Source organism: Cucumis sativus, chromosome 7, assembly GCF_000004075.3.
Source record: "Cucumis sativus cultivar 9930 chromosome 7, Cucumber_9930_V3, whole genome shotgun sequence".
Taxonomy (NCBI): domain Eukaryota; kingdom Viridiplantae; phylum Streptophyta; class Magnoliopsida; order Cucurbitales; family Cucurbitaceae; genus Cucumis; species Cucumis sativus.
The window spans coordinates 1,043,933-1,166,643 of record NC_026661.2 but is presented as its reverse complement, the minus strand read 5'-3'; the positions used below and the strand labels follow the sequence as shown (position 1 = coordinate 1,166,643).

General features: G+C 32.1%; 10 protein-coding genes, 2 long non-coding RNA genes and 1 pseudogene across 23 annotated transcripts; 8 read left to right on the top strand and 5 right to left on the bottom strand.

Moving 5' to 3' along the window:
- The first annotated feature begins 3,674 nt into the window (after window positions 1-3,674).
- Window positions 3,675-12,273, top strand: LOC101213048 (serine/threonine-protein kinase STY46). 3 transcript variants are annotated; one of them, XM_004144818.3, is made up of 16 exons: window positions 3,684-4,081; window positions 4,614-4,728; window positions 5,491-5,588; window positions 5,828-5,947; window positions 6,240-6,294; window positions 6,590-6,700; window positions 7,327-7,377; window positions 7,584-7,756; window positions 7,854-7,961; window positions 8,467-8,540; window positions 8,660-8,835; window positions 9,577-9,672; window positions 10,312-10,392; window positions 10,693-10,746; window positions 11,061-11,195; window positions 11,812-12,273. In XM_004144818.3, exons 1-16 carry the CDS (start codon window positions 3,885-3,887, stop codon window positions 11,887-11,889), a joined length of 1,722 nt encoding a protein of 573 aa, XP_004144866.1. In that variant the 5' UTR covers window positions 3,684-3,884; the 3' UTR covers window positions 11,890-12,273. The 3 variants fall into 3 exon arrangements, 2 of the variants coding, with proteins under 2 accessions (XP_004144866.1, XP_011658610.1); XM_011660308.2 differs by having other exon boundaries at window positions 4,598-4,728; XR_969972.2 differs by lacking the exon at window positions 11,812-12,273 and having other exon boundaries at window positions 3,675-4,081; window positions 10,296-10,392; window positions 11,061-11,114.
- A 1,313-nt stretch (window positions 12,274-13,586) lies between these two features.
- Window positions 13,587-18,280, top strand: LOC101207426 (mechanosensitive ion channel protein 6). Of its 4 annotated transcripts, none has more exons than XM_031888470.1 (5): window positions 13,587-15,840; window positions 16,370-16,493; window positions 16,873-16,953; window positions 17,141-17,166; window positions 17,249-17,390. In XM_031888470.1, the coding sequence occupies exons 1-5, from the start codon at window positions 13,886-13,888 to the stop codon at window positions 17,256-17,258; spliced, it is 2,196 nt and encodes a 731-aa protein (XP_031744330.1). In that variant the 5' UTR covers window positions 13,587-13,885; the 3' UTR covers window positions 17,259-17,390. The 4 variants fall into 4 exon arrangements, with proteins under 4 accessions (XP_031744330.1, XP_031744328.1, XP_031744329.1 ...); XM_031888469.1 differs by having other exon boundaries at window positions 13,588-15,840; window positions 17,244-17,451; XM_004144877.3 differs by adding an exon at window positions 17,523-18,280 and having other exon boundaries at window positions 13,597-15,840; window positions 16,873-17,166; window positions 17,249-17,451.
- A 5,012-nt stretch (window positions 18,281-23,292) lies between these two features.
- On the bottom strand, window positions 23,293-24,318 carry LOC116405199. The gene is made up of 2 exons (XR_004218361.1): window positions 23,956-24,318; window positions 23,293-23,604 (listed from the first exon to the last, which is right to left on the bottom strand). It is a non-coding gene; the product is annotated as an uncharacterized LOC116405199 (long non-coding RNA).
- A 593-nt stretch (window positions 24,319-24,911) lies between these two features.
- Window positions 24,912-39,247, bottom strand: LOC101212807 (serine/threonine-protein kinase ATR). 5 transcript variants are annotated; one of them, XM_011660305.2, is made up of 16 exons: window positions 38,954-39,247; window positions 38,548-38,692; window positions 38,199-38,311; window positions 37,208-37,542; window positions 36,926-37,047; window positions 36,061-36,205; window positions 35,347-35,916; window positions 35,184-35,259; window positions 34,421-34,742; window positions 32,637-33,875; window positions 28,886-32,273; window positions 28,219-28,788; window positions 27,061-27,684; window positions 26,263-26,457; window positions 25,834-26,147; window positions 24,912-25,360 (listed from the first exon to the last, which is right to left on the bottom strand). In XM_011660305.2, exons 1-15 carry the CDS (start codon window positions 39,105-39,107, stop codon window positions 25,980-25,982), a joined length of 8,166 nt encoding a protein of 2,721 aa, XP_011658607.1. In that variant the 5' UTR covers window positions 39,108-39,247; the 3' UTR covers window positions 24,912-25,360; window positions 25,834-25,979. The 5 variants fall into 5 exon arrangements, with proteins under 5 accessions (XP_011658607.1, XP_031744369.1, XP_031744371.1 ...); XM_031888509.1 differs by lacking the exons at window positions 36,926-37,047; window positions 37,208-37,542; window positions 38,199-38,311; window positions 38,548-38,692; window positions 38,954-39,247 and adding an exon at window positions 36,311-36,913; XM_031888511.1 differs by lacking the exons at window positions 36,926-37,047; window positions 37,208-37,542; window positions 38,199-38,311; window positions 38,548-38,692; window positions 38,954-39,247 and having other exon boundaries at window positions 36,008-36,913.
- A 785-nt stretch (window positions 39,248-40,032) lies between these two features.
- LOC101207182 (pentatricopeptide repeat-containing protein At1g62260, mitochondrial) lies at window positions 40,033-42,406 on the top strand. The gene has a single exon (XM_004144876.3). The coding sequence runs from the start codon at window positions 40,091-40,093 to the stop codon at window positions 42,098-42,100; it is 2,010 nt and encodes a 669-aa protein (XP_004144924.2). The 5' UTR covers window positions 40,033-40,090; the 3' UTR covers window positions 42,101-42,406.
- Window positions 42,407-47,487: 5,081 nt separating this feature from the next.
- On the top strand, window positions 47,488-55,649 carry LOC101212571 (DDB1- and CUL4-associated factor 8). Its single transcript, XM_004144816.3, has 5 exons — window positions 47,488-47,899; window positions 48,183-48,434; window positions 52,790-52,933; window positions 53,155-53,874; window positions 55,151-55,649. Exons 1-5 carry the CDS (start codon window positions 47,786-47,788, stop codon window positions 55,361-55,363), a joined length of 1,443 nt encoding a protein of 480 aa, XP_004144864.1. The 5' UTR covers window positions 47,488-47,785; the 3' UTR covers window positions 55,364-55,649.
- On the top strand, window positions 48,783-52,300 carry LOC116405147. Its single transcript, XR_004218254.1, has 2 exons — window positions 48,783-49,141; window positions 49,380-52,300. It is a non-coding gene; the product is annotated as an uncharacterized LOC116405147 (long non-coding RNA).
- Window positions 55,650-59,441: 3,792 nt separating the features above from the next.
- LOC101212325 lies at window positions 59,442-61,693 on the top strand. The gene is made up of 4 exons (XM_004144815.3): window positions 59,442-59,686; window positions 59,902-59,999; window positions 60,300-60,557; window positions 61,216-61,693. Exons 1-4 carry the CDS (start codon window positions 59,566-59,568, stop codon window positions 61,387-61,389), a joined length of 651 nt encoding a protein of 216 aa, XP_004144863.1. The 5' UTR covers window positions 59,442-59,565; the 3' UTR covers window positions 61,390-61,693.
- Window positions 61,694-65,602: 3,909 nt separating this feature from the next.
- On the bottom strand, window positions 65,603-75,548 carry LOC101206942 (tetracycline resistance protein, class D). The gene is made up of 15 exons (XM_004144875.3): window positions 75,343-75,548; window positions 71,742-71,853; window positions 70,506-70,618; window positions 70,320-70,442; window positions 69,581-69,795; window positions 69,383-69,458; window positions 68,915-69,001; window positions 68,573-68,653; window positions 68,420-68,452; window positions 67,764-67,817; window positions 67,638-67,679; window positions 66,860-66,938; window positions 66,708-66,778; window positions 66,510-66,614; window positions 65,603-66,008 (listed from the first exon to the last, which is right to left on the bottom strand). The coding sequence occupies exons 1-14, from the start codon at window positions 75,511-75,513 to the stop codon at window positions 66,525-66,527; spliced, it is 1,347 nt and encodes a 448-aa protein (XP_004144923.1). The 5' UTR covers window positions 75,514-75,548; the 3' UTR covers window positions 65,603-66,008; window positions 66,510-66,524.
- Window positions 75,549-88,732: 13,184 nt separating this feature from the next.
- Window positions 88,733-92,581, top strand: LOC101212080 (dnaJ homolog subfamily C member 17). Of its 2 annotated transcripts, XR_004218354.1 has the most exons (5): window positions 88,733-88,918; window positions 89,166-89,841; window positions 89,958-90,140; window positions 91,391-91,486; window positions 91,584-92,581. XR_004218354.1 is itself a non-coding variant. In XM_031889099.1 (4 exons), the coding sequence occupies exons 2-4, from the start codon at window positions 89,176-89,178 to the stop codon at window positions 91,412-91,414; spliced, it is 873 nt and encodes a 290-aa protein (XP_031744959.1). In that variant the 5' UTR covers window positions 88,733-88,918; window positions 89,166-89,175; the 3' UTR covers window positions 91,415-92,581. The 2 variants fall into 2 exon arrangements, 1 of the variants encoding a protein (XP_031744959.1); XM_031889099.1 differs by having other exon boundaries at window positions 91,391-92,581.
- Window positions 92,582-95,395: 2,814 nt separating this feature from the next.
- On the bottom strand, window positions 95,396-101,983 carry LOC101211838 (V-type proton ATPase subunit B 2). 2 transcript variants are annotated; one of them, XM_004144813.3, is made up of 15 exons: window positions 101,825-101,983; window positions 101,418-101,485; window positions 101,028-101,083; window positions 100,848-100,946; window positions 100,520-100,579; window positions 99,897-100,008; window positions 99,585-99,793; window positions 99,033-99,161; window positions 98,813-98,950; window positions 97,641-97,791; window positions 97,464-97,546; window positions 96,485-96,532; window positions 96,343-96,396; window positions 96,166-96,249; window positions 95,396-96,066 (listed from the first exon to the last, which is right to left on the bottom strand). In XM_004144813.3, exons 2-15 carry the CDS (start codon window positions 101,473-101,475, stop codon window positions 95,881-95,883), a joined length of 1,467 nt encoding a protein of 488 aa, XP_004144861.1. In that variant the 5' UTR covers window positions 101,476-101,485; window positions 101,825-101,983; the 3' UTR covers window positions 95,396-95,880. The 2 variants fall into 2 exon arrangements, with proteins under 2 accessions (XP_004144861.1, XP_031744867.1); XM_031889007.1 differs by lacking the exon at window positions 101,825-101,983 and adding an exon at window positions 101,587-101,608.
- A 5,381-nt stretch (window positions 101,984-107,364) lies between these two features.
- On the top strand, window positions 107,365-110,450 carry LOC101206701 (annotated as a pseudogene).
- A 1,377-nt stretch (window positions 110,451-111,827) lies between these two features.
- Window positions 111,828-116,279, bottom strand: LOC101211601 (probable protein phosphatase 2C 60). Its single transcript, XM_004144812.3, has 4 exons — window positions 115,039-116,279; window positions 114,145-114,512; window positions 112,965-113,201; window positions 111,828-112,459 (listed from the first exon to the last, which is right to left on the bottom strand). Exons 1-4 carry the CDS (start codon window positions 115,349-115,351, stop codon window positions 112,205-112,207), a joined length of 1,173 nt encoding a protein of 390 aa, XP_004144860.1. The 5' UTR covers window positions 115,352-116,279; the 3' UTR covers window positions 111,828-112,204.
- Window positions 116,280-122,711: the final 6,432 nt, after the last annotated feature.

The following is a 122,711-nucleotide window of genomic DNA, read 5'->3' as shown; positions in this document are numbered from 1 at the left end:
CATAGATCATAATCTAACTCAAACATCCCACAAACACAACAAAATCCTAAAAATAATCGTTTTATTAAAGAAATAAAAGCGATACCTTAATTTTCTAAAAATAGAATTTTATAAACCATTACACATATTTTATATGCTAATTATGTTTAGCCCACCTTAATTTCCTAAAAATGGAACTTTATAAACTATTACACATATTTTATATGCTAATTATGTTTCGGATGGGGCTAATATTTATATATGGGATGTCAAAAGCATATTCGATTCGCACCTAATTTTGTCAACTGTATATGTTATTGACCCACGTGGCTTATTCACTTACCATTAAACTAATTACAATAATTTAATTACAAAAAATCTTGTTTAGATCGTAATTAGCAAACTAATCGGGACCCGCCCACTTTCTTCTCTCTTTCTCTCTTCTCGACTGACCTCTTTTACTTCTCATCAAACCACTCCTTTTATTACTTTCCTTTTCTGGCTAAATATATAGTTTCATCTTCAAAACTTTGTCGTTTTTTATTCCGAAATTACTTTTTATTTTTATTTTTTAATTTTAATTGGTTTTTGAATGATATAATTAAATATTGGGGTTTTAAAAATATAATTAAAAAAAACAAACTAATTTCTTTTTATAGGAAAATTAATAAATTAAATTTGTTAGAAGCCTGGAAATCAAAAGATGTGTTTCACATTATTCTAAATTTTATGCTAAGTTTATTCTACATAAATTAAAATTTTAAAGATTTGTTAGATGGATTTAAAAGGGTTAGAATTATCTTCTTATTACATATTTAGCTTGAATAGTCAAGGTCTTGTTTAGAAATATTTTTCAACAAATACTTATCAAGAGTTTATGAAAAGTTAAATTATTAGGTAAAATGTAGTAACGTTTTCAAACTCAAACCTAAAAAATAGACCGAAGTTTATCGTGAAACACATAAACTCCAAACTCAAAATTTTCTCTACATACATCAATCAATTTGTAACATTCATTCAAATAAAAAACGCACAAAAAATAATAATAATAAAACAACAAAAATTTACTCACAAATTAACATTTATCAATGATATGGTAGGTTTTTATTCACTTAACAGTTAGAATAAAGTTGTTAAGGAAATAAAGATTGAATCACTGACTTTTCAAAAAATATATTATACAAATTAATTTTAAATTAAATTTATGTTTTGACACAACAATTTTAATACAATATATAAAGTGATAGGTTGAACCTTTTTACCACAGATAGATACAATTATATTAATATCATTGTCTTTTCTTAAACTTATTAATACCCCCTATTTTTGACAAATTTATAATACTGCATTCAACTTTCAATTGAATAAATATTTAAAAAAAATTATAAAGTAGAATATGTGACAAAATTATCTAAAAGTAAAGTTATTAATTTTGTTAGATGAAAATGTAAATAATTTATCATTTTTTTTTATTTCCCTTATTTTAAATCTCATTAAATTTATTTTATGTGAAAATAAGAGCACGAAAAAGAAAGGAATACGGAGATGGAATCCACGAGGGAAATATAGAGGGAAAGTTATAGTTAAAAAGGAGAAAAAAAAAAGGGGGGGGAATAATAAAAATAAGGAAACTACGAATATACCCTCGAGAAAACAGACCTTTCCCTCCAAGCATTCGGGAGTAAAATTCGGAGGGGGCCCACCAGGCGGAAGGAGAGAAAGAAAAAGAAACTCATTTGGAAATCCACAAACAAAAGGGGTAAAGCTGTCTTTTCACAATCTCAAGCTTATCCAAACCAACCCCTGTGGGCTCCCTGGAATATGCCACTTTTATAGGTCCCCCAAAATGGATTTGTTTTCATTTTAATAAATACCTTTCTTTCTTTCTTCTTTATTTCTTTATTTCTTTATTTATTTACGGAGAGAAAGAGAGAGAGAGAGAGAGAGAGAGAGAGAGAGGACCTCATGTGGGCAAAATGCCCAGTGGACTCCCTAAAGAAAAAGAAATAATACATATCCTCCTCTCCAAGATTATTATTGTGGGACCCCCCTCTTTTTCCCCTTTTTCTTTCTCTACAATTTTTTTTTAAAAAAAAATTTAAAATATAAAACCCACACACATCCTGATTTCTAATTTTACATTATCCAAAACCCCTCCCTCCACTTCATCCTGCTCGAACCCTCCATTATCCGCCACCTCCTCCCCCCTTCCTATTTTTCTTATTTTTCAAAATTAAATAACCGAAAATATGTTTTTGTTACATATTCTAATATTTTACTCTATATTTAAAAAATGTTGCAATTTTACAGGTCCTTTCTAAAGTTATTCTAATATACTTTAAGGAATTTATAAGCCTCAGGGAGAATATAAATTTTTTAAATTTCTCCATATTTTATTAAATTTTAAATCTTTTTTAGTACAATAGTTAGAAAAATATGAGATTCAACCTTTTAGAGACAGAGTTTTCACGTATGCTATTCAGCTAACTCATTAATTTTATTCATGAAGCTTTGATTTATTCCAAATTTAATACCAATGAAAAGAAAATTGTGAGTGAATTAGCAAAGCTATCTTACACGTGGCGGTGGTGCTCATACATTGTTTTTCTTTTTTAAGTGTTTTATCGTTATTTTTCTTTTTTCTAGAATATTAAATCTTCCCATAACAAAAATTTATTTTTCTGGAGTGAATGGGATGATTTAAAGGTATAGATCATATTTTTAAAACTGTTTTATCATGATATTTAAAATTTAATCACGAAAAAAACAAAATTGAAAGCCGTTAAAAAACATTAAAAAAAATGAAAAATCACAACATTATCGAGTAGACTTGATTTTAATACGTTCAACAAAGTATATAGTTTGAATTTATTTCATACTTTTAAAAATTTGTGATTTGTGACAAAACAAAGTATACGCTAACATGAGCTTAGCTCAACTGACATTTGTGGATTCAAATTCCCACCCAATATTTAATACAATACCTTTGCAAAAAAAAATAAGTTATACTTTCAAAATAAAAATAACCAAAAACTGTTTTAAGTTAAACAGGAAGTTGTAATTAGAGATTTGTTAATTCTATATTTTATTAACGTGTCGACATCTTTACTTCATATTTTGATAAATGATAACAATAAAGTTAGTGTTTAAAAATTGGATTGCTATTGGCTAATTTTGGACAGAAAAAGGATTTGGATATGGAGAGACTAAATTAAATTATGTTGGTTTTTGTATAATTTAATGGTAGGAAGAGAATATTTTGACAGCTTCTCCAAATTTGACTCCAACAAACTAAGAAATTAAAAAAAATAAAGAAATAAATTTATATTTTCGTATACAAAAAAGGGTCATTTTCCAGATGGGGCCCAATGGTGTTTTTTCAGATAAAATTAAGATGCCAAGTGCTGATCCTCATGGTAACAACAGCACACCACAACGCACAAGAATTTTCCTCTCCTTTAATTGAAAATGAAAAAAGGCGTCGCCGGATTAGCTATAGAATCCTCCTCGCCTCTGATCCTCCGTTCCGTAAAATCGCTTTAATTGATTAATTTAATTTTAAAAAAAATTAAAACATTTATAAATAAATAAAGAGAAGAAAGTTTTTTTTTTTTGTTGGTCCTTTAATTATTTCATTATTAGAATATGAATTTCCATTTTTGAGTATTTAATTTGGCCATATTAAATCTGTGTCTCTTCATATAAACTCGGGTTTTTGGTTTTGGATTTTGATTTGGCTTTTGGCTTTTGGTTTTGGTTTTGGTATCGGTTTCTTTTTTCACAATCAACCATCGTTTTGCTTTTTCACGTAAAACCTTTTCTCTGTGCAATAAAGATCGAAAGCTTCTTGCCTTCCATTTTCCTTTGCCGTTTGCTTTTTCTTCCATTGCTTTTTTTTTTCCCTAATGGTTATGGAGGATAACGAGAGCTGTGGAAGTAGAGCGTACGACTTGTTATCACCGGCGCAAAGTCGGCAACAGAGGCAGAAGTTTGAGGTCTACAATGAGGTTCTACGGCGTTTGAAGGATTCCAACAACGAGGAGGCTATTCAGCCTGGTTTTGATGACGAACTATGGGTTCACTTCAATCGTCTTCCCACTCGGTATCTTTAACCTACTCTTTGCTTCCGTACTCTCCCCTACATTCCTTCCTTCTTTCTTCTTTGACTCCTTTCTCGCGTTTTTCTTGATCGAGGTTTTCGTTTTTCTTTTATCCATCCTTTGCAAGCTTGTTAGCCGGTTGTTGATTTCTGGATTACGTTTTCGTTTTGCTTTTTTTTTTTCGTAATCAATGTTGTTGTTTTTTTTTGCATGTATTGTTCGAATTTGTGTTATATCGGATTAGTATTGGATCAGGTTTTCAGTTTTGGAGTAGAGAATAAAGGATTGTGTGTAGATTTTGATCATTTTACATTCTTTCTTATGTTATCTTCAATTAAGAGATTCGGTATGAGTTTGCTTTGAAAGTTCTTTTTACTTTATTGTCTCTTCTACCAATGGTAATTATGGTCATCTTGAACACTTCCTGAGTTTGGTAGATGACTTTAACCGCTTAGTCTTTGTGTATACTGTCTTCTTTCTATCTTCCTTGTTCGGTTGATGAATAGTCGATCAATTAGATCCAATGCTATGCAGATATGCTCTAGACGTAAATGTGGAGAGGGCAGAAGATGTTCTCATGCATAAAAGATTATTGCAATTCGCTCACGATCCTGCAAATCGACCTGCAATTGAAGTCCGCCTTGTGCAGGTGAGCAAGAGCGTAATATAGATTTAAGTGTCTTGAGCGTTTTTCTTACCCCTACCCTCATCATGATACATCATGCGCAGTGATTTTTAAGAAAGTAGTGTAGTGTGCATTTTCTTGGTTAGGACGGGACTACTGGATGTTTTCTGATCATTAACGAATGCAGAAATTATTTTTTGTATCATTATCAAATTATTTAGTCAGTTCTTTTTGGCAATGAACGGAACACCGTGTGGTATTGTAATTTATGAACAAATAAAAGCATTTTTACTATAGGTTAAACTAGCCATCAAATGTGCTTTCACATAATGGCAGGTTGGATTAAACTATTAATATGGAATTTTATTGCTTATGTTACGAAGTTGAGGGATGTGATTGAATCTAGGGGTTTGAACAGTATGGAAACCAGCACTCTAAACCTCTGGGCCAATTTTAATGTATCTTAGATTTCTGGCTTGAGTTTCCTGAAATCTGCTGCCAATTTTGATCTTATGCTGAGTTCACATATTGTCTATGTTTTTTTCAATTCATATGGCTGTTTACCTTTGTAACATTCGTGATTTGAGGAGGAAGTTTTGTTTCAATTAGAGTACAAATTCTCATCTGTAATCAATGTCACTTACTTGGTTTCCTTCTTTGATTTTAAATTTGCAGCTTTCATTTCTATAGGATTATGATTAGTTGTTCGTGAAGGGGCCATTTTCCCTTCCACTCTCCTTTGATCCATAGTCATTAAACTAATTTGTATTTATTGTAATCCTCTAGGTCCAAGCCGTTTCTGATGAGCATTCTGCTGACTTTGCTGATTCATGTCCTGTAAAAGACACTGATCATAATTCTTCAAATTGCTTGAGCAGACAGAGGTGTGCTTTTATTTCTCTGTATTTTGCATGTATGATTCTGTCAGTAAACTCTTATTATGTTAACTTATGTATTTTTATGGTGTTTTAAAATAAGGTCGGATTATGTTAACTTATGCATTTTTATTGTGTTTGAAAATAAAGCTATCCAATCACATCTTATATCTTTGTCGTACTGATTGTGGTATTTGTCATTTTCTTATTAACGTAATAAATCTTTGGTTGATTTTCTGAATTGTTAGCATGCATCCACCACCTGCCTTTGGGTCATCTCCTAACCTCGAGGCCTTGGCTCTTGAAGCTAATAATACTCAGGATCTGGAGGTTGATCAGTCTGTACATGCCAGAACACAGTTTTTCCGGTAATCTCTTTTCCCCTGCCATACAAAATTAAACTAGCGTAGTTTTTATGCCTTGCTTGTTTTGGTGCTCTTTAGAAAAAAAAATAATTGTGTCTGCAAATTATCTTGTTTTAGAAAGCTGTATCTGTTTTACACCTGTACGGCTAGTATTTTTGTGGAAAGAAAAATTATATATTGGAACTTAACTGGTTTTAGCAAACTTGATTCTTTTCTTTTTTTTAGCTCTACCCGTTTTTCTTCATTTAGTTGACAATTGACATATTTTTCTTTATTATTTTGACAAATAATGTAGGCCAATGCATGAAATCACCTTCTCTACGGATGATAAGCCGAAACTTCTTAGTCAGGTATCTCACATACATTGAATTTCTCTACAAGAGTCTGTGTGTATGGTAGGCATATGTGTGTAGGCACTTCAAAGTCTTCATTCTTGAAAGCTAGTCTTATCCATTAATCTAGGAATATAAGTTAGCGTTCTTGGTTTATCTTACATTGAAGTTCTGGTCAATAGATTGTGTGCGTGCGCTTGTGTAAGGTTTGCTAAAAGATACTCAAACAATAACACAAATAAGTTTCTGAACTGTTTAGCTCGTCAATTTTTTATTTGCTTAGCATCTGCTGATACCTTTTGTATATATTCAGTTGACTTCCTTGCTTGCGGAGATTGGGCTCAACATCCAGGAGGCACATGCATTTTCCACTGTTGATGGTTACTCATTGGATGTTTTTGTAGTTGATGGTTGGCCCTATGAGGTATATTATTCTTTTAGACATGTCTCTACTGAAATTGTAGCTTCTCTTTTATGTTTTTGTCTTTACAAAGTAAAAGTAAAATAAAGATAAAGGCATCTTGGTTTAGTTTGTTACTTTCACTTATGGAAAGGTCGGTTATGTTTTGTTTTTGGGTATTTGGGTATTTGGGAGGATAGAAACAATATGGTTTTTAGATGGGTTGATAGGGGTCCCGTTGATGTTTGGTCCTTCGTAAATTTGAATGTCTCTCTTTGGGTGATGAGCCCCTCTTGTAAGTATTCATCATTTTCTATTAGATTTGAGGCCCTTTCTAGGGTGCTCCCTTTGTGTGGGCTCTCTCCTTTTTCTCTCTTTCTTTCTTTCTATGTTATGAGTTATTTTATTTTTTCCTCAATGGAAGTATGTCTTCTTTCCAACAGAAGAAAAGATAGAAAGAAAGAAAGAAAAAACATTATAGAGGTGCTAATAATTTTTGAACTTGTATTATTTGTCCTTTCAAAACTCTTAACGGGTAATATAAATCAGAAAGGAATAATAACTATGTTTTTGGATAATTTTCTGTACTGTACATTCATCAAAATTTTAGCCAATGCTCAAATCTAACTTGTATTTTGGTATTGAAACAGGAAACAGAGCGGCTGAAGACTGCATTAGAGAGTGAAGTTTTACTGGTTGAGGTAGCTCTTTATTATTTAAGAATTGGTTGATTTTGAACATTGCATCTAAATTCCATGTTGTTTTACTATTATATGGATGGTCAACTCTTTCAAAAATGTTGTGCTTTCTACTCTCAATTCAATAACCCTTTCTTTGTCAACTGTCATTTCATTTTTTACCATGAATTTGTGCCTGATTATCTTCGGAATTTTTATTCTCTTTTCAGAGGCGAGGTTGGCCAAATCAGAAATCCTCGTCTCCTGTGGGGGAACTCGATATAACAGCTAAATGTGAGTCTGATCGGGTAGAAATACCCACAGATGGGACTGACGTATGGGAAATTAATCCTAGACATTTGAAGTTTGAGCATAAAGTTGCATCTGGTTCATATGGGGATCTGTAAGTCCAAAAATGATTTTTTTTTTCAGTGCTTTTTCATGTGTATACTTTTGGTACGGCTTTATGTGAGCCTAAATGTCACTATCAACAAAACCAGGTATAAAGGTACATACTGCAGTCAGGAAGTGGCTATTAAAGTTCTCAAAACTGAACGTGTAAATACAGATATGCAAAGTGAGTTTGCCCAGGAGGTATATATTATGAGGTAGGTCAAATATTGGTAATCCGTTATTTTAAATCTACGATTTATTTTATGCTGATTTTGATTAATTTTCTTAGCATTCTTGACAAGTTGACATTGAAATTATCATTTCTTTGAGGTACATGAATTCCCCTCATTTTATAGTTGAAATTGGATACAACCATTTTGTGGCATGGAAACAGGGAACATAAGGGAGGGGTTTTACTTTTTATACAAGGATTTTGAAATAGATGAAAGTAAATAATTGACAGGATATCTGGTGGCAGTTATAGTTAGACTCTTGAACACTTCCATCCACGTTACCTCTGCCACACCAAGTGAAATTTATTTGTACCTCTTGTGAAAATGTCTTTGGAAATTAAATGTTGCTTCCAATTACATTTTACATGACTTTTTTTAATAGTCTTTCCTCACTTTTTTTTGGTGATGTGTAGAGATTGAGTTATTTGCTTTATTTTCAGCTCCATGCTTATAATCTTTTGATTTAACATTTTTGTGTGATTTGCAGAAAAGTAAGGCACAAGAATGTCGTACAGTTTATAGGTGCATGTACTAAGCCCCCAAGCTTGTGCATTGTAACAGGTGAGTCCAGCAAATATTCCACTAAGTTTAATTTTCTAACCCCATTGAACATAATAAACAAGCTAACATTATTTATTTGGATTGAATCTGACAGTTATTTCTCCACTTTTTCACTTCAGAATTTATGTCTGGTGGTAGTGTCTATGACTATCTACATAAACAAAAGGGGACTTTTAGGCTTCCATCTTTGCTTAAGGTAGCTATTGATGTCTCCAAGGGAATGAACTATTTGCACCAAAATAATATAATTCACAGAGATCTAAAAGCTGCCAATCTTCTGATGGATGAAAATGAAGTAAGAACAATTTCCTTTTGGTCCTTCATTTTGATGTCAATGCATGTCTCTGCTCGATATTAATTAGTCCTTAATATACTAACTTTCTAGAAATATTTGCACATCTTAGGCTGTACATAAGTTCAGACCACAGTTATTCTTATGGTTTAATAAATTTATTTTTCTAGAGATTAGCTTTTCACCAAATATCTGCATGAGGTAGTTTATTTTGAAAATGCATAAAACAGTAGAATCTTGAAAATACCTAATATATTGTTGCCTACTCGTTTGAATCTTGAAACATTTTCACATGCTTTGGGATATTCTTCCAGGAGCTTCTTCTAAAGAGATATTTCTTCTATCCAAAGAACCAATCAGACCAATCTTTTTTCTTAAAAGTGAATAAATTGCTCTTCAACTTTATGCTACAAATTCAACTTTGTCAAGCAGGAATCTCAATTGCAGATAAAAGCTGTTTAGCCTAAAGTTCATCTTCCCTCTTTTAAGCACAAGGGATGCTTCAATTTTCTAAATTTGCCTTTAAGCTATGAGACTTTTAAAACTAAAATATTAGTCTGCAATAGACCATTGAGCCACCCTATGATGTGTTACATATTGTCTGTATACAAAAGCTTGATAACTGTAATGAGTTTATACAAGATTTTTTATGCATGTAGTTGCACGTGCATATTGCACAATTTGGTCGATTTGCTATACGATTTAGAGTATCAGCACCTTTCTCACACTCACTTTATACCACAGGTTGTCAAGGTTGCTGATTTCGGTGTTGCCAGAGTAAAAGCTCAATCAGGAGTTATGACCGCAGAAACCGGGACATATCGGTGGATGGCTCCTGAGGTATGTTCATCGAAGCACTGAGACTTTTAGTATTCATGGGGTCACACCATGGACTGTTTTGCCCATTTTCTTTTGTTTTATTTATTTTTTATGGTAGGTGCAAGTGAGGTGGCATACCACATATGGTGTGTTTTCTTTAAAAAAGTTTCATCCTTGAGTCATAATATTTCACAAGATCTCTTAGAAAATGAAGGATATATTTTATTTATTTTCTTATTATCTTTAAAACGGGGAGTTTTCAACTTTGTTTGAGAAAGAAATCCTTAAATTTCTTATTATTCGCTGCATTTATACGATCGCCTCACTGAGGCTTGCTTGTGCCTGGCATTTAACCTCCAATGGCTATGCTCTTGGTTGTGTTCCACAATAGTAAAGACAACGACTTTTTGATATCGTTTTCTCGACAATTTAATCGATCATTTGAGTAATTGGCTGCTATGATTCTAATTAATAATTGGTATATTGCTATTGAGTACTCATTTCTTTCTTTTCTTGTTTATTCCTCCCTTGGGTGGCTTTGAGGTTGATCATTTTCCTTTGGTTGAAAATCACCAATCTCCAAAAACTAGCTGAATGTTTGCTGGAATATATAGTTTACTCATCTTGTCATCTTCTTACTCCAGTTACTTCGTATTGAAGGTTATTGAACACAAACCCTATGATCACAAGGCTGATGTTTTCAGTTTTGGAATTGTCTTGTGGGAGCTGCTAACTGGAAAGGTACAACAAATGGCAATCTAGCATTTCTCCACTTGGTTATGACACGTTTGGAAGTTGTTTTTAAATAGTTCAAATTATATTTTCTTCGTTCAAAATCACTTTAAAACATGTCTATAACCATTTATAATGTGATCTTATACTTTTAAATACGATTTTCATACCACTAAAGTTGCTTTTGAGTTGTTAAAAGCATGTGTTTGAAGTGATTTGAATCATCCCCTTATTCGTTCCTTCTTCCTACAAGATAAGTCAGCTTTTTTGTTTTCAAATGAATGATATTCTGTCTGTTTTGCTTACCAGCTACCTTATGAATTCCTAACACCATTACAAGCCGCAGTCGGAGTAGTACAAAAGGTACAATTTGATTCCCATAAAATCTAGCTTTATGGTATTTTGATTATGAATCTTCCATTGTAAGAATAGAAAATAGCTGGATCTATGCCGTAAAATGTTCCAATGGCTCCTCGAAGAGAAAAACAAGAGTGTTTTTCTTCAAATCATTAGAGTGCATGCTAATCTCGATCGTTTATATCGTTTATTTGTAGTTTTTTAAGTTCGACAGAGCTGCAAGTCGGGAGTGGTTTAAGGCGATATGTCATAACTATCAATATTCAAGATGGCTATATCTTTTTTGTAGTCTAATGAGTGGTTGGTGCATGCTTTTTCAGGGTTTACGGCCTACTATGCCTAAGCACACTAATCCCAAGCTAGCTGACTTGCTAGAAAAATGTTGGCAGCAAGACCCATCTTGCAGGCCTGACTTTTGTGAAATTATCGATATATTGTTGCAGATAACTAAGGAAGTAAGTTCCTTCCCTTTCTACAAGTTTATTATTTTTCTTTCACGAAACAAAGGCAATATGTTATATGCTGGAATTTAGTTTCTTCTAATTTAAATTGTTAGCCAAATTTCAAAAACAAAAACAAGATTTTACAAACTATTTTTTCAGTATTAAATTACTTAGCTTAGTTTTTCTGAAAACATGGGTAGAAAGTAGGTAATAAGGCCATTAAATTTAGAGGTGAAATTAGTGTTTATAAACTTGATTTTAAAAACTAAAAACAAAAAGTTAAAGTGCCATTCAATAATCATTTGACTTTTGATTTTTGAAATTTGGACTTGTTTTCTCTTTGCCAATTTTTAAAAAAAAACAAGTTATGGAGAACTATTTTTTTAATTTAATTTTCAAAATACAACTCTATCCTAAAATGCAGTCAAAAAAAACTTTTAGAGACCAATGGATGGAAATGAGATTTATAAGCTGAATTTTCATAAACAAAAAAACCAAATGGTTACCCAGAGAATTCCATTGTAAAAGCGTACTCTATTTATGGATGATTGTATAAAAGATTATATTAAATTAGTATTTGTAAGCATACAGAAGAATATATATAATTATAAAATGTATGATTGAATAGGTTGCTGAAGAGGGTGAGGATCGAAGAAAGGAGAAAAGTGGAGGATTCCTTTCTGTGTTGAGACGAAACCATCACTGAGAAGTGAACAGAAAGATAGAAGAAGAGAAGCGGTTGGCAATTTAACATTATTGTCGTTTGGCTTTTGGCTAATCTCCAACCTTGTCTTTGTATAGTAATTTATCGTCCACAACATTTTACTTCTTTCTTTCTTTCTTTTTTTCTTTTAACCTTTTTACCCCTTCATTTATTTCTTCTATCAATTTTTCTAACCGATTAATTATTTCCATTCCCCTAGTGCCAAAGTTTGAATTTCTTTTCTTTTCCCTCTATTTTCTTTTCTTTCTTCCATATCAAGGTGTTGTTGATAGTTGTGATGATTCGCAGCTTTGTCTTTTCAAATAAGAATATTTAGAAAACATATTTATACAGGTCTTATAATCTCCTCAAGGGCATTTTTTTTTTAAATTGAAGATTGAATCTTGTTGTCCCGAATCTCAATTTCAAAAAATTGGCCGATAGTTTCCCATTAAATAGTTGAATACTAAAGGACAAATTGATAATCTTACATATGTGATGTCATTAGTAATGGTTGTTTGTAATGATGCAATTTTTTCCTTCAGGTTTGAAATTTTAAATCTTTATTTATTTGAAATAATAACGATAGTACTTGTTTTATATATTTATATAAAGAGTAAGTGGAACTATTTATTAAAATAATAATCACTTGAGTGTTTAAGAGTATAAGAAAAAAGAGAACAAAAGTCACTTTTGAAATTATATGGATTTCCTTCAAACATGTATTCAAAATATGTATTTAAGCAAACAAAAATTAAAAAGTAGCAAAATGTTGGAAGTATTTATATAAAATAGCCAAAAAAAAAAAAAAAAATCAAATTCGCTCTTATTTATATAGTTTTTTCTTTTTTTTTTTTTGGTTATCTATAACAATTTTCAAAAAAAAAATTAAGTTTGAATTATAGGGAAAAAAAACTGAAGTTTGGATGTCATTTAATAAAACTCCAACCTATATAATACTTTGGAACTTAATAGCATTATATTGATAATACTTTGACCTTTCACAAAATTTCAAAAGTAATTTTGCCATTACAATTGTGATGAAAACCCCATATACCACATGAAAAATTTAGAAGACTGGCTTATTTTACAAGTGAATGTGCCTAATTTCACTGCAGGACAAAACACTTTCGTTTTGGACGAGCTTTTTCTTAGACCAAATGTAGTATTTTGTGATAGCAACTTCTTCATTTTGGCAGAGTTGGTGTTAAGTGTTTTGCAGTTATTTTAAAGATTAAAATTGAAGATTGGTGTGTACACATTTGATGTTGTTATAACTTGTTTATTTGGTTGTTGCTGTGTTTTAAACAGATGGTATTCCAGACATTATCCATCCCAAGACTTAAATGGGCCAATTCTTGTCTTAATCTCTTTCTTTAAATCATAAAAAACTCCTATTTTTCCTCCATTTCTATCCTTACGTTATCCTCGCTTTCTATTATTGGCACATAATTAATAAAAACTATAGTATACATTTCAACTCATACAATCATATAGGAATGACTTGAAGCGATGTGAGCAGCCTAAATTTTCATTCATAATTATCTAGATCACGACTACATCATTTCATATCACAATCTTTGTCTAAAATTTTAAGGAACTTCTACTTTACGACTATATATATGAAATATTTACGAAAATTTGTAGTTAATATTATTACACATTTTAAGTTAATATTATTACACATTTTAAAAAGTGAATATATATATTGATTTAGAAGTGACATACTTTGAGATCATTTCTTATAATTAAGCCTTAAAGAAAAAGAAGAAGACTAACCATATGTTAAAATAATAATAAGGACAATAACATAGTTAGTTAGGCTAATTCCAAAGGAAATTGAAAGCTTATGGCGTTATTGCATGGATTTGCGTGCTTTATTCCCATGCAAATTCCCCAACCATTTTCTCTCTCCCACCTTCTTCTTCTTCTTCCTCCTTCAAACCTCAAAATTCTCTTCGTCAATCGCTATTTTTCCTTTGGGGGGTACTAACCAGTAATGGATACGCTCAAGAAATCTTTCAAAGGTAATGTATCTTTCAAGCATACAAGGAAAATTTCTGCTGGAGGAGCCGGCAGCGAAATCAATCACGAAGAGCTCCCCATTCTTCTCAATCACCAAACTACGGATCATAGTCGTTGTCTTAGGGATCGTCATCCGGTGAACGATTCTGATACATCTGACAGAACAGAGGTCATTCTCAAGATTGATGGTGGTGGTTCGTCTTCAGCTGTCTCCAGATCTCTGGACTCTGCTGGCAATAATGGCGGGAATGTTTGGCGGGAATCCAGGTACGATTTCTGGAACAATGATGAAATTGGAATTGGGGAAAGTGCGAGAATGGGTGATAATAGTGGTGTTGATAGAAACGAGGGATTTGAATTTGTACAGACTGGTTATGGAATGGAGGATCCTCCTACGAAGCTGATTGGTGACTTTCTTTGTAAGCAGAAAATTGAGGGAGAAACGACTTTGGATATGGATTTGGAAATGGAGGAATTGAAGCCAAATAGGATTGTACCTCCATTGGCAGAGTCGCCTTTGAGTCAAACTTCTAAGGATCTTAAAGTTTCGTTTCAGCACGACTCGACAGAAATTTCGAGCAATGATCAGTCAATAAGAAGGCGGAATAGAGATTCAAATGATTTGAAAGAAGAGTCTAAAGGAGGACAATCGCCACGGCAACAACCGCACCATGAACGTCTTGGATCTCCAACTATCTCTGGGGTTCAGAACGAGTCTCTTGCTGAGGCTATGAGATGCGCATCTAACTTGTCCTTTCATAGTGAGCTTTCATTTCAAAGGAAATCTAATTTACTGAGGGCGAAAACCAAGTCAAGATTGATAGACCCACCTGCCGAGCCTGACCGGCTCTCTGGCCTCATTCCTAAGTCAGGTCAACTACGATCTGGGTTTCTAGGGAAGATTGAAGACGACGACGATGACCCCTTTCTAGAGGATGACCTTCCAGACGAATTTAAAAGGGGAAATTTCAGTGCTCTAACTGTTCTACAATGGGTTAGTTTGATTATAATCACTGCAGCTTTAATCTGCACTCTTTCTGTTCCTTATTTGAGGGAAAAGAGTCTATGGGAGTTGGATATATGGAAATGGGAGGTGATGATTTTTATACTGATTTGTGGACGATTGGTATCTGGTTGGGGGATTAGGATTGGTGTATTTTTCATTGAGAGGAATTTTCTTTTGCGTAAAAGGGTTTTGTATTTTGTATATGGGGTTAGAAAACCAGTGCAGAATTGTTTATGGTTAGGCCTTGTTCTCATCGCTTGGCATTTGTTGTTCAATAAACGGGTTGAGAAACAAACCAACACCAGTATACTCAATTATGTGAGCAGAGTTTTAGTTTGTCTCTTGATAAGCACACTGATATGGCTTGTGAAAACCTTGATGGTGAAGGTGCTTGCCTCTTCTTTCCATGTAAGCACATACTTCGATCGAATTCAGGAATCGTTGTTTAATCAATATGTCATTGAGACGCTCTCGGGTCCACCTCTGGTTGAAATACGGAAGAATGAGGAAGAAGAGGAGAGGATTGCAGATGAAGTCCAAAAATTACAGAATGCAGGAATTATCATACCCCCTGATCTCAAGGCTGCAACCTTTGCTTCTATAAAGAGTGGAAGGGAAATAGGTAGTGGACGGACCCACAAAAGTTTTTGTGCAAAAAGTTGCAAACTCTCTCGAGCACTGACCAAAAATAGGAACGATGGAATAACGATTGACCATTTGCACAAACTAAGTACGAAGAACGTCTCTGCCTGGAATATGAAGAGGTTGTTGAACATAGTTCGATATGGTAGTATTTCCACACTGGATGAGCAAATACGGGGGCCGTGTCTTGATGATGAATCTACTACAGAGATCAAAAGTGAACGCGAGGCAAAGGCTGCAGCAAAAAAGATTTTTCAGAATGTGGCTCATCGTGGATATAAGTATGTTGTTATATCTATTATTTCGACACTCATGTGGGCTTGAAAATTTGTTGAAGCCCTAACATATGGAATTTAATATCAATCGGAAAGAAAGTAATTTTACGGGGCTCAAACTCATGACCTTCACCATGTTAAATCAACAACAATTCAAAAGTTTAAGTTGACGAGTTGGGATAAATCTAATATCAATACTTTTACATATGCCATTTCTGCTCATATTAAGCTTTCTTATGGCATATGACTCATATTCTATGAAACTAACCCTCCTAATCACGTCTCCATGTATGTTCCTTGTTGCTTGACAAAGTGAAATTCTTTTGAGAGTCTAATTCAGGTTAACCAGCTACTTAGGTTTAATTATGTTGAAGGATTTCTTGATACCCAAATATTATAGAGTCGGATAGATTGCTTCACGAGATTAGCCAAGATACTTATAGATAGGTTTGCATACTTACATATATTAAGAAAAAAGACATGCATTGTTATGTTTACGCTAACCTCATTACATAATTTCTTTTGTTCTTTGCAGGTACATATACCTGGATGACTTAGTGCGGTTCATGAGAGAAGACGAGGTTCTTAAAACGATGAGTCTCTTTGAAGGAGCCGCTGAAAACCAGAGGATAAGCAAATCTGCCTTGAAAAATTGGGTGGTAAGAATGCAAAAATGATTTCTGAAAACGTTCCTTATCAGTTATCTCTTTTGAGTTAGTGCCATTGCTCGTGTTACAAGTAAATGAAGTTACTGAGATGAAATAGTATGACTAGCACTGTGCTGGGAAATTTGTTTAGAAATTCTGTTTACATCTAGATAATTAAAACCACTGCAGCGAGAAAGTTTAAGAACCGTTGTCTGAAATTATGGAGATAAATTAATCTTAATGAAGCTTTGTCCGCAATTATGCTCCAAAATACTCCAAATGTTATCCATGATCGTTCCAACTTCCAATTTCTGATCAAATTTCTTCCAATTCTAGTGCTTTAGCATTTTCACCGCCTATTCTTGACATTATGGTACATCCTTCTGTCCAGGTCAATGCGTTCAGGGAACGAAGAGCCCTTGCTTTAACACTGAATGATACCAAAACAGCTGTGGATAAACTACATCACATGGTGAATGTCATATTCGGCATCCTTATATTAATTTTATGGCTTATAGTATTAGGAATTGCCTCCAGCAAATTTTTCATCTTCCTTAGTTCTCAAATAGTGGTTGTGGCATTTATTTTTGGAAACACTTGCAAAACCATATTTGAAGCAATCATCTTTTTGTTTGTCATGCATCCGTTTGACGTTGGAGATCGCTGCGAAATCGATGGAATGCAGGTAGCTCTCATTTGTTTTGATTTTTATGTAACTCTAATTTCTTCTGAACCTTGGACCTGATTATCATCCCACTGAAGTGTAGATGGTTGTAGAGGAAATGAACATTTTGACTACTGTATTCTTGAGATACGACAACTTGAAGGTTATAATCCCAAATAGTGTTCTTGCAACCAAATTAATCCACAACTTCTACCGTAGTCCTGACATGGGCGAATCAATTGAATTCCTTGTCCATATCGCTACACCAGCTGAGAAAATTACGGCCATGAAACACAGAATTATAAGGTAATTGTTAGCTGTAAAAGAACAATGTTGTTACCTGACATACGTAATAGCTGACTATTTTTCTTCTGCAGTTACATTGAAGGCAACAAAGAACATTGGTATCCTGCTCCTATGATTGTGTTCAAAGATATAGATGGTTTAAACAAGGTCAAATTGGCAGTTTGGTTGTCACACAGAATGAACCATCAAGACTCAGGGGAAAGATGGGCTCGGAGGTCCGTCTTGGTCGAAGAAGTTGTCAAAGTCTGTCAAGAGCTCGACATTCAATATCGTCTATTGCCAATTGATATCAATATCCGTTCATTGCCTTCTTCTGCACCCTCCATTGGCTTTCCTTCAAATTGGACTTCCCCTGCAAGTTGAACAGCCAGCAACACAGAAGGCTTAACTTTCATCCTCTCTCAGATAAGCTTTCTCATGTCCTATCATCTTCATTGTAGAGATTCACCAATCATCATTTCGACGAGACGACAAATATCTAAACGCTCTATGAATCACCAAATAGATCATAGGTAGACATATTTCGTTACATCGATTAAGAATTTTCATAGCGACTGAAAGGTGAAGGTTGAGATGAGGAAGTGAATTGGATATTAGCAAGAGTTGTTTGAGTTTGAGTTACAACACTATAAGTGAGGTCTACGATAATTTGTTTATACATAAAGATGCTCTGAGTTTAATTAGTATAGGCACTACCCCTGTTGTACTTTGTGTTGGTCTGATATGATTAGTAGCTTGGGTATTTGGATCAGTTTCTCCATCCATACCAATATTTATAGATTCTTGCCACAAAGCATTATGAATTATATGTGTATGTCCTTTGCATATATATATAATTGTATGAAAAGATAATAGAATACAATTACAATAGAAATATCTTGGAATAGTTGTTGAATTGGCCCATGGAAGTTCAACAATTTATGGATAAAAAATAAAACCATTAGATCGGTTGTTTGTGTTTCTAATCATTTTTGCTTCTTTCTAAATCTCAAAAAACATTCCTAACATAATGAGCCAAATCTAAGAAACTGTCCAAAATAGTTTATTCCTATTTCGTTTCTATTTTATAGATCTTCGTTGGTACTTGAAAGAACAAAAAATTTGTAATTGATTCCATTGTCATGAGGGATATGTGCACTTGTAATTTGGTTCCAGTTTCTTGTTATGAGTCTCGAGACTCTCGACTGTAGTTTAATCTTTTGTTCTTTTTATAAATAAACAAACTACTTAATTTTGTGTATTATTAATTTGAAATTTAAATCACACAATATATGTATCTCTTTTGTATTTTGTATTTTAACTTTTTAATAAACTTAGAACCTATTAGAATTTTGTTGTATATGTATCTGTTCTTTTAATATGAATTTAGTATCTCTTTAATATTTTCGAGATCAAAGTATTTATAAAAGCAATATGATTAACTTGAATTGACATCATTTAAAACAAATGAGTTGAGTAACAAATAACAATGTTTACTAAAATATAACATTTACGAACATAAAAACATTTTGTATTTGTTAATCTTAAGATTCGAACAAAGAAAAACACATTTGACATTCATGTGACCACAACTGTATATTTGTAGTTTAGAGAATTGTTACTTGTAAAACAAAGAAAAATGAGTTTTGATGTCAAAGTCATTGAATAATCAAATTTTAAATTGAAGTTGGAGTTACCTTGTATGAAATTATAACGATATATTTATAAGAAAAACAACCAAAAGTTTACATTCTCTTGTTGTGATTAGTAAAGGATGGATCTTTCTTATCCTACCTAAGTTTGGATTTTTTTTAGATGAATGATTAGTTGAAATTGGTAATTATTTGTTCCCAAGTCTGCTTTTTCTTGAATTTATGTTCCTTGTATTTTCGTGGCCTTTAGCCTACTTTACCAAGTCTAAATTCAAATGCTATTGATGTTAATTTTCAATACGGACTAATTTGTATTATATAATATAATTTCTTATTTTACAATTTAAACAAGGTTTGATTATATAATATAAAAAAAATTGAGTATATAACATTCATTAAAACATTTAAAAAAACAATTATAAAAAAGTATACAAATAAATTCAACCATGACATGTTAATTTAAGAAAGTTATACTATGAAAACCATCAATTCAACCATGACATGTTAATTTAAGAAAGTTATACTATGAAACCCATCACAAGTAGTCTTTGCTGCCGAGACCTTGATGTCATTGCATATTGGGATATAACTATAGACAACAATATAAACACGACCAAAGTAAACTCTAATCACCCACGCCAAATCATTGTCTGTTTGTTAGAACTCCAAGCAACATCATTGTTCAACTTTTCAAGTGTTAATAAGATAAAGATGTAGTTAACAAGTAAATATTGATGAACGATCAATCCACTTGTGAAGTTATAAGTCAGTTAAGACACTCCAAACACAACAAATATGCCATACAGTGAACACAACTCAACTTGACCAAACCCAAAGTTAGAGTAAAAAATATTTTGGATCTTATTACTGTATTTTAAAAATACAAATTTAATGTTTACATGCATAAACTCTTTCGGGGAATTGCCAAAAATAGGCCAAAAATGGGGTAGAAAAAAAGTTTTAGGATTGATTGTAAAAAAAGTTGAGATTTATGACAAATTTGGGGTGAAATGACGAAAATACCTTTATTTAATTTTACTTCACAGCTTTACTCCAGTGTAGTTCATCTCGCAGGTTCTTAAATTCAAATGTTTAATCTGAAATGAAATAAAATTCAAATGTTAAAAGTCACCATAAATCAATTCATTTCAAATTAAACATTTGAATTTAAGAACATGCGAGATGTCTGCGAGATGTTTGCGAGATAAAATAACAATAACAATAACTTGCTAACATCCTTTGAAACATCTCTAAAACAACCCTAAATCAACTTGAAACAATTAAAAATTATATTTGATTTATATATTTAAGATGCAAATATATACATATAACACAACACGATTCAGATTAAAAAAAAAAACAAACCACAGTGTGTGAGATATTTGTCGGAGTAGAGGATGAACGGCAACGAACTAAAGCGAAAAGTTGACAAACATTTTAGAGAGGAGAAGAAGTGCAAATGTTTTTTTTACTTTACTTACTATACATTGAAGAGAGAGAGGTTGGAAGAGAAGAACAAATATGAAGTAAAATTAAATAAGAGTATTTTCGTCATTTCATCTCAAATTTGTCCTAAATCTCAACTTTTTTACAATCAATCCTAAAACTCTTTTTCTACCCAACTTTCGGCCTATTTTTGACAATTCCCCAAAGAAAATCTAGATCCGCGTTAGTTTCTCTACCTGTGGTTCGATCAAACAGTAGGAAGAGATTTGAAATCTTCTGATGAAGCATTCAGCTAAGAAACGCCAACGAGAATCACCCGAACCACTGTCCTAATCCACGACCTTCTTCTATAGTCATTCAAATATTTGAACTGTCCAGTTTTAGTTCGTATACCTTTCCATAAGACTAAAATATTGATAGAACTAAGTCAGTTTTAGTTCTACCCTAATTGCCACAATTAACATGTAACCATAAACTAATCAAATTAGGGTTTTAAGAAATATTACCTTTGAAGCTTTCAAAAGATTTGATATCTTCTTACCAATTCTAACCGAGACCACCACTAGTACTCAACTGCTATCCTCTAGACAAAGAACCGGGTTGTGGGACCCAATTTTGGTGTAGAAAGTAATGGAGATAAAATGGGATTGGAAGGTTTCTTTTTTCTTTTGTTTAGATGATGAAAATGATAAAAAAGGCAAAAGTTCTTTAACATTTGAAAACACCTCTATTTATAACCTAATTACATGCAAAAATGCATGCAATTCATTTGCCAAATCTCAACACCTAATGTTTCACTAACAATTAGTGGAACTTAGTGGGCTAGGTGTCTATATCTCATATAACCACATATCCCACTAAGAGTTAGTGGGATTATCCAACAAAATGTTGGATTTTCCCACTTAGTCCAAGGGTAAAATGGTCATTAGATATTTCTAGTCAAAAGTCAAACTTTGACTTTTTTAATCAAAAGTCAATATTTTGACTTTTTACCATTTTGTCCGTCTTGACTAATTCCAACCTCCCGAGCATGAATCCGCATTCATTTTTCCAAAGTTCAAATCACATTTGAATATAAGACCGGTCAAAGTTTGACTTTTCAAAGTCAAAAGTCAACATTTTGACTTTTTACTATTTTTGACCAATTCCGAGCTTCTTAGTATGAATCCGCATTCATACTTATAGTATGTAAAACATAAAGCTTTATTTCTAATTAGAAGACCGACGACTATATCACTGTATATGTCTGTTTCCCTTTCTTCTCCCAATTCGAACAATTCAACCTATTTCATCACACTGTTCTAAGTTTAATCCATATGAGCTAGCAGAGGAATCTAATGGACCTATAGATTATGGGCTCCAACGATTCAAGATTAACTAGCTAAACTCTTTTAAACCGAGTTAATCAACATTCGTTAACTAACGGGTCATTCCACTAAAGTCCCGTAGTTGCACTCCCCTCACTATAGATATATTTGTGTCCTTTTGATAAAACCATAATCAGTAAGTTAATCCTTCACAGGTTGCTCGTAACCTTGGCTGGGTCAAAATACCGTTTTACTCCCATGATTACATCTTGCTCCTTAAGTCCCACTAATCCACTATTGAACAATTGGTTTAAGGTTCAACCTATAAACTTAATCCCTCTCGGGCCAATGAGAGGGTGGGGCCCCTTGTTCAAGACTTGGATTCAGTGCTTAAGAGAGCAACCTATCTACTAACCCTAAAGCGGGTAGGAGTGAATTCCATCTTGTACCCTATGTTCCCAGCTATCCACCCGATCTTACCCCTGAAATGAGAGGCTTATTGGGCCAACGCTGATGAGCTGCTCTCACCTATGCAGATCTAAGGATAATCTCGTGTGAACAGGAGTTCATAGTTAACTCAAGATTAAAACTAAGTTACCTAGGTCATCAATAATTGAGATAGTCAATTTTAAACAGTAAACGGTGTTATAACGTAAAAATGACTAATTCATGGTTCAGTCTTATGTAAACATTTTACATAGGATGCCCCCATTTCATGTCTCTACATGAACGATTAGGATCACCTCGTTTGTACTACAAAGTGGGCCGCATCCATAGTTTCTCTAAATAAGGCGTCCAACCTTTATTTCATATACTATAGACTATTTAGACTATATACTCGAACTTGATCCACGTTTATGTTTACACATAAAGTTCAAGTTTATTCAAAAAATAGCCTTGGAACTTGATTTGTTGGATTTAAGATTATAATATTTAATTTCTCAATAACAACTTTATTGAACAGAATATGATTTACAAACTACGAGTTTTAGGACAAAAAAATTCTCCTATTAAATTAGACTTAAAATTCAGGTGAGTTAGCAATTTATTTTTTTAAAAAAATGTGAAATAGGATAGAAAAATAACACAATTGGGTTGAAATTTTCTCTTTCAATTTCTCTCTATTTTTTTCCCGTGGCCATGGTTTCTCTCTTTTTCCTTTATTGTTCTCTGGCGCTCACCACCATTGACTGTCTTTGCAAAAAGCTTTACTCTGAGTACTCCAATGGCGGAATTAATCCCAATCTCAATCTCAAACCTCCGTTTCTTGCTTTCTTTCTTTTTTTTGTTTTCTTATTTTCTCTCTCATGGGCGTGGAGTTAAGAAGACCCATTGGTGCTGAACTGATAGAGCCATGGCTATGGATAGTGTGAAGATGGTGACAATGAACATCGAAAGGGAAGGGAGAGAGGAAGCGCAATAAAGGAATTGAAAGACAAAAATATATAGAGAACGGGGAAGAGGAAGAGCCATAAGCCCAAAATTTATTGCACTTTTATGGAAACTAAATATCCTCTATTTCTTACAATTTTCCATTTTATAAATTACGGCGTTAGAATTTTCATAAATTACAAAGTTAGACATGCTGGTTTTTGAATTTTGAAGGACGTCTTCTTCTTCATCTCACGCACTTCTCCTTCTTCATATTCCTCATGGCCAGTGAGTTGCATCGGACGATAGGTTTGGGCGGAGGCAGCGACAACAGATTTTCTTCTCCGCCTCTTCTTTTGCAATTCTTCTTTTTATTCAATTCTATCAGAACTCATATTCTGTAATTGTTTGGTCAACAAGAAGAATAAAAAGAAAGTTAAAGATACGAAGAAAAAGAATAATGATTGCAAGATATTGATGATGATCGAAAAATAAAAAAGAAAAGAAAAATGGCAGAAGAAGAGATGAGATGAAAAAGAAAATTAAAGAGAGTTGGAGAAGAAGAAGAGATGATGATCATGAATACATTGAACGATGATGAGTCGTGAATTCAATGAAGAAAAAGAAAAAAGAAAAATTAAAATAAAGAGAATAATTATGGAAGAAGAAGAATTGACGAAACAATTGTAGAAGAATAAAAAGAAAAAAGAAGAATGGCAATTAAAAAAGAGAAGGAGAAGAAAACTTACCATTGTCGTTGCCGCCGTGAGTAGGATGAAGAAGGATATGCCACCGTCAAAACCTACTGCCCGTGACTGACTCCCGATGCAACCCGCCGCCCGTGAGGAATATGAAGAACGAGAAGTGTCGCATGAGATGAAGAAGACGTCTTGCGAAATTTAGAAACCACAAGGGCAAAACTGTAATTTACAAAAATACAACCATGGGCTTACCGTGGGCTTTTTTTCTCGTTATATGGATGGCAAATAATTTAAAAAATAATAAATAATAAATCTTTTTTAAAGTATTTTTTTATTTTTAACCGATCTTACCTATATCAAATATCACTAAATTTGCTATATTCGCAATATCTAAAAAAATAGATATCTTTTTTAAATGTTCTTATCATTCGTAGTTAAAGAAATTTAAAAAGCCAAAACTTCATTAAATAATTTTGATTAAAAAAGTATTGGATATTAAAATTATTTTTAAATATAACAACATAAACTACGATATTTTAAAATATATATAAAAAAATACTACTATAATAATGTGTTTACTAGTAAACAAAGCCCAAGGACATCAATCGAATTCTCATGTTTGGGAGAATTCTATAATTTTCTAACCTTATAAGTGAAGCTTTTTTTTTTTTCTGTTGTAAGCCTTTTAATTAAAACCCCCTTAAAAAAACAATATTAAAAAAATAATGCAAAAGAGGAGTTCATACCGTTGCATTAATAATAAAAACTGTGGTAACAAACAATTTGTTAGCTTCAAATCCTAATAACATTCTCATCTTCAAACCCAACAATATTTCTTTAATATATATAAATAAAATAAAATAAAATAGAAACCCAAACATGAAAATCTTCTATTTCATAAATCTTATTTTTAAACATGTTTTTACATTTTTTTTTTAACATCAATAAAACCTTAAACCAAATGGCAAATGGCTCCTCAAACTTCTAAAAGTTCTAAGGATCAATTAAACACAAAACTCAAAGTTTATCAACTAATTTTATAATTTAACCTTTAAGTGTTCTCGAAGAGCTTCAAACCCAACTATTTCAAGGAACTTCCCTCAAAACATTTCAAAGATTTAGCACAAAACCACCCCTTAAGGGCTTCTTCCCTGATATGATCGACAATACTACCAAAAACCACGCTAGTGGTGAGGTAGGTAGCCTTCATTTACATCGATATACAAAAAATAAATGCAATACTATGCAAAATGAAAAGTTAAATATACAATCAAAATCAAGCTCAACAAACTCAAAAAGGCATCGCATGCTACTCATTAAACGAGAACATACAACATGAGCCAAAACGTATAAAAGAAGTTGCATTGGACCTTGGAGTTTCGAAGGTAATAACAACAGTGCCTGCTTGGAGAGATCATGGACTGCGCTTGCTTTACATTCATTAAAAAAAGGCCTAAGATATCAGAAAAAAAAAAACAAAATTAGCGCTCATAATCCAGCATTAAGCGAGATTTATCAGAGGATTTGTGAAACCAAGGATGAAGCTCTTATAGTACAATCCTGATTTTTGGAAATAAATGAAAATCTACCAACATTGTTTTCGAAAGGACTACCTACTTTTTTTATTATTATATTTTTAACTTTGATTTGTTTTAGTGTTCCAAAATGTATTTTTAGTCATTGTACTATCACATTTATTGTAATGAGACCAAACAAGAGGGTGGAACCCACTCTGCAAATTTTTTGTACCTCTTTGAACCACTTTAAATCGACCAAGTAAATAAGCTTTGCAGGACGAAGTTCAAATTCTATGTGAGTCTCCAACCTAAGATCTCAAGTTCTACAAAGTTCCTGACGTGTGGTAGGATCAAGCAATTGTCCTATGTAAGCTCATCTAAAAGAATATAATTTTTTTAAAAAAATTACCTTAGTTTGCCAAGAATCTGTCCTCCAAGAAACTTTGCCAAGTTGGCAGAAGAGCCTAGGGCGACTGGGAGAGAATGCTGGAAAAGCCTTCCTTTGATCTTTGTGAAGAGAAGAACCTCTGAATTTTTTGGGATTCCGCATTTTATCTAGAACCATGGCATCCACCATATGTACATCTTCCCAAGATTTTTGTGTGCAACTGCTTCAGCAATTAATCGACGAGCCTGACCTTCAACAGCCAGGGGCAAAGATGGTGCAGCTCCAACGCCAACAACTACACCTCGTAACCTAGCCTCAATGTTACTGATGGCTAACTGTAACAGTATTAAAAGAGCATGACGATTAGCTTTAGCAATTCAGTTGAGCATTAAAATAAAATAAACAAATTGTATAATCTACAGCAGAGACCGTAATAACAGACAACCAAACCTGAGCATGTGGATTCTGAACTTCAACACCACTGGATTTGTGAGATTTTGTCCACTCCACAAGTGGATCATGAATGAAAGTTTCAAGTATGCTCATCAAAGTGTCCCGATGAGATCTTAATACAGAAAGAGTAATTTCACAAACTCTCAAGAAAATGCCCTCATAACCAGTGATTCCTAATCCATCGATCATGTTCTGATGATAAAAGGAAAGCATAGATAAGAAAAGCGAAAAATTAGGGACATAAATAGCATCTACTTTGACAGCAATGGAACAGATAAATGCAGAAAGTAACTAAATTTAGTTAATGAAAATTTTTTGGTGATCTTCTATTAATGGCATCATAGAGGAGAAAAGTGCAAATTGGGGATACAAATGTCCCATCTACTTTGACAGATAGCAGAATAGATAAACGCAAAAGGTAACTATTAACATGAGCGGTAAATAATACTCTGCTCATTTATTAATGGAGCACACAAGGCATATATATAGCCAAGTGGCAATCAAGGAAGCAAAGTACAATAAACTTCCTGAGCAAACTAACTGACTGTTGACTGATATGAAACATATTTTAGTTACAAGCTTAATAGTAACTAAAGTCTTTCAATATAGCATTTCGGGGTGAGGTCCTACGAATGAAAATTTCTATATGGACACAAAAATTAAACCGATTGCCAAATATAATTGGCCTGTGCCAATGCTAAATGTGGAAATTGATGGTTGCTGAAAATTCTTGACTAAAAAAATTTTTCACGTTCATCTGAAAGGAAAATTATCAATCATGTAAAGTCTTCTTACCTGGGTTAGCCTAAACGGCACCAATTCAGGCTTTTCAAGCTGCAGACCTTTGTCAAATAAACAACTGAAATCGACATGAACGCAGTCACCCGTAGTAGAATCAAAAAGAATATTTTCACCATGTCTATCACCTAACCCCACAATATGCCCAACCATAGACCAAACTGCAGTTGTATGTGCATAAGCTATCCGGGCTCTAAACCAAGCAGCTGGTTCTGAAAAGGTATTTAAAAACCATCTATGGAAAACGGGAGGGAACAGAGGGAGAATTTTTGTCTTCAGCATCTCACCTTCAGGTATTTTACCTTGGCACTGATCATATATTCGCTTAACTTGGGGATTTGTCTTCTGCCTGTCAAACTTACCGCAAGTAATATATATGTCTTGCAGTATATGTCTTAGACCACGAGTATGGGGAACCCATTCTACCATACCACAATCCTCTGTCAGAGGTATCACAGCAAAAGTGCGTATGTAGAGCTTCCTCCGGCGGCTTTCTGGATATTTGGATAATAAACGATTAATCATTGCTGTGAACTCCATCATGCGAGCATCTTTCCGGAGATCATCCTTGGGTTTGCAGAGGAATGGTCGCTCAATACCATCACTACCCAATAGAATGATCTGTAATTAAGAAGAGTCAAAGTCAAAGTCAAAAAAGGCATGAGCAATAGATAATTAGTTATTATATTGAAGAACTACACCAATATACATGCCCAAAAAAGCAGTGGAATTTTTTCTTCTGCCTGTTCGAAGAACCAATATAATTACACAACTAAAGTTGAAATCATGACATGGAAAATAAATTCATTTGCTTGCTTCACCAAGGCTGTGTGGGCTGGCTTACCTACATAGCTAGCTTTAAAAAAGTAATATAAATAAAGAAAGAAAGAAGAAGAATTAATTTCTTACAGCATATCTTAAACAATGAAGTAAATTAGTAATAATTAATAATTATGATGAAAAGCTATAGTCCGCTTCCAAGCATAAAACTCTCAGCACGAAAACTATGATAAGAGATAGAGATGCAACACAAAAATTTGAGCAAAGGATATAGAAAGAAACTTGAACACAACTACAGGAGGCTGTAAAATAGAAAGTATGATTCATATATTGAAAGCATTTTGCAGAAGTCAAAACACTGCAAAAACACCATACTTTCTTAGGCCGCTGAAGTGATGAAAGAATCTCAGCCTCATCAGCTATTCCTGATATTGTAGGAAGCTCTGTGCCAGAAAAGATGTCAGAACTCGGTGAATCAGTGAGATTCACATCATATGTCGGCAGATTAACAACCAGAGATTGTTGAATTGGCATAATAATCTCCAATGGCATCATTCTCTTCAATGTGCTAAATTCCGTAGAAATATTAATGTTCTTCGCCCTTTGTTGACCTGGATGGAAGCACAACTTGATTAAATGATCAATTAGACTGGCAAACTGAAGAAATAAATTGTTGCCACCCTTTCCTTGACTGAAATCTTTTTTTGCAGAATAGATTATCTCCATAGCTGCCTCTCGTCTTGAAGGAACAGTGGATTTTGAAACTGCAGCCATTATCCAAAGCGCTTGCTGTGGATACTGTCGGACAACAGAAGCAATTATGTATTTAACCAATCGAACAGTTTCTTCATTCTGATGACAAATCCTTGAAACTAACTGAGGCAGTACAGCCAACCATTGATATGCTGGCAAATCCTTTAAACAACCCCGCATGATGCTCAGAACCTGGAAAAATAAGTCAGCAGTAAATAATAATAGCAAAAGGCATGCAACTCATGTGATCAAAGGAAATCAAAATGACATTTCAAACTAAATTCAGAACCTTTCCATGAACACTTTTCAACTCCTTGTTGGATGGTGAACCAACTCTTTGGTAGATGCTTCCAAAGTCAAACCACAGAGTTAACAACCTTGGAAGTGCTTGAAATAGATTCTTGTGACCCCTGTGAAGTCCTTTTGCATAGAACAGGAGTACATCAGGCACATAAGACCACCAGGGCTTCTCATTATTTAAATTTGGAGGGCCAATAGCAGTAGAAGATGATGAGACTTTTCTCGAACCTTGTTCGAAACTATCTTCCTGGCGTTTCCTGGCATCTTCAAGCAATTCATCACAGTACCTGGCCATAAAAAAATATCCTTTCTCCCACTTGGGCTGTAGCTCCTTCACTCTTGAATAAAGATTGATGACATCTTCCTTTTGCTTTTGCCCAGTGCAATGTATCCACCTTGAGTATAGGAGAAGAGTCTTTGCAATATCTCTATTCTCATTCAAAGTTTGTGTATCACAGATTAAAGGAGCTGGGTTCATTGGAACCAAGGAAAGGCTTGTTATTGATGACATTGCAGCAGATCCTATGACTTCCACAGGCATATTTAGAAGAGATTGTTGCAATTCTGAGATAGCACCGTCAGACCGCCTAGTACTCCATAAAAGTTTTGCTTTCTCCATATGGACATTAGGTGCACGAGAGGCTTGAGCTTCAAGAATTGCACGGTTTGCTGTTTCATAATGGCCAGCAGAGCGACAGAGCTTTGCATACTGAAGCCAACAGTTCCCAACTTGAGCACCAAGACTACTAGCACCAAAAACCAATCTCCGAAATGACAGGAGTGGCTCTCTTGCCCAGAGTGATGACTGAGTAAATTTCAGCCGGTTCTCCCAATTTTGTATCATTTCTGAAAATTCCTGATCATCTACATGAAATGATTTTTCCAAGAAAGAGTCATTAAAGAGAAGGTTATGGAAGTCCTCAAGCTCTTTCAAAAGGTGGAGTTTCACAACAAATGGATAAGCACGTGCGTAAGAATCCATGCCAGCAGCAGCAAGAGGGGCAATCAGAGACTGTTTGGATAGAGCAATTTTCTCAGAAACTGAAAACTGATTCTTCTTCATCATTGCCTGCAGAATTTTTGCTACGTCCATGTCAAAAGAAGCATTACTCTCAGAGCTGCTACAAAGAAGGCCTTCCTCATCAGCTCCCTTGAGGTATTCGTCCATGAGGTCCCACCTGCCAAGCCTCCAAGCTGCCTGCACTCCTTGCATGCACCACGTTTTCTTGTACTGAGGAATCCTCGTGATTAAACCATCCACATGAGTAACCATAGCTTGGAGGTGGCACATATTTAACAAACAATTAAGAACATCCGAATGCCTTTGAACTGAATTTGGTTCCATATGCAAGGCCTGTTCACAAAAAGTCAAAACTTCTGCCCAGTTTCCAGCTTTTTTATTTATCAAAAGTTGGTCTTGTAACCTCAAGGATTTACGTAAACATGCCAAGCCAGATAGACCATCAGGCTCATCAAGGAAACTATATATTTCCATGAGATATGAAATATCTTCATCCTCAAAGATGCCACTCCTCTCAGCCGCAGGGTTAAAAGAACCAGATTTTCCTCGTACATATGACTCAAAATACATCAAAGATCTAGCATAGGCCTGACAACTCAAGGAAGCCCTAGCAAGAGTGGTCTTTGGAATTGCATCTAAAAGCTGTGAAACATACCTACACTGAACCAGGAGTTGCTCCTGATCAACATGAACATTTGAACTTGATTCCTTTGATTTGGCCACCAAATGCTTAGAAGACGATGACTGACCAGATTGAGAAAGTGACAATCCTCGTTCAACATCATCCACCCACTGTCCTAGATTATCAAGAAGAGTAAACACGGCTTGAATACAAACATCACTTTGCCCCCCAGTATTTCCGTGAATCAAAGCCACACCATTCTCTGCTGCTGCAGCATTGAGAACAGACAAGATTTCTTCTGTTATGCCATGTCGTGCTTCCTCTGTCCCATGACAGACAGCACTAAGAACTAAATAAGGCAGCAAATAAACAGCTGTCTGCATATCATGCCGCACTATACCGCGACAAGCATGAAAAATACCTGCACGAGACCCAGTTGCATGTGCAGTTAGTTTTCTTATCCAAAAATATATCCACCTTCTGAATGACATGCCTGGTCGATATATTGAACTAGCAAATGCAGAGTCAACCACATTTGGGAGTTGAAATCTTGAGGTTAAGCACGGCGCTATAATTTCTTTCACATAATCAGAGAAACGTCCCCACAATCTCTGACCTCTTATACTCATCGCATGATCATCATCAGAAGAATCAGATGCGACAGTTTTTGAAGTTTCTTTATCTTTCAACGATGGTGATGCTGAAGGAGCAGTATTGTCATCTAACGATGCCTTACACCCTGCAATTTTTAGAAGCTCCTGAATGGCTAATGCCGCTGAATCTTGAATAATGGTATCTGGTGCAGCTCCAAAAGCCCGAGCTAAGTGTTTGTGAATCAACTCAAAAATTAGATCATCATCAGAACATTCAATTTTAAATCGTTCACAAGAAAAACTCTTCACTTTAGCAGGATCAACAGCACCTAGTGCACCAATACAATCAGCGCAAATCAATTTCAGCCGTTGGCCCACTGCAGTCCTTGACTCCTCAGCACACCCTCTTAGCAAGGATGAGATTAGTAAGCTCAGAACATCCATGTCTAGATCAGCTTCAGCACTTATCAAAGTTGTAACCTCCTTGCTTCTCATGTTCAACAATTTTCTCAATTCACATGCCACCATGTATCTCACTTTTAAGTTCTCGTGATTTAAGCCATCTACAACATTTCGTAATTGATCCTTTAGAGTCATTGATCCACGAGTTTCATTTATAGCTCTGTTCACTTCTGTCAGAGCAGAAATACAAGGCAGTGGAGGGAATTCGCGTATGTGCACCTTTAGTATACTCTTGTTTTTTAAAACAAGCTCTTCCAAAATTTTTACCACCATATCTAAATGTGTGGAAGTTTCATCTCTCTCCAGGAAAGGCACAAGTGCAGCAAAGACTTGAGAAATCACATACTTGATGCTAGATGGTGATACCATAGCCAGTTGTTGGATAAAAGAATTCAAAACAATGAGACCTTCACTTTGCAGTTCTTCTTTCCCAATAGCATGCATAAGAAGAACCATTAGTTTTGGCACATAGGTACTAAGATGAGAACCCATCAACTTTATCAGCATTTCAATTCGTTGCAGGGCTTGTTTCTGCAGGCAAACATCCTCTGCATGGAGCATTTTCCTATCCAAGCTGTTAAGGAGGCCAACAAAATGATTCCTCAAAAATCCTGGAAGATCATCTCCTCCAGTAAGAACTCTAGCAACTTGTAATATCATCTCAGGAACTCTTGCTAACCTACAAATGAAGACTGATGAAAAACATGCAAAAACAAAAGCAAAACAAAAATCCCTACTTTGATTGGATGGACAGATGTGTATGATAGAAGTGAATTAGACCACATACAATGAACAACAATAAACAAGTTTTAGAGCTACATAAATCTAACACCAAAGCAAAATCCAAAATGGCCTAATAAAAAGGAAATAAGACAACTTTCGGAAACCAAACAAGCTGGCAAAATAGGTAGTAGGAGAGGAGAAAGGCAAAGCTACAATCTCTGAAAAGGAAATGAATAAGTGAAAGCAGATACATTACAAGAACCTAATTCCAAAACTCCACATCAAATTCCAGAGTGGTTTGGTGCTACATAGTACATACCTTTTACTGACCTCATCTGAATTGCCACCATCCACAAAGCATACTAGTTCATCAAGAAGTGCAGGTAATGCAGCAGCAAAAATTTCTTCCTGAGTTGAACCCGTCTGAGCATGATAAAATTCCAAGGCAGAACATAACTCCTTCCCATTTGCTTGGTAGAGAACAAAGGCAAGAACTTTTGGCAACCAATTTACTATTAACGTAACCATATCTGTGTCCACACATTTAGCTAATTCATATAAAGATTCAACAGCTTGATCATTGTTCTGATGAGAGACAATCAGCTTCGGAAGAACAACAGGAATCATTTTCTTAACAAACACTTCAGTTTCAACACCCAAAACAGCTTCTGCAAATTCTTGTACGATTTTTGGATGGTTAACAAGTCTGCTAGAGACGTGATCAAATAGCTCATTACGTAGATGGATAACTTTTGAAAATATCATATTAAAATTCCCTTTAAAATGGAAACAACAAGCTCTGTGGATAGCCCTTGAAGCACTCAACCTCACTGCTATGTATGGATTATCAAGATGATCAACCAACAATAAAAGAGACAGGGAGAAAAAGTCACTGTGAATATCAACTGCATTCATGAGCTCTGCTACAGATTCTAGTATAGTGTCCAGAATTTGGGGATCTGCAGTTGATACCATTGCAGTTTTAATAAAATCCAAAAACATTAGCTCTTTCCTTTTGTTTGAAATATCTTCTTCTGAGAAAAAGCAACTTGTGATGTGATCCTCTAGGAAGGAACTAATTTGAAGGCAGAATGCTTCTCTAATTGACTTTTTTCTGTTCAGAAGCAAAAACTCAACACATTTAAGCCAATCGGTCTTCGTTTGATGTAGAACATCCCTACTCCCATGGACCAGAATTCGTCTAAGAGTTCCCACGCAGGACAATTGAACCTCTTCTGAAGACTCATCAAAAAGAAGTTTGAAAAACATCGACACTAAATGGACAAAATCACTATCCAAATTCATTTTTGGGTAAAAGTCAGATTGCTCAATTATATTTGCATAAAGTTTATGATCATGCAGAACAGTCCGATCACATTTTGAACACCAAAATCCTTGTAACACATAGTTAACTGTCTGGCAACATCTATCACTGTTGGTATTTAAAAATAATTTGCACCTACTCACTGAATGGCAAGATCCATACAGGCATGATAAAAACCCAAGAGAAACTGGGATAATCTTCTTAACTTTTTCATGCATTTCTTCCTTCAAGATCCTGAAGTTCAAATGAGCAACAAACATGAGAAGTTAAGCAAAGGATATGCCTACAAGGTTCACATTTTAAAACCAGTAGAATCAAATAAAATGTCCTAAAAATGTCAAACATATACATTCCTTATTTGTCTGTATTTCTATTCCACTTTATCAGTATATTGCTAATTTGCTGGCCTACATATTCTTCCTTTTTAAAATACTAAGAATTTTCTCTGTTTTTCAGCTGCAACAGACAAAGGACTCTTTAGCAGCTTTTTCTTTGAATGAAGAAAATACACTAGTGTCCAAAATTTATAGTTTACACCTGAACTTATCTACGCACAAAGTCAAGAGTCTATGAATGAAGACCAAACTCCTCTTACCCTATTGGTTCTTACCTTTAATGTCAGGGCATAAGAAGAAAATTGTTCAGAATCGGGACCTCTGCTCTCAGTTAAAAGTATTACACAAAATTCAGTTTCCTTCTTCTGTGAGTCTTTTGTAAATTGATAATTCAGTTACTCAACACATATTTAAAATACATTCAAATGAAAAAGCTCAACTTACTCCAGTCTCCTAAACAACGGTGTTAGCCTGTCAAAACCAGTCCATAGAGCAATCACTGGAATTGAAATGGCAGCCTCAGTTCTAACTTCATCATTTTCATCAACAAGACTCAAATCCAGGATCTCAAGATCAGTTTCATCCTTCGTGATAGAAGTAATTTTTGACGAAACCTGAACAGAGATGCATCTTGTCTTCCATGGCTTGTGAGATTCAGTACTGGTGATTGAATGGGTCCATGGAACTTTAAGTATCACAGACATTGTTTCAGCACATTCACCATTACTTCCAGACAAGAGTGAAAATAAACATGAAGATATATGGTCTGTACATCAGAGTATTAAATGACATAGTCAGCACTAACAACTACAACAAACAAAGAGAAGAAACTATGAGTAAATCAGAAATTATTTTAAGATGAAGCATAATCTTTATGGTTTTTTCTACAAAGAGAAACAATTGTGTTATGAAATATCCAAGAAGATAAAGAGAGAGAGGGAGAGATGAGACAAGAAGGCCATGATAGTCGACATATATCGAGACTAAATCTTTCCTGAGTTTGTTTCTTGTCAGCTAACTGAAATATACTACCTACATTCATCTTTTATGAATTCTCACGTGCATAAAAAAATAAAACTTTGTAGGCATCTGGCAAAATATTGCAAGTAGTTAAGGCCTATAAACAAAACTAAAACAATGCAGCAATCATCTACCTCAAAAGCAGTACTTCAAGAAATTAACAATAACAACTGGACAATTGCCTTACTTGGTAAAAGAAGTATGTTGTGAATTCCTTCAAGAAAAATGGAGATGTCGATGGAAATTGAGCTTCCTTTCTTCGCCTGTAAAATATATCTCAAATCTTAATAATAAGAGAATCCAGGTCATAGAAAAAATTATGGAACGTTCACAAAAGTAAATCAAGCCACCTGCTCATATATCCAGGGAATCCATGAAACCATTTCCTGAAATATGACCATGGACAAACGAGTTTCAGGGTACCGACAGAAAGCAATACACAGCATGCTAAGAGCTGTTAGTGAAACTTCTGGTCTTAAAGCATCAGCCCTGAAGGAAGAAGCTTTTAAACATCCAACAAATGAAACAAGTAAATTATGCAAATTATTTGCATAAGTTTCTTCAGTTTCACAAATTTTGATGTGAGGCTTCTTGCACTCAACCATAATATCAGCTTCGGAGCTCACAATTTCTCCATCCATCTTTGGTCTTTTTTTCTTCACGATATCCAACTCCTCAAAGGGTCTCTTTTCTCCAATTCGAGAGATTTCAGTTGATTTATTGCTCAATTCTGATGAACCCATGCCTGGTAAAGACCCTCCAACATAATCAGGACCAAGAATAGATAGAACTGCTTTGAAGCAATCTATCAAAGCAAAGCAAGGTTCTGGAAAAGAAAGCATATCAACGAGTATTTCAGGCCTCCAGATATGAGGAGGACAGATTTTAGCAATCCGCATGTATGCATTGCATAAGGAAACCTAAAAAATGCAAAATATGAAGGTGGAAATTAATTTGAGATCCCTTCCAGTAAGATCCTAAAAGTCATCAGCAATCGTGGATGTGACAAACCATGTCAGAAATTTCAATTGTTGCTAGTAATGAAATTAGGAATCTAAATTAACCTTGAGCTCCATGCTCTTGGTTCTCCACAATGACTGTGAAAATATGCCAACCATGTCTGCAGCAGTTAGCTTGACAACATCGTCACAACAATTGGAGTATAGCACATTAAGACAACCCCCAATAGAATTATCATATGGTATGTTCCTGCCAAATAACTAATGTATTAGAACGCACAAGTAAATAAAGTAATCATGTTCGATACTCGTTATCAAAAAGTTGCTTGAATAAACAGATTGACTTATATTTTACCTTTAAAAAGTCGGTCGTCCTGCGAACTGGAGAAAAAGTTACAAATTAACTAATTCATAGATGACAGAAACTAACAGAGTGAGATTGATTTTACTTATCATGTGAAGCAAACTTAATCAAGTTTATCGAGGGACAATTGCTCAACCCAAGAGCACCGAATGTTGAAAAATGATGCATTATCTTAAGCAAGTGGTTGGACTCAAGACCTCAAGTCTACATCACAACTTTCAACTCCTTTTAACCATCATGCCACAACCCACTAAGTCCCCTACAAGCTTAGAAAATTATATCTTTTTTAGAGATAGCTGCCTTTTATTTAGAATAAATGAAAATGTGCAAGGGCATTCAAAGAAACCAAGTTCACTGAATCCCCAATAAAGAAAAAGGTTCCACCAAAGTAAAATGCTGCCAAAAGAGTATTTACAATAACTCGACAAAGCTGTGGGCTAGAGAGAAACATGAAACCTCACCAAGGACCAAACTAAAAGGAATAGAAAGAGAAAATAAAGGAACTCCGAGAAAAACCTAGAGGAACGGACAAAGAATATGGGCAAGATATATTTCTCGTTTCCAACCAACATACTGTCAACTTCCTCTCTTTAATTAAACACATACCTAAATACAGGAAGCCCCTGTTTGTCTTCACTTAATATAGTAGATATTGACTGGATTAAAGGCTGATAAGGAACGATGTCGTCTATCACCAAGCCAACAATACGTGCAAAGTCAAAACATGCCTTCCAAAATGTTAAATGTGAGACGACTGTCAGAATATAATCATCATGAATAAAGGAAACCATTTGGGCAAGGAATTTCTATCAAAAACGTCATAGAGTTCAAAATGCTAAACATTTGACATTTCTACTTCCAATTGCAACCATTACATTATCCACTTACCATTTGCAAATCAGCATCCCCATAACATAATAATGAACATGCTGCTGAAACATCTGACATACTGATAAGTCCTTCAACATATACAGTTCCCTCAGCCAAGCATCTACCAAGAAGCTTAATAATCCAAGTTGCAAAAGGCCGCCACCTCTTTTTCCCCGTTAGATTTATCAAAATACCAGAGCCATTAGTTGGTCTGTTGACTTCTGGAAGATCCCCAAGATGATCGGGATCCTCAAAGATTCCTTTTAAAGATTCACAGAAACAACTCAAATTGATACTTGTGGACTCCACAAAGCTTGAAGTATCAGTGCCAAGTGATGCAGTGTATAAAATATCTGCACTAAACAGATGAAATGTGAGCGCCCTTGAATAATAAATAAAAGGTGTTACACATGCCATTAAAATTTTAAGGAAAAATGAAATCGCAGAAGTCAATGTCCCTGTGTACAAAGATAAAGTGTAAAAAGAACAAAGATTCAAATTCAAACCAGAGAAACCAGTGAAAAAAAGATAGTCAAGACCCTCCCCCAACCCCCACCATAATCCAAAAGTTAAGGACCCAATGCAGTGAAAAATACACTGCCAATCTTCACTCTAAAACTTTTTTTCTTTTCCATGTTTCAAGAAAAATGGAGTTGTGGAGCTAAGGCTCCTATAAATGAAGGACCTCAACATTGTAGAAGCGTTTAAATCAACTATCGCATATAACTATGCATCTGTGAGACTGAGAGTTTACCAACACTTTTGAAATTGTTAAATCACAGTTCCTGCATTTCATGAGCAATGTGAGATATGACAGCTTGAGGCAAAGCAGCAATCAACCTGTCACTAAATCCGAGACCCTGGCCATAGTTTTCAAATATCGAAATGTAGCACCTTTCATGTAATTCGACCAATGGCAGAGGCAGAGTACAACAAACTAATACAAAAAGTAGGTCAAGTTTATACAGGAAAATGTTTTTGATACAAGTGACATGAAATTCCTGGTTACCTTCAACAACTGACATGGCATCGAGAAAAAATTGACGGTACGCATCCCGTGCTCCAGTACGAAGCAAGGATAAAAGGGAACCAACGGTTTCAAAAATGACTCCATGTTGTGCCCTGAAGTTAAAAGATTAATTTCTGTTAAGATTGGGAAACAAACAGGGAAAGTGATAAACATGAAATCCAGCTTATTGTTCATACAAATTTCTATCAAATTAAGCATTGTAAAAAAAATTGACACGTTGAGATTGAGGAACGTCGTTAAAATGATCGCTATAATTTTCATTTAACGGAACTCCCGAGACTATAATAAAATGAAAGTTAAAGAACGAACGAAGAAACATATTACTGACTGGATAGTAGTCTCCGCAAAAAAAGGCAATATCCGAGCAATCACAGGCAAAATGGCGCTAGCCTTTCCATGGTAAAAAACGCCAGGAAAGTTCCTGGCAGTGATCGAGATGAGCTTCAATACAGCAACTACTTCTCTCTCATTTACTGGAAGAAACAGAAATGGAATTCAGATTAACATAATCCAGAGAAACCACAACATTATATAGTATATAAAAGCGAGTACAGTTTTCCAATTCTCCAACTAAATGTGAAGTTAGTAACAAACAAAATTCCATAAACGAAAAACACATCCATTCAATTTAGTTAAACCGGATGCTTTCATGCGATTCAAAATCAGAAAGAAAGGATAAGTATTTGAAAAATAAGGAAGAAGCCTAAAAAGGTAGGGCAAATGAGAAATGGAACCTGAGGAAGATGGAACGACGTGATCGTGAAGAAGATTGGGAAGGAAGGCGCGAAATCGGACTTCGAGACCGAAGTCATCTGCGCGATTAGGAGTGGATGAGGAAGCTGCTATACGTTCTCGAAGCTCGTGAACCAGAGCGGAGAGATTCGCCATGGCTAACTACACTACACTACACTACTCTTGCTTAAGGTCTTCGTCTTCCCTCCATTTTTCGAATTTGCGTGTTCATCGGTGCTCTGATTGCCGCCTCATATAAAAATTAACTCTCTTGCCCACCCAACTTACTCCCACCGCTTACTCTCAACGAAAGAGTTGGGGAATTGTCAAAAAATAAAATTAAATTAAATTAAATTAAAAAAAAAATAAAATAGTCCGAAAGTTAGGTAGAAAAAGATTTTTAGGAAAGATGGTACAAAAAGTTGAGATTTATGACAAATTTGAATTGAAATAACGAAAATACTCTTATTTAATTTTAGTTCATATTTGTTCTTCTCTTACAACCTCTCTCTTCAATGTATAGTAAGTAAGTAAAAAAAAAAAAACTCATTTGCACTTATTCTCCTCTCTCAAAAGTTTGTCAACTTTCCGCTTTAGTCCGTTGTCGTTCATCATCTACTCCGACGAATATCTCACACACTGTGTTTTTTTTTTTTTTAATCTGAATCGTGTTGTGTTATATGTATATATTTGCATCTTAAATGTATAAATGAAATATAATTTTTAATTGTTTCAAGTTGATTTAAGGTTTTTTTTAGAGATGTTTCAAAGGATGTTAGCAAGTTATTGTTATTGTTATTTTATCTCGCAGACATCTCGTATGTTCTTAAATTCAAATGTTTGATTTGAAATGAATTGATTTATGGTAACTTTTAACATTTGAATTTTATTTCATTTCAGATTAAACATTTGAATTTAAGAACATGCGAGATGTTTGCGAGATGAACTACACTGAGTAAAATTAAATAAGGGTATTTTCGTCATTTAACCCCAAATTTATCCTAAAGGTCAGCTTTTTTACCATCAATCATAAAACTCTTTTTCTACCCCGTTTTTGGCTTTTTTTTTTTTTTTTTTTTGGCAATTCCCCATTTTCTTTCTTCTCCAAATGCCAAATAAACGATCAATTAGTACATTTCATGTCCAATTTGGTGATGGTTTGCCGGAGAATTTGGTCTACGAAGACCTTTCACGCAGCTGCTTTAACAGTCTTCAATGCTCAGCTGCAGTTTCATCGTCGTCCAGTTCTATTCAACATTGTTTTTCAGTTCAAACAGACTTGTTTCTCTTCTTCGAAAGCCAACAGTTTTCAGGTTCCGGAATTCTATTCTCTGAACAAGAAAATATCTTATTTGATTCGAACAGGCCGAATAAATGAAGCAAGGGAATTGTTTGATAGCACTGAGCATTGGAATACGATCACATGGAATAGGATGATCACTGCGTATGTGAAAAGAAGAGAGATGTTGAAAGCACGCCAGTTGTTCGAGGAAATGCCAAACAGAGACATTGTATCGTGGAATTTAATGTTATCAGGTTATATATCTTGTGGTGGAAAGTTCGTTGAGAGGGCACGGAATATGTTCGATCAAATGCCAGAAACTGATTGTGTTTCATGGAACACAATGTTGAGTGGGTATGCTAAGAGTGGGATGATGGATAAAGCAGAAGAGCTTTTTAATGAAATGCCTGAGCGTAATGTTGTCTCATGGAATGCCATGGTTTCTGGTTATTTAATGAATGGTCATGTGGAAAAAGCTATCGAGTTCTTTAAGTTGATGCCGAAACGAGACTCTGCTTCTCTTAGGGCATTGATTTCTGGTCTGATTCAGAATGACAAGTTGGTTGAAGCTGAAAGGATTCTGCTTCAATATGGTGGGAATGTTGGTAAAGGAGATCTTGTTGATGCTTATAATACTTTGATTGCTGGATATGGCCAGAAAGGAATGGCCTATGAAGCCCGGAAACTGTTTGATCGCATCCCTTTGTGTTGTGACTGTGGCTACTCTAGGAGGAATGTGATTTCATGGAACTCTATGATAATGTGCTATGTGAGAGCTGGTGACATAGTCTCTGCTCGAGAACTATTCGATAAAATGGTTGAGCGAGATACTTTTTCATGGAACACTATGATCAGTGGCTATGTCCAGATCTTGGATATGAAAGAGGCCTCAAATCTTTTCAGTAGAATGCCAGAGCCCGATACCCTTTCTTGGAATATGATGATATCTGGGTTTTCTGAGATAGGTAGTTTGAAACTGGCTCATGACTTGTTTAAAAGGATACCAGAGAAAAGCCTTGTCTCATGGAATTCCATGATATCTGGCTATGAGAAAAATGAAGACTATAAAGGAGCAATGAACATCTTTTTGCAGATGCAACTTGAAGGTAAAAAACCAGATAGGCACACTTTATCATCAATTCTAAGTGCTTGTGCTGGGTTGGTAGATCTGGTTTTAGGAACTCAGATTCATCAACTAGTTACAAAAGCTTTTATTGCAGATTTACCCATAAACAACTCTCTTGTTACAATGTACTCAAGATGTGGAGCAATCGTTGAGGCAAGGATGGTTTTTGATGAAATGAATCTTCAGAGAGATGTCATTTCTTGGAATGCGATGATTGGCGGGTATGCCTATCATGGCTTTGCAACAGAGGCTCTTCAACTATTTGATTTGATGAAACAATGTAATGTGCAGCCTTCTTATATCACATTCATTTCTGTTCTGAATGCTTGTGCTCATGCTGGATTGATTGAGGAAGGCAGGAGAGAATTCAACTCCATGGTTAACACGCATGGGATCAAGCCACAAGTCGAACACTATGCAGCCCTTGTCGACATCATCGGTCGACATGGACAACTTGAAGAAGCAATGAGTTTGATTAATAGTATGCCATGTGAACCGGATAAAGCAGTGTGGGGTGCATTACTGGGTGCTTGTAAGGTGCATAACAATGTTGAGATGGCTCGAGCAGCGGCTGAAGCGTTAATGAAGCTCCAACCTGAAAGCTCAGCTCCATATGTGCTGCTACATAATATGTATGCCGATGTGGGACGCTGGGATGATGCTGCTGAAATGAGAACAATGATGGAGAAGAACAATGTTCAAAAGGATGCTGGATATAGTCGGGTGGATTCTTATTGCTAAAGATATTTGATTGGTTCCAATGCTTGGGTAAGTAGTAGATTGATTTCTAACCTCAGTTTAAAAAAAAATCTTCATTGGATGCATCTTTGAAAGTAATTTTATTTTGTTTTAAAATTGATATAGGTTATATTTTATACAATGAAAATTGGAGTTGTGTAAAATTTGAATAAACTATCAGTCAATCAGCCACATTGTTCAACCTCCTTAAATAGTTTCTTCACAACCTGAGTCTTCAAGATCGCTCCTATTATCACTTCTGTATGAGTTTAAATATTAAACCGTAAATTAGCTGGTTTGAAATGAAAATTTTGCTATATCTTCTTTTTTTTTTTTTTTTTTTTTTTTGTTGGCATGAGTATCTTGCCGCCAACATGTTGAAAACTAGTGCAAATTTATTTTGCAAGTATTTTGAATTGATTTTTTAAAAAGAATTTATGTTATTGACACTTATTTAGGATAGTGATTCCTATTTAGGAAGGATGAGGCTTAATGGCTCAGTGATATAGTTAGTGGATTAAAGTTGGAGTTGTGGAAAGAGATTTGAAGGCATGAGGTGAGTGAGAGTAGAGAGAAGGAGTTAATATATTTCTAAAAAGACTTGGAATTATGTGCAACGAACTAATGAAAATCGAGGTCAAAAGAAGTAACTTTTATCTAGAAGATAAATGATCTTGATTTAGTCTAAATTATTTTTAAAGAAAGAAAATTATTAAAGAAACTAACCAGGAGCATCCTCAATAAGGACAAAAGAACAATACTATGAGACCTCAACACTTCTTTGGCGCAAGAAGAAGTGTCAAGAACAAAAAGATAAAAAGAACCCCATCACCAAATGACATCGCAACCCTAAATAGGCAGTGAGCCATCTCATTCGCCCATCGTGCATACAAGCCAAAGGAGACAACACGACCCATGTTCTGTGGAATCAAATTATATCGATCCCATTTGCCCATCGTGCATACAAGCCAAAGGAGACAACACGACCCATGTTCTGTGGAATCAAATTATATCGATCGGGTTGCTTAAGTTTTACCAATTCAAAATGTTCGTAGTTGCAAGTATGTCCACAAATTTTCAATTTGTACTATATTTTTACTTAAAACAACTATAATGGATCAACACTAGATTTGTTTTAATTCGATGTAAAATTGTAATATTGACTTGTTTTAATTCGAAGAAAAATTGTAATATTGACTTACAAAGTTAAACAAAAACTTCAATGCCCAAGTTAGAATTAAATTTACAAAATGGTTTAAAAAGTAAATATATATATATATATTTCATTGGTGTGCTTCCTTGTATACATAAAATGTTGGGAACTCAAACAATTCTTTTTGAATAAAAGTAAACTCTTGAATTCACCTAGGAGAATTGTTCCTCATTAAATTCTTCCTCGAACCTTTCAGTCATAAGTTCACTTGTGGTTCATTCAATTAGTTTCATACCATTGATTTGAGCCTTTATATTGATCAATCGTCTATGGCTAGACAATCCCAAAAATGGGTTAGATGTTTCCTTAGTTGTACCGACCTCTTAGGGGGTTGACCAAACAATCAACTTTTCAAGGATTGACTTTCTTTATGTTCGGTTGATCCTTCAAGATTAGCCAAACTTTCTTTATTGGTGACAACACTCAAAATGTTTTATCTCGTTCCACTTAATTCAAAATTATTCTTAGATTTTATGTGCTTATTTGATTAGTTTGTATGTTTCGAGCGCCTAAGAAGTAGAACGAGGCATTATTGATGAAATAGAGTAAAAATGGAGCTTAATTGTATTAACCATAATCACAAATTTTTCCTTGAGGAGAACATACCGACTCTCAACTACGTGCCACACTCGACACTATAAAGCAGAAAAGCCTCAAGGTAGAAAACCTTGTGTTTCCTACAATCTACGTAACGTTGCTGTGCTCTAGTGAAACATTCGCTTCGAAGATCTGTCACACGAGCACATCCACAATGCTTTGATCTTATTATAAATATTATCTTTGGTTGTCTAGGGTAGGAAAAGTTGGTTCTTTTCTTTTTCTTCCAATTTTTCTTTTATTACTAGATTCAAACTCATTCTCTTTTAATTAGTAAATGGATGAGGAGCTAAGATGCTTGTTTTAACTTAGGTATAGAATAGTTTTCCTCATTTTGCATACTTGTGAAGGTTTAAATCATTTTATCTTAAACTTTTGTATTATCTTTCGATTCTTTCTTAGATTATGAATAATATTTGATTATATTTCTACTTAAGAACATACTATAATTTAAATTGGAATACGTAACATATAATTACATGTTAATCTATAGTAGCAGTAGGATGAATTATCTTGTAAGTGGTGAGTACCAACAAACATTGATAATTAATCTAGGGAAGAACGATATTAAATAACTAATTAGGCTTTTTCCTAATAGTAAGTCATCTTAACAATTCCTTAATTTTAACATGGTTAATCCTGTATAATTCTGATGCTTTTCATCTAATTAAATTAGTTATTTAGACAATTTGAACTCTCAGCTTTTCCAGAAGAGTTGGCTAAAGGTTAGATGATACATAACTTATCGATGGATTAATGATCTAAGTTGCAAAATTGGAAAATGAAATCAACAGTATAAACTATGAATAACTATGGATAGTTTGATCACTTGAATTCAATTTCTCCTTTAAACTTTTTGCAATTTATTTGTGTGCATCACAAACTCCAATACCAAGCCCCCCCTCTCCCTCCTCCCCTTTGGTTACCTAAGCACCCTAAATTGAGAAATCTTTTGGTTTGTGTTCGACCTGTGCTACCACTACTACATTATTTTAGTACTGCTTAACCCATTTAGTTTTGGTGTTTGAAATCCATCCGACTCACTCGACTTACACATGCTTAGCATATTTGGGCCATATACCTCTTTATTTAAAAATATGGAGAAAAATATCTTTTCACTTTGTAGTTTTTTAGGTCTAGTTTTCACTGTATCTCTAAGTTTTGAAACGTTATTCTCAAATATTTTTTTAGTAAATACTTACTTTTCATGTTGATTGTTAATGTCTGTTAATTAATTTAATGTAATTATAAAATTAAAAAAAAATTATTAGTGTTTGGATCTTGTCAACATTAAGCCTCGCTGTGGGAGTCAAGATACTCCAACCAAACTTGCACAAGAAATCCTCACATTAATATGGTCATGGTCTCACGTCTAGGATACTTAAGTTAGTACGAGAAATTTAGCGTAACACAAAAGATGTTGAGTATTTTCCTTGGAGATTGTTTACTACTCTTAGAGTGATTGAATGAGACTATTTATAAGTTCATCTTTTAATAGATGCCTCTAGTTACATGTAATAGCGACAATGTTAGTTGTATTTATGTAGCTTGATGTTACCGAGTTATTTACCAAATGTTACATAATCATCGACTCGACTTATCAACCAATCACAAAGCACTTGACAATTTTCTTTTGAAACGTATGTTCTTCTACATGATCTTCTCCAAGTATCCTATGGATTTGAGGAACTTTTTTCTAGAATATAATGATTTGAGAAACTATTCTAAAAAATGGGATTGAGGCAAAATTGTTGACAAAAATAAGGTAGTTTTGGGCTCACCCCTTCTTTTTAATTATATATATTACTTGTGAGTTCCTTAGCTACATTTTTCATTATTTATATATTTTAGTGGACACTGCACCTTTTTTTTTTTCATTATATATATTAAATATTTCAATTATAAAATATATTTACTTATTAAAATTAATATATTTCCAATTTTAATAAATAAATAAATAAATATATATATATATATTAAATATCTCAATATTTAATTTTTTTTATTAAATTCACATTTTCTCATTTATTATTTCTTAATCAAAATTATACTTATCTATTTTTTTTTTCAATTTTTAATTTAAGAAAACATATATATTAACAAAAATATGTTATTAAAAAATACTTTAAACAAAATTCTACTGTATTTTTGTTTAATAAATAATACTTTTTATAATCTCATCCAACTCTTACATTTTAACATTTATATTTTATCTATATGTTAATCACCTATTTTATCCTACATATTTCTTTATTTTTTAAACAATAATAAATGGCTAAGGTTTTGATTTTTTAAAAAGTAAAAAAATGTGTAATAATATAGAATCTTACAATATTCAATTTTATAAAAAAAACTTTTATAAAAAAATTGAAAACAAAACCTATCATTTTAGGGAAAGAAAGAAAATAAATTTATATCAGACAATATCTCATTTTATTTATTTATATTATTTTAGAAGAAATAAAATTAATTTATTTTATATAAAATCACACAATATCTAATTTGATTTTATTTTCATTCAATTTTCGTAATAGATACAACAATATATTTTTGTATGCAGTTTCCTAATTTGGTTAGGTTAGGTTTTCTAAATTAAATTGGCATCGAACTATAGTTTTCACCAATTATTTCACGATTAAATTTTTTTAATTCAATTATCGATGTGTATTGGTTATTTTAATTATTTTTTCTAATAAGTTTTAACTTCTCTCAATTATTATTATTAACATTTTAATTTGTTTAATATATTTATTAATAATATATTTTGTTAATATATGTTTTTTTTTAAATTGAAAAGAAATAAGTATAATTTTGATTCAGAAACAATCAAATTAAATTAGAAAAAGTGAATTGAATAAGAAAAATTGAATATTAAGATATTCAACGTATGTTATTATTATGATCATTTTAATTTGTTTATTATATTTTTTAATATAATATTTTGTTAATGTATGTATTTTCTAAAAGCATTCAAAATAAAAAAGGTATAATTCTGATTCAAGAATAATCTAATTAAATTAAAAAATATAAATTTATAAGAAAAATTGAATACAGAATATTGAAATATTTAACAATATATAAATAAATAAATAATAATTTTAATAAGTAAATATATTTTTATAATTGAAATATTTAATATATATAATGAAAAAAGGTAGAATATACTAATATATAAAAATGAAAAAGAAACTATGAACCACACTGAATATATATAAACAATTAAAAAGAAATAGTGGCACCCAAAACTATTCATTTTTTTTCAATAGTTTGATCCAACCCTATCTTTTAAAATAGTTTCTCAAAATCAGAATATTTTAGAAAAAAGTTTGGATTTGAGATTGCTAGTAGGATTTGGGTTTGATTCTGGACAACCCTCGAGAATTTATCTCTTATTTATTTTGAGTGCTCAACAATTTAATTTAAACAGTCAAAATTAATTAATTAATGAATAGATTACCGATTCCAATTTCGAGAAACTTATAGAAAATAGTAATATCAAAAACAAACATTACGTGGCTTTAATCAAAGATATTGTAAACGAAAAAGAGCGAACAGATAAGGGTAAGACTTAAGAGAAAGGTAGTTTTGCATTGAGATGTGTTTATTTCTTTTGTGCGTAAACGTGTAGTTCTCAAATAGGCCGATCAATATATAATCCTCTGAGCCATTCCGATGAGATGCTCTTTTGCTTCTACTTAAAGCGGTGAACGGGCGATTTCAGTTCTTCTCAGGCGATGCCGACGTGCTTCTTCATTCCCAACGCTCTCTTCTTCCTCGATCGACTCTTTATCTGATCATACTGAGATTCTTCTTCTTTTTCTTTTTGGAACCTTTTTTCTTTTTCTTTTTCTTTTTCTTTTTCTTTTTTGGATTCAATAATGAACAAGAGGGCTAGAATTGACGATTCCAATAAGGCAGTGGTCAATGTCTGGAAGCGGGAGGTTGGAGAGCTTTCCACTAGGAATTTTGCCCACCGTCTTGGTGCTTTGGAGGTATTGCTCACCGGATAATCCTTTTCTGATCATATCTCTCGATTTCTGTTTTTATCATATTTTTTTGTATGCACATTGATCCTGTTGGCTGCTAGGCTGTAGAGTTGTTCTGATTGTTAAATGTTGTCCTCCGTTGTTTGATCAGAACTGAATAAACCAAGCGGAATGAATCTAATTGTGTTGCACTATAAATAGGATTTTGTTTCTGTAGTAGAAAATCTATGGTTTCTTTTTATTATTTGACGCGCTGGATTGATCGTTATTGTTGTTACTGTAATTTCAGGATCTCGTGCTCCGACTTGATCTTTACAAGAAACTGGAAAGGCACAAAGGTTGTGTGAACACCGTGAGCTTTAATGCTGCTGGTGATATTTTAGTTTCAGGCTCTGATGATAGGCGGGTGATTCTCTGGAATTGGGAAACCGGGCGTGTCAAGCTCTCTTTTCAGTCTGGTCACAATAACAATGTTTTTCAAGCAAAAATCATGCCTTACACGGATGATCAAAGCATTGTGACTTGTGCTGCAGATGGGCAGGTATATCATTTTGTTCAATCATTGTGACTTGTTTTAGCACTCAAGTTAAAGAACTCTTATTCTTTATATATGGGTTTGCTTTTTCATTTAGCAAGAAGTCATTGACGCTTATGTAACTATCATTAAAAATACTATTGTTTCTCTCTGGCCAAAGGGATCGGAAAGGAGCTTCACTTACACCTTTCCACAATTCTTTAACTTTGGTTACGAGTCACCATCTGAGATTAATCTAGGAGTCAAGCCAATATGCAATGCCATTCGTGAAACAACAGCTTTTACACCAAAGGTTTTCAAAAGGGATAATCACCTAGGCTTCTAGCCCCAAACACAACAAACAAAGAGGTGATTCATAATCTCTTCATCCTTTTACATTTTGGGGAACATATGAGGCCAGTTACAGAGGAAGCAATTTCGTCTTTCAATTCTATCTACAATGTTTAGTCTTTTCTTATCTGTTCTACACATCTTTTTAACTAAACTTCTCCAGTTTTACAACCTAGAACAGCCTAATATTGTCCATCCTTCATTGAGAGGCCTTTGATGAGGCACTGGCTTTCCAAAAGTTCTTTTGCACGTGCCTTTGTAAATTATCTAGAACTCTTCCCTTCCTATCACTAGAGTTCCATATTTGGCTGTTGTTCATTCAAGAGGGAGATTGTGGTCTTTCACTGCATCTGGCTGCTTGCTCAAAAGATATTTCCTTCCTGGTAATGTTTTAGCTCTTTTTTATACCTCTCAAAAAATCTTCTACTCAGCAAAAAAGAAAAAAAAAAAAAAAAAAAAAGAAAAAAAAAAGAAAGAAAAAAACTTCTCCAAATCCAAATAATTTTCTCCTTCTATAACCACAAAACCCATTCTCTTTCCACTACATTGGATGTTATAAAAATTTATGAAACCTTGCCTTGTTGAATTTTTCTTGATCTAAATGAAGCCATTTTCTGTTAGGTTCTTAAGCACCATGGAGAACCACACCCAAAAACCAGCTATTGGATTGGAAAGCCAAGCCACTCAAGTACCACATTGGTCATCATATTTTAACCAATGTGGGACAAAGGCATTCGATACTACCTTGGTTCCTAACGTTTTCACAGACAGTCTTTCGAAATAACATTACCTGGAGTGGGATTGAAAGGAGGTTTTCCGGTGAATTTGTCGTTTGAATCGCTTTTTTGGTTTTTTCTGTTCCAAAATTCTAGCCTCTCCATTATCCATCAAACTTGACCATTTCTTCTTGATGCCCAATATTAATTTTATGAAGTTATGTCAATTTAAGTAAAGTTTGCTGTTTATTTATTTTATTTTAAAAGTAAAGTTTTCTGTTCATTTGTTGTCAGCAGAACATTTACTTTTCTTCTCCCAACAATAGTCATGTTGTTTACTGACATAGATTTATTAAATTATAATTTAGAAAAGAAAAATTGTAATGGACAGCGAAGTATATTGGTGTATTTGGACGGTTTTTGAGTATTACAATTATAGCAAATTGCTTTGAATTTTTATTTTTCACTTTTCTTAGTTGTGTGATACATGAAACACAAAAACCATCCATGACATTGACATTGATAATGAGATTTCTATTTTACAGATATTCAAATATCGATATCAACAATTATTTTTATAAATTAATAAAACTATAAGATTTGTTTAAATTAATAATTAAGTTGTTCTTTCTCTCAAATTAAGTTATAGTCATAGCTTTTTTGATGTAGTAGGAATAGGTATTATGGTCAAATCCTTAATTTATTAGGATTAGGAATAAGATGAGTTTCTTCGGTTTAATAGGATTAGGATTAGTTTCTTTTATTATTTAGAATTAGGATTAGTTTCTTTTACTTTTTAGAATTAGGATTAGTTTCTTTTATTTTTTAGAATTAGGATTAAGTCTCTTTTATTATTTAGGATTGGGATAAGTTTCTTTTATTAATTAGGATTAGGATTAGGATTAGGATTAGGATTAGTTTGCTTTTGCTATAAATAAAGTACTTGTTTTCTTGTATTTACAACTTTTGATATTCAAGAAAATTCTCACATTTGGAATAGCCAATCGGTATCGAAACTCCAAGAAACTTGAACCTGATGGCGAGTGAGAAGAAAGCCTACCGGCAGTGACCGATTGACTAGGGGTGATCATTGGTTGGTCGAAATTGGTTTTCAACCAAACCGCCACCCAATCAACTATGGTTGGTTTAGTAAACGTGCAAACCGATCTCGATCGTCGATGAGTAAATGTTTGTCGGTTTAATATTTTGAAATATTTTTAAAAATTTCTCGATTTGGAACTTCCCCAAACCGGCATCGACCAACCCCTCTCATTCTCCGACCGATAGACTTCGGTTTGTTCGGTGGCTCGATTTTTTGGTCTATCATGCTCACCCTTATCCGTGACAACCTTTGAAGAGGAGGAGCAAACAACTGCCCTATCACTGAAGACATCAACCCGACACTTGTGGTCAATGAAAAGCTCTATTGCTGGTATCTTTTGTTTAGTCGAACCGAACGCATGCTCTTGCCACTCAATCAATTAGAAAACAATATCAATTTTCTGTGGCCATAAATTGGAAATAAGCTACCTAATTTGAAAGAGAAAACGTCCTCGAAAATTGAGGAAAAATCAAGGAATATTCCATCTAAAATTTCAAACATGAAAGAGAATACGATCGTAACTCTAAGCGTCGAAGTGAAAATCGATGACAACAAAAAGCGGGGAGCTATTGCTACCTTGGACGAAGAAGATGAAGTTGGCAGTGTTGCAGAGGGAACCGAACCAATCAAAATTGATGTTTTTGCACACAAAAATGAAGAAACAATTTGCTACAAGGATGAAGATGAATTTTGGACTACACTAATCTTGGAAGAACCACAATTTACACAACAATCAATAAAGGAAGAAGAAGGAGCAATATGAAGTGGATGTTTTCACTATCCTTTCGCCGGTTTTCCTTTTTTTTTTTAATTAACCTTAAATGTCCACAACCCTCCTTATTGGATATTATTGATGTTGGATGTTCCCCCAATGTCTCCATTCGACTAGGTTATTTTTTTTATTTTTCCCTTCATTTTCGTTTTAAAACTTGAGGACAAGTTATTTTAGGGATAAGAATGATGTAGTAGGAATAGGGTATTATGGTCAAATCCTTAATTTATTAGGATTAGGATTAGTTTGTTTGGTTTATTAGGATTAGGATTAGGATTAGGATTAGTTTCTCTTATTATTTTTTTTTGAAATGAAGACAAGTCTATTTATTATTAATAAATGAGATTTAAGCTCAAAGTACAAGAGTGTTATACAAAGAGCAAGATAAAAGAGAAGAATTCAATCAATAACAAAAGCTAAACTTAGGCAACAAAGGAGATGACAAGCTAAAAAAACGAATTCCAACAGAAAAAAAATCAAGCTAAACAGAACCACAGCCATAGATATCTAAATACAAAGGATAACAAAAAATTTATCTCATAAGGAACCCAATTGAATCTAAAAACTTGCAAGAAGATGTAACCGGCTGCCTTGTAGCTGTCTTGGCATATTAATCCAAAATTTAGAGGAAGCTCGAAAAAGTCTTTCAAAACACCAGCATCAGCAGAGAGGCTATACTTGCCACCCACATGAAGAGAAATCCAAGAAATACTGAAGTTGGTCCAACATCTCTAAATGGCAACCAGCTCCTTTTAGCTTCTAATGGAACATATATTTGCTTTCTTGCCCCCATCTTCTGCCAAACCACGCATTCCATAGTTTCTCTTATTGTTTAGGATCAGGATTAAGTTTCTTTTATTAATTAGGATTAGTATTAGTGCACTTTTGCTATAAGTAAAGTACTTGTCTTGTACTCACAACTATTGATCAATAAAATTTTCTCTTTTGTATACACCATTGTTATTCTTATTTATTTTCCTGTTGGAATTATATAATATTGATACACCAATGTTATGCCTGAAATGCACATTAAATGAATGCTGATACATAATGGTTTGCTATTAAAATGCATCTCAAATACATGCTGATACGTCAATGATATACCTAATTCACCGATATCCTTGAAATGTATGTTTCAGGCCTGTGTGTCCAGGTATTTTAAAATTTTCACAAATTTGGTTGGCCTGGGCCACAATTTTTTTGTTACCCATGGAAAAGATACATTGAAAGTGATCGCTAGAATTGCAATATACCATTAATATTTTCGAAATCCACTTATGCCTCTTCCGACTAGAATTATGTTGTTTTCTGAACTTAAGTTAAACTGCTTGTGTATTCTGTCAGCAGAAGTTTTACTTCGTTTTTTCTCGCTGTAAAGCTTTTCTATTTGTCTCTAGACTAAACATTCATTTCTTAAAAAGTATTATTTGCTGAAATTCAGGTGAGGCATGCTCAGATTCTGAATAGTGGGCATGTGGAAACTTCACTACTCGGCAATCATCTAGGGCGAGCTCATAAGTTGGCCATTGAACCTGGTAGTCCTTATATGTTCTATACTTGTGGTGAAGATGGATTGGTGCAACGTGTAAGTTTCGATTTGCTCTTTCTGCTGTTATATTATGTTCCACCAACATTCCAAGTATTATTGCAACTTGATAAGTTAAATACTTTTCCGCAGCGGAAGAAGTTCACATGTTTTGCAAATTTATTACTGAACTTATGGCATGAAATAAAGACGTTTTCCAATGACCCTTCGTTTTTATTATTGCTAAATTGCATGTGATACTGACTTTACTAATTTTATAGTTTGATCTAAGAACTGGGGATGCCGTTGAGCTGTTCACTTGCCAATCAGTTGACAATAGGGCAGGTTACATGTCATCGATTCAGCTTAATGCAATTGTGATTGATCCCAGAAATCCAAATCTCTTTGTTGTTGCTGGTTCAGATGAGTATGCACGATTGTATGATATTCGCAAGTCTGGGGAGGATGGTTCCACTGATTTTGGTCAACTGGCAGACTGCTATTGCCCCCCTCACTTGATTGGTGATGAGCAAGTGGGAATAACAGGTCTAGCCTTCTCAGAGCTCAGTGAGCTCCTTGTCTCATACAATGATGAATCCATTTATCTCTTTAATAGGGATATGGGTTTGGGCCCAAACCCAAATCCAGTCCCTCCACTATCTCTGAGTAGTGATGCAAGTGAAATGGGAGCTGAAAACGTTGACAATGGTATTCCACAAGTTTATAAAGGACATAGAAACTGTGAGACAGTTAAAGGGGTCAATTTTTTTGGACCTAAATGTGAGTATGTCGTTAGTGGTTCTGATTGTGGCAGAATATTTATATGGAGGAAAAAAGGTGGAGATCTAATCCGTGTCATGGAAGCTGACGAGGATGTCGTGAACTGCATCGAGCCCCATCCTCATATGACTATGCTTGCTAGTAGTGGAATTGAAAGTGATGTCAAGATATGGACTCCAAAGGCCCATGAAAGAGCTACTCTTCCTGAGAAAATTGAACAGGTAGGAATATCATCTTTCTTCTTCAGTTTAATACCAATACTAATGCTTTACTTCAGCTTATTGAATGGCATTGGACTCTTTGCATTCCTGAGGTTTCTATCCTGTATATTGAATAAAACATCCTTTGCCATAAGGATAATAGCACTTGCATTTTCGCATTCTGAACTCTGGTATTTGTTGGCCTTTTCATACTACTACCATGTGTTACTATTGCCGTCAATATATCATCATCATTATGATCAGCAAAAAAAAAAAAATCAATCTTTACATATTGAGTTAATGGCAATCCATGTGCCCTGTATTTTTCCAAGTATAATCACATGGGATATTTTCCTTTCATTTTTGAGCTTAACAACGGATAATCTGTGTGTTGCTGTTTTCTGCTTCTCCGGATGAGTTTCTGTTGTTTTTTCCTCTTGTATTTCGTTAGACTTGTAGTCATACAAATAAGAATAAACAATCTGCTAGAACCCCATCGATATTGCAATGTCTAAGATAGAATAACTACAAGATAATCCGTATAATTTGAGGTACTTGAACACTCTTTCTCTTGTGCACTCTCCTAAAATAAGAGCATTTTGATCGATGTCGTATAAATTTGTCATTCTACATCACCAATTGAAGTAATCTTTTATGATGTCTTTAATAAGTATTTGAGTTGCTTTATTTGACAAATGATAAGCTTTCTCAAAAAGATCAGACAGCAGTTGGTTCTTTAGAACAAATAGGAATACCAAGTATTTTCTAAATAAATTTCCATGACTAATTAATGCCATAAGAACATGATGCGGGCATGTGGTAGTCTTTTCTTGTTCAATAAAATGAAAGAAACCTCTGGGCAATCGAGATAGCCTCATAAGCTCAACAGTTATCCAGATTCCATAGAGTTTCCTAGGCAACTGTTCTTAACCTTTAAAGGTCATTAGGACTCTGGCAAAATACCCTTTTTCTTTACACTCTGTAGATGATATGAGCTGAGGGTCATTTCCTTGGTGTCTATAAATTACATGGTCCAGTTCCTGCATTTGTTGAAGAACGTAGGGTTCATCTTGATTGGCATTGTTTTCAACAATGATTATTATAAAGAAGACGAAGGTGATGATGGGGATGATGACAAGGGGAACTTGATATGACAGTGATGTTAAAAACTGAATAGAATTTTGATATGGCTTTCAGTGATAGTGCTAATAGATTTGATGAAATTTTCGATGATGTCAGTAGTTGACTCAATGTTCATACCATTCTTCTGATCTAATTATTTTCAACTCTGCAACAGAAACCAAAGCCCAGAGGATGGATGCACCGCTTAGCCTTACCGGAGGAACTGATGATGCAACTGTTTTCACTGCGAAGACAGACTTCGAGCCCTGAAAGTGGAAGAGAACCTCCTACTGTAAGTAGGGAACTTCTAGAGTTGATAAGGACATTCAACAATGGCAACAGCGATGACTCTTCAGATTATAATGATGATAGTGGTGAAGATGATTGATATCGATTGAGAAGGTTTATGCTGACTCTTAGCTCTAAATTTGAATAACATGGTAGCTAATTGTGCATAAAATAGGAATCCGGCATGCCATTATCAATCTTCTTACAAATTTTCATCTGAATTAATAGCTAAAAGATCTCTTAGTTATTATCATGAATTCCTACCACGTTGGCTGTAAATTCAGTTTGTGCATTCTTCTGTTCGTTTTGTTTTTTCTTTTTGAAGTTCTTATGGAATCAGTATCATCATTAGGGTATATAATTGTTCTTTTGAGGGGAAAATTACATTATATAGATTTACTTTTACTCTTTTTTTTTTCTTGAGAGGTATAGAGATATACTCGAAACATGAAAAATTCTAAATGATAAAAATATTTTTCTTCGTCAGTTCTAGCAATGGTTTTCTACGTATATGCTGGGAATGATAGTAAGGATGTAGAAAAAGGATGGAGGAAACAGAAAAAAGAGAGTATATTTCAAATGTTTTTTTTTTTTTTAAGTTAAATAATTGTCGGTCAATGTAATGGAAAACAAATTGTGGAGACCAAATAAGAATGATTTCCAAACTTTTATTTGAAATTTGAATTTGAAAACTTGGTTATCAAAATGCTACAAAATTAAATCATAAAAACTAAAACTTTGGTTTAATTTACAATTTATTGCTTTGATCTTTCATTCTTTGTATTTTGTTCTTAAGTTTCGGTCTTGAAACCAAACTTGTAAAGGTTGTTTAGCCCTCAAGATAGACAATTATATTTTAGTGGACAAATATAGCTTACTTAGCGTTTAGGACTAAATCAAATTATCAAATTAAAACAGTTTGCATACTTCAGGATTATTATAATTTAGACTTCAAAAAAAGGGTTATGTTGCATTGTTTTTCCACTAATGTTTATGGTTATTTCCACTAATGTTTATGTTGCATTGTTTTTCCACTATATATATATATATATTTCATCCAAGCAAATGTCATTCGTATATATTTTGAAAGTATATTGACATACATATACTAAGTATACAAATTAGAATACTTGTTATAACTTTGACCAGACAAAGATATATATCATGAAAAACTAACAGATTTTAGAAACTTTGAAATAAAACATAAAATAATGATTTTTTTCTCTCCAAATTTAAAAATGGGACTGATAGACAAAAAATAGTGGATAGCCCTCTAGCTCTTCTTCTTGTCATATTTGTAAAATGGAAAAAAGGATGGTAAGATGCAAAAAAGGATGGTATGAGCTGATTTCTTCCTAAATTTGATTTTTTCCTAAATTTCATTGTTATTTGATGCAAATTCCGTTTAAAAATACACTAAAATGAAAAGAAAAAAAATTACAATCCATGTTCTCTCCAATTTAAAATGGAAAAATAAAAATTACAATCTATGTTCTCTCCAATTTAAAATGGAAAAATATTATCAAAGGTATTTTCTTAAAAAAATTGTCTTATTACATAAATTTGGAATGGGAATTGAATTTAGGACTATGGAGGTGACTGGTTGGGTTAGAAATCTTTTCAGGTTGGCTGGGTTGGTTGGGTTGACCACCCAAAATTTTCTAACCCAACTCAACCCGTAAAATATGAATTGGGTTGTCGGATTGTATTTTTTCTTTTTTAAATTTCTAACCCAATAATTGTTTAATTTTTCAAACAATCGTTTACCTTCTTATGTGATCGTTTAACTTCTACCTCCGAACGATTGTTTACTTCTTACCACGATCGTTTAATAAAATTCTCCTAACTTTACTTTTATTAAATAATATATATATATATATATATATATATTATTATTAATTTGGGTTGGATTGGATTGAACCGAATTTTTCAATTCTAACTCGAGACTCAAACCAACCTAAAAGAAATCAAAATTTTCAACTCAACCCAACTCAGATTTTAAACTAACCCAATCTATATAATATGAATTAGATAGTTTGGGTTGTGAAGTTACTTGAGTTGGATTTACACCCTAGGACCTCTTAGATATAACTAAAAAAAGGGTAAACCTGTAAAAAAAACAAAACACTAAAAGACATTTTTTTTATATAGAAAACAAATTTAGATATTTACGAAAATATATTTTCAAAGATGAATTTTAAAGCTTAACTGGATAAGTAAGACACTTTGGAAATTTAATTTGGAAAGTTAATAAGGAATAAAGAGTGTTTTTTCAACTAGCACATTAATTTTATTTTATTTTTGGTAAATTTGAGTTTCCAGTCTGTTTAGTCTCTAAAGTTTCAAAAGTAAGATTTTAGTTTTTAAAATTTGAAAATTAGTTTTAAATGGTTTCTGAAACTTCTTTGATGACTAAGGATAATATGACGTGGATTGTATTTCTTTTTATTATTGTTGTTTCCTTATTTTTCTACTTATCTTTATTTATTTTTATTTTATTGATGAGAAAATTGTTAAAAATAACAAAAGAGAGAAAATATTTAAAAAATCAAGGTGAATAGTTTGTTTTGATTATTATTAGTTTTGAAACATGTCTTTTATTGGCTTTTTGTAGACAACCACGTTGTTGACATTGGTAGTATGGATGGATGGAGGAAGGGAGGGAGGAGGTGATAGGGTGGATGGAGAGGGTCGTCGAGGTGAGATGAAGGAAAGTGGCAGTTAGGTCCTTAGCTTGTTGACAACATGGAGGAAGGCGACAGTTGGATTGACGACGACGACACGAATAGAGGTAACAATTGGATTTCCATGGTGGTAGATTGGACACTATTGACGGGGTGTGTGTTGAGAGAGAATTTTGTGGGAAATGGTTTTGAGAAAGAGAAACTGTATAGGATAGCATTTTGAGAATATGATATAACAATTATAGCACATTGTTTTAGAATTTTGCAAATATGACAAAATTTTTATTTCTCCATCCTAAATTTGATATTATTCCTAAACTACCATTCAATAGCTTATTTCTCTTCCTCTTTTTAATGCCCTACTCATTATTTATTTATGCTTCTACTTTTTAAGGCCCTAATTATTTATTTATTCTTATACTATAAAAATTATTTATTATTTATGCCTTAATCTTAATTTTAAAATATCAGTAGTACAATAGTTGTAATATGAACAATATAATATAATGGTTGTTAATTGGAGTAATTTAACTTCATTTGTGATTTTTTTTTTTTTACTTTCTTCGATGTGTATTTTGAGTTGAATTTTATTCCAAATGATTTTGTTTTATTTTTTTACATTAATTTTTTGGTTTTACTCTATCTCAGTTTCGTATATCAGTGTTGTGATATACTTATATTATATGTATTAGTTGGTTAATATATTTACTACGTAATTTCCATTTCTTCAAATTTTACGCAGTTCATTAGAATATTATTAAGTATATGAATGATGTAACTCAATGTATCATTATCAAGTATATCAACAATATATTGTTAAAGTATATCAGTAAAGTGAATCATTATCAAGTATATGAATCGAGTTTACAAGTATATATCAAGTGTATAAGTAGGACTTCAAGCATATCAAGTGCATTTAATCAATCAATTGTATAAGTGAATAATACTAAATGTATATGCAGTGTATCAGGTGTATCAAACATATATTAGTATGTTTCCGTATCGAGTGTATCAAAGAGTATCAGGTGTATCAAGTGTATCAATCAAATGTATCAGGTGCATCAAGTATATCAATCAAATGTATCAAGAAGTATCAAATGTATCAATTGGTGTATTAGGTGTATCAAGGGGTGTATTAGGTGTATCAGACGTGTATAAGGGTGTATCAACGAGGACATTTGTGACATTTTACCTCTTGATGTGTGGGTTGGGTTTCGTTTTTGCCATTTTCGCGATTAACAACCATTTGAGAAAGGAGTTTTGGGGAAAATGATTTTAAAATAACCGTTGTGGAAGAAAATGATTTTGAAAAGCTAAGACAAAAGATAGAGGGATACAATCCAAAAAAAACAAAAAGACAATTTTGTAATAGAGGTCTGCCCTTTATGTACAAACCCAAAAAAGAAAGATGAAAATAATAAAGGGCCGGATAGTCTGAAAATTGAGCCCATATTGGCCCAAGGATCGTTCGTTTGTGTCCTCAAAACTCTGTTCTCACTTCCTCCTCCCCCGCGATATTTTTCTTCCTTCCCTCTCTGTTTTGCCTCTTCTCTCTCTCATTCTCAACTCCGTCTCTGGCTATCGCTTCTCTCTGATCAATATTTCGATTTTCCTGGCTATGGAGTCTCTGATCAACGCTTCTTCTGCTGGGATCGTTTCCTCTTCTTCATCTTTTCCTATATCTTCTCCTATCAGGAACCTTCCTCTGAGATCTTTCCAAGTTCCGCACGCCTCTAAAGGTATTCATCTCTGAATTCTTTTCCAGTTTCTGTTTCTTCTATTTCTTTGCTTTTTTGTAACTCGATCGATGAAGTCGGCAGGGTTGCTTCTTGTGGGAGCTGAACGAATCCTTCTTATCGTTTGACTTTGATTAGTGTTCGAAGCTATTTTTTGTGTTGTTTGTTTCGTATTTTTTATTTTGAGTTTCTGCTTATGTCTTGGCATGTGTGTTTAGGTAACGACAACGAATCTGATTCTCAGTCTGATTCAAAGAATACCAGGAACCTTCCAATCCTCAGTAAACGGCATCTCTCCCTTTCTCCTCTTTCCAAGGTATTCTCTCTGTATATTATTATATTATGAAATTTAATGCTCTCTTTGTTTGATTTCTGCAAATTTGAAATAATCAGAATTCATGCTTTGTATAGGTAGTTGATTGACTGTATTGTATTGTACATACAACTACTTGTTGTCGATACGTCGTTTCCAATTTTTTTTTTTCCGAAAAATAAAAAACTAGTCGTAGTCTATGTTATGAAGAAGTAACTTGGATCTATGGTTGTTTTGTTTTCCATTCGATCCTTTTAAAGCTTCCAGTAAACATTTTTCTGTTTGTTTTACTTTATACATTAGGATGTTGCAATGGGAATGGTGCTTAGTGCAGCCACGGGAAGAGGGTGGACGACAGGGTCTGGCATGGAAGGTCCCCCAGCTCCGGCTGGGATGGAAGCCAAATCAGGCACAGAGAATGTATCCACTTTCCCATGGTCTCTTTTCACAAAATCTCCTCGGCGAAGAATGCTTGTGGCTTTTACTTGTAACATTTGTGGGCAACGAACAACACGGGCGATTAACCCCCATGCTTATACTGATGGCACTGTATTTGTGCAGGTAAGAGATTTTGCAACATTCATGTAATGAATTGATGTCCATATCTGACTATTTGAGTTTGAGTAGAATGGAAGCATATAGTTCCTTCTTTTTTTTTCTTTTTGTTTGTGGTTTCTACTGAAATTGTTTCATTCAATGCTCTCTTTTGGGGGAAGGATTGACGTCAATGAAATTAAAATTTGAGCATCACACAGTATTGATAGCCGCCTAACGAGTCTTTTGCATCTAATTGGTTGATAGAACCCTAGTTAAGGATGTATATTACGATTATTTGTTAGTTAGTGATGACATCCTAGTAATTAGTTAGGGAGTTGGTTATGTTTTTTTTTTAATCATAAATAGAGGCAGTAGATTTGGAGAAAGGGAAAAGTAATTTTAATAGGAGTTTCCATTGCATGAATCTCGAATGGGTCTCATATACTGCAACTTCTCTTGATGTTGCAATATATTACTATCCTTGAGTTATTTGTGTTTCTTTGAGTTCTTTAGGTGGGATCCTATCATATTCTCTCTGCTATTTTAGTTGTTACATGTTAGGTCCTATAAAGTTTGTTGCTAAGCAGTCGTGGGTAGGCAATCTGAATTAAATTTGGTGGTAAAAACAATTTATGAACTGACATGAAATTCATCAGCTTACTATTTTGTTTCATTATTATAGTGTTGTGGATGCAACGCATACCACAAGCTCGTGGACAACTTGAACCTATTTCATGAGATGAAATGCTACATCAACCCGAGTTTTAACTATGGGAGTAATGGATGGGGCGATGTGAACTTCAAATATCTGGATGTGGAAGAAGATGGAAACGACGATGTTTTCCCAATACAATGAGGTAAATACTATGCTCAACTGCTCATTGAGTATGTACATTCTGGACTCATCAGTACAAGAATAATTATTTGTTATGTATATTGTTCTATATATCAACTAGGAACCCAATTTGAACATAGAAATTCAATACATAGATTCTGCAGGTCGCAATCAGTAAAACCAAATTTTAAAAGCATCTTGATCTTCTGTTGGTTTCCTTTCTTGGAGCTTAGTTTAGTTGCAGTTAAACTTAAAAAGGACGGTGAAGGAGTTGGATTAATTTAAGAATTGTAATTACTAGTGGGGAGACTAGAGAGTTGTTTCATTCTGTCCTATTTTTGCTTCTATGGCTGTAAGTGTGATATGGTAGAAGAAAAGATAAGAATACATGATGATTGGTTTACTGCTAACCCAACTCATTAGATTTTAATGGATTAAATTACAAAATTTATGGGGTGTGTGGAGATAGAGGGAAAGATGAAATTTTTGATAAAGTGAAAAGTAAAAAAATATAGGGAAATGAACTTACTCGGTAAATGCAAACTTCAATAGTATTTACTAGTGAAGTTTAGTTGTTTACATCAAGTGGTGGGCCAAACAGCTCTTTATTTTATAAATTTCAGGTTTGGCTTCTGAGTTTATTTCTCCTTTGAACTTTTGAGAATACTAATATAGTCCTAAAACTTTCGATTAAATCCATCAAAGTGAAAGTTCAGGGTTTGATTAAATCCATACTTTTAATTTTTTTTTAATTTGTTGGGATCCATCAAACACAAAATCTGAACTAGAATTGGAAGTTCAGAAATCTCTTAAGCATTTCTTAAAGTGTCAATTTCAAAGTTTAGGAATTAACTTGTAATTTAACTATTTTGATTTCTTCCGGATGAGTTGATTTGGGACAACTTAGGAAATTTGGTCATGATTGTCTTTTTGCTGGTGCTGAAAAAATTGTCTGGGCCGAATTTAGGGAGAGATGAATCATTTGGTTTATTGGATGATTTAGAGCAACTTTACTCCTGGAATGTTTAGAAATAGAAAGATTGGACAGAGATAAAATTTTGTCGGGCGTTTGATAAAACCTCATAAATGGTCTTATAGTACTAGAGGTTGATTGAGTTGTAAGTTTGTAACTATCCATGTGATCTGATAGCTACTCTTTTGGATTTACTTGATTTTGTGGGTTAAGTCGGTTATAACACAAAAAAAAAAAAAAAAAAAAAAGTTGGGTAATTTGGTTTAACGGTTGATTTCAACCGACTTAGATAGTTTGGGTGTAAGAAGTTTGGCTTGCATCAGTTTTGAGCCTCAAACCAAGCTGAATATATCATAATTTCGTTCAAATTTTATGAATTGAAGTTGTACTACGCATCATATTGTTTGAATCAATAGTAGGGGTAGGGGTGTAATCAGTTCAGTTTGAGCCTCAAATAGAGTTAACTGATTATAATTTCATATCTCATGCAAATACTAAGAACTAAAATGAACTGCACATCAACAAGCTTGAACTGCTTGAATCCGTAGTTTATCGCTTCAAGTGGTTTAAGCTGTCGGTTATTGAATCTTATGGTAGTTGACGTAATTGGTTGTGCTAGAATGTTGAAGATGTGGCCTAGGAGCAGGGTTGTTCGATGAAGGGTTAGCCCACTCGATGGTAACAACCGTGAGAAAATAGGGGTGACTAGATAAATGTTAAAATTAGATGTTTATTTTGATAGGAACATTAGGCCTGTGCAACGAAAATCTATCGAATTTTACCCTAAATGTCTAAAAACTAAAATGAAACCTTAAGGGGGACGTTTGAGGCGATAGTGATTTATAATAGTCTGAAGATCATAATAATCTTCGTTTGGGGTGCAAACTATTATAGTTTGTATTATTATAGTATGTGTTTGAGTGGTAGACTTGAGGAGAGTGGATTGAACTATTTTAGTTCAACTTCACATTTTGGGCATGTATTAAGCAAAGGGGGATCAATGTTAATTTACACCTCTATTTTACGTTGAAATTCTTGTCACACGGTTCCATTCTCTTGGTTAGGTGCATTTTGGGACGACTGAAAGTTTTGTTTTTATCGTGGTCAATCTCGATTGAGATCGACCTCAAGATTATTCTCAAGTTTTAAAACTATCTAAAGGAAATTTCTTGGTCTCTCTTGGGAACAACTTGAGGTAACCTTAGCCTGTGATCATACTATATTAGCTTATATTCTTTAGTGTACGTCAAACATTTAGGCATAAAATAAAGGGAGTAAAATAGCCTTAATTCTCTTTTGCTTAATTCATGCCCCAAACGTGGAGTGAGCCAAAATAGCACCATCTACTCTTCTTAAGTATAAGGGTCAAACACGCCCCAAGTGTTCTTTATGAAATCTTTAGGTTAATTTCATGAAATCTCATTGTTATTTTTAGTCTAATATACATGCTATGAAAAACTCGTAGTTATTTGAAATCTCATAGTTACAACTTGTATAGTGACTCCCTTAAAAAATTACAAATCTTGAAATTAACCTATTATTTGAAGTATGATTTTGGTGCAAATAAGAATGCAAATTTGTATAATTTGACATTCAAAATTGAAGTTCATATGAATTAAAATTTACAATTATGAACTAAGCAAGATCTTGATCTTCCTCTACAACATACTCGCTATGTTAACGTCTGTTTCTGTTGAACACGTCTTTAGTTTGTGTTTGCAACATTAAGTCGTATTGTCTACTGAATAATATGTTTTATATTTACCAAGGACTGGTCACACATTGAACTCAAATCTTGTAAATTGTGTTCCACGGAGTAATTATGTACGTCTTGAATAAAATTATTTTGAATGATTGCAAATAATGTAATTAAATAATGTGCATGCTATACAATTAGAAAACAAATCATATTCAAATTCTTAACATGCAATAATAGTAAGGGACATCGAGTGTGATAAATTGTCTCGTAATTGACTAGTACCAAGAAAAGTAGTCATCTGATACAGTTGCGTGTGTTGATTCTCGTGCACAATAAACATGACGTGTATGACTACATGTCATATACTCATGAATCTTACTCTGATCGTAATTGTCTCGTAAATCAATTTAGTGTGTAGTGTCGGGTTTGTAAAGCACAATGATGGTTGGATTTGCAACATACCAAACTGTCGCAACATATGGTCTAGTAAATGCAACTCAACGATATAGAAGCATATTATAGGGCTCATGTAAATCTATACCTCTTCACCATTATGACATTGATCAGATAGTAATGTCATAATATCAGGTGTATATGGTGTTCAATTAATCGATTAAGATAAAACAAACATAAGTAGACAACACTTGTATGGTACATTACATTCTGAGTGTGTATTAGTTAAATATATGTTTGTACGTCAACAACATATTTGTTGATTGTTTCGATGCAGGTAGGACATTACTCCATCTAGTGTGAAAAGAATTAGTAAGTTATAAGTGAAAATTTTATTTTAAAAACAATATATATATATAATACTTGAAACTTAGTGGTCGAGCAATTGGAACCTGTAATGCAACTTATTGTCCTACAATAGGAAATTTGACATATGTCCTTATTTGAAGTAACATTATTGGCCTGACTATTTTTAAGGATTAGGATTATACATTACTGGCTCAACACATTTACCAGATCGTGTGTTGTGATAGTTCGGTATGCAACATATCATTGTGCTTTACAAATCCAATTTAAGTGGTAGATGTGATCAAGATGAGGTAAGATTCATGAGGAGTATATCACATGTTGTCATACTCGTCATGATTATTGTGCACGAGAATCAACACACGAGCAACTGTATCATATAACTACTTTTTCTGGTACAAGTCAATTATGAGACGATTTATCACACCCGATGACCCTTAATAATTTTGTATGATAAGTTTGGAATATGATTTATTTTCTAATTGTATAGCATGTACATTATTTGCAATAATAATCTTGTTTAAGACGTACACAATTATTCAATAGCAAGATTTGACTTCAATGTATGATCATACCTTGGTAAATGTAGAACATATTATTCAGCAGACACGAATCAAAGATGTGTTCTATAAAGACGACGATGGTGTTGTAGAGGAAGATCAATAATTGTAAATTTTAATTTATATGAACTTCAATTTTGAATATAGAATTAAACTTATTTGCACCAAAATCATACCTCAAAAGTAAATTTGAAGATTTGTAATTTTTTTAATTCAATCTATCATAAGCCATGAGTTTACAAGTTTTAAACTTCAAATATGATGAATCGTGGTATTAACAATTCACTTGATTTCTAAGAACAATCTATGGAGCAATTCTCCGCAACAACCTCCTCCATATCATAATTTAACAACTCTTTTCTCAACCTCTAACTTCTGTTTTCCAATTTAAAGAAGAAGAAAGAATAAATAAAAAAAATAAAATAAAGCATTCCTTAAAGAAGTATCAATTCAAATATGCATTTTAGAAATTGATATACCTCTAACCATGCCAAAGTCCAAAATTATAATTTAATTACATTTCTAAATTGAAAATTTCTAAAGAGTTCGATAACACACCAGCAAAATCCAAGAGGTTGCATCCTCTGTGACTTGCGTACTGGAATAGGAATAATCTCCTCGAAGCCCCATGTTTGCAAAGATCCATTGCCTACATAAAATATGCGGCTCAAAAAAATTGTACAAAATGAATGTTACTTTCTCAATCGTGAGCACAATCATATAGGAGAGGCTTCAATCTTGAATGTATTAGAAAAAATATCAATTTATATCCTTAAATTTAACTAAATTCAGTTAAAGTTCCGTATTTTTTTTAAATATACTAATTTACACTCTTAAGAAATTAAAATTATCAATCTTACATAAATGAATCAATTTACACTTTTAGTCAAATTTTCCTTTTAGATTTACCCATGCATTTACTCTAATAATCCATTTATAAAATCAACACGTGATGAAGTCTATGAACGTTTGAGAATTAGTGCATGGATAATTTTCAAAGGTATTTGTGAAAATGTATTTGTAATTAAGATCTAAAATTGTTACTTATGAAAATTTTAGGAAGAAACTTAGTGTAAATTAATAAAATTGGGATTTAAATGGCCACAAAAAGTTGAGGGGTCTAGGTATTTCCCCTATATAATGGACATACCGAAGACTACAACGTCTAGGCTTCTATGCTGCCACTGATACTGGGTTGTTGACTTAAGCTACTAGGGGAGGCCATCATCATGAGGCTTAGAATCAAAGCAATCACCTGCATAACATTTTTTTTTTGTTTTTTTGGTATAATTGTTTAAGTAAAGGCATATGGAGAGGATTTAAAACTGGTAGAAATTTAGGTACTTACTGAAGTGATGGCGATACACAAAAGGCTGAAGCCGGGGAAGTAGAAGGGTGGATGGTCAGACAAGAATAAAGCTGAATATCATCAATGAATTAAAGGAAATTGTCAAATTGAATCTCCTGTGTTTGATAGAAAGGAATTTAATTAGTTCATACCTGTAAGAGGACTGAAAATTATGGGAGCTGCAATTTGGGCGAGAGAGCTTAACCCTGAAAGGCATCCTTGTATCTTCCCCTAAATTAATGAGTTATTATTTGTGTAACGGAGTAAATATGTTGCAATTGAAAAATTAGGGTAAAAAAAGTTTGATTGTGATTAGTTTTTTATTTGAACCCTCAAATTTAACCAGTGTTAAAATCGAACTCTTCAAATTTATATAATTTAAAAATTATAACAATTATATACGTTCAATGGTTTGTTCCTACAATTATTGTAAGTTTGAGGTTTCAATTTCAACATTTATAAAAGTTTGTTAAATTTTTACAATAAAGAGGATAAAATTGCAACTACCACTTGTAATTTACCTTTTAATTTTTTCTTTTAGTTTAGATTAATTTTTTTCTTTTAGTTTGGTTAATTAATCTCTAAAGCTGGGTTGTAACCTTTAAATATAAGGGTCTCTAGGTTGTAAGAGGTATTAATTCCAGGAATATACAAGAGTTTTTCAAGAATTGAGTTCATGATTTTGGTTCACACTATTTGAGGTCGATAAATAGATACATTTTATTTCTTTAGATTTAGGAAGTAATGGTAAATGATCACTAAGTTAGCATCAATGTTGACTAACGGTGACAAATTGGTGATAAATTTTAAGTGGAGTGAAAAATGGTTTCAATTTTAAACTATTGTAGACAGGGAAATGAGATGGATGATTTAACGGTTGATGAATATGAAAACTTCGTTAGTAAAAAAAATGGGAACATCTTTATTTACCTGCTCATATTGACTAACTTGTTTTGATACAATGCTGCGTAGCTGTAGAAATCCGAGAACCCAATGAGCAATGGTCATGCATCAGCGAGAAGAAACGTATACAGAGGGGAGAAATTTAAAACTTACACATGGGCTCACAAAAACAGAGAAAATAAAAAATATAGTTACAGCATAAGGAACCTGTACAAGAAAAGGAAAAACATGAGAATTGAAAAACAAATGATTTTAAGGGATTCCTCCTAACAAATATATAATGACACATTGATGTTTTTTATGTAATGGTTAGGATTACTCCTACCAAGTATACTCCAGGACAAGACAGAACACAAAAACACTAAAATATAGAAATATGTATTGCAATTGTAATATCAACGAAAAAACTACAATATATCATAATCTTTGGGGAAGACTAGTCTTTCCCAAATTTCCTAAAAAAAAATCCCAAAAGTTTCTGAACTCCTTGCTTCCAATCCGCTCCCTCTATTTATAACTAAAAAGCTTAACAAACTTAATAGCTATAATAATTATTGATATTCCCCTTCTCGTAATCATACTAACAATCCTAATATTTTTCCTAACTGGGTTTTTACCATAACGAGATTTAATTTACATCTCAAACCTAGGGAAGAAAGAAGAAAATTATTTCAGCTGCATCCTAAGTTAAACCCATTTTGGTACATTCTTGTGTATGTGTTAGAGTGGGATGCTAAAAGGCAATGCAAGAAAAAAAAAATCTCTGCATAGGATTGTTAGGAACTCTTGATAATTGGAAAAGTATTTACCCAAATTGCCCAGGCAATGCTGTTAATGACCGTCTGCAAAAAATCAACTTGAAATGAGCAATGCTGGTTAAATGTAAATGCTTCATTGTTTATATAGTAGATAAGGGAAAATTTTGATCATGGAATACTAAATAGCGAGTCCGAGGTGCTTACACCGATGCTTCCCACCAAAAGACCTAATGAAAGTAGCTTATCTTCAGATAGAACAGGAACCAACAGGGGCATCAAAACAAGCTGCATATATGTATAAAGCAGTGTATTAAAAGAGGAGAAAGAGCAGAAGACAGAGTGTAAAGAACCAGACCCGTTTGGAATTGCAATAGCTTTTCAAAATAATTGTCGACAATTTTGTTTTTGTTTTTTTTTTTGTTCCTAAAATCAGTTGTAATATGAGTGTCTAGTGTTTGATAAATTACAGCTTTATCTTGAACAAGTTGGTTTCAAAGGTTTAGATAACCTATTTTATCAAACACAAATAAAGCAGGTAGATTCTACCTGCGAGACGGTTCCTGCCACCCCATTAAGTAGCATCAAATCTGCGAACTGGTCCTTATCAAAGTGAAATCGAGCTTTGAAATAGTACTGCAATGCGATACAATTTAACTATGAGAGATGTTTAGTAGCTGTTTTCCCGTTGTTCTCACCCCGAATAAATATATAAAATAGATATCTAAGCATGCTTTTATTCAATTTTTATTCTAAACTAGGAAACACTCTAACAGCTTAACAAAGTCCTGATTTGTAGAGGCATTGGAAGATGCAAATTTTTCTTGACATTATGCATCTCTTCAAGTCTTTGTTTCATTAATCTGTCAACAATTACATATGTCAAACTTGGAATAGAATTTCCATTAGCCCACTTGAGACCCTTGAATATTTATTTCATATATTTCAATGCAACTACTTCTGGCCTTAAAATCTCATTAATTATGAAGGTAATTCTGTAGAAAAATACTGATATACCAATATAGAGGCTTGAATCCCTCCCTCACCGAGGCCAGTAAAGAATACAACAACTGCGGCTTTTGAAAGTAGTGTACTGTAATCAATGAAGTTGTATCCTATTGTTATTAAATAGTATGGCCTACTGCAGAGTCATAGGAAGAATGTTCTCTTCTCACAGTAAAATGATCATGCACATAGCTGACAAATCTTACTTACCTGCTCTTGAATAAGGTAATAACATCATGCAGAGTTGGCATCTTTCTGAAAGGTTGCGTCGGTCTCGGCAATTCACCACCATCGTCCTCACGGTCGGTTAATTCCGGCACTTCTTCCTTCAACATTGGCTGTACTAAATCACTTCTACCAGGCAAACGATCCTTGAGAAAAATTCTCATGTATACAGTTGCGACCATGGAGAATACTGCAGCAATCTGATTGAAATGCACAGTAGAACAATATATCATTGAATCTCAACATAAACTATAGAACAAGAGATGAGTGGACATTTACGATTGTAGAGGAACAATCTCATGTATATAATGGGGAATGTAGATGAAATGGCAGCAATCGACTAGAAATATACGGCAGAACAATAACACTATCACCACCATTGAATCTCCAAACATAAACTACAAAACAAGAGATCAGAAAAGACTGTAAACAATCGGAATCACAGATGAACATTCTAAAAAATCTCATGGAAATACGTTCAACAGATCCATAACAAAATCACTACCGGTCTACCATTGAATCTCAACACATAACTATAGAAAAAGAGAGCAGTAGACAGTTTGATCATCGAGAAATGTTCTCATCGTAAAGAAATCAGCAATAATTTGATGGAAATAAACAGAAAATCCAAAAGCCACAAAACTATGCATTGAATCTCGAAACATAGAACAGCAGAACAAGAGATCTGTGTAATTGATTTGGCGGGGCGAGAGAAGAAAAGTACCGGAAAAATGTAGTCAGTAGCGAGGAAGCGAGATGCTAAGGTTCCGCAAACAAAAGCAGCAGAGCAAACTCCAGTAAACAAACCAAATGCGGAAGCTCGATTTGCAAGTGAAGTGTTGTCTGCCTGAGAATGGAATCGGAGGATGAGATTGAGAATAAATTGGAAGAAGATGAGTAAAGAAATTACCAGATAAGCGAGAGCAAGGGAAGCAGCAGTTCCTTCAGAGACCATGGCAGTGAGAGTCCTCGTAGCGTAATATGCATAGAAGAACCTTCTCTCCCTGCTGTATGCCAATATCGCTGCGCGCCAACCCAATTATCAAATCGCCGTTAACGCGCCTTTCACAAGCTAACTACTTCTACAGGCCTTTTTCGAACGTTAAATTACAAACAAATAGTTTCAACTCTCTTTCTCTTCTTTTCTTTATTTTTCCAAACAAATTAGGAAAAAATATATAGTAAAAATAAACAAGTACTAGGACTAAAATGATTTTTTAATATATAATATAACATGTATATTATGTACAAACCGGTTTATAATTATTTTTAAATTTATTTAATTTGATTTATTTCAGTTCAATTCTAATTTGTCAATTTGTTTGTTCATTTCAATCAATAGCATACATCACATCACATCGATGTGTTACTCTCAATTAATTAACTCACATGTAGGGATTGTTTGAGGTGAGAATTATCTAAAATTATAATAAACATCTCTTGTTATATTAAATACTATTTAAAAACCTTTAATAGGTTCATAAATACTATTTCAAATTGATAGTATGTTTACTATTTTATATTTATTATTTTTTTATTTTTACAATAATATTTATTATTATTTTATCAAACCAGTCGTTGTTATAACTTAAGTTATAATAGCATACTATCGTAATCACATTTCACATTCCAAACATTCTCATCAACAATAGGTAGAGTGGGTGGGCCGGTGAAGCCCAGACAGATGCAATGATTAGGGATAATTTTTCTCTAAAAGTGAAATAATTAAAACCTCCAAAAACTCAATTGAGGAAGTTGGATTACCATCCTAGTGCACTCGACATCTTGAATATCACAAAAATATAAAACATGAAAGTGGTTTTAAATTCTAATACAACAAAAGCAATAATGATAAAAGGCAATGATTATGTAGACAAAACGTGGATGGAAATAGAGAAGTTGAGTACTAACAAAGAATATGAATTGATAAAAGAACAGTAACCAAAAATACTCCCACTCCCAAACAAACTAATCATTAAATCCAGTCTTTCATTTGTAGTTATATTTCAATTTTGGCAATATCTAATGAATTTTTAAATCTTTAAATTTATAAAACAAGACTAGTCTAGACTTTGAATTATGTCAAAATCACATGTAAAATATAAATCCAAAAGAGGTAAAGTATATGGAAATATAAATCCATTACCGAGTGGGATAATGGAGATTGCGGTAGGTAATGTAAGCAGGGCTTTCCTTCCGTATTTGTCCGACAAATTCCCTAGCAGTGGCGTTATCACTACCGCTCCAAATCCTGATAGCTGCTAATTTCCACCCACAATAATTAATTTCACAATTTTTCATATATATAACTTAGATCTTTTTTATTAAAAAAAATAGAAAAGATTAAAATAGACAAAATTCATTACAATTAGTTTTTATATAAATATTTTGTGAAAAGTGTTCTATTTTTTACAATTTTTCTATACATACATAGAAGTAATTGAGCTAATTTATATCTAATTTCTCTAGATAATTTATTTGATGTTATGGTATTTAAGTATCTACATGAATGTGCTTCTAATTAGCGCTAAATCACTGATGATGTTAACTTTCATATATATATATATATACATGTTTTTCATTTTTATTACTAAATTATCAGTTTAATTTTTAATTTTGCTTTTAAATAGTTAATCGGTAGGGTTGAAACAAATACAGCTTGAAAAAAGTTTTTAGTTGCCAAATAGTTACGGAAGATCTAAATTCAGCTAATTGATGTAAGAAAAAAACTTAAAAGAACGCGTTATTCAAACTTTTGGTTGAATGTGAAACAAAAAGTCAGTAAATAAAAGTATTGTTGGTGACTAGACCTACTAAAGTAGAAAACTTTAGAAATACGTGAAATAAAGCTAACTTAATTGTATGATAGTTTGAAAAGATTAATACACACCAATAAATACTACACTCTCACGTATTGGTTAAAGTTCTCGAATTATTTTTTTCAGAAAATGAAAAAGTAAGCGAACTTTAAAAAATAAAAAAATATAATGAATGTTTGGATTTAAAAATTGAACCAAAACTTAATCTAAAATAAAAGAAAACAAAATATAGATTATTTCTTAAACTTTTTGTTTTCACTTCAAATATGAAAAACAAAAACAAAAAAAAAAAATTCTTTTATTTCAACCACAATTTCATTTTTGAACTTCCATATTTTGAATAGGTTATTTATTTAGCTTTTTTTTTTTTTTTTTAACATTTAGATTATTTGAACCTTCGTATACAGATATGAAACATTTTTGGAATGAATAATTTATAAGAAGATGTGGTTAATATAATATTCAAATAAGTATAAAAATTAAAACTTAATTTTGAAGGGTTGAATAGAATTTTTTAAACTTAAAAATGAAAGAATAGATGTGCACTACAACGAAATTATGAAAGTGGAGTATGCACTTTGTTGGGAAGAAGTTAGAAGAGTGGGGGCAACTTCCGCCCCAATCACTCCACGAAGTTTATGAAACTTCCCTTCAATGTAATAAGGCAATTTATGAGTGCCCAAAGATGGAGACGGAAAAGAAAAAACAAGAGAGAGTGCTGGTGGGGACCTATTTTCATCTTTAACATTTCTTTCCCATTTTGTTTTCTCTCTAATTTAAAAGAATATTTCACTTTCACTTTAAGAATATATATATATATATATATATATATATATAAATGTTATGTCATTTTTAAAAATAACAGTATAAATTAAAATAATTAAACTCTAATAGAATTTTTGGTTTTATTAATGCTATAAAAATTAATAGACTTATTTTACCGTTTATCAATACATGTTATAGAAGCATATCAGTCTCTATCACTGTTAATCCACTATTAAATATATTGTATGTTTGAAGAGTAATTATATGGGATGAAAATTGATTTTACATAATTATAAAATTCTTTAAAATTAATTTTTTCACTATAGTTTGTCCTCATTTTGTTTATTAATCATTTAATAAGATTACCTTTTTTAGTTAAATAATTTTACAAGTAGAAAATGTTGTTTTTAGTAATTTAATAATAGAACATTTTAAAAAGTAATAAAGTATTAAAACTATTTATAATTATAGAAATCTTTTAAAAAATTTCTATATTTTATAAATAATTTTTTTTATCTATAACAATTTCTTTTTAATACTTCTAAAACATGTTTTGAAACAAAATGTAATAATTTAAACTTATTTTTAAAAATTTGGACGCAAACATCAAAATGATAAAATTGATTTACAAAATGAATTGTAATTAAATCTTATTTTTTCTAAAATCATTATTTCAACTCTCTTAAATAAATACAAACATGGTAGGAAAAAACCTACATAATTTGTTTTGAAGATAAATTATATTACTATGGAAATATTCAATACTGTTTTTTTACCCTAATACTAATAGATTCATGTTAATATTAATAGATCAGTGTGACTATTTTAAAAAGACGAGCACTCACAAATTATGGATAGAAGTGTTATGTGAGAAAATATAATATTAGAAAAATTTATGCACCTTAAGAAGTGAATTATTTGTCGTCTTCAAAATCTATCATTCAAACATATGTCGTCTGACACAAAACAACTTGTGTCCAATAATGTACTATGCTTACAAAAGCTTCAAAATTATTAGAACTTATTTTAGAAACAAAAAAAGAAAAAAGATATTAAAAGGTAAAGCCCATTTTGCCTAACATTTAAATTATCTTTAGAAAATTAGCCTAAAATGTAAAAATTTCTAACTTTGCTAACTGCCGCAGAGCGACTTCACCGCCACCACCCACTCCCCCCATCAGTCATCACGGGTTACGGCAACCGCAAGATTCTTCTTCTTCTTCTAAGACCTCTAAGAGTCTAAATAATATATATATTATACATGTTCAACTTCTAAACTTGGCCAATAAAATCCTTTGAGCTCTACTAATAGTGGAGATGAATTGAATGTGTATATATAAACATATATTATACCTTATAAAAAAAGTAAAAAGTTGATGTGCTTATCTTTTTTTTTTCTCCTTTTTAATTGACAAGTTGGTTTTAAAGTATGTTGTAGTTTTTAGTTTTTTCCATTAAAGCATGATTTAACTGATAATAAATGTGATTTTAACTATTTTAAAAATATTCTTGGAATAATTTTAATGTGGATAAACAAGTTATTTAATATTCAAGAAAGTAGATTAAGCAAAACAATTATTTTTTTATAAAGAAAATAGTATTCATGTCACATATATATAATAGTAATAATAATAGGTCATTTGTAATTAAGAAATAGATAAAAGAATATAAATACTTTATTAATGTACAAGAACCTTAATTCAAATTGAGTATTATTAAAAACAAAGAAGTAACAAATTCAAATCTTCACCTCAAATTTATTCTAAAAAATACTTAGATATGTATTACACCTACGTTAATTTAATAGCCCCTTAATTTTTTTTTGAAAAAGAAAAAATAAAAAGTGGAATATAATTAAAAAAATATTAAAAATTCACGAGATCAATAGCCTAAATCCCACCGTAAAAAAAGAAATCAATTCAGAAAAGCTATACTAAGATTTTACAAATCTAACTTTAATTGATTTTATTTGAATTAATTAATTTATCACTCGTTTAACAATCCACTAAAAACAGTTAAAATAAAATAAAATTCAAAATTGGTTGATAATAAAGCAATGAACTAAGCAAAAACTTGAGAAAAAAATTGTAAGAAGAAGAAGAAGAGAGGAAAGTAAAAGATATAAAAAAGAAAAATTAGAAAGTTTGATTGTTGAATTATTACCGCCTGCTGGGAACCGGTGAGATAGATGGCGAGAGAGCATTCATCACGGCCGGGACAGAGCGCCGCCATGGTGACGTCGGTTATCGCCGGCAACACCATAATCGCCGCCGCCGTAGAGAGAAAGACCGTTACAAAAAGATGCCTTACTCCACTAGTAAACAACTTCACCATTTTTCTTTTTCTCTCACAACTTCTTCTTGTAATAATTATTGTAGTTTATATATGTTCGATTCTGAATGCTTTGGGTTTAATTCATAAGTTTGCTTTCGGCTTAATCGAGAAAAAGAGTAGGCCCAGTGGAAAACATAAGGCCCAATTCAAACATAAAATGGAGCAAAGTAGAAAAGAGACCCGCTTAAATTATTTGAGATTTTACAATGAATAACCTTTTTGGCATATTTAAGTATGTACCCATTTTCTAAACCATACGCAAATATAGCAAATTTTGTATTTTTTTTTAAATATTTCGAAATTGTCCTTGTTTTAAAAGAAATGATATTTTACAATGAATAACCTTTTTGACATATATAGCAATTTTCTAAACCATTTGCAAATATAGCAATTTTGTAATCTTTTTAAAATATTCCAAAATTGCCCTTGTTTTAAAAGAAATCTCCACAATTTTCTAATTCTCCCTAATTTTCTCTTATTCTCCACGATTTTCTCCATTTTTCATCTTGACCGTCGTTTTCTCCATTCTCCATATTTACCGTCTTTTTCTCCATCTTCACCATCGTTCTTCTTCATCTTCTTTGTGATATTCTCCTATTTTAAGATAATTTCTTCTCTCCACGATTTTCTTCCATCTCACTTTGATATTTTTTTAGATGTACTTCATCCAATTTTTACAATTTGATTTAATTTCATCACTATAGGTTTGATTTTGTTCAATTCAATTGATTTTACCAATATTTTTATATTAAAAAATGTGTTTAATTTCACTTGTATTGGACTTTAATAGTTTGAGGATTCATAGAAATTGAGCATATTAAGAATTTTTCTATCCCTTCTACAACTTTAGGTTAAAAGAAATTGAGTTTTTTTTCCTAAAAATATTGATGAATACAAGTTATCACTGATAGACTATTAGTTGGATTAGTTAATATGAGCATAGTGATGTTAGTCTATCATTGATAGATATGTATCCTAGTGCAACGCTAATATCCTATGTTATCATGATAGTAGTCTATCAATGATAGACTCGTATCCTAGTCCATCACTAATAGTAGTCTACCAACGATAGACTCTTATCCTAGTCCATCAGTGATATTAGTCTATCAGTGATATTAGTATATCAGTGATAAACTCTTATCATAGTTCATCACTAATAGTAGTCTATCAATGATAGACTCGTACCTAGATCATCATTGATATTAAACCCTAAACTCTATCTTAGACCATCACTAATATCCTAAGTTATCATTGATAGTAGTATATCAATGATAGATATATATCTTAGTCCATCACTGATAGTAGTCTATCAATAATAGACTCGAATCCTAGGCCATCACTGATATTAGTCAATCAGTGATAGACTCTATCTTCTATAATGCTATGAGTGTAACACTAGGATGATAAGCTATGTATATATATATATATATATATATATATATATATATATATATATATATATATATATTTATATATATTATTATTTATATATTGCAACGATTCAGAATTATGATTAATCAATGTTATGAGTGTAATACTACCTCGCTATTTTGTGAGCGTCGAGCATAAGGACCACGAAAACAAAAAAAAAAATTGATTAATGAGAAGAAAAATCATCAAAATGTAGTAATTGTTGTCCCGTTGGTCACAAAATAATGTGACATTACGTTGTTGATAAGAATCATTCTGCTTGAAGATAGAGAACATTTTTTTTGTTAGCAGTAGTTACTTTATTGTAAAGTAGTAATATGAAGTAATGTCATAATGGAGTTTATTTTATAGCCATTGATAGTTTCTATCGGTTATAAACTTTACTATGAAGTTTACTGTTGATAGCTTCTATCAATGATAGACTTCAACATGTATATGAACAAAACTTTTTCTTAATAAAATGCACCAAATAATATTAATTTGCAATTATTCAACATGTATAATACTGATTTCTTAATGGGAACATAAAAGCTTATAACTTGCAATGTTTAATCAACCTGTGATTGAACATTTTCCTATACTAATGATAAAATCAACTAAATATGAAGAGGTAACGTCGTTGTGAAGTCTTTTTCATCATTATGGTCTATTATTAATAAACTTCAACATCCATTGAAGATCAGTCAATTTGCAATATTCAACCTGTGGTCCAACACATTTCTATATCAATTGAACAAAATCAAATAAAATATGAAGTTTATCATTGATCTTTTCTATCAAGAAATATCGGCAAAACTAATAATACAATATCCATTTACTCAATGAGAGAGTTGCAAATCAAAACTAGGGACAAATCAATATCGGTCTCTTGCAATATTCTAGTCTAGATTGCATTCTCTAACATTTTCTTTGATCGGTTAAGTTGTTTATTCGGCCTAACATTTTTAACATCTTTTGTTATTTCCATCATTTTCATTTTTTTTTTTTGAACATCCTGAAATGATACTGTTGAATTAAAGTTTATAAATATATATTATAATGAAAACAATCTAAACATCTTCCAAGTCTATTAGTGACAGAAACATATCACTAATAGACTCTAAACAATAACACACAAAATATGCTTTCACATTAAACTAAAGTATTTACTAAACATATTTCAAGTCTATCAATGATAGAACGTATCATTGATAGATTAAGAAAAAACACTTAAACTAAAACATCCACCAACACACCTTACCCCAAACAAACCAAACATCCTCAAAGTCTATCAATAATAGAAATATATCACTGATAGGCCATAAGCAACAACATATAGAAAAATGCGCATTGAACTAAAACATCTACTAACGTCTCAATGCAAACAAACTAAACATCTTTCAAGTCTATCACTGATACGAACATATCACCAATAGACCATATCTCTAAGCAACAAAACACACTAAATGAAAACAGTTTAGCATGCCAAAGAAACAAGTTCAACATCCTCCAAATCTATCAATCACTGACAAGAACATATCACTGATAGACCATAAGCAACATCCCACACAAAATATGCACATTAAACTAAATTATTTACTAAACATATTTCAGGCCTATTAATGATAGAATGTATCATTGATAGATTAAGAAACAACACTTAAACTAAAACATCCACCAATACACCTTACCACAAACAAACATATTAACATCCAAAACAAAAGTTTAATATCCCAACACAAACAAGTTCAACATCTTCCAAATCTATCAATCATTGGCAGAAACATATCATTGATAGACTTTAAGCAACATCACAAAATGCAGTTTAACTTAGATCTTCTACTAACCAAATCTATCAATCATTCGATTTTAAACAAATAGAAAAAGAAGAAAATCTATTTCAAATATATTACAACCAAAAAGAAAACAAAAATACCGGAAGAACGTGAACTGAAGCAAAAATCTTGAAGCAAAGCTGAAAACCTAAAGCGAAGAACGTGGAGAATGTGAAGCAAAGCTGTACGAAGACACCATAATCGCAAAAGAAAATCACAATACGAAGGCACCAGAATTGCAAAAGAAAATTGGAATACGAAGGCACCGAAATCGCAAAAGAAAATTGGAATACGAAGAAAAAGAAGAAAGTGGAAGATGGAAGACATAAAGAATACGTAAAGTGCATTTCAGGGCATTTTCGTCTTTTACCCTAAAATTTAATTAAAATTTGTCATAGTTGCAGTTCTTTTAAAGATTTGTTATATCCTTAATTAATTTGTAATAATTTGCTACATTTTTTGTTGGCCCAAATTATTTGGTCAATAATACCTTTGTCAGGAGAAGTTCCTTCAGAATTAGGAAAGAAAGTGAGATTTCTAGATCAAGAAAGCGCTGGATTGATAATTGATTAAACTATCAAAGAACAATTTTAGTTGATAATTGACAAAAGGAAGGTGTTTGGTAAAGCCGTCGTCATAGGTAGTGGCAATCCTTTCGACAATGGGCGACAAGGACTTGGGCAATAAAAATATAGGAGAGAAAGTGAGAAAGTGTGGAGAAGAAAGGAAGTCCAGTACTCACCAAAAAAGTAAATTAATTATTTGTCAAATGACCATCACAATAGCAAAACGTTAATAGCCACCTTAATATGATCAAACGAGTCGAGGATTCATTGAAAACCATTTTACAAATTTCAAAGATTAAAAATGTGCATTTTAAAGTGTATTTTGATCCATTTTTAACTTGGTGGACGTAAAATGTTTCGTAATTAAGTAAAATTTAAGTCATAAAACTTTGTGTATTAAATATTTGGTGCATGCAGCTGAATAATGCTACACGTGATGTTAGATTTATGAGAGAGAAGTAACTTGAGTTTATAAATGATGACAAGATCGTTATTTATTTATTGACCTGGTCGATTATTTTATATGGATAAAATAATTGAAGTTTAATCTAAAAATTAAAGCAAGTATATTAAAATAAATGTAAATATTTAGAAAGGGTCTTAAACTTTCTATTGAGCACCTCTAAAACGATGACCTCCACAACACCATCATCACCCTCTTTCTATGAGTACGACAAAGAATAAGAAATTCAAAGCACAAACTTTTTTTATATTGCAAACATGATAAATCAAACTATTCTCACTATAACATGAATAAAAAATATATAACCATTCTTAAATGAGAGAAAAATTATAATTAGTAAATAAAACTGAAATGATGTAACTTTGATCTCTTGTTGCATGTGCAATGAATATAAAACGAAGATTTGAAATATCGTAATGACAATATCGGTAACAAAAATGGTTGTGGTTTTCATGAATCAATTTCATTATATTAATGGTCAAATCTTTATCTTTAAGCAATTATTTAAAAAAAAAAACGGAATTTGCATAGTAAAGCTAAAAGTTCATACTTTTCGTTTGAGAAAGAAATGGAGATGAATTTGAAAGTTGGAACATAGGAATGACACTAGCAATTAAAGAGGTTTGAAAGAAAAGTAAAAGAAACATAAAGTTGTAAAAAGAAGGAAGGGAATAAAAACGTAGCTTGTAAGTTTGGCAAATGATCAAATTTGCAATATAGTTAATAGTGGAAGTAGAACCCAATATGTGGACGCAAATTTGAACTTTAGCGTAGGTGCAAGCAATATTATAATTTGAGTGTGGTTTATATATATTCAACTTAATCACATTATGTTAGGTGGAAGATCATGATTTTTCGTAGTATAGTAACTGTGGTCGGTGTAAATTTAAATTTTCGACTTTTAATATAAACCTTTATAGAGAATAAAAATATTTTTACTCAAGTTTAAGTAATTTGAGTGAACAAGAAAATTTTTCTCTCGATTTTGGATTTTACCTATTCAATCAAATATTGCAAGTTATTGATTCGAAAAGGCCAAAGGGAGTTAACTCTTACAAAAAAAAAAAAAAAAAATGAAAATGCATATAAATTTTTAAATTTCAAATTCGAAAGTTTTTCTAACACATTCATAAAATGTATGTTGGTAATATATAATGGGATATTTTTAAAAATAACAAAATAAATTAAAATATTTACGAGCTATAGAAAATTTTTGAATTCTATCTATATAACATATAAATGAATATCACAAATATAATTTGCTATATAAATGGTAAATATTTTGTAAAATTTACTATTTTTAAAAATTCTCCATATATAATTTTGGACTAGTTTTAATAAAAATGTATTTAAAATTTAAAATTCTATCTTTAACAAAAAGTTGTAACTAGAGATGTCGATTTAACTAGTGCGTCGGGGCTCTATGAGAATCTTTCCAAAGCTAAAAATATTCAAATACATGAAAAATGAAGACGGGAGTCTGGTGTAACACTCCAAATTTCGAATGGGGACATGAATGAACCGATATCACATCTGAATGAGAAAGATCCTAAGGACATGAAAGTAATGTTAAGAAAAACTTAAAATAATTAAAAGTAATTACCTATGTCAATAAAGTGTACCTTCCTTTTTGATGATTCGATCATAGGAACTCCAAAAATTAAGCGTGCTTAGCTTGGAGCAATTTTATGTTAAGTGACCTCTTGAGAATTTTTCTAATAATAAAACATTCTAAAAGAATTTGTGTTGGTTTGTGGTAAAGAACTGAACTTTCACTTTAATAAGCTTTTAAGACCGTAAGAATGATGTTGTTGGGTCGTAAGGGATGCATGGGAATATCAGAGATCCAAATTCCAAATCATGGTTTGATCCTAAGCTTGAGGCGTTACATGTTGGCTATGTTTGTCCCTAACAATTTGAGGTCAATGACTCTCATGCCCTGCCGCTCGCCAGAATAGAAAATATATATGTTGTATGTATATATGTATGTATCCTTTTATATTTATATTTATATTTATTTATCAAAACGAAAAAACAAAAGTGGGAATCCTCACCCCATTCCTCGAGAAAATTTGTAAGGATGGAGAATGGGATAGAGGGCGGAGACGAGGATGAGGAGTGGCATCCTGACTCCATCCCGTCTTGGGGACAACTGTGGTTGTAATATTACATTTACTTGTGTTTAGGTGCTTTATATTTTTACAATTTTAGATTTTTTTATTCAGTTTTATAACTTTTATAAAGAAAAATCATTTTGCTATTTTTTAAATGAGAAGTTAGAATATTTTATTTCTATCACCCTATTATGAAACCAACCCAATTTTCAATAAAGGTCAAAATTAATTATTTGAATTAAAAGTGAACTTAGCATAACCGAGATTGACATCAACTTTCTATAAGAACTTCCCTTATGGAGATGAACATTTGAATTAGTTTCCCTTTTGTGTTCTTTAACTATTTAATATAAATTATTATTGTTAATTATCAATATTCAAATTAATTTGATTATGTTTAGTTAAAAAGTTTTCTTTTATTTTTTATTTATTAACTAAATAATTAATTAATATTACTTATGTTAAATTTAATTGATCGCTAAGTCAAGTGTTTATTTAAGTTTAGTTTCTACCGATAGTTGAATTGATCAACACAAATATTTAACTTTCAAGTATTAGTTATCACGACCATCTAAATGTTGGCTTTTTGGCCCTTAATCTCAAATTAATTTATTTTAATTATTCAATTAATTTATGTTTTGATGATAACAAATCTGATTTTTTTATTGACAATTTTATTAATTTGAATAGACCATATCGTAGAGCTTGGAAAAATGATTCTAACGCCTCTTGAATCACCCAAATTAAAGTTCAAATGAAGAAAATATTGCTAAAAGAAGGTTAACGGAAAAATACCCGAGATGGTGACGTGGCGACCGAGCATTCAATTTGAATCAATTAGAGAAAGCCACTTGGAGCAATGAAGGAGTAACAAATGTGACTTTTTGTTATGTTTTATTGACTTTTATAAAGAAAATGATTTTAATTTGAATCAATGATTACGCCTCAAGATGGTGAAGTTGCTTTATTGATTTCTTTTTAAACAAAGTATTTTGAAAAACATATTATTATATTATTATTTGTATTGTGTCTAACGGCTAATTAAGTTTAAATCTCAACCATTCATTTTTCTTTTACTTATATCTAATGACCCAAATGATTTTGAATTTATCTTTCCTCTCTTTTTAAATACTTCACATTTACACAAGATCACAAAAATCTTTACAATCCTCAAGCAAAATGCCAACATTGTTATTCTCTCTAAAGCTTCCAATTTTTATTCTTTTCATCTTATTCTTGAGAGCTTCTTATTGTATTGTGAGGATTACATTTGTGAGCTTCAAATTGTATACTCACTCTTTTAGAGAGTTTTCTTTTGTATGATTTAAAAACTTCAACATATTGTAACGGTTGGATCCTAACCCGTGGAAAGGATTGGGTTTGCTCTTGAACCCGAAAAAGGAGCAAGAATCGGTTCGGCTCAAATCCGTGGAAAGAGTCCAAAGAAGTTTTTCAATCAAAATCTCAAGAGGTGCTTGGGAAAGTGGATGTAGGTTGAGTTTAACCGAACCACTATAAAATTACGGTGTCTTCTTCTCTAATTCTTTTCTAATTATTTTTTTAATTTAATTTTAGTTACATACTCTTATTGGTTGAGTTTGATTGCATACTTCCATTCATATATTTTTATCAATCTTGTTATTTAACAAAGTTTACAAAGTTCTTTATTTAAATTTAAAAAGTATCTAATTAGTTTATTTTATTTTTTATTTGTCAAAAAATTTATTTAAACCCTATTCACTCCCTCTAGGGTTGCCATACCGATCCAATACTAAATTCATACATTCAAATACTAGATATTTAATATTTAAACCTATGAAACAATATATGTGATCCAAACAACCCATTAAAGTTTATTGGGTTGCAATTATTGAATCTGTTTTATTTTCATTATTTTCTTTGAAATTTCAATTTGTAAAGAAAATGATTTTTGAAAAAAAAAAAACAAATAAGAAGAAAGATAGCACTTTCAAAAAAGAAAACATAGGTGAAAATGGGGTCTCCCAATTTACGTTTTGAATGAGTCACCTTAAAAGTTAAAATCTTGATTGTACGAATTAATATTGTAAGCAGTTTTCCAAAGTTCAAGAATTAAAACAAACGTTTTTTAATTTTTGAAGACCAATCTAGAATAAGATTCAAAGTTATTTTGAAACTAAAATAGAAACTAAAGCTTAGATAGAAATATTAATGTCAACAAATATTTTTTAAAACATTAAAAATATATTTAACTTGAAAAATATAAATTTTATGCATGCTTTTGTAAGTGTTTGATTAGCGATCGACTTTTTTTTCACTTCTCTCGTCAATATTGAACCTACAAAAATGTGAAATTTACAATAAAAAAATAAATAAATGTATCAACTAAAATTTGATGTCATGCATATAATGACAACATCCATAGATGGTTCAAAGTTTAATCTACAACTCTCACCTAATATCAAAATTGTTTTGTAAAGTGTACATACACTTCTTTCTCATAACTCTCTCATCACAACTTAACAAAAGATATGTCAATCACCTAACGTTAAAGATACTACAATAACAAGCATCTACATGTCAATTAACGTTATGACATATGATATAAAGTTCATTTTAAGTTGAAAAATGTATCTTATAGAAACCGAAATCGTAATTATATTAACTTCTACTTCTGTGTGTAAAATAAATTATTGAATCAATTCAAGCCAGAAATATACTAAATTTGTAATTTAATTAACCTAACTAATTTTATTCCTACAACTATATTCTATTATTTCTTCATTTTTAACTTAACCCAAACCTAATAAATATATATAACATAAGAAGATATTGACTTATATGATATGAGTTAAACAAAAAGTAGCTATTGATGAAGATTCATAATTGGCAAGTTTATCATAAAAATGATTGAATCATAAGTCAATTAAATGATATGATTAAGTAACATAGACTTTTTTTCAACAAGTATAAACAAACCCTTAATTTGAACAGCTAGCTAGCCAATCATTTGACAATCTAAATTATTTCATAATTAATAACAATATAAATTTTGGGTCAAAATTGATATTTTATTTATGATCAAATTTAATCTCCCCAAAATAATGCCACCCCAATTCTTTTCCACTACCAACATTACAAAAGGCAATATATATCTATATAGTTTTAAACAAATTAATTAAGGAAGGTTCAAATCCCTCCTTGACCAATCACTTTGGCCTTATTAAAATATGTTACACAAATTCATGGCCCTCCCTTAGCTTATTTCATTTTTTGTTGCCAATAAATTATTATTTTCAATGTCCGCATAAATAGGATTTGCATGTGGAAGGTAGGCTTATTTATTTTATTTTTATCATATGATTACTATTCAATATAAAATTTAAGTTCGACTATGAAAACATTATATCATCTGTCTTTATCTTGACAACTAATGATTTCTATTGTTGAACAAAAATACCAATATATCATGCTCTCTTTAATATATACAAAACCTTCTTTGAAATTCATTTATTCTATCATTAACTTATTCTACTTTTTTAGATTTAGTGTAGAAAAAAAATGAACATTTGAACTCTCAATTTGATTTCAATTTGATTTCTTAATACATGACTCTCAAAATATACCATAAAACACGTATTCAAATCATTCTCTAAAACAATATTATTTGGAATAATAATAACATTTACTAGTGTAATTATGTTAAAAAATTTAACAAAAATATATATTTTTGTAAATGCTTGATCATATACAATTGGATGAACCTAAATTTAAGAATATATTGATCTCTATTTTATCTACATGCCACAATTTCTATGGAAGCTCTAACCATCAAAACTTGTGAACTAAAACCTTATTTACTTTTTTTAAGGGGAAAAGGACCTTATTTAATCTCCCTAGTTTCTTCTACCTCTCTATCTATTTTATTTAATTGAAAACAATATATAAAAATTTAAAAGACTAAATTATGGGAAAATCCAAGAACTCTTTGTTTACAAAAATGCGTTATAATCTTTTAAAATATTTCATTTTAATACCTTTAAGTCTTAAAAATAAAAAAACAAAAAACAAAAAATACTTGAGGCATTGTTAGGCGGAATAAAAAATCATACCGTTTAATATATTACTTTTCAAATTACTTGTAACTTCATATATTCTAAAATTATTACTATATTTTTATAAATATTTTCATTTATTTTGTTAATATTTGAAAATATCTTTTCAAAGAAATTTCTTCAATATATAAAAGATGGCATTCTTATATAACTCATTTTGAGCCATTCAATTTATGGATGTGTATTCTAGCATATATTTTAATGGTTGCCTACTAAAAAGGCCAAATATGATTTAATAATTCAATCAAATACGTATGTACTCCTTCAAATTCAAATTTTCATATATTATATTATGTCTTGTTAGTATGAATTGGTGTTGCAAAATTCTAATCTAAGACCGTCTACCATCACGTATATATGTCAATTGAACTAAATAATTTTTTTCTCATATACCAAATTTCATATTTGTTTATCCACATATCATTTGCAACAGTTGCAGATATAAAAATTATAATTAGGTTCAGGTATTAGTATTTATAACAAAATTATAAATATAACTAAATATGTTAGACTGTGTTAATAAAACAAATATATAAGTCTATTATTGCTAAATTTTATTTATTAAATTATTATTTATTCATTCTCATAGTCATTTTCTAGAATCAGGAATTTTCAGCCGCGTTCGTGTAATTTAAATATCCCTTAAACCTTCATGACCAGGTACTTCCGCTCTCCATTTAAACATTACCGATTACGATTCCCATTCCCTCCAATTTCAATTGAAAACCCCTAACAAACATGATCGAAGGAAAGCAGGTCGCGTCCCCGAACGGAACTTTCCGTCGACTTTTCAGAGCTCGATGCCGGAAAAGTGCCAAAGCCAATGGTCTATTGGAAGCCATTGCCAAAGCAAGCAGAGAAGGAGCTGGTTTTGTTTCTCATAGCGAAGAAAATGGAGTTGTACGGATAAAAATGGTGGTAAAGAAGACAGATTTAGTTCAAGTTCTCGAAGCTATGGGCGGCGGTGATGGAGGCGGAGGAGTTGTTGCTCCGGCGTCGGTTTCCATGGAACATCGGTTGACGGTTTTGAGGCGGAAGCAATTTCTACGTGCAAAACTGGCGGCCGCGACTTGGAGTCCGGCGCTGCAGAGCATTCCGGAAGAGATCGATTCATTCTGAAGGGTTGAAACTAATTTCGGTTTCTTTTTTTTCTTTTCTACTTTTATTTATTTAGTGTAAATTATTTTTCCCTTTCTCCTCTTAATTATTTTTTTTATCGATCCTTTTCTTTTGTGGAATTGGATTTGATTCCTTTTTTTAAAAAAAGAAAATTTTTACTATTTATTTCTTCGTGAAATAAATGTTTGAATGTATTGTGCGTATCTAATTTTGGGGAGAAAGGCACATCATGAAGAATCTTGTTTTAAAGCTTCCACTCTTTTTATTAATTTCAATTTCAAATTTTCACAAGGCAAGAGTTTGTAATATCAATATCCAGATGTGTGCTACGACTTGCTCTATTAATACAACAAAAGAAACCAGTAATATTGAAAAAAATTGTCATCGACAATTTGTAGTTGGATATTTAAGTGGATTAGATGAATATATATATACAAAAACTTTCGTTTTTTAGGATAGTCTAGGGATGTTTATAGTATTTTAGATACATACTAGTAAAAGCACTTGGTATGCGTAAAATGTGAAGATTTTCTTTATTAAAAATTTAAAAAAGTATATATGTTTTAAAAAAATTAGGAGATAATATTTATATTTTTATATTTATAACTTTTTTGTTTTTTGTAAAGTTGTTTAGAGTTTTAAAAAATATTGTTTAGAGTTAAAAAAAAAATCATATAAATTATGCTAATAAATTATTTGTTTAATAGATATTAGGTAGTGTAATATCCACCTTAAATCAAACCTTTTTAATGATATTTTTCCTTATGTTTTTGTTAAAGTATATTTTTCCATAAAATATTTTCTACGTGCAAAATTTTCTACTAGTACAAATACAAAGTAAAGTAATTTATTAGAACAATAAATTTTTAAATAGAAAATAAAGTTTGTTGGAAGTATGTAGGTGTGTTTTTTTATATATTGCTAATAATCTTTTCTTTTATTAACTATCTACTTTTTTAAGACAACGAAATACAATAAAAATAAATTCTAGAATCACGGATTAATCTTCACGTAATAAAACAAGGGCAAAGACACAATCTTCAAATCAAACCACTATAAGTAGTCAAAATGCAATTAGCATGAGTAGCAAGTAATTGGCATTGCCATGACAAAAATCTTTTGCTCACTATTTATTGAAAAGAATATTCTAAATAAGCTATTATTGATATTACTCTAATGACTATTGTGTATACTTACCTTAATCAACAATACTCCAATACAAAAATCTCTATTAATTTTGCTAGCTAGTGACTTTTGGTATCTCATTCCTTTATTTTGGTTTTTGTCTTAATGGATTGGCTTGTACATGACTTAATACTCCAATGACGTGACCTCAAACATTCTCATTTTCTATATTGTTACATGTTATTGCATGCTTGAGAGAATGACATTTTTCAATTAGCACAATATGTTTTATACCGTGAATTAAATTTGTAGATCCTACGTTATTCACTCGTGTGTGTATGTTTTATGGTTATGGTCTATGAAGAATGGAACTTGTCGATGTCAGAAACATAGAAATGTGCTATCTTTTTTATTATTTCACACGTGCCGACACGTGGAAAGAGACACGTTGGCATTTTTTAATATTATTTTTAATACCATTAAAAAGTATTTAAAAAAATGAAAAATACCTGTTTACCCCTTTCGATCAAACCCTAAGGACCCTTCACTCTCCTCTAGTCCTCTCCGATCTTCAACGTTCGGTACCTCCCCTCCGATCAGACGACGCCGGCGACTGCAACTCCGATCAGACTAGCCGCGCTCGCCCTCCGTTTTGGTTACTTGCTGTCTTGGTTTAAAGGTTTTTTCCTTCTTTTTTTCTTTTTTGTGTGTCAATGATCAATATTTGAGGAATATTTCAACTGGTTTGACAGAACATATATATGTATATATGCTTTTTTATTCATAACTCCATATTAATATGTAGTCTCAACGGAAATGTTGAAATTTATATGAATTCTCTAACGTATCGCCGTGTCGGTGTTGCGTGCCGGTGTTTGTGCTTCCTAGGTTATGGTTTATCTGAAATTTGTTGGTTGTTCTTGAAGTCTTTCAGATATGGACGTCGATCATTATGCTATTCTTGGGTTACCTTCGGGTGAGCAAGGTGCCAAGCTGACAGAGAAAGAGATATCTAAAGCGTACAGAGCAAAGGCTTTAGAATTGCACCCTGACAAGAGACCAGATGATCCAAATGCCCATGCCAATTTCCAAACGCTGAAGTCTTCCTACGAGATTCTAAAGGATGAGAAGGCAAGGAAATTATTTGATGATCTTCTAAGAGTCAAGCGTGAGCAGCATCGCCGGCAATCTGAACGTGATTCTAAACGCCAGAAAATGATGACGGACCTTGAAGCAAGAGAACGTTCTGCATTTGCCCCTGACCCTGCTGCAAAAGAGCTAGAAGAGGAAGAAAAAATTGCCAGAAAGCTAAAGGAAGAGATTGCAAGAATACGAGCAATGCACGCAAAGAAAGGAGCACCTACAACATTTCCACCAAAGAAGGAGACTGGGGGAGTTGGAAAGAAGAGCGATGGTGATGCTGGACCTACAATGGACAAAGAGAGGATGCTTAAGGTTTCATGGGAAAAGATTGGTGAGGATTACACTGCAGAGAAATTAAGAGAGATGTTCTCAAAGTTTGGTGAGGTTGAAGATGTTGTTATTAGGCATAACAAGAAGAAAGGTTCAGCAGTAATTGTAATGTCCAGTAAAGACGCTGCAGTGAGTGTTCCCATTATCTTCTTTTTCCTCATATTTTCTCTGTATAGCTTACTTTTTCTAAAACTATTACGGGAACTATTATAGTAATTAGACTTGGGTTTTATTTTGTCTTTCAGGTTGCCTCTACTAGAGCTGTGCTTGGTGATCTATCTAACCCTTTGTTAGTTTTGCCTCTTCAACCGGTTTCTTCAGTAGAGATGCCCAGTGCTGAGAGATCACCAGAACATAATCGATTGGATAATTTGGTAGGAGCTGGTTACCAAGCATTTGAAGATTCCATTTTAAAGAAACTCCAAAAGGTATCTCTCCCTCTCTAAATTCTTCTAACTTTTATTTGCTTGCTAGTAATGAGACTAAGGGTCATGATTGTTCCAACTGAAGATAAATAAAGAGGGTGAATGGTTATAACTGATCTAAGAACAAGTTCTCCAAAAGAAGGTATTAAAAGCAGTTAAGAAAACAAGTTTCTCCCTGCTCTATTCTTCCTTTGAAAGATTTTCTTGCTTCTCTCTACCAAACAACCCAAAGAATAGCACTAGTAGCATTCAAACACAGGACAATACAGCTTTTCCTTGAAAATGAATGGCGCAAAGGAGACTGTATGGGTGGGGTGGAACTTGGAAGTAAGAAAAAAGGGAGAACAGTTGTACAGACATAAGAATAAGAGCTCTAAAAGACAAATTTCTCATTACTATCTACTCACTTTTTGAAATTTATCTTATTTGTATCTAACTGAACAGACCAATGGTAACCATAATAGCATTCAACAACAAGAGAAATAACTTTCATTTGGAAATAAGAGCTACAAAGGAGACTATATTGACTATTGAAGACATCACATGTTAATAACACCACAAAATACCTTTTTTTAAAGGAAACGACTCTCTTGTGAATAAAGAAAGAGACTAATGCTCTAAGTACCTGTTATACAAAGAGTGCCAAGCATAAAGCATAACTAGGATCCACAGGCACACTTGGACATCTCAACTAGGTTGACACTTCCCTAGGCGTACTTATCATATCTTTCAAAACATAACATCAGCTGAGGCTTTTCAGCCATTACAAATAGGACAGAAAGACATAGATCACTAGTCTTACAAAGGAATCTGCAACGAGCATATTGAGGGCCTAAGTGAAAAGTGCAAAAGGGATTAAAATCAAAATCAAAACAAAAACTAAGCTGAGAAGATAAAAGCTCTCCAATTTGAGTAGATTTCTTAGAATACCTATAAATAACCAAACAAACCAAATGTAGACCTGATAGCATTCAACCCCAAGACAAATAGCTTTCCTTTTGAAATAGGAGCCAGGAAGGAGAGGCCATATTGACTATTAAAGACATCCTAAGTTGTATTAACTGACTTGTAAAAAGAAGAAAAAGAAAAAAGAGCTAGTACTAAGCCACCCATCAAGTCTATCCGTAATCTTTTAACTTTTTTATTTAGTATACTTTCATTTTCAAAGAGCATAAAAATATCCTCTATTTACTGTAGTTTATTAACTCTATCATTTTGTACCCTTCTGAAAATTTCTTCTGTTAACTTAACAGGCTGGTGAGAAGCAAAAACAATAAGTTAGCACTGCAAGGATAAGTTGTACGTGTAGCACCATATGAATTGAGAACACCCTTGTCATGGATGTTGAGGTGAAAGAATAGTTTCTTGATGCTACTTTTTAGTTTGAATCAATTTCCATATAGCTTGAGGAATTATCTTCCCAATTTGTCACTGTTTTAACTGCAGACCTTTGAGAGGTACCTTCAGTTGTGGTTTATGCATGAGAATCATGATCCAGATGAGAGTGATACCAAGTAAAGTTTTCTAGTTAGTACTCTGACTCTTGTTCACAATAGCAATTCAATTGAATAAATCTTGACGGAAAGAACTAACACACAAGTCACCAGGATCGTTTATACTGCTGAAGTTCTGTTTGTAAGTGTATCTTATTCCATTACTCTATTGAAAGTCGTTTATAGGCTGAATGATTCATACAAGTCGAAAGGCTTGAATAACTAGCTGGTTTTACTTCTTTTAGAAGTAATGCCTAGTAGCGTCCTATAATTTCTTCTGTACTTGTATCATTGAACATTTCTAACTCTTAACACTCTGTTGTTCATCTGTTTATTTTATGGCATTGTTGAGTTGATAGCTACAAGGTATTGTTTTCAATTGTTTTTCGTCTCTGGGAATGTAAAAAGTTACAGCAAGTCAATTAGCAAGCACTACGTTAGCATTCAGTGAAGCATTGCAGACCTGTACTGATACGAATCATCGTTAATCTCAATCTTATTGCATAAGCATACATTACCTTGAGGTTCAAAACAGACATGAAGAGTTGGTGTTATAAGTTGCACTGTAGTAGGGTCCAATTTCATATATTATGGCTAGCAAAGAGACGTACCCTCAACTCCTCAGTGGCAGGTCTTACCATGATAGATTTTGGCATTGATCCCTCCACCAGCTAGAAGAGTAGATTTGGATTTTTTGCTCCTGGTTTCAAGCGGGCAATTTATCCTCAGACTGGTCGTTTTGCTGCTATTGGCATAGTATTTGGTTGCTCTTTCAGATGTTAGTTTGTGAAGTCGTTGATAGTTACTGGCTGTTCTATAATCATTAGGTTTTTAGTTACTTCAGTCTTTATGTAATTTGCTACTTCGGTTTCAATGGTAGGAAAAATTACAAGGTTTGAGTTTGAATTATATATTTTTCTTCAAAATATAGTCATGAGTTCTTGAGATTGAGTCGCACTGTTTCAAATTACAGACTGTTTAATTTTGGGTATGTTCAATTTCAGTTGGATGATCGACATGGTAGAATTTGACATAGGAGAATGAAATTTCGGCTCTTTTATGGAAATAATGTCATTATTAAACACCGCCAAGAATAGGTCCAATATCCTTGGGAGCATAACTTAACTAATATATGGATGTATGCATTACAGTGATCAATGGATCTATAAGAAATCTGTTATCGACCTACTCAAACAAGAGATCTAAGAAGTAATCACACCTGACATCACTTGCCAATAAAGGAAATACTTAGTTATAAGTGTTTTGAACATTATCATTGTTTATGATTTTTTTTTCTTTGGATTAGCATAACTCACCATCTTCTTCTCTAATATTTAAAATTATGAATAATTCGGAAGCAGTTGATGTCATAATTCTTTGGGAAGCAGTTAGATGTTATATCTATTGAACTCTGGTTGTGTTGTCAAAATTCATAGACTGAAAATGGTTTAGTGTTGACAAAAATTGTATATACTGAAAGTGGATGTAATCTACTACAACCATGAATGTGATATTTTATATCCTATTTTTGCTTGGCTTAGGGTTTATGAAAATAGTTTTATATACTTGGTACTTATATCGAATTAATGATCTGAACAAACTAGGCCTAGGAATTGAGGTTGGAATTTCATTTTATGTAACTAGGTATATAGGAAAGAAAACTCAAACACAATTTACATATAAGAAAACTCATTTAATCCAATCTACTTTTTGAAGTCGTCATTGAGTTTTCTTATTTGTAAATGGTGGTCTTAAGAGTATTCTTTTGTTGGTCTCAAAATTCTGTAACGCCTAAATTTTATTTTATTTTTATCAGTTTTACAAAAAAATCTTTTAAAATATTTGTAGATAACCCTAAATCATTTAGAACAATTATAAAATTAATTTTAGGTTATACATTTAACATTCATGTTTCACCAAGAGGAGAACGAAGGAGAGCAAACACCAAAAACTAAGAAGATAATCCAAGTAAAAAAAAGACCTAAACACTTACTAGAATAAAGAAGCTTGTTTGTTCAAGAGTGGCTACAAAATTCTAAGGAATTGCAAAAGAGCTTGGAAGAAAATAAGTTAGAGAAATATGGAGAGAAACATTTTATGAGAAAAATAGAAATGAATCAACGTGAGGATATTATAGATATTTCGTACACTTATTTTTCCTAAAACTCAACTTTTTAAAAAGTAGTCCCAAAACTTGTTACGTTCTAGATTTGTCTTATTTTTGGCAATTTACCAAAAACAATTCACCGGCAAATAGGATATTTTGTCAACGGCTGTGTTATAGTCGGTTGTGATTTATCTTTCTCGACGTTTTGTTTTTCCAGAGATCTGCCTCTGATTCGCACTGTTCAGTCCAAGCCAACAAGCTCTTTTGGTAACTTCAGTTCATAAGGGATAAGTCCATTTGGTTTATCTTTAGTTAGGCAACCGTGAGATTGAAACCTCTTTCACATATTGGTTTGAGGTACTGACGCATTGTTCTCCAATGAATTTGAAGATATCCTCAGTCCATAGAGGATGGGGAAGATTATATAATGTCTATCCATCCACATGTTCTTTGCATTAAAAATTTTAATTCGGTAACCGCCAAGGTTGACCCAATCAGTGTTATTGTCCCTGAGTTTTACAGTAATATCAGGATCATAGACATGTAACAATGCTTTGTCATCAAGAAAAGGATTTATGGAACATTGTGTGGTCATGTTGATTTGGATATTTGAGCAAATGTCTGATTAAGAGTCCTGAGTTCTGTTTCTCTGTACAACAACCATCAATTGCCCGTCGAAATATGGAAGACTATGGTTCAAGGCTGTGGGATAATGGGTGAATAGGGATTGATTTTTTTGGTTTGGGTCTATCTGTGCTTTTTGATGGAGCGGTTTGGTAATCAGAGATCAGTGAGAAGGAGAATGTTAGGCTACCAATTAAAATACCAAATAAAATACAGTAGCAATGGCTAAACAGAGGCGGTACTCTGGTATTCATGTATATAAGCTAAAAGATGTTTACAAGTCACAATATAAAGATAAAACAAGAAAGGAAACAACAAATGAACATACCAACCCCTTTACACAATTGGAGACCCTCTTCAGCTACAACATCACACCCATCATAAAGAGGACAAAATAAAACCCAGCTCTCTCTATAAATCACTATTTATAGCCTTCCTATATTTCTTCCCAGTGGAACCCACTCTGCACGATCGTTTTCTCCGATCATTCTTTCTCATTAATAGCTGGTGTATTCTCCTCTTTACCCTTTCTAATATATGTGTGAATGATTAGGGGCCTCACAGAGAACCATCCTGTTTTTGGTCCTATGATAATATGCAAGTTTTGGTTCGAACGGCCTGTGTGATAGAGATTTTTATCGTGCAGCTTTTCTAGCCAAATGGTTGCATCCTCATCAATGAATTTCTTGAAGAATTTGAAGTTATTTTACACATTTATTTAAGGATGTGTAGTCTCTTATGGTTGCATCCTCATCAAATGGTGGGAGGTGGGAGGGAAGAGAGAATTTCTCACCCATACTTTTTTGGCTTCTTTAAGAAAGTGAATTTATGACATGAATGGGGAAAGAAGTTTAAACTGTCATTAAACTAATGTCTTATCCATTAAGCTAGGATAAAGAAAGAACAGTGAATTTACAACATTTTCTAAATTATGGTTGAGAGAGTGAACCATCCATTTTTATCGTATATTCTCTCTAACTTGATCTTACTCTTAAATAATTTTGACTTAATAATACTACAATAAGGAGGGAAAGAACACGACAAGCAGGAGTATTCATAATAACATCAAACTGAACTCTTCAGCAATTCTCAAAACTGTTCAGAATACAAGATATGATATGACATCAACTTATATAAATAGACAAGAAAGAGGAATTGGAAAGGGCCTTTTTATAAGAACTTAGATGCCCCTAAAAGTTGTTGAGCATGCCCTAAAGTAGAACAGAGATGCCACAATCCAACAAAATAATTAAACATTATACAAACATTGGAAGAGCTTGATGTTCTTTGCTAAAAGAATGTAGTTCCCATTCTGACTTCGCCTGGAAAGAGACTCAACTGTGAGAATGAGATGGACACAACTTTTTTTTTTTATGGGTCTTTTATTCTTCACTCTGAATTTATGCAATATGGAGAAGGAAGGAAACTGAAAGGGGGGAGAGACTGAAAATAACATTTCTCCAAGCTCATTATGATCTATCTACGCGGCCTCTTAAGGGTATATAAGAGCTTTGGTTCTTCAATTTGCAGATTCTCGGCTGTAAAACAGATCAAGAGTCTTTGCAGGTATACGATGCAGAAGTTCACGAGGGAAAATACGAAGCAGTGTCCATGCCAGGTCAAGTGATTGGAAAATGTTTCGAGTATCGTAAGCTCCTTGAGTGACAAACTTCCTCTCAAATTTGTCCAAAAACTCCAAATACAGCTGGTTCAGAAAGTTGTGTTAGTTTGTTGTTATCAGGATGGAATTTTTCAAGTAAAACAATTTGCATGGAAAATGAAAGAAAGATATAATATAATATACCAGATCCTCAGAAGAGAGTGCTTCTTCTCCAACCACGGCTTTCATGGCCTGAACATCCTTCCCAATTGCATAATTTGCATAGAGCTGCAGGTTTGCGGGATCATAGATTTGTAAGACAAATAACTTCTATCGCTGGCTCAAAGATGGACCTGTAAAACTATAACAAAGAAAGCTTACCTGGTTGGATACATCAGCATGATCCCTACGGGTCATTCCCTCACCAATGGCACTCTGCAGTCATAGAGGATGTTCTTTAAGTACACATTATGGATTAGTCTATGCTTCTAAAATATCATGAAACAATACGGAACAAAATTACCTTCATGAGACGAGACAATGAAGGGAGGACATTAATTGGTGGGTATATCTGGCCAAGCCAAGAAGATATTTATCAGATTCAGAGTCAGGAAGAATACTCGTGAGTAACCAATTATCATTGATTATAAGTTCTAAGTTCATGAAAAAGTAACTTCACATATCTGGCAACATGAAAACTACTAGTAAAAAAAAGCTTTTCCAGTTTTTATTTGGGTAAAGTAACTCATGGACTGACAATTTAACATGTCGCAGTAGGTCACTGTTCATATCTTAAAGAACCATGGCCAAGCCATATAGTGAATAGATTATGATCAAAAATTTCCTCCACCATCCGCCTTCACATGAAAAGGACCGGTTTTTTCTGCGATCTTTGGAACGAGAGGAATAACAGTGTTTAGAGGTTTGGAGAGAGACTTCTAAAATGTTTGGTCCCACATTAGATTACGTGTTTCTCTTTGTGCTTCGACTTCGAAGAGCTCTTATAATTGTTCTATAGATTCTATTTTGTACAAACTGATCCCTTTTCTTTTTCCATGCATTTGTACTCTTACATACATTCGCAATAAAAGGTGTTTCAATTTTTTTAACAAAATACATACAACTTTGTTTTTCTGAGTTCAACAAAATGTCCGGTGTGAATCCAAATTTCTCACCTCTACACAGAATTACTCTCTTGGCATGGCTTGCATCAATATTCTTCTTATTAAAATTTTAACTTGAATATATTATAACACAAACATTTTACATTCCCATTTCAACTTCCATTAAAATTGCTCAAATTCTTCCAAAAACCTAACATCTTTCTGATTATAATAATGTAAGATTGCTTGCTCGCTATACACCTAGAAACATGATCATGACACATCTTACCTAGAAAGCACCAATGATTACGTCTAATGGTTGATATATATATATATATATATATTTGGCAATTAGTAAACAAGTTATATAAAAATAAATCGTAAGCACCATAAACCGACCTGTCTGTTATAAAGCTGCCTGTCGATGTAGATCTGTCCCTCAGTGATATAGCCAGTAAGATCGGGAGTAGGATGTGTAATATCTAATCACCCACAAGAACCAAAAGAATTAATTAAAATGCTAAAGAAAAAAAGTTCATTTCACAAGACAATAAGCATTGCTTGAGGGGGCATTACCATCGTTAGGCATGGTGAGGATTGGGATTTGAGTGATGGATCCTTTACGTCCTTCAATACGTCCAGCTCGTTCATAGATTGTAGCAAGATCAGTATACATATAACCAGGGTATCCACGCCTTCCAGGCACTTCCTCTCGTGCAGCAGACACCTGCAAAAGAAGTCAATTATGTGTTTATAAAATCGTACTGCTATTTTCCCCCTTTTGTCAGGGAACTGATAGGCCATTGGTTTTACATCCTTATGTTCGTAGAGGAAGAAAGGGGGAAGGAATTGGTTACAAGTAAGTTGGGTGAATAATCCAATGGGCAGGATGATCATCTTCGGTAGTTTTTGGTGGTTAGATGTTAGTTATGAAAGGAGTTGTTTTACAGTTATTAAAAATTATGTGTTTCAATAAGAAGTTATTCTGTAAGAATGGGTAACTGACCTTTCAGTTAGAAGTGTGCGTTTCTCTCACATGGGAGGAAAAGTCTATGCAATAGAAAGTACTCTATAATAAAGAAAGTTTATTTCAGTACCTATCAGGAACATCTTCCGAACTTGAATGTTCCCAATCACAATTATTAGGATTCTGAATAAATTCTGAAATTATTTTGAAACTCTTACAAGTGATATTTTAATAATATTAACAGATTGTATGCTCTGCAAATTAGTTTCAGAAGCAAAACAATAATTTAGTTACTTAAGGTATTCAGTTTCTTCACTCAGTTAATAGAACTACAAGATTGGTCCTAGGTAAAAAAAATCCAATTAAAATAAAGCTGTAAAAGATATGTTAATCATCTAATCTGGCATTTAGTTACAGGCTAAGAAGCACAGATACTTTAGCTTGGCTGGCGTACCTGCCGAGCATTCGTTGAGTAGACTAAAAAGGCACATATTCGACAATAACAATAACTTTTGAGTGTGGATACATCAAGCAAAGCCTTTTAAGCATATAAATGCATCAATTCATTTACTATGAATTTTCTTTTACTATAAAAATGAAATATTTATTTTAAATAAATAAATATTTTAACAAATTGTATCCTTTCCATGTCTTATCCTAGATTTTAAAAAAATGGCATGTCGTTGTGTCCGTGACGTATCCAGTGCTTCTTAGGTTACAGGGAGTCAAGTAAAATGTTAAGACACTGCAAAAGTAAAAGGTATATGCTTCATTGCATTACCTCACGAAGGGCATCAGCATAAGAACTCATATCTGTCAGTATGACAAGTACATGCTTCCCACATTCATAAGCCAAATATTCAGCAGTAGTAAGAGCAATACGAGGGGTGATGATACGCTCAATTGTAGGATCATTAGCCTGTAAAAAGAAAATACAGCTCCAAAATTTAAGAATAAATAAACACAACAAAGTACCATCAGTTGATGTGTAAAAAAAATACCAGGTTCAGAAATAGGGTCACTCTCTCCATTGAACCATTTTCTTCAAAATCACGTTTGAAAAATTGAGCAGTCTCCATGTTAACACCCATAGCAGCAAAAACAATAGCAAAGTTGTCCTCTTCACCACCCTGTAAATCAAAATTTTAATTTAAAAAGGATCTCTCTCACTAAAAGAAGCATCAAGATTATTAAATCAGTAAACCGAGGAACTGTCTTGAGAACCAGTAATCAATTATTCAGTTCACATATATTTCAGCATTGTAGTAACTTGCATGTAATTGCAAATTTGGTTTGAAAAGCTAGGAGATTACATCCTTTTACAATTTAATGGAAACTTCTTCGAACTTAAAGGTCAAATTCATTCTATTTTTTAATCATTACAAAATTATTTTACACATTTATTTAAGGATGTATAGTCTCTTCTCTAGGAAGTTTCAATAAATAAAATTTTTAGAGAGGACACATATCTAAAATGCAATCCCATTTTCCAAACTGGCTCTTTCAGAAAGCAAAAAACACATGCCTGCAAAATTATACAACTGTAGCCTTACCTCAAGAAGATCGTTGGATTTCTCCAACCGCTTAACTAAGCCAGCCTGACGACATATCTGGGCAGCAATTTCATTGTGAGGAAGACCTGCAGCTGAGAAAAGGGGGATCTTTTGCCCTCTAGCAATGGAATTCATGACATCAATTGTAGAAATTCCAGTCTGTATCATTTCTTCAGGATATGTTCTCTCACTAGGGTTTATAGAACTCCCTAAGGAAGAAGAACAGCACGTGAGAAAAATAAAATATAACAAACTGGATTTACTGAAATAGAAAAAGAAAGAAAATGATTCTCTAGATTTCCAGCAACACACCAGAAATATCCAAGTACGCCTCAGGCAAGATAGGAGGACCATTATCAATGGGCTTTCCAGAACCATTAAAAATTCGCCCAAGCATGTCCAAGGAGACTGGAGTTTTCAAAACCTACAAATAAGATATAGAACAGTAGTGAGCAATAAAATTAAGTGTAACAATGTTAAACTATAAAGAACCTCAATGGATTAAAAAGGACATACACCCTAGAATTTCTTTATCAATTTCAATTTTCCAAGACCCGGTGGCTAGCAGCAGAATTTCCACAAAAAAGGATGTCCAAACAAAAAAAAGATAACAGGTAATCATGGAGCTAGAAGATAATTTGAAGTACTTTCTGGTACACATGATTAAAAAGGAACAGACATGTTTTTTAAGAAAAAACCTTGGACATAGGCTAGGCTGTTGAACCAATCTATAGTCCATTTAAGGGCTTCAGTGATTATAACCTAGTACTGTTTGTCTTGCAAAACTGTTTCCTATTCAATCCCTTTGCACAAGACTGACGGCTCACAGACAAAAAGGAAAAGAAAAGAGAGAGACAGAGGGAGAGAGAGATTTGAGCAAATTTATTTGACAAGATAAATTCAGTTAATTATTATATTTCATATAGGGTTCATACCTCTCCGGTAAATTGCACAGTTGTATATTTGTTATCAATTCCAGATGTTCCTTCGAATACCTGGCAATATAGAACAACATAGCCAAATAAGAATATAGTAGATGAACTGCTTTCCATGAATAAACAACAAAAAAGAAAGTGAGGCAGTACAATCTCTGTAGAAAATAACCAAAAAACATCAAGTATCAATTAATCAAAACCAGTGTATAATCTAAAAACAAGCACCCAACCAAAGGAGGGCATATAATTCCATGAACCTCAATCTTAGAAAGGAAGTAAGAATGATAGTGAAACTGTAAATAAACAGAAAGGCTCTGAAGAAGATAACCTGAACAACAGCTTTCTCCCCATCCACTTCCAGGACTTGACCACGCCTGGTTGATCCATCTCCTAGACGAATATTAACAATCTCCTGAAATTTAGGTCCCTGGCAATTTGAGAAAAGAAAAAGTCAGTCACTAGATCCTCTATAAACATACTTGACAAACTGGAGAGAAAAGATCCATACCTTGACTTTGTCCAGAATAACCAAGGGACCAGCAACTCCAGAGACTGTTCTATATTCTGCAGCAAGAAAACCAACCGAAAATCATTTCCACAGAACAAAGATTCCAAGAATTTTGCAACTCAATCTTATATTAATTCGATCAAAATAAAAAAAAAAAATGATAGCAAGGATAAGGTATTGAATTATAGATTTTGGTTGGTGAATCATGATACTTGCGTAGAGCGTTAATTTGGAGATTGTAGGTGCCATTTATGTTCTTCAGTAGCTTTCTAGAGATTGTTGGGGTTTTATCCTTTCTGATCGAAAGTGAAATGCATTGGATATGAACTTCACGAACAATGACGACTATGATGAAATGTGAAAAAAAGGATAAGGCATTGAAAAACCTACCCATTCCAATCTCCAGCGTTCCCTCCTCTGCATCATGATTGTTTTGTTCCACACCCATGCTTAAATCACTAACACACCAAGAAAAAAATAGCAAAACCCCAAAAGTTAATTGCAACAAATTAACAACAAAACTCAATTGAATGCATAGCAACAAATATACTCAAATGACCTCCAATCACCAAAGAACAACAAGAACACAAAACTATCCTCGAAATCAAATGGGTACAATTCTAGACCACAGAAAAAACCAAGGTCAGATCAAACAAGTGTAATCAACTCCTATAACCCTGAAGAGACAGATATATGTACATATTGCTAAGGAAAACGAGAATCCGAGGGAATCAAAAGAAGATTAAGAACATTTGGGGATTGATCATGGATCTGGAAGAGAAGAGGAAGATTCAAACCTGTTGTTTTCGCTTCTCCTGATCTGAAAGAGGAACCGAAGGCGAGGAGAGATGTGGACAGCAGCGAGAAGATGCAAACTGGGATCTGACGGACTAGAAATATTATTATTAATAATTGAACAAAAAACTAAATTTCACTCCTAATATTTCTTTTTTCCTTTTTTCCTTCTTTTCTCGTCGTAACTCCTAGCCATAGTAAATTAACATTTAGCCTAAAATCCAAAATAATAATTATAATAATTTGATTTTAGTTCATGTATTTCAAATAAATCTTAAATTAGTTATTAGAAATTTAATTTTATGGAAATTGGTTTCATAGGAACAATAACTTTTATATAATAAAAGACTACAAGTATATTTTCCATAATTTATAATGGACCAGAATATAACAAAACTCAAAATACATAATAATTTAATCCAAAATACTTTAAATCATTTTTAAAAAAAATAACAAACTTCTCTTGAAAATTATACTCTTTCTTAGTGAACATTTTACAAATCAACTATTGAAAGAGAAATTCATTACAAATATTAGGCAGTGATTTAATTTTAAAATATTTAGGAAATAAGGATACCGTTAAAAAAAGAATATTATTATAAATTTTGAAAGAATATTTGTGTTTTAATAAATGCAAAGTGTGGTTAGGTTAGTTAAGAAATGGAGGAAAATATATTGGTAATTAGAAAGAAAGAAAGAAAGAGATTCTTGCGTAGTGTTGTTTTTGAAGGGTAAAAAATGTTCTTGTTACGTGGCGAAAAAGAATTGGTCCACGAGTGGGAATTTTGTTGATTAACTTTTGGAGAGGATGAAATGACAAATATGCCCTAAGGGACCCGGTTCATTTATCTATCTGTATTGAAAGTTAAATCTTTATCCTAACATCGTGATCTGCATGGGTGCACGTTGGCCAGTGCCACTTCGTGAATCTTTTTATTTTCTTTTTTGGCTTCTTATGTCCCCATCTGTTGGTATTTGGTTTGTAGATTCAAAGTTTCCATTTCTTTCTCTTTTTCTTTTCTTTTCTTTTCTTTTTTCTCATAGATTCGAACCTTTGGTTCTTAGGTGATGTTTGTTTATATATTCAATATTATTGTAAGCCTACATTTATAATTTTGGAAATTCTAAATGGGAGTTTTAAGAAAGTGTGTAAAGTTTAGGGCACTTTAGTGATCAATGTTGTGTGACATTTGGAACTTAAAAGAAGGTCGAAAGGTTGCAGTCGAATTTGAACCAACTTATAAAAAATGGTTTGAATGCTTTTTGACAACGATTTTAGGTTCTTATTTAATTACAAAAGTCATTTTCTGATTTAAATTTTATTTTTTCTTAAATACTAAAACTCTATATATGTGTTGAGGTTTTCAAAACGTTGAGGTGTTGAGATGTTACTCATTTATTTTAAGTCCGTTGAAATGCTACAAACTAGCATCTATATAAAGAGCCTCCCCACTACTCATTGAAGGAAAAAAAAAATACACTTCTCACGAAGTTCTTTGTATCTTTTTTCTCTCTATTTTGTTTTTGAGTGAAAATAATCAAAGAGTGTTTATATTTCAATAAGTTATTGTGCAGCTCCGATTGAGTTTTGGTTATTGTTTCATCCTAGGGATATTATAATATTATCAGAACTGTTTGCATTCAAGTAGCGTTGTGAAACGTCTTAAAGAGGACGTGATTCACGACTCAATCTTTTCCTTCACAAGTTTCTATTTTGCAAAGTTAGGCCGCATACCTTAGGCGTTCAACTCCAAGAGGCAAAAATCTTGGTGAAAAGATCTAGATATTCATCTTCAAAATAATGCGTCAAAGCACCAAACAATGTAGTCTAGCCACCCAAATTACCAGGCGACCAAAGTATCAAGTATCCAAGCGTTATGTTATTTGTATTCAAATTCAAATGTCTAACTCTAGTCTAATGCATTGTTTGCAATACCAATTCTAACAAAAATTTAAATATGTTTATTTTTTCTAGGTGAAACACTAAAGAGGGAGGAATTCACCATAAGCTAAGTTGTCTACATCCTCCACCCATTCTACTAATTATGAGATACCTTTCAAGCATGTTAATTTTAGATCTCCAGCTTCTCTTCCAAACAAAAAGAAAACAAAATTATTAATGAATGTGTTGTTTTCAAAAAGTTTGAAATAGCAAAAGGTTTCCTTTGTATAATTTATGTTTGAATGGTTAAAACATGCCTTTTTCAAGCTTCAACTTGTGTCTTTTTGAGAGAAAAAAAAGATCTTGCATTGTTTGTGTACAATACAAAAGTTAATGAACTATTTTAATACTAATATGATATTTATATAAACTATACTTCAAAAGCTATATATTAATTCATTCCTAAGAGATTCAGAAAAGTTCTATTTAATGTGCCACATGATCAAAATGTCTGGTTGCAAAAAGTTCTATTTATGATTATTGGATTAGTTAAATGAGAATCATTCAATATGATAAAACAGTTATAAATACTTTTAAAAATATAATACAATTTTAGATTTTATATGACAGATATTTATAGATTTCTATCTGTGAGCTCAATTTAAAATTTGATTTTTTTAATAAATTAATTTTAGGTAAAATTTATGCAATAGTTAAATCAAAATCTTTACATAAGAGTATAAGTTGGTTTCAGCCATAAAAACTTAGCGTTTCGGTTAATTTTGATAGTTTATAAGTTAAATTGATTTAAGATAAATAACTTAAACTCTAAATTCACAAGTGGTATCAATTTTTTCTCTAAACTTTTGATTTCATCAAAATTGCAAATGTAATTACAGTTTGTGTTATTACAACTTTTACTAAACTCATTTTCACAAAATTTAGTCAATAGTAAATTTGTTTATTGTTTTAACTTTTTTTTTTTTTCTAAAACTTTATGTTGATGAAGTTAATAAGTTTAAGGAGATTTTACACTATTTATTTTATTAATTTAGTAGTAAACTTTACAAAAATTAAATCAGGGCAAAAAGTTGATGAGCAGAATTTTATGATATAATCAATATATTTTAGTTAATTTTGTTTAGTTGTTAGTTTAAATTAATTAGTATTTTAAAACTAATTAGTTAATAGTTCAAAATAATCACTTTAGAGTTGCAATCAAAAGCTTTTAATAATAATTTTTAATATATAAAACTTTTGTTATTTATTTTAGAGTTATAAATTCTGTTGCTGGGGAATGTTCTTTCAATTTATTTTTTTTACCATATATTTGACATTATTAAAATTTTAAAGTATAGAATCTAATTTGATAAATTTATGGTCAAAATTTTTTTTCCTTTGATCTTTTTTTTATTATTAATTCTGACTCTTGCAAACTTGGACTCAAAAAGCTCCTAAGAAAGAGTAGAGTAGTGTAAAATTCATCTTTATGTATTCACTTTTTTGTTTGGGAGCATTTTAATTTCTAATTTGGGAGGGAGAAACATAACGTTTCAATCGAATATTCTCTCGCTGTCTATTTAAGAATTAATCTTTTTTATAATCGAATGTTGTAAGATCATAGTTTGACATTCTAGGAGATTAGTGAGGTATGTGTAAGTTGCTTCAGATACTCCTTAATATTAAAAAAACAAAAAGAATCCATTCATCTCTTCTCTGTAAAATATAAATAACGAGAAATTCAAACACAGGTCACTTAATATATTAGAAAAATGTATTTTTTTTTATTTACCTACCCACTTTTCTTAATCTATTCTATTAAGTGATTATAAAGTTCTTAAGTATATTAGGAATAACTAGTCAATTAAATAACATTTTAATTCAAATGAAAAGTTTAATAAGTGACTCTCTAAGGACGTTTATTTGTAAATTTGAAAAATGTTTTTTTTTTAATTTAGAACTGAAACGTTTTTTATATTTAATTCAGGAAAATGTTTTTATTGGATTCTTATTTAAAATTTTGTGGTTTTAGTTCGCAGGGTGTTTTTTGAGTTTTGGCATTACATTTTCTCTCTTCTAAAATTGATTTGATTTTAAGAAAGTTTTTGTTTTGATTCCATTTCTTTATTTGTGTGCTATGATGTCAAATTTTGTTATTTTTGTTTTATTATTTTAAAAAATATATCATCCTTATTTATGTATATATACATGAAAGTCAACCTTAACGAAACTTAACTTCATTGAATATAATTAACAATATAAAACTAATTTCATCAATCATATATACGTATATACATGATAGTCACCCTAATAGAAACTTTACTTCATAAAATTAATTAGCAATAATAAACCAATTTTATCAACTTTGAATAACGTTGCCATTATTAATATTCAAAATTGTTTAATTTATAGGTAAGAAATCGTTATCTATATAAACACACTATGTTTCAACGTATCTAATTAAACTTTGCATTGACGTTATTCTTGACTAAGACTTTCTTAAACTATAATATATAATTTGTGCACTTTGATAATTATTGTGATTCTAAAATTTAAAAACAACATTTTCTCTCAATTTCTTACCTTTGAGTTTCGTCATTTTAATAATTTCGTGAGACAGAATTTGGTTGTTGTTTTATACTTTACTAAATTTTAATTTAATGCAAATAAATCTACTTTAAAATAATATATATATATATATATATATATATATATATAAGCACAATTCTATTTTTAAGAGTGATGAAAACAATTTTATTGTTACGCGTAACTTTTTTAAGTTTTTATACTTTCAAATCATTTATTTTAAATTTTTTTGTTAATGTAATTTTAAAAAGTTATCCATCAATGTGAATTTAAATGATCAATTTTAAAAAATATAAAAACCAAATCAAATATTTCTAGAAAAATATAAAAAAAACTAAAAAGGTTAGAATCCACTCAAATAAAAACTAAAATTATAAGTATCAAAACTTAGTCTAAACTAAATTATAAGTATCAAAACTTAGTCTAAACCCTCTAATTTAGAAGAATAATTCATCCAAAATTAATTTGTTTGGATTGACTTTCTAATTATTTAAATAAGTGTAAAAAAGAAGTTTTAAACATTTAAAAAATCAATTCAAATAAACAAGTAAGTCTATCAATAAAGTAAAACTATCTCTAACACACGACATCTAGAATATATGGAATTTATTCATAATCATAATTATAATTAAAAAAAGAAAAATTGGAAAATATTTAAAAAATAAGACAATTATTTTGTCCTCACTGGTTTCAAATTATTTACGACAAATGACTAAATCTTCTTATACAATTGCACATAGACAATTCTTAATTCACTAAGTTTATACACAAATCTGTTTTTACCCATTTCTAACATTTTTTTCCTCCGTTAGATCAAAAGTTTTTTTCTTTTCATTTTTAACACTTCTATGTATTTAATAAACAATTCCATGAATAATAGTTTTCTAAGAAAATGGCATATGCTTTTATAATTACTAAAAGAAATATCCAAAAATATTTAGAAAAAATTGGATAAGATTTTAAACTTATACAATATTTATGTAAATAGAATAATATAGTTGAGAATTTTAAGACTCATTTAATTGAGACTTTTAAAACTCATACAACGCCTTACAAGAGCGTAGTACTATAAGATTGGCGCATCCTAGTCTAACTATCCATGCTTCGTTCAGCTCACTCACACTTGTAAACTACGCAGTGCGCACATATATATACACTTTGATTCAATTCTAAGCGATGTCAGCCACTCTTTCCGTCCATCCGTCCGTCCCAACCCTCTTTCCGGCGGCGCAGCCTTTTCTACACCCCCAGCTCACTGTCTCGGTTCAAGCTTCCTCGGAAAATTGACTCCATGCGAAGGCGTTAGCATTTCACATATCTTTCAAACGCCGGCGATGACGGCCACGCTGGTGCAAGCCGGCTCCAGAGCCGACGACTCTGCGCCGTTTGAGATGTCCGTGGACAACGCTCTCAAGGTTCTCTGAGTTTCCGATGCGGCCTCTTGTTCGATGATATTCTTCGTGCAAGGAATTTGATTCTGGCCGATTGCAATGACGACCAAGGAACAGTGGCGCAGGTAGAAGGAGATTGATTTTTCTTCTTCGTTTGGGGATTTTTGGTTAATTAGGGATGTTACTATTGCGTCCCCTTTGATTTGAGTATTGGCATTCAAAATTTCGAAGTCTGATTGATATGGTAATCGTTCGTATGTTTTTTTTGTTTTTGTTGTTTTTGTTCTTTTGAGTACATAACATGATCACCATGGAGCTTGTGGATTTCTTGAGTGAGTAGAGCTTTCCTTTTGTTTTTCCTACAGCATTTAGCTATTACCACTTTAACTATTTGTACCTGTTTACCGTCAATTAATCACTGACTCCAGCCACATGGTCCAATTTATGAAGCCCTGAACTTTTTTCTAATCCCATTTTTGTTTCTTTTGCCCTCGTTTTTAAGTCCTTGAAGGTTTATAAGTGAAAAATGTTTTATTCATAAACTGTAGTTTGAATCAGCCAAAAGGGAAGTAGAAGGAATTAGTGAGGCTAAGATGAAGAGTTAAGAGTTGCATGGCTCTACAATTAGATTCGAACATTGTATATGTTGGAATGCCTTGTCTCGCTGACATAAGTTGTATTCTTATCTTAATCCGATATTATTCTTTCTAATAATATAAAACTGCTCCATCCCATGAACGTAGCGTTCTCTATTATTTTAGGTTGTCTCCTTTTCTTTAATTGTTGATTTCTTAACAATATTCAGATCCTCATTACTAGGCAGTATTTGGACAAAATACTGTACATGGCTTAGTAAATTTATTTGCAGTTCAGTTGTTATTAACGGCACTGGACATGAACTTATCCAAGTTTTTTATTTGGTTTTGTTACATGATTAAAATTCAATATATGTTTTCGGATATAATCTCAATCAATTGTGCTAGTCTTTCAGTTCACTTGTGTATCTTGAACCACGTCTCTCCATTGTTGGTCACTGCTTCTGTAATGTGATTTAGGTTGAGGCTGCATATGACATGTTGCTAATGCGAAGCTTGACTCAGCGGCGAGCAGGAAAAGTTGCGAGTAGCAGGATACTTTATGCTGATGTCAAACATATCAAGGAGCCAAAGACTCGCTTAATGCCTCAGTGGCTCCAATCTACTAGGAAGAACACACGATTTTCTATTGAAACGCTAACTATTAGTGATTTTGGCATACAAGCAGTTGTATATGGAGCTTTGGTTTTAACTTATGTAAATGGAGCAGCCATACCTACTATGATGACATATGATGGAGCTGATGTTCCTTGACTAATCTTAGCAAGTAGCTTTGGAGCTTCCTTGTATTTCATGACCAAAAGGAACGTGAAGCTTGGTAAGAGTTCTCCTAATGATAATTCTTTATGGTTTTAGTTCTTACAAGATTGAAAACATCTAAAACTTCATGAATTTGGAGAACAATCAAGGAATTGCACCGTTTTCTGCTTGCATTTGCTATTGAGGTTTCGTGAAATAGAACTTCATTTGTGTTCTTCACTTGATTTTAGAAAGGGAAACTTTGATGGTTGAAGGAACAGGTTTTTCCCTCTAAAAACTGGGTGTTTTTCCTCCCTCCTATACTTTGAAAACAATTTTATTCCTTGTACAATTAAATCTTAAATTTTGTTCTCGTTACTTTATTGTTGATTTTTTCCTTAAAGAAACCTTTTGTTTTCTATTAGCATTTTTACCGTCAATTTTGAAAACATATTCTGATATGGCACTTTCTTACATAATAATAATAATTATTATTTAACCAATTTCAGTAAAAAATAACTCTAATGGACTAAATTTAAGATTTATTTAATATACAACCATTAAAGTTGGACGATTTACAGTATTTGGACTAAAATTGAACAAACTTCAAAATACGGGGGCTAAAATGGTATTTAAATTACATTCTTTGATGCTACAGTCTTTATTTAAACTATTTTATGACATACATACAGGAATCTTGACGGAAATGAAATGGTTTTGATTTCTTGTGCACAAAATTATGTTGAGATATACGGATATCACATCTTGGAGCCATATATAGATCGTGCAATGTTCATATGATAATATTTTCAATTAGCTCTGCTGTTCTTCTTTGCAGGAAAAGCATTCATCATAGTCATAGGTGGGCTTGTGGCAGGTGCAGTAGTTGGTTCAGCAGTTGAGAATTGGTTGCAAGTAGAAATCGTTCCTTTCCTCAGCTTACGGTCTCCAGCCGCTGTGATAAGTGAATTTATTCTCTTCTCTCAATTTTTAGTCTCTTTACTTGAGTTAGGGATGACAAAAGCACTGGATTAAAAGCTAAAGCTCTATAACAATGTAAATTCATTCACGTGTTCATACATTAGGTTTTTGAGAATGTGTATCATTGCATAACATGCATATAGTACAAAGGGATAAGGATTACAGATGACTCTCATAATTTACAACTTATACAAATTCTTGACATAGTTATGAACATTTTACTGTCTAAGAAGTGTTAGATGTCCATGTCAACTCTTTATGAGTTTTTGAAACTTATACAATCTACAGTTTAGTGCTGTGTTATTTAGAAAATTTGAAACATGAACAAACAGATATCGACTCTGTTCAATACTGATTTAGCTGTGTCTGCAATGTAAGATTCGATTTTGAGTTGTAGATTATGGATGTGAAAAGAATACAGTCCCAAGTTTATAAATATATAAAGAATTTGATCCGCTTTGTGTTCATAAGATTTTTATGGGACGAAGCGTCATCATAATGGAGATATGGAATCAGGCCTACAGCTATGTTGTTTTGTAGTTTCCATTTTTATAATTTTTCTCTTCACTGCAATAGATTGTGGGAGAGTCGATAATTTGACCTCAAAATTGATGGTTTAAATATTAGGCTAGGTGAACTATGTTTATTTTTTTCCACTCGAGTTCTATTTGAGTTCAATACGGATAGTTTGATGTCAATATTTCTCAAAACTAGTTGTTTTTTTAATGCAATTTAATCAACTTTAGGTTGATAACCATTTTTGGTTTGTTTGTTTGTAATGATTTGGTATTTAGTTTTCTATTTTAAAATTCATACTTGTTTACCCATTGTTTCTTTGATATTGTTTTTACTTTTATTCAACCAAACTTTTGAATTCTTAGAAAAAGTTTTCCAAAACTAAAACAAAAAAACTTGTTTATGTTTCTCTTTTAAAAAAAACAAAATATAAATATTTTCTTAACAAAGACGAAAATTATAGCAAGGAAATAGGAGAAAGCAATTGTAATTTTTTTAAAATCAAATGTTGTTTAAATAGGGCTTCCATTTTTTTGTTTTTTTGCTATTTATTTTATAAGGTATACTTGTTTCCTCATTATGCTTTGGTCATCTTTTTTATTTATTTTTTGTTTTTTTGCTATATATTTTATAAGGTATACTTGTTTCCTCATTATGCTTTGGTCATCTTTTTTATTTTTTTTAGTTACAGTTGAATTCTAAGGTATCTGAGAAAGAAAATCAAGTTCTTAGAAACGGTTTCTATTCTTTATTAAATTTTGGCACTTTAAAAAAGTGATGATAGCGCAAAACAAAACGATAAAATGATTATCAAACAAATTAAAATAGGTAATATGCATTAACAGGATAGATTATAGATTTATATAAGTATTTAGATTTATATAAGTATTTTATTATTTTACATGAAATTTTTTAGCCTTTGGTTTAAAGTATAGTAATCAATGTCTTATTTATGACACATTATCAGTTGTGTAATAAAACGTTTAAAGCCAACAATCATACATTTAATGCTAATTCTGAGAGTACTAATAAGGGTGTATATTCATGATATTCTAGCAAGGGGTATGATAAAATTCAGTAATGGATCTTGGTTATAAATAATGAAAAACTTTTAGAAAGTAAATCATTTTAATAAGAATGTCCAGGGACGGACTTTTAGAAGGCCCTTTCAAAAGTCTACCATTATTATTCTAGTTTTATCATTGACATTGTAATATAGATAGGTGTTTTCTTGTACTTTTCTATTTGTATTTAGATAGGTTAATAACACCTAAGTAGAGAATTGAAGACAGTTCCTATAGCCGAAACAAAGAGCCAGGGAAAACACCCTACAAAGGAATTATTATAGTTATTCAAATTGAAGCTAGTTACAAAAGTTGGTTGCATTTTCTAAAAGGAAAAGGGCACAAGTTTAAGAGATTTGAGTATAGAACTTACAGACCTGAAATTATACCAAAAGAGGTGGAACAGGCAGAGTTACATAGAGTTTCACATTACAAAGATTTAACCCACTAATAAATATCTGATTGTACCACCTTTCTTTTAAGTTCCACTCTTCCTTTAATCTAGAACAATGAGTTGGATGGGCCTACAACTCTTACTTTCTACTGGAAACTACTTACTATTCACATAGGAGGGAGAAAATACAGCAAATGATCCATACCAATGCCTTCAATCAGGGATTTCCGGGTTCTACACGGGCGTAGTGACAGGGGATAAAGAGTTAGGAAGCCGGTTGAGTCCACCACCTCGAAGTGAGACGCTCATGCTCTTCATGGAGCTAGCTTTGAAGAGCAGATTTGTATCAAGAAATACAACCACCACAGTGATGTCATCATGGAAATGGCGACGGACGCCACGGCCGATCTTCTTCAAATCTGAGTACCTCATTTCTCTTTTCTTTGCAGCTATTTGAAGTGCAGCTCTGACCAGTCTTTTTGCACTTCCCTGCAAAAGTAATAGCATATGTTAAAAAGATTGGCCTATAGATTTGTTCAGCAAAAAGCAAGTGCCTAAATAAGGAAGCATAAATAGTCTTAAATCTTTAAAAGTAACTGGGTAAAATTAGGCAGGGAAGAGTGAAGATGGACAAAATTATGAGTTAAAAAGTTCGTTCACCACAGTGAAATCATTTTAAAAATCAGTCCTGGGTCTCGGACGCAAAAGAAAATGGAAATAGGAGGTGAAAATCTATGAGCAGTACACGTTAAATCTCAGGATCATTTGGTGCAAATTTATAGACAATAAAAGATCAAATGCAAATTCTAGCCATCTTGATGGAAAATAAAATTCCATCACATTCAAGATCCTTCAACCAATATTCCTTCAAATCACAAGGAACAAGATTGAACTTCTAGTTCTGAGCATGAGTATAACAAAAAATAAGATTGTATATATATATTGTTAAATGGAAAAGGTGATGAACCCGAGAAAAATTAGATAGAGATCTCACACTTTGTTTGTGGCTATGAACTATATCAACCGCTTCCTGATTGCTAAGGTGCTCCCACAAACCATCTGATGCAAATATAACAAATTGATCATCTGGTTTCAACTGGATCTCAGAAATGGCTGGTTCAGCGCTCAAAAATGGCGTTCTGAAAGGTTCCTGAACTCGAAACTTTGCATACAATGGTTCTCTATTGAACTCAGCTTTTTTCAAGTACACGTCACCTATAGATCTGGAAATCTGTAATAGTAAAGCGTCGGAAGATTAAAATCTTAAAATGAATTTAAACCATAGCCTGACCTGAACAAGAAAGCACTCTCCAGATAGGTCTAAGAATTATGAGGAGCATAAATAGTTAGATGAGCTCTCCTACTTGTGTAGCATTCAATGATAAAAATAGCCAATTCATTTGTCTCTAAAGTTGATTTATAGTTCCAAAACTACAACTGAAAGAAAAAGAAGTGAAGAAAAGACCCGTCTCTTCTGACATTCTAATTTATGCAAAATGAAAGGAGGACGTGCTATACTATTTTCTCCCGTAACTGGCTGACAATGGAGAAGCTCATGCCTGATACCATTCAATGCAAATGACTATCAACTCTAAGGCCTGCTGGTTAACGTTTAGTTTGAATCATACTGAATATGATCTATCAAAAAGCAGTTTGATCCAACGCATCAACCCTTAAGTTCTTAACTTCTTGTTCATCAAAAGGATGCTCCATGTTTTTTTTAACCTCAATATACCAGAACCATAAAATATGCAGTCCACATTTTGAGTCACTTCCATTTTTCCTTCAAAATTATTCCAAAAGAATTTTGGTTGCATTTCCAGGAGCAAGCACAATGTTTGGAGTTGAAGGTAAGCTGCCGAGGTCAGAAGGATACTAATCTTTAAGAATTTTAAAGGATAACTTATGGAGGTTCGTTCTAACTAAACTACTGTTGAAAATGTGAGGAAAATTTCAATGCCAAAGAATCAATGTGCACTCATTCTTTGGATGCCCTATAGGTCCAGGTATTCCATTCGGCTCAAAGAGTGGAGCAGGAAAAGTTACTTGAAGCAGCTCGTACAATGCTTAGGCGCATAGAAGATAGGAGCATTACAGAATACGAAAAGCAGACACAACCAATCAATCAATAGTTACAACAGACCAGAAAAGTGCAAAGATCTGTACTAACTAACCTGTATTATGCCCTTTACTCGCCAAACATTATGCCTTAAAACCACAACTTGCGGGTCATCAGGATGCAAAGACTGCAGCTCTTGCCTCACTGACTCATTGGAAACATTGTGCTCTGTTGATAACTGAATGGCTAGAACCTCGCCAGTTGCCTTCACTGCTCTACCCAAAACAGCACGTGAATCGCCTAGATTTGCAACATAGAGAGTCCCATCACAAATTACACCAACTAGACAGCATGAACCCACAGCTGCAATTTGAGGATTTGTTGGCCATTGACTTCGAACTATTGAAAGAAAACCCTCTTCCGTCGCTTGAAACGCCTTGCGTATTACATCCGCAGACATTAAATCTTGCTCAGAAGTAAATCCTACAAATAAAATTAAAAAAAAAAAAAAAAAAAAAGATCAACAAAACTTTCAAACATCAATGATGTATCACCATCCACCCAACAATCAATGACAAAGAGATTCCTTTTATCAAAATATGAAGTGAGTATTTTGATTCTGGAAACTAGAATCTTCTATCCTAGTAAACATAACCCCAAGTGACTCCTGAATCTTCCAATTGCCTGTCAACTTTTATCTGAATCAATATTAATTACAACCAAGTTGCTCTTTCCTACAAGGAACTGTTACAGAATCATTGAGGTATATCTTACAAACTCATTGACAAAACCATAACTTCAAGAAAACTCTTCATTTAAAAAGAAAACAGGAGAGAGAGAGAGAGAGATCAGTGAGAATTTTTACTAAAAAATCAGGGAATATACCTAAATGATCCACAAACTAGTTTCTTTCCTTTCTCTCCATGATCAAATAGGAATGAACAGAAAATGTAAAGCTGCAATAAGAAAGTTCTGAGTTTTGAATTGGTGCAAAGAGTAGATGTCTCACTCTTGAGATGCTGGAAAAGATGATCACAGATATACCGAGAAGTCTCTGGGCCTCCATGGCCATCATACACACCAACAAATGTTCCTCTGGGGCCAGACTCTTGTAAGCTCAAACTGCCTGACTCAATCTGGCTTTGATCTTCGAGCAAATTGTTAGCCTGAATCACAGACATTGAAAACTCTCCATTCAAGTGTTGTCCACTATCTTTGTACCATAGCAACCCTTCTTGCCGCCCCCTGATTTCCCCCGCCCCATGCCGATCGGAGCTCGACTGGAAACAGGCCCTCAAAAAGTTCATCAACTCCGATAACATCCCTCATCTCATCCAAAGAATCCTCCACATTTTAAAAGAAAAATACTCCCCTACAAAGTGATTATTATGAAAACCAAAAATTTCCAATCACAGAAGGTTTTGTTTTCCCCCCTACCTTATTTTATATCCTTCTTCTTCCTCAGTCAAACACAATGTAGATAATGTATTAATAAAACGTTACCGTACAAATGAACTGACTTCTCATTCTTTATTCCTCTGCTAATCATAACAATCAGGATCAAGGAGATATTTTCCAAAAACCCCACTATTTTTCTTATCACAAACAGAAACCCCAAGAAAATTACTGGTTACAATGAACAAAGAAAAAGAAAGAAAGAAATAAATCAAAAGAGTCGAAGTCGAAGATTTAAGAGGTTTTTGAAACAGAATAGTAGTCAAAGCCAAACCCACTTCCTCCACCAGATTTCTATACGGATTGGTCAGATAAAACACTTAAATCAATCTAGAACCCAAGTCTACGGATTCGCATTCAACAAATTAAACCCACAAACGATTCAAATCAGAAAGGGAAAAAAAAAACCAAACCCCTAATTAACCCCAATCAACAGAATCAGTCAAAAGCTTAACCAAAAGGGTAGGAAACAAAAAACAGAGGAACCAATAAATCGAAGTACAGTCAAGAAGAAAAGTAAGGAGATCTGCAAAGAGGGACGAATTGCAGAGGTTATATAGAGGAAGATCTAGGTGGGTTCTGGTCTTTGGTTGCTCCTCGATTAGATTTAAAGATGAAGATGAGGAAGAATAAGAAGATGGGTTTGACAGAAATGGAGGCGGAGGAGAGCCGGCGGTCCCCCGTTAAGGAGTGACAAGGGCTAACTTTTGAGGCCAGCGAAGCGAGGGTCCCTAGCAAAACAGTCAGCACACAGACGCGTTTGAGATAAATATAGAGAGACGATTCATTCCCCTATGGCCTTTGAGAAAGTGTCATTTTTTTGTTTGACGTGGTTTTACCGTCGTACTATTTATTTAGATGCAAGTTCAAATTTTTGTTCTTTTCACACGCTCCCATCCTACTCTCAAAATCTCAATTTTTATCTCCATGTGTTTGTACTTTGCATCAAATGTTTTATTTTAGTTCTTCTATTTTAGAAAACTAAATCATTTTGATTTTACTAATCTTAACTTCCTTTCCATAAATTAACTACGCGGATTTGAATTTCTATGTTTACGTTGTTCTGTGAGTCTATATTTGAACTACCACACGTTGGAGATGAGTATTGAGTAAATCATCAACTATATTTATATCAATCCAAAAGTATTTTGATATATTTGGATTCTAAATTTACACTAATGTGTCTAATTAAATTTTAAGTTTTAGCGAGACCGAATGACCTATTTAGTTTCAACTTTACGTATGATGAGCTCAATCTAACAAATATGAATTAAATTTTGTCAAATAAATATAGTACTAAGATACTTTTTTTAAAATCATTAAACATAACGGATATAGGTACAAACTTAAAACTTTGTGAACATGTTGATACAAGACTAGAAGTATGAATGTTTCATTAAATATTTTATGATATTTTGAAATCTGTTCAACTCAATTAGAAATTTCTAAACTTTATTAAATAATTTCTAAAATTCAATAAATTAAGAATTTACTAACTAAATATGTAATTTAACGGATGTTTAGAAAAGTGAAAAATATATTTTTAGTCTATATACTTTAGGTTTAGTTTTCATTTGGTTTCTATGTTTTAAAATGTCAAATTTGTAAAGTGGACATTCCATAATGAAAGGAAAAATTAAGATGGACAACAACGTAAAAATAAATTTTTTTTTGAAAAAACTAACGTAAGAATGAAATGAAAATGAAAATAAATTTTAAAAGATAAAAATGTAAAATTCATAGAAAAAATGATGGAAAAGAATAATAAAATGAGAAAAAGAGAAAAATGGTGAAAGGAAGGGGTTTGTTTGTGTTGGAGAGTGACTGTGAGAGATGAGGAACTTTCGTGGGTTCGAACTCACGTGTGAACCCATTCGATTGCGACAAAACCCACAGCCCGAAGGGATAATTCTTTAATATTATTATTAAAAGAAATTGAATTACTTATTATTTTTAAATATCCAATTTTAGTTCATATATATCTTTTCTATCTAAATTAATTAATTTTAAAAAATAAGACTTTGAATATATTTTAAAGGAACGACATACAAAATTTGGTACGCCAATCTTTCGTACTCTATCTAATTATTTAACTACAATTTTTCATTTGTAGATGAGGTTTGTAACTTATCGTTGGAGTTAGAAAGTTTTACCGTGTCAAGATTTTTAGTACATGAGATCTTTTGTTCATTATTTGACATGTCATTAAATGATATATTTATTTATTGTGTGGATCTTATATATTATTATCAAAATCTTCTTATATAGCAAGTAATGAACAAAATTTACTTGAGTTTATAACAATATTTTTTCAAAATTTATAAATATAGCATATTTTATCACTAATAATTCCCTCGTGGCCTATCAATAATAAATTAGTAAATTTATTACAATATTACTATACATACTACTATTTTGAATCATCTTTTAATCGATGATTAGTTACATAGTTCTTTCAGCTCGTGTGAACAAATCAAAGTATAAAAATGATATAGAATTACCACTAAATTACAAAATAAAGTTTTGTAAAATCAAAGTACAAGAAATGTAATTGAAAATTTTGAAAAGTTTGAAATTTGTTGTGAGATTGTGGTACAAAAGGAAAAAGAAATGTAGAGAGAATATAATATAATAAATAAAATAAGACACAACAAATTATGAAATAAGGAAAATTTATTCGATATTGTGCACTTGTCTCCAAATCTCTTTGATTCTCACCATTCCTCTTTCTTTCTTTTCCTAACATGAATGAAGTGTCACTATTTATAGGGAAATTGGCAATAAGAATGTTAGCAAATATGAACACTAAACTTGTGGGTAGATGTAAGACACATGGCCAATATATGCATTAATCCACATTGAGTATGGGGAATAAGATACCTCTTTTGAAGGAGTAAAAAGGGCTTCACATCTAGAATTTTCTTTTAATAATTTTTTAGTTTTAATATAATGGAAAAAATTTATGTATAAAAGAAAGAGAAAATATTGTAGTAAATATTTTTTAAATAAACAATTTATATCTACTAAATATGATGGACGATTACGTCTATTAGTATAATATTTATCATTAATTAAATTTTAAAAAATTTTATATTTGCAAATTATTTTTGTGAAATTAGAGTGTAAAAAACAATGACAAAAAAGAAATTGTAAAAAATCTAAACTTTCAAATGTTTTTTTAGTTTTAGTATAGTTATAAAAAAAAAAAGGAGTATGAGAAAAGTGGAATCAATTTCTCTGTTAAATTAAAGTATTAAAAATGTAAGTGAAAAAATTTCCGGCTTTGGTCTTTTTAAAAGAATATATAGTTTTATGGTATAAACAAATTAAGCCTAAAAGTTGTAATTAAATTTATATTTGTTAAGTGGATGGAATTTTTAAAAATAGCAAATTTTATAAATTATTTACGACATTTAGCAAATTTTATCACTAATAGTAATTGATATGTTAGAGTGATAGAAGACTATCATGCATAGAATTTAAAATTTTGTTATATCTTGTAAATATTTTAATTTATTTTGCTATTTTTAAAATTGTCTTTTTAAATTAAGGTATTAAAAATGTAATTACAAATAAAAATTTGAAAATTTTGAAGCATTTATTTTTTTTAGGTAAAATTAGCAAAATAGACAAACTATTTACAGTTTATGGCAAAATAAAATGTAACTAGTTTTTGTCATGTAACAAATAAAATGTAACTAGTTTTTATCGTTAAGTGATTTTTTGACGTAAAAGTATAAAAAGTTTGTATTTTTTTTTTTATTCTTTAAAATCTTAAAAAAATATGCAAAGAAAATCTAATGAAATTCCATACTTAATTCAATTAAATTAAAGTATAAGGGAATGTCATTAAAGAAATTGAAAGAACGGTCCAAAAGAAACATAAACTCAAACAAATATAAACTTTGACCTAAACACATACTATTATAATTTAAACTAATTAAAATAGTATCTATATTATAACCAAAACTCTTTTAATTTGCACCCGAAATACAACTCATACTAAAATAGTCTACATTCCTAAACACACATAAGTATAATCTACATGTTAACTCACATATATACTATAATCATCCATTTTTAATTATAGACTTATGCCAAAACAAACAATAATCAATGATATCTCACTTACATATACACTATAATAATTATTCTTAATTCTAGACTTGTGCCAAAACAAACAATTCGTACATTCACACACACGCACCGATAAATACCTAAGTCGGTAAGAGAATTATAAAATAAAGAAAAAGTTAAAAGTTCTTAGTTCTCCAAGGTTAAGATATATATCTCATATGAAATTATAATGATGACGTGTTTATAGAAAGAATGAGGTGTCGTATTATCTTTTCTCCTTACGGTAAGGTTGAAATTTTCTCAACCTTATAATGTATTTATCTTTCTTTTTATCACATTTCCTCAAATCCATAAATTTACCCACAACACAACTCTAAAAGATTAGGTATTTTATTAATTTGTTTCTTGTATTTATAATTACTTGTGTTTATTTATGTACTTCTTCTAACTCCACTCAACTATATTACATACCACTCTAATCTAATATAAGTTCTATATAATTAACTCTCTAAATACATCATTACATGGGAGAGGATTTAGCCTTGGAATATTAATTAATTAGCTTTGCTTCTTATCATAAAAGAGTGAGTCCTCTCATCTCTTATCCCTACCTATTTTTCATGTTGGCTTCACTTTATATAGTCTGATTTAGCTAGGCTTAATTAGTTTAGACACTTTAATTTATCAATTTGTTTAAAATATACTTTTAATTAAGTAATATCGAGTTTGCATACGTTAGTTCATAGAAAATTTCTAATTCAACTCTAAAGAAGTTATTAATGTTAATTAAGTATAGCACTTATCTCCAACTATTTATAGATTGGTAAAATAAAAGGGTTTGACATATTAAGAAAGTAAAACATCAACTTTGTAATTAATCTTTTTATTTATTTATTTGGAACTAATACATATGCAAGTAGAAGTTCTTAATATCAAAAGTGTTTGAATAATTATTGGAAAACATTTATTGATGTATTAAATTTATTTGGGTCAATTACTTGCAAATATAGTTGTTCAAGAAGTAAATAAGACTTTAATCACATTTTATGAATAATTTTGACATTACAATCTTCTAATATTCTCATGTGTGTTAAGGAGTAGATCTAAATTAATATTATCTACTTGCATTTAATTTTGTTTTTAGAAGATGTAAACTAATGGTAATTGATAGACTAAAAAAAATTATAATTAATCATAATCCAAATTATTTAAGTTTGAATAAATTTAACAACCTATATATTATTCCTTTAGTTTAGAGTTGGATTTATAGTTTTATTTAAAACTAATATACATTATTAAATATACTATTTGCACAACTTGTGAGGTTAATTAGTTCTAATTATCTTTAATAGATATCTCGAGACCAGACTTTTTATTACTTTAACCAACGCTACTCTATTATTTTGTACTTGTGCTCACTTTGTTGGTTTTGAATTTTCCAAAGAACTCGAACTCCCTTAATTTCTTTAGAAAAACAGATCTAATATACTTGTTTTAGGATCTATATATACGGCCTAAAAATCTTCATTTGAAACTATTGAAAATTATACTTGTTGTGTTAAAAAAATATATATTCGCAGTTTATGGGTAAATATTTTACATTTTTGACAACTGTTTCTTAAGAAAAACAAAATATGAAGGAGAAATAAGATATCAAATGCAAGGACTATCAATATAAAGTCCTTGCATTTTAGGCAGAAAAAAAAAAGTCTATTTTAGTTTTAATTGAATTCTTCATTTTTATGTTTGATAAATCTATAAAATATCTGATTTATTAGGTTAGGTATTAAGTTCTCTTACATATTAAAAAAATGTTAAATTTAATGAAAACATCTTTTTAAAATTAAGGTATCCATCAATTACAAAAATGAGAAATTTATAGTTGAATTATGACAGCTATTTTAAGAAACAAATAGTTCTTAACTATTTTAAAAAAATATATTTTTTAGGATATAAAATAAAAAATTAGAAATCTATAATCCAAAACTGAAAGTCTAAGAATTTATTAGTTATAATCTTAAAAAATTATGTATTTTAAAATGCATTGATGATCATTTAGATTAAGTAATACTAATAACAAAATTATAATAAAATAAAAGGTTTGACATAAAGTAGGAAAGTAAACATTAACTTTCTAATAATCTTTTTAATGCAACACACTGTATCGTGTTAAATTCTAATTATTCTTAATTACAAGCCTAATTATTTAAGTTTGAATAAACTCAACTTGCATGGATTGGATTGGATCAATGAATTTATGGTTTTATCTAAAATTAATATATATTAAACAAAAACCAAAAAGAACTTTTCCTTCAAATATTATTATTATTATTTCGTGTTTAATTAAACAACATAATAAATAAATAAAGTATTTTTACACGTGTCTCCCTCTCTTGCTTTTAATATTTTTTCCTGTGAATTTTATATAATAACTAAGATCATGTTTGAAGAAAATTTTCACTTGAAAAGGTTGTTAGGAAGAATACAAATTAAAATAATACTTCCCAACCAAAAGGGTAAATATAAATAATATGATTACAATTGAAAAGACTATTTAAATATTGTACATAATATCATTGCCAACGTAATAATTCAATCGAAACGTATAATATGTGTAAGTAATTCTAATAAGAGGTTTGTGGGTTTCTTTTCATTTTTCACTGCACTATATATATATTGGTTCAAAAGAAAAAGTTTGGTATTTTATTTACCTTCTAAAAATTAAAATTATAAACAATATTGCATCTATGATTTTTTTTTGTTTCATTATCCACTTTTTAGTTACAAAAATAAAATAAAATATGTAGTAAAAAAGATAAAGATCAAAACAAGCACAATTTTGAAATAAAAAATTTGAGACTAAAATAATTGAACAAATTTAAGAGCAATCTTTCATTGGACGAACTCTCTCTTTCATTTTAATTTTTAATGGCGTATATGAAACCAAAAAGAGTTCAGCTCAACAACATCTAGTTACGAGTTGAAAATCAACAAGTATGTGGTTAAAATTACTTCAGTTTCATTTGTATACTACAAAAAAAAAAGTAGTATATATATATATATAATTTGTTTGTTGATGTAAAACTCAAGTGAAAATAATATAACTTACCAAATAATTACTTACTATTTAGGGATATTTTTAAAAATAGC

What these genes read in the sequence shown, in the direction of transcription:
- LOC101213048 (XM_004144818.3), top strand. Translation starts at nt 3,885, where the DNA reads ATGGTTATGGAGGATAACGAGAGCTGTGGAAGTAGAGCGTACGACTTG. An exon ending in GTGAAGTTTTACTGGTTGAG is followed by an intron (nt 7,378 to 7,583) that starts GTAGCTCTTTAT and finishes TTCTCTTTTCAG; the next exon opens with AGGCGAGGTTGGCCAAATCA. An exon ending in CAGGAGGTATATATTATGAG is followed by an intron (nt 7,962 to 8,466) that starts GTAGGTCAAATA and finishes TGTGATTTGCAG; the next exon opens with AAAAGTAAGGCACAAGAATG.
- LOC101207426 (XM_004144877.3), top strand. Translation starts at nt 13,886, where the DNA reads ATGGATACGCTCAAGAAATCTTTCAAAGGTAATGTATCTTTCAAGCAT. An exon ending in GTGGCTCATCGTGGATATAA is followed by an intron (nt 15,841 to 16,369) that starts GTATGTTGTTAT and finishes TGTTCTTTGCAG; the next exon opens with GTACATATACCTGGATGACT. An exon ending in CTGCCTTGAAAAATTGGGTG is followed by an intron (nt 16,494 to 16,872) that starts GTAAGAATGCAA and finishes CCTTCTGTCCAG; the next exon opens with GTCAATGCGTTCAGGGAACG.
- LOC101212807 (XM_011660305.2), bottom strand. Translation starts at nt 39,107, where the DNA reads ATGGCGAATCTCTCCGCTCTGGTTCACGAGCTTCGAGAACGTATAGCA. An exon ending in CCAAGAGCATGGAGCTCAAG is followed by an intron (nt 35,917 to 36,060) that starts GTTAATTTAGAT and finishes TGCATTTTTTAG; the next exon opens with GTTTCCTTATGCAATGCATA. An exon ending in TCAGATGAGGTCAGTAAAAG is followed by an intron (nt 32,274 to 32,636) that starts GTATGTACTATG and finishes CTTCATTTGTAG; the next exon opens with GTTAGCAAGAGTTCCTGAGA.
- LOC101207182 (XM_004144876.3), top strand. Translation starts at nt 40,091, where the DNA reads ATGTCCAATTTGGTGATGGTTTGCCGGAGAATTTGGTCTACGAAGACC.
- LOC101212571 (XM_004144816.3), top strand. Translation starts at nt 47,786, where the DNA reads ATGAACAAGAGGGCTAGAATTGACGATTCCAATAAGGCAGTGGTCAAT. An exon ending in ACCGTCTTGGTGCTTTGGAG is followed by an intron (nt 47,900 to 48,182) that starts GTATTGCTCACC and finishes CTGTAATTTCAG; the next exon opens with GATCTCGTGCTCCGACTTGA. An exon ending in TTCCTGAGAAAATTGAACAG is followed by an intron (nt 53,875 to 55,150) that starts GTAGGAATATCA and finishes ACTCTGCAACAG; the next exon opens with AAACCAAAGCCCAGAGGATG.
- LOC101212325 (XM_004144815.3), top strand. Translation starts at nt 59,566, where the DNA reads ATGGAGTCTCTGATCAACGCTTCTTCTGCTGGGATCGTTTCCTCTTCT. An exon ending in AGTTCCGCACGCCTCTAAAG is followed by an intron (nt 59,687 to 59,901) that starts GTATTCATCTCT and finishes ATGTGTGTTTAG; the next exon opens with GTAACGACAACGAATCTGAT. An exon ending in ATGGCACTGTATTTGTGCAG is followed by an intron (nt 60,558 to 61,215) that starts GTAAGAGATTTT and finishes TCATTATTATAG; the next exon opens with TGTTGTGGATGCAACGCATA.
- LOC101206942 (XM_004144875.3), bottom strand. Translation starts at nt 75,513, where the DNA reads ATGGTGAAGTTGTTTACTAGTGGAGTAAGGCATCTTTTTGTAACGGTC. An exon ending in CTACTGACTACATTTTTCCG is followed by an intron (nt 69,796 to 70,319) that starts GTACTTTTCTTC and finishes CATTTCAATCAG; the next exon opens with ATTGCTGCAGTATTCTCCAT. An exon ending in TGTGTATCGCCATCACTTCA is followed by an intron (nt 66,615 to 66,707) that starts GTAAGTACCTAA and finishes AATGTTATGCAG; the next exon opens with GTGATTGCTTTGATTCTAAG.
- LOC101212080 (XM_031889099.1), top strand. Translation starts at nt 89,176, where the DNA reads ATGGACGTCGATCATTATGCTATTCTTGGGTTACCTTCGGGTGAGCAA. An exon ending in TGTCCAGTAAAGACGCTGCA is followed by an intron (nt 89,842 to 89,957) that starts GTGAGTGTTCCC and finishes TTTGTCTTTCAG; the next exon opens with GTTGCCTCTACTAGAGCTGT. An exon ending in TTTTAAAGAAACTCCAAAAG is followed by an intron (nt 90,141 to 91,390) that starts GTATCTCTCCCT and finishes TTAACTTAACAG; the next exon opens with GCTGGTGAGAAGCAAAAACA.
- LOC101211838 (XM_004144813.3), bottom strand. Translation starts at nt 101,475, where the DNA reads ATGGGTGTGGAACAAAACAATCATGATGCAGAGGAGGGAACGCTGGAG. An exon ending in TTATTCTGGACAAAGTCAAG is followed by an intron (nt 100,947 to 101,027) that starts GTATGGATCTTT and finishes TCAAATTGCCAG; the next exon opens with GGACCTAAATTTCAGGAGAT. An exon ending in GGCAGCTTTATAACAGACAG is followed by an intron (nt 96,533 to 97,463) that starts GTCGGTTTATGG and finishes TGGCTTGGCCAG; the next exon opens with ATATACCCACCAATTAATGT.
- LOC101211601 (XM_004144812.3), bottom strand. Translation starts at nt 115,351, where the DNA reads ATGTTATCGGAGTTGATGAACTTTTTGAGGGCCTGTTTCCAGTCGAGC. An exon ending in TCTTTTCCAGCATCTCAAGA is followed by an intron (nt 114,513 to 115,038) that starts GTGAGACATCTA and finishes TTTTATTTGTAG; the next exon opens with GATTTACTTCTGAGCAAGAT. An exon ending in TTCATAGCCACAAACAAAGT is followed by an intron (nt 112,460 to 112,964) that starts GTGAGATCTCTA and finishes TTACTTTTGCAG; the next exon opens with GGAAGTGCAAAAAGACTGGT.